We start from the raw sequence: 129,832 nt of genomic DNA, 5'->3' as shown, positions 1-129,832 counted from the left end.
GGAAGAGGCCATGTTACTGCCGAACAGAAAAACCGAAGGGATACTCTCAAGGTTTCCCTCTCTGTGGTTCTCATGCGCATTAGAAAAAGGGATAGAAAGCAAACCTCCTCTACCTCGTCCAATGCTGCCTCCTCTTCCCCGGAACCTGTCTGAAAAACCACCGCGACTACCGCCTCCCCTGGCGGATCCCCCACCCGTATGTACTCGAGACTGGGTCCGAGGTGGTGTATCGCCGCTACCACCTCCTGCCTGGTTGGCCAAGGCGTCGTCCTGCATGGGGAACGACAAATTTTGCGGGGGGGGGGGGGGGGGCGGGGGGGGGGGGGGGGGAAAGAAGGGTTCGTTTCATTACCTTTATTTGGAGCCAAGACTCCTTTATTCCTGTCTCGTGGATTCTTTGCTACTGCCGTGTTCCCCGTTCTTCGGAGGGATTCAAATTGATTATTGTTCCTGGCATTAGCCGACTTTTTCCCAGAACTGGCAGTAGTCCGGGATTGACCTTTATCCCCTTTGCTTGGTTTCGTGGTCTGCCTGTTCGTGGACATATTTTTGGGTTTGCGTTTGCTTTTGACAATCATCCACTCTCCATGCTTCTCCACTGGGGGTGGTTGATTTTGTTGCTCCACATTCATGGCCCCCTGAACTCCATCAGTCGTGTCATTCATCGGAGCGGCCGGGTCTTTGTTACATTGGTTTTTTGGGCAGTCCGTAGAGCGATGACCAATCTCACCACAATCGAAACAGATCACTTTTAGCCCCTCAAATTCTATTTTTTGGGGGTAATCTTCCACGTTAACCACCGCCACCAGAGGCTTAGAGAGATCGATCTCAACCACCGCTCTCGCGAATTGTCCTCTCTGGACACCGATCGTGGTGGTATCCAGCTTCAACGGGGTCCCCACGTTTCTCAAAATCTCCTTGATTGCTTCTTCTCTGAAGAACTCAACCGGCAATCCAGGCAGGCGGGTCCAGACCGCCATCCTTTCCACCTTTGCAGTCTCTGGCCTGAAGTTCGGACGCCATCTCTGCGCCACAACGTAGTGATCGAAAAGCTTCCAGGGGCCATCGACCAGTACATGCAGACAATCCTTCTGGAGTTGGAATCTAGCAATGAACCACCCCGAACCCAAGTCAATGATCTCCGATCTCCCTTCCGGTTTCCAGATGCGTAGCATCCTCTGCTGAAAGAGAGGTAGAGCCACCGCCTTGCCCAAGAATTTGACCAGCAAAGCGTTCTTCCAAGGTTTGATCCATTCCTCACGTTGTTTTTTAGAAAACTTAACCACCGGGATATCCCCGGCCGCGGAGGGATCATCATCCTCCTTGTCTGACTCCACCACGATCTCGGTGTCAAACCAGCAATTTTCCTCTTCGACGTCACCGTTGTCTTCTCCCAACATGGGGTGATCGGATGCCGTCTCCGCAAAAGTTCGTTTCGATGTCTTATAACGCTTAACAACTCTCTCTCCTCTACCAACATGCTCCGACTGCCCTTCCTCGACGGACGCCGGAGCCACCGGCTCGGCCTCCATGGCCAAAGCCAGCAACGCCGCGGGAAACTTACCAAAGATAACTACCAAACCCTAGAGCCGTTGAGAGAGAATCCTGAGAGCGTTTCGACTTTCAAAAAACTAAAAATGTTTGTCTATCCTTATTATCAATTAAGGTAGACTCTGATCCATGGTATAACAACTTTAGGTCCTAGGTGTGTGTATAAAGATTTCTAGAAACAAAAATAAAGCGGGTGGTAGGAGTGATAGTTTTAATTAAAGAATAGAGTTAATACCGAAAATTAAATTATCCTTGATTATGTTGATTTTTCTCAATTTCGTACTAAATGACTTATGTGATCTAATTTAGTCCTAAACTTACATATTTTTTTCTCGATGTAGTCCTCCGTTTACAAAACAATTCAAGAATATCTCCTCCTTTACTTTACTACCTAGGAATTTCCTTCCTACCATTTTTCCCTTGCACGCAGAACAATCAAGAACATAAGAGCAAGAAGAATACAATTCCTAGAGCAATATTGTTCATTCGTTTCTCAAATGGATTATTTTTTGCATTTGATTACTTGATCACGTTGTCTCATACATTGTAGATCAAGTTGTAACAAAATGTACCACAATTCAAAAGAAAAATTTAAGAAAAAAGATTGTCAAATCTCTATTTTGTAGATGAAATATAAGAAATGATAAGATTATTAGGAACAAAGATAATAAAATTTTAAAATATCTATGTATTAAGTAAAATTTTAATACTCCGTAGAATTTAATAATTTTATTGTTCCAGACGGTAAAATGAAACTTTTTTGAAGAGTTAGACCTTAAGGAATATATTGCAACGGTAAAAAGTTACTGACTAAATTTGTATTTTTCCTTTCCTTTAAAAAAAAAAAAAAATTATTTCTTACCATTGTATTAAAAAATCAAAACAAAACAAAAGAAACAAGAGTTTTGATTGGGTAAGTTTCCCAAATTTCTCATCTGCACTAAAAAGAGAACCCCCCCCCCCCCCCCCCAAAAAAAAAAAAAAAAAAAAAAAAAAAACAAATAGTTACAGGTGACCATCACATTGTTGATAGAATTCTATGGCATTCATTCATTCTACAACGATATTGCAGCCATGATTTAGCCAAACAAAATGAAAACAATTAAAACAAGTACTGCCCTATATGGCGTATGGGGCGAGTCCAATCAAATTAGTTGAACAATTGATTAGATAATTATAATATTTTAAGTTGGACTTCTAAGAGTTGACGTGCCTATTGACTTTCTCAATTTCATTTGGTAATTTTAAGGTTGCAAATTTGACTCCCCATATAGTTTATCTTCTTGTCCTCTTTTGACAGTGCGGACTGGTAGCGATTGTGGATTTTCTTGTAAATTAAAACTATGGTCAACCTAAATTCGTTTATTTCATTGTGATCTTTTACGGGCTAAGATCACAAAGTGCTCATCGCCACTTCAAATTACAAAGACAGACAAATTTAAATAATTTTAGGGGGGTGTATTCAATCATGACTTTCATAGAGTTTTAAAGACTTTTATGAACTTTAAAAGTTTGGAGGTATTCAATTCAAACTTTTAGAGAGTCTTTAAAAGTCATGCAGTATTCAATCAAGATTTTTAAAGAGTCTTTAAAAGTCGTGTGGTATTCGATTAAGACTTTTAAAGAGTCTTTAAAAGTCATGTGGTATTCAAAAAGTTATGATCTTTTATAGACTTTTTAATTTTAAGACTTTTGTAGACTTTTGTAGATTTTTCCTTCTCAAATATAAATAGTTGAAATCCAACCATCAACCCCAAGATTTCAAATTTTCTTTCTAACAACTTTGAATGTTTTCTCTCTCTATTTAAACTCTATTTTTCTTCTTATTTAAACGAGTTAAATCCATTTTTGGTCCTACATTTATTGTGCGTTGGACACATTTAGTCCGTATTTATTAATTTTACCACATTTTGTCCAGACTTAATAAAAGTTGGACAATTTTAGTCCTCCGTCACAATTAACGTTAAATCCCCATAAAATAGAAGGGCAGTTTTGTCCTTTCAAATGCTATTCTTCATCAGCTCCTATTTTCCCTTTTCCGTGCTCCCAGCCATGGCAGAGTAGCAGAGTCTACATAGCCCTAGATTTTCGCCTTGCCCTATTTCCGAACTCAACTCTGGAACGATGAATTTGCTAATAAAGCCATTCCCTACCCAAATCTCACAACATATCGGTCATCCTCATAGCCAATTTTATTGATACAAGCTTTAGCAGTCCTCCAACAAGCTTCTTTTGGTTCCTCCAGGACTGCGAGAACTGGAACCACAAAACCCAAAGAATCCTTACCCCCCCCCCCCCCCCACTGCATCATATGTGCTTAGCCTTGTAAAACTTACAAGAGAATCAGGTCCCGCTCCTTCTTGGCGCAGGCCTAGTGAGATTCCGTTCCAAGGTAAGGCCGCAAATTTTATAAAAGTGATTGGATTTGTGCAGCGCCCAATTTAGATCTAGAACTTACCTGATGGAAAGTGTATGGCCGCCGCTGTTATTGTTCAAAATAACAGTGAATTTACTGATTCCACGTCTTATGTGTCTGGACGATTGTGGTTTTGCGGCCCAGCGCATCGGTATCGGGCGAGGATATCAAGTTTTACATCACTGATTTGTTGTCAAGGCTGAAAATCGGGCGTGCCCAGATGAAGAAAGAAGCTCTGGTGGCCTTCAATGAAGCGATTCAAGAAGATGAAAGGTATGTGGAAGCCGCCATTGAAATCAATAACTTCATAGTTGTGCTAGTGCGCCTTCTTGATTTTTAAGAAGTCGGCATTCACCAAGAGGCTGCAAAGGCGGCATCTGTAATTGTAGGTTTTTAGCCCTTCAGACTTGTTAAGTTTCTTGTGAATCTGCTGGTATTTTACACCGCCTAAGAATGAACAACTATAATATCTTGCTTGCCAGCCCAGAAAATGCATTTGCTGCACTCTTTAGTGCTGCTAGTATCATGTGGGCCATGTGGCAATGGAATGCTTTACTCAGAGAGGATGACCTTACGGGAAAGAATTTTAATCATCCCCAGATGGCTATTACAAATTTACAAGGCACCTCTTGAAGACCCTTTTGCTTCTACTATGGACCACAGAGCCTTTGACTGTTCTCTGGCTGCGACGAGGGAGAGGAAGAGTGTAGGACAACAGAGAGGCGAATGAGCATGATGAATTGAAGCTGCAGTCTGCAACGACAGAGCTTGGCTGATGAAGAACAACACTTGAAAGGACAAAAATGTCCTTCTATTTCACAGAGCCTTAACGTCAATTGTGACGGTGGACTAATATTGTCCAACTTTAGTTAAGTTTGGACAAAATGTGGCAAAATTAATAAATGCGGACTAAATGTGTCCAACGCGCAATAAATGTAGGACCAAAAATGGATTTAACTCTATTTAAACTCTATAAACCTATCTAATAAATTCAATAAAATTATTTCTTTCTTATCCTATATTTTCCTCATGTTGATGTTGATGTTGTTTGCAGTCTCAAATTGCTATTGCAAATAATAGTTCTTTGCGTGATGCCTAGCAATATATCAAGGATAATTATATATATATATATATATATATATTATTAATATTAGATTTTTATTTTTTATTTTATGCAACTTGTAATTATATTTTTAAATATTTTATTTGATCAAGTCTTTTATTATAAATTTTATTGTTCAATATTGTTATGAATTTCTAATGAAATAATTTTTTTTTTAATGTTTATTAATAATATATAAGTAATTAGCATATAAGTCTCAGCATACTATGGATAAAAATAACAATGTTGATGTGGATGAAGAACTATATAATAAGAATAATTTTATGATATATTATAAATGTTTTGTAAGAAAATTGTAAATAATAAGAATCAAAATCATTGAAAGTTTGTAAGGATGTATTCAATTTAAAATTTCAATGACTTTTGTAGACTTTTTAAAATAAAAAGTTGATAAAAGTCTATGAATGTTTTTTATATAGACTTTTATAGAGTCTTAAAAAGTTTTAAAAAGTTTTGAACGACTCTATGAAAGTCAATCAAAGTTTATTAAAATCTATCATTTTAAAAGTCTTTAAAACTCTATAAAATTCATGATTGAATGCACCCGCTTAAAACTTTAATTTGAATTAAGTTTAGTTAAAATGAAGATATAAGTACAACATTGCTGGAAAACTGGTTAAGTGTGGCCTAGATCTGGTCCCCGTGTTCTTGGATTTATTCATTTTTTTCTTCAAATCCAAACAAAACCATTGATAACGAGCTTGGATGTGTGACTTCTATTAGTGTTGGAATACCTTGCAGTTTGACAGTGAAACTTTGGACTATTTATTATTATTTAATGGTAAATTTTGCGAGAAGGTTTGAAAGTAAATTTTAAATATGTGTCGAAAATTAAAAATAAAGTTAGAGGATATAGAGTGATACAATTGAATTTACTGAGTGATTGAATTTACATCCTTCTAAATGCTTTATTGAGTCAGAATGTGAAAGTCATTGGGATTGAGGATTTAACCTTTTGGAAAAGAAATTCATTTGAAAGAAAAACAAAAATAAAAAATAAAAAATTAATGGCAGTCACCACTATGGATGTATATATATCCATTGATCTAAAACCACAGCTGCAGAAAAATGCGTGGCAAATAATGGCTGGTGGAAATCTGGTACTCATTGTATTGACTATTGACTATTAAAAGTCACCTGATAGAGAAGTTAATTTTTTTTTTTTTTTTTTTTAAGTATGGCACTCCAATTTTGAAAAAGGGAGAATGAAAAGTTTTGAATATATCTCAAACTATTTATTACTCCGTAGTTCTCCAAAGTGTTTACACACTAATACTCACAATACAGTATTTGCACCTTATAACTGATTGAGAAATAGAGCTATTAACACACTTTAGATAAGTGAGATATGTCTCGACACATAACTAACTTGCTATCTAAGTATTTATCAATATTACAAATAATGTGATAGGCCCTCTGTGTGCACCAAATACATGTTCTTTTACCTAAAAGATCGCTAAGTCACCATAATTTACCCATTAATTATTCTATATGACAGGAATGTGAAGGCCATGATACGAGAGATTTCGCCTTTCGCGGATAATAGGTTGTTTTATGTTTTAGCTTGATTGGTTGGATGCTGCCATGACCATGCACATAGTTGCAGGCTGGGAATAGGAAAATAGTTTGTTTGATTGGTAGTGCTTTAGTTCACAAAATGATACATTGCATGTTGTTTGTGGCGGTATTAATTCATTTAACATAAACAAAATAAATAAATAAATAAAAATAAAGTAAATAAATAAGAGCAAAGATTGATTAAGATGTGAATGATTACTTCTATCAAATTGCTTATGACATAAAATTGTTTTGCATAGGATAGAAAGTACGGTGTATTTATTTATTACAATATTGTAATGTTTCGAGTTGGACTTATTCCATACCTTAATTATTTTGTCGCTAACTCCCTTACTACCGAGCTGCTAGCTAGTGTAAGTGGAATTAGCCAATAGGAGTGTTGAAGTTGGATGTACTTAAACCATACAATGAATCACACTAACAAAAGTGCACACTAAACTAGGATGCACTTGTGCCAAGACTGAGGCTTTGACCCAAGCATATGAGGTCGAAGCCCGGCCAGTCTTGGCACAAGGCTTAGTCGGCTCTCGACACACACCTACTTAAGTTCAATTGCACTATTTTAATTACTTCAAAGTCTTATTTAACACTTTTCATTATTTTATATATGGACAATACTACACATTCTCAATTTCTATTATAATTTTTACTCATAGTTTACATGACATATTCTGATTCGTTAAAAAAAAAAAAAAGAGAGATAATCACTATTTTGGCATGCATCTCAATTGTTTTCTAACTGTCAATGTAGTATATAGTTTTCAATTGTAACCAATTTGATCCTCGAATTATGTAAAATTTCGTCAATTAAATCCTTTTAGGAGTCAAAATGGTAATTTTCACATTTTAAAAATTTTAACAATTTGGTCACTGAAAGGATTTACTTAACGAAATTTTAAACAATTCGATGATTAAATTGATTGAAATTGAAAATTAGGAACTATATTAACAATTAGGAAACAATTGAGAGACTAAAATATTGATAACTTGTTTTGCGATATGTCAGATACCGAATGATACTTTGACAAATTCTGAAACATTAGGGTGTGTTTGGAAACCTGGAAAATGAGTTCTGGAAATCATTTTCCAAGTTTCCATTGTTTGGATGTGCCTGGAAAATCAAGTCAACGGAAATCATTTTCCGTTGATTTTGGAAAATAGGCTCATTTTGGAGGAAAATGACTTCCCATTTTTTTGAGGGGAAGTCATTTTCCAACTTTTACACCAACATCACACCACCACCAACATCATCAACAACATACCACCGCAACCACTACCACCACCAACACCATCAACACCATACCACCACCACCACCACCACCACCATACCACCGCAACCATTGTCGCCGTCACCACCACCACCGCCACCACCACCGCCGCCGCCACCACCACCACTATACCATCGCAACCACTGTCGCCGCCACCACCACCACCATCACACCACTACCACCACCACCCCCGCCATCGCCGCCACCACCACCACCATACCACCGCCACCGCCACCACCACCATATCACCGCAACCACCGCTACCACCACACCACCACCATCACACTGCCGCTGCCGCCGCCACCACGACCACGACCATACCACCGCAGCCGCCACCACCACCATACCACCGCAACCACCGTCGCTGCCACCACCACCACCATACCACCGCAACCACCGTCGCCGCCACCACACCACCACTGCCACTGCCGTCATACCACCACCAATTGTTGTTATTATTATTATTATTATTATTTATTTCTTTATTATTATTATTATTATTATTACTATTATTATTATATAACAAATAACACAACTACCACCACCACCACCATAATATTTTTGATATATTATTAGTTTTTTTTATTATATTTAAAATTATTATTATATTATTATATATTATTATACATGTTGTAATATTCTAAATAAAATAATTAAAATGTTTAATTATACAATTCTACTCATTTTCCAGAAAATGAACCAAACACACAAAAACAGTTTTCCAGAATGCAACCAAACACTGGAAAGGAAAATGTTTTCTGGAAAATGACCAGAAGTCATTTTCCTGCTTTTCAAACGGACCCTTAATTTAAAAACACACATTGAATTATTCGCACAATACGCGTGTGGTAACTAGTCCTATTAATAAACTCACCACATGTTGTGGAGGAAATTCTATTTTGTGATAATAGTCTATATATTATTTTCCATTACTATATATGTTTATTTAAACATACTACTCCATATATGTTTATTTAAAGTTTAAAACATATACGGCTCTATGGATCGCTCCAACGGCGTTACGAGAAGAGACACGTACCCGTCTGAGCTCGAAAATGGCGCAGCAATGGCGGACGTTGGCGCCAAGAGAAGTGATGTTGAGAGAGAAGGGGAGGAAGAGGAGGATGTGTCTGTGGAGAAGATTTTTGAGAGCAAAGAGGTGCCTTCATGGCAGAATCAGCTAACACTGAGGGCTTTCATCGTGAGCTTCGTCCTGAGCATTCTCTTCGCTTTCATCGTCATGAAGCTCAACCTAACCACTGGGATTATACCTTCCCTCAGTGTCTCCGCCGGCCTATTGGGCTTCTTCTTCCTCAAGACTTGGACGAAATTGCTCCAGAAATCTGGGCTTCTCAAACAGCCCTTTACCAGGCAAGAAAATACTGTGATTCAGACTTGTGTTGTTGCATCTTCCGGCATAGCCTTTAGCGGTAAATCCTCCTACTCATTTCTCACACTAATAATGTCAATACTTTGATTACTTGATACTCAATAGATTACATACCGACGTGTTTGGTAAATAGTTGTTAGCTGTTGATTGGGTTATTGGGTTTGATTAGTTGATATCATTAGCTGAGAAAAACTGTTTAAGAAGTTTTTAAAATTTTAGTATTTTGGAGTAATAAATTGTTACAAAAAGCTAATTAATCAAACATTCATATGAATAGTTTAACCAAGGTCAAATAATTAATAATGGTCAAATAAGTCAAAATTGACTGATACGCTAACTATGTTAAAAAACAGGGCCATAATTAGGGTGTTCAATGAACTTTAAGTTGTTTGGGCTCTTAGTCCCATGACTATTGGACCATTTCTACATTTGTATCTTGGACTATTAATTTTTCTATATTTCCTTGACATATTCAGTCACTAGTGATCAAATTTCAAGCAAGTGGTTAAGAGTGATCAAATTTCAGGCAAGTGACTAAGAGTAAAAATGTCATTTTATTACTTTTTTCTTAAATATCCGGCGAGGGTGATCACATTTGGTCCCTCCGATCTAATTTTTTTTATCATTGGTTGATCAAATTTCAAGCTAAGTGACTTATCTTAAAGGTAAAATTGTCATTTTCTATTACATTTTTCTTAAAAACTTCTAGGGGAGGGTAATTGGAAATGACAATTTTGCCCTTTAGGTAAGTCACTTGCTTGAAATTTGATCACCGGTGACTGGTCGAAGGGACTAAATGTGGCAAGAATTTGAAATTTGTGGAATTAAATGTGAAAAAATTAATAGACGAGGACCAAAAGTGGAAAAAACTCGAACTTTTGTGGAGAGATTATATTGTCATGAATTTGGATGAGCAGGAGGTTTTGGCACCTATCTGTTTGGAATGAGTAGTGTTGCTGCTAAACAATCAACAGAAGCAAACAATTCTCAGAACATTAAAGAACCAGGGCTGGCATGGATGATTGGGTTTCTCTTTGTTGTCAGCTTTCTTGGACTCTTTTCAGTGATTCCCCTTCGGAAGGTACTTTCCAATTGATCAGATTAGGAAGAATTCTTGGAGTTCTGATTGCTGATTGTTCATCATATTTTCAGATAATGATCATAGACTTCAAACTCATTTATCCAAGTGGCACTGCAACTGCTCACTTAATCAACAGTTTTCATACCCCAAAGGGAGCTAAGCTGGCAAAGTATACAAACTTTTTGAATTATGACTGCTCGGTGCTGCTGCGATTTTGTTGTTTGATTTTTACTGTTTCGTTGTTCTAATCGCTTCTGCAGGAAACAAGTTAGGGCTCTCGGGAAATTCTTCACCTTCAGTTTCCTCTGGGGTTTCTTCCAGTGGTTTTTTACTGCAGGGGGTGACTGTGGATTTGTAAATTTCCCCACATTTGGGCTCAAAGCCTATGAACACAGGTTTGTTTCAATCCTTGTGGTGAATATGGATTAGAAAAGCTTGGAGTTCGTTAAATGTTTGTAATGTTTGCACTCTTTTGCTATGCAATGCAGGTTTTACTTTGATTTCTCGGCGACTTATGTGGGTGTTGGGATGATTTGTCCATATCTGATCAACATATCTTTGTTACTTGGTGCAATCCTTTCATGGGGGATAATGTGGCCACTCATACAGGACAGGAAGGGACACTGGTATCCTGCAAATCTTGGGGAAAGCAGCCTTCATGGCTTGCAAGGTTACAAGGTAATATTCTTTCTCCTCGAAAAGGAGCCATCATGGTTAGTTCAGTTGGTTCCTGGGTGGCAGATTACGGGCAAGACGCAAGATCAAGCCCTGAGAGCCTCAATGTGAGAGTTACACCCAATCTAGTGGACTCCTTGTAGGCACTGTCCTAGTGTCTTCCCATCTAATGAACCGTTGAGTCACCTGATTTACGACCTCCATAAATCCGGTTGGGCTAGGGTGTGAGGCCTTGGGGCAAGGGATTTGGCCTTTTGTGAGCAAGAGATTAGAAAAGGAACCAGCATGGGTAGTTCAGTTGGTTCTTGGGTGATAGATTATGGGCAAGACGCAGGATCAAGCACTGATAGCCTCAGTGTGGGAGTTACACCCAATCTGGTGGGCTCCTTGTAGGCACTGTCCTCCCACCTAATGATCCGTTGAGTCACCCGATTTACGACCTCCACAAATCCGGTCGGGCTAGGGTGTGAGGCCCTGGGGCAAGGGATTTGGCCTTTTGTGGGCAAGGAAAATGAAAATGAAGGATCATTAACACCTTTGGTCTCATTAACTGCAGGTTTTCATAGCAATTGCCATGATTCTTGGTGATGGTCTCTACAACTTCTGCAAAGTCTTTGGGTACACATTATATGGATTGTATCACCAATTCAAAAACAAATCGGTCCTCCCGGTTGCTGGGCGATCGCCAAGTGAACCTTCATTGTCGATTGATGACAAGCGAAGAACCGAGCTTTTCTTCAAGGACCAAATCCCGACGTGGTTTGCAGTTGCTGGCTATGTAGTGATTGCCATAATCTCCACAATATCACTCCCCCACATCTTCCACCAACTTAAATGGTACTACATTGTGGTGATCTACATTTTTGCACCAATACTAGCCTTCTGCAACTCTTATGGTTGTGGCCTCACTGACTGGTCATTGCCATCTACTTATGGAAAGCTCGCAATCTTCACAATCGGGGCGTGGGCAGGGGCTTCTAATGGCGGGGTTCTTGCGGGTTTGGCAGCTTGTGGTGTCATGATGAACATTGTCTCCACTGCCTCAGACCTCACGCAGGACTTCAAGACGGGTTACTTGACCCTGGCTTCCCCTCGGTCCATGTTCGTTAGCCAGGTCATTGGAACAGCAATGGGTTGCGTGATCTCCCCTTGCGTGTTTTGGCTCTTCTACAAGGCCTTCCACGACTTAGGCCAACCCGGTTCACAGTACCCCGCCCCCTATGGTCTTGTCTACCGGAACATATCCATCTTGGGGGTGGATGGGTTCTCAGCCCTGCCAAAGAACTGCCTCACTCTCTGCTACATCTTCTTCGCTGGAGCCATTGTCATCTGTGGCGTTAGGGACGCTGTGGGGAAGAAGAGGGCGCGGTTTATTCCCATCCCGATGGCAATGGCGATACCGTTCTATCTGGGCAGCTACTTCGCCATCGATATGTGCTTAGGGAGTCTGATTCTGTTTGTGTGGAGGAAGATGAACAAGAGAAAAGCCGATGCTTTTGCACCAGCAGTGGCTTCTGGGCTAATCTGTGGTGATGGAATCTGGACATTACCTCAATCAATTCTGGCTCTGGCTGGGGTGAATCCACCAATTTGCATGAAGTTTCTGTCAAGAAAAGACAATGCAAGGGTTGATACATTCTTAGGTTCTTGAATCAATCTTGATCCATATCTCACTGTCAAACTCAAAACCAGGGTTTAATCTTTTTGAAAGGGATAATGTTCCTTTCAAATTGTTACATACTTACAGTCAGTGTTGCGAAAATCGCATAGGCGCTAGGCGGTCAGCCTCCTAGGAGTCCTAAGCGGTCCCCAGGCGCCTAGCGATTTTTCAACATTGCTTACAGTATATATATGTATTGTGATGTTTCTACAGTCCAAGTGCTAAGATGTAGCAGGAATGTCAAGATTCATATACAAGTGTACCAAGAGTTTGAATGTAATATTCAGTGTGTTTGCAATAGTAAAATACCCAATGTTTGATGTTCCTAGTACTTTGTGTTATCTGGCTTATGATCTTGCTTTGTTACCTTAAAGAGCTACAGATTTACTGCAATCCTTGTATCATGGACCAGATCCACAATAAACATGGTAGATCCTTGGTCCAAATTATATACATATAATTAACATATTATGTACTGTCAATTACTAGATTATATATTTTTATTTAATTAAATGAATGTATATAATGTGTACATAAGAGAAACTTTATTAGTTTGGGATTTTTCTTGGTTTTTCGCAGTTTCAAGTAGGGGAGAGAAGGATCAGGGGAGAAAAAAAATATAAACAAACAAGTCAGGAATCACGCACTTAGCAAGAACATCCCAAAAGGGGAACTTTGGACCAGATTTTAAGAAAGTTGGGGTGAAGTGGAGGAAAGAGAGGGAAAAGAGAGAGAGGGGAGTTGTCCTGCAAAAATGGGGATTTTGTAGGTGAGTGAGTCCCACCAATGGAGAAGGAGAGTTGCGCCTCACACATGTGAGGCGCAACTCCCGCGCCCGCCTGGGCGTGTAATTTATTATTATTATTATTATTATTATTATTATTATTATTATTATTATTATTTCAGATTTTAGTTTTTTTTCCCTCTCATTTTCTATTTCCTAATTACACCTATCAAATCTCCTCAAAATCTTCACACTATTGAGAATGCCCTAAGAGGACAAACTTCAAAAATAATAAATAAATAAATAAATAACTCTCCCCATTTGTGTAAAAACTCCAGTATAATTTTTTCAGTTGCAAAAACCTTACTGAAAATCACAAATTTGATTGCTCTAATAGATATACTTGGTTCATAAAAATAAACTAAAGTTGAATGCAATAGAGATGTCAAATATTTGGGGTGGCATGGAGACTATTTTGTACATAATAACTATATATATAGTTTGCATTTTAACAAATAAAAGCTTAATAGAGAAATTGAAATCCATTTGAATTTACCGAATCATTGAGTCATTATAATTTACGTACATTATCCCAAATGTTGTGTTAGGTCGGAGTGGAGGGACCGTTGGGATTGACGATTCAATTTTTTGGAGAAGAAATCCATTTGAAAGATGGCAGTCACCACGTACTATGGATGTAGTTCCATTGATCTAAAACGACAGCTGCAGAAAAATGCATGGAAATTAATGGATGTATGTTGGAAATCTGGTACTCATTGTATTGACTATTACCTATTAAAAGTCACCTGATAGAGAAGTTGATTTTTATTTATTTTTGGGTATGGCACTGCAATAATTCTGGAAAAGGGAGAAAGGAAATTTTTGAATATATCAATCTCAAACTATTTATTACTCCGTAGTTTTTTAAAGTGTTTATACACTGATGCTCATAATATAGTATTTACATCTTGCAACTGATCGAGAAGTAGAGCTATTAACACACTTTAGATCAGTGAGATCAGATATGTTCCGACACATAACTAACTTGTCATCCATGTATCTATCAATATTACACCTAATATGATAGTCTCTTTGTGCGCACTAAACTAATGCTCTCTTACCTAAAAGGTCGCTAAGTCACCATAATTTACTCATTCATTATCCTATATGACACGAATATGAAGGCCCGGCCCTAATGCGAGGGATTTCGCGCTTTCGTGAAGAATAGGTTCTTCTATGTTTTTAGCTTGCATTGGTTGGATGTTGTGTGGTAGGAAAATAGTCTGTTTGATTGGTAGTGCTTTAGTTCACAAAATGATACATGTTGCTTGTGGCGGTATTAATTCATTTAACATAAAAAAAGAAATACAAATAAAGTAAATAAATAAGAGCAAAGATTGATTAAGATTTGAATGATTACTTGTAACAAATTGTATATTGCATAAAATTGTCAAAGAACATTTTTTGAAAGCAACCAAAGTAGTTATATTATAGATATGCGAAAATAGAGTCCGGGGGACGATGTCCCAATATATAGCTGTAGCATAATTAAAAGCAGTAGAAGCTAAACTATGAGCTAAATAATTCTGAGATCTAGAGACAAAACTAATAATAGCAATATCAAAACTTGACATGTGAGACTTACAGGCTTGTAAAACGTATCTTACGTATGATCAGGGCATAGACATGGATGAAGTTAAGTGCCGTTGTAGTGCATGAAATTGTCAAAGAACATATTAGTACTTTTATTTAATTAAATGAATGTATATAATGTTTACATAAGAGCAACTTCATTAGTTTAGGATATATTTTTTTTAATTTTTACGGGTCCAAATAGAAGAGAGAATGAGAAGAGAAGATGGAAAAAAAAAAGAAGTCAAGAATCGCGTGCAGCTATGCGGGGTGCATAAGTGCACAGAACGTGTGGAATGCGCATATTTCTTTCACCATGTAGGACCCACGCAAAACTAAACTTTGTAGGAAAAAAAAAAAAAAAAAAAAAAACCCTTCCCATTTATGTAAAAACTCCACTATAATTTTTTAAGTTGCAAACATCTTACAAAAATTTCAAATTTAGTTGCTCTAATAAGTTTGCGATCCCCTTGGTTCATAAAAATAAAATAAAGTTGAATGCAATAGAGATGTCAAATATTTGGGGTGGCATGGAGATTATTTTGTACATATATATATAATAATAACTACATATAGTTTGCATTTTAACAAATAAAAGCTTATTAGCTATATATTATGTCTTGTTATTTTGGATCAAATTGAACATTTTGTTATTTTTCTATTTAACTCTTGATACAGCTAATTATACGTAAGCAATATGAAATAACTCGAGACCAATTAAAGCAAGTAAATGTCTTTATTGATCACGGTAGAGGCCCTAAGTACAATCTACTTGGTTGCTCTGAGTACCGACTGACTGCGGTCGGGATTCTCTAACAACAACCTATCGATCGTCCAAAAAGTCCCCTACACTGTAGCTACTGTGGGTATTTATAGCCGTTATGCCGGGGACAAGTCTCCAGCCGTTCGGCATGTCCTCTACGTAGCCACCACGTGTCACCCTTCCGGGTGCCCTGCCTGTCGTCGTGAAGAGCCGCCACGTGTCCTCTGTCAGCTCTCTCGCCAAAGGGCTACCGCTCGGTGGTTGACACCAGCGCTCGGGCAATTCCCGGTCGCTTCCCGACCGGGGTCTTCGTAAAAGCCCGACCTGCTATCTGCAAAGACAGAAAGACAAAGACAAAGGCAATCCGGTCGTGGTGGAGTTTATGTCGGTCGGGATATTCCCTACCAAAAGCCCCCCAGCCCGGGCCTTTTTGACCATCCGGGAAAAAACGGGACGGGATGAAAAAGCCCAACCGTCAGCCACCAAACCGACCGGCCAGCTGTCATTCCTTCCCTCACCACGTGTCGGCCACTGCCGGCCTCGGAATGAGTGCGGGTCGTGTCACGCAAGTGGATTGGTTTCCCGCCTAAATGTTCTCCTATAAATAGGTCCTTGAGGCCTCCATTTGAACTTTCCTCAATCCACTGAAGCAGTCGGTACCCTCAGAGAGTCCCGAGCATCAGTTCAGCGAACCAGTCGAGCAAAGCCAAGCTTCAAGTTCTCTCCAAAGTACCAGCAATCGGTAAGCTCCTGCTCCCTTAGCTCTTTACCTTGTTTTTAGCTTTGCGTAGGAGTAGGATAGAGCTAACATCGAACTAACTTCACGACCCCTGTACTAACCCCGACCGACCTTTAGGTAGAACTAAGCATGTCAGATTCAGATAGCCAGAACGCTTCAATCGCAGACTACGACAACACGGTCGAGCAAAGTAGCGAGGAGGTGGACATCGTGTCCTACTCTCCAGAGGTCGAGCAACGACCGCATCATACACCCGACCGAGCCCCCGAGCCCGCAAGGTCATCAAGCTCGTCAGGGACCTCGGGGTCGACCTCCAGCGGGTCGGGGAGTGACGAGACGTCCACAAGCGGACGAAACTCCCCGGATGTGGGCGTTAGGGAAACGCCTACGAGGGTGATAGGGGATTACCCTCAAGCGGAGCCCGAGGTGGAATACCGGGCCCATGAAGCGGGGGCAGGTGAGGAGGACTCGGCTGGGCCGGCGGCGCCAAACGGGGACGGATTCGAGTTCCTCAACAGTGAGACCGTCGAAAGCCAGCGGAGCCTGCTGACAAAGAGGGAAGCAGGCAAAATTGCAGCAACTCTCGCTGGTCGGGTCGAATTCGACACCAGCAGGCAGCTCGGAAATATCATCGATCGGCACCAGGGGAAGTGGATTGGGTTACACTACGATTTGCTGATGGCTCCGATCACGTTCCCCTTTTCCAGCCTCCTCACCGCATTCCTGGGCTACTACCAGGTTATGCCCGGGCAGATTTGCCCGAACGCGCACCGGATCATCGCGTGCTTTCCCCAAATCTGCAGTTGGCACGACGTATCCTGCACGATGGAGCTCTTCAACTTCGTCTACCAAGTGAAGGTGCTGGCGGCTGCGTACGGGGGTGGGTTTCTGATGATACAATCCCAAGCGGACAAATGCTCGATCGAAGGGCTGCCCGGGAACAACCGGGGATGGAAAAACCGGATCTTTTCAGTAAAGTATGATCCGTGGATCCTCCCGGTTGAAAGGGTCTGGAGTCAACGTTTCCGAAGGCAAGTCACCCCGGTCGAGACCCAGGCCCTTATAGACGCCGTCACCAAAATCTCGTGCGAGATCTATGAGTACCAAATCTTTAAGACGCCCGAGTCCCTCGAAGCGGCTGACTTACCCGAGCCGGTATATGATATACCCCACAAATATAAGCCCGAGCCTCGGGGTGTCACGATCGCGAGGATGCCCGCCCGGGGCAAACGAAAAGGCAAAGGTTTGAGGCTAACTACTTTTCCCGGCCCTTTATATTCCGACTGCTCTTTTTATCTTCCCGACCTAACTGCCTTTTTATTTTGCAGAGATGGCCGAATTCGGGGACGATGACACCTCTCTTCCTCCACCCGTCAAGATCTCCCTTGGCGGCAAAAAGAAGGCAAAGGGGAAGCCGGCCGGGCAGAAGGAGATCCCGGTGGCCCGACCCCTGGGGACCTCGACCATCACGACGGCTGAGGGCTTCGTGGTGGAACCCAGCGACGTGCTGGTCACCCGGGTAGAAGTCGCCCGGGGTAAAGAAAGGATGCCCGCCCAGGGTATGACCGAGGTGGGCGGCATGAAGCGCCGTCGGGAACAGCATAGCCCGAGCCCATCGACCGGGCATAACCAGGACGACTCGTCCATACTGGTCCGGATCGGGAATGCGGGGCGAGCCAAAGAAGATCTGGGGAAGATGACCCCCACACAAGTGGCTGAGCGGATCGGCCACGACCTGGCTGAGGTAAGCACTTTTCCTTTCTAAAACATTTTCCAAGTGCTTTTAATCGAACTGACTGACATCTTTCCTTTGCAGATTTCCCGTGCGGCCCAACTTCTCCAAGGCCGGGCAATGCTGGCCGAGGAAGCCGACCGGCACAAGAAGATGGCTGCCCGGCGTCTTCAGGAGGTGAAGGACGTTCAGGCCGAGCTGGAGAAAGTCCAGAAGGCCTTGAAGAAGAGTGAGGAAGACCGGGTCCTAGCGGAGAAGGTCGCCCAACGGGCGATCGGTGAAAACAAGGAGCTGAAAACCCGCTTGGAGAGTCCGGAGGAGCTGGCCCACTCGGCTTTCAAGGACGACAAGATAGGTTCGGCCTTCCTCACAGCTGCTCGGGGAACCAAGGTCGGGGAGGACCTACTTCTCTCTTTTGGTCGGTGGGCCTTCAAGGCCGGCCAAAGGAAGATGCTCGAGAAAGCCCAGAAACGGTTGGGGGAAGCCCTCGAAGGCGACGACCTCCAACTCGTACTGTCTGCCCTCCCCCCCGACCTAGCTGACCCCGGTCCCTCTCCCTTCGCTCTGAAAGAAGGGGCGGCCGAGCCCGGCGGATCGTCTGCGGCCCCTCCGAGCGGGAAGGAAGCGACTGCTGGAGCTCAGGAAGTGAAGAAGTAGAATAGGCTTCTTCTTTTTTGTAAAGGAACACTGATCGGGAGCCCGGTCCCGAATTTGTACCGGGCACTCTTTTTCAATCAATGAAACTCGTTTTTTGTTACTTATATTGTTCGTCTTTCTTTCTGCTTTTTTACTTTTAGTCATGCACATGCCGACCCTTAATGCTCGACCTCATGGCCTTTTGGCCCGGTCCTGCACTACTCGATCCGTTCGACGCCCGACCTTATGGCTTTATGGCCCGGTCGTGCATCCGAGATTTCGACATCAAACTGGCCAACCTGATCGGGTTTACCCGGTCTTCAGGCCTTGTCAAAATTTTTGAAAATAAGTAAGCCTCTACGGTCGGGATACTTCCGAACGACGGGCCTGTAAATACTTCCTTCATCCCAGCCCCCACACTATTGTGCTCTCATGGCACAAGTGAGTGCAATAGTGGACAAGAAGTGATCAGATCGGGGAATTATGCTATGTGCTCCTGGCTTCCCCGACCGGTGTAGCTTGAAGATAAATTGATCTGCGTGCACCGAAGGTAAAGAAAATGACCGACCGGGCCGCCGCATGCAAGCGGTCAAGCAATCACCGATCGTATATACATTAAAACCTTCCCGCTCGCAGGTGGTTAATATCTACAAACATAGGAATTTAACTACAAACGACGACCGGGGCCTACACACAGGTCAAGCCCCCTCTTCGTCCAAAGATTACAAAAAATAGGCTTAATGCCTAAACATAACGAGGTGCTCGGAATTCCAAGTCCCCTCGATTACCCGACCGGTTGTCGTCTCCAGTCGGTACGTGCCCGGCCGTATGACCGCGCTAATGATATACGGCCCTTCCCAGTTCTGAGCTAGTTTTCCGCCCTCTAAAGGTTGACTGGCCTCCCTTCGTCGTAGAACGTAATCTCCAACCTGAAAATAACGAGGGTTGACCCGAACGTTCTTCGAACTTTTGACACGCTTCTGGTATTCGGCCATCCGCCGGGCTGCTAGCTCTCGTTTTTCCTCGACCCCATCAAGATCCACGGCCATCGCATGTTCGTTTTCCTCCGCATTGTAGGTTCTCTCTCGATCGGTCGGGATCCAAGCCTCGATCGGGAGTCGGGCCTCAGCTCCATAAACCAGAGCGAAAGGGGTCTCCAAAGTAGCTTCCCTCGGGGTCGTCCGATAAGTCCATAAGACATATGGCAACTCATCGGCCCAACTACGACCGGCCGAGTGTAACTTCTTTTTCAGACCTTCCAAAATCGTCCGGTTCGCGTTCTCCACTTGACCGTTTCCCTGCGGGTAAGCCACCGACGACCGAACGTGAGTTGTCCCGATCGTGGCCAAAAAGTTCTGGAAATACTGGCTTACGAACTGGCGGCCGTTGTCGCTGATGAGATGCACGGGCACACCAAAGCGGGAAATCACATTTCGCCAAAGAAAACGAGCACATTGCTGAGAGGTGATCGTGGCTAAGGGCTCGGCTTCTATCCACTTGGAGAAATAATCAACGGCGACAATCACGAACCTTCTTCGACCAGAGAGCTGAGGGAAGGGGCCCAAGATATCCACCCCCCACCTAGCGAAAGGAATTGCGGTCGTGACTGGCTGGTAGAAGGTTGCCGGTCGTCCAGGCATCCGGGCGAACAGTTGGCACGTCTCACATTCCCGAGCTAACTTTTCACAGTCTAGCTGGAGGGACGGCCAATAGTACCCGATCAGCATGATACGACGGGCCAGGGATCGGCCTCCTTGATGCGAAGAGCAAATTCCCGAGTGAAGTTCCTTCATGACTAAGTCGGCCTCAAATGCGGTCAAGCAACGCATGAGAGGGCCTCCATACGATCGCCTGTAGAGACGGTCATTCAAGACTTGGAACCTCGGGGCTCTCAACTTGGCCTTTCGAGCACGCTGAGGGTCGTCTGGAAGTCGACCGTGCTCGAGGAACTCCTTCAAATCGGTGATCCAATTGTCTTCTGCCGGTTGGATTGGATTGACCGGTAGACGATGGATGCTATGTCTCGGGATCACCAAAATCCGAGCTATCTTCGACATGTGTTCCGGGGCGTCTTGAGCCAATTTAGATAAGATATCTGCGTCGGCGTTATCCAATCGAGGTATATGTCGGACGGTATACCCCCGGAACTGAGCAAGCTTCTCCATGGCAAGGTCTCGGTATAGCTGCAAACGCTCTCCATTGACTTCATAATCCCCGAGAACTTGCCCGACCACGAGCGCGGAATCCGTTTGAGCCCGGATGTATTCAGCCCCCAAATCCCGAGCACACTGTAAGCCATTAACAAAGGCTTCGTATTCGGCTTCATTATTGGTCGGGTGGAACTGACACATGAGAGCAAAATAAACCTTGAATCCTTCCGGGCTCGTGACCACCACCCCTCCTCCTGCTCCTTTCTTGCTACTCGACCCGTCAGTAGCCAACGACCACCACTCAGCCTCGGGATCCGCTACCTCGGGGGGTAGGGTATCCCGGGCGGTGCACTCGACCAAGAAATCAGCAAGGGCTTGACCTTTGATAGCTGGTCTTGGTCGGTATTCGATCGCGTATTGTGTCAGCATTAACGCCCACTTGACTAGGCGGCCGGATGATGAAGCGGTTCGAAGGACTGGCCCGATCGGCTGATCGGTCAACACGCGAATTGCTCGACCTTGGAAGTAGGGAGCCAACTTCTTCGCGGCAATGTATAAGGCGTAGACGACCTTCTCTAGCCGGGAGTACCGGAGCTCGGGACCATGTAGCGCGTGGCTTACATAGTACACCGGTCACTGGACCCCTTCCGGATCGGTTCGGCACAACACTGCGCTTACTACGCGATCGGACACGGCGAGGTACACGTCTAGCTCTTCTCCGAGCTCAGGCTTTGAGAGCACGATCGGTGACATGAGATATTCCTTCAGCTCATCAAAAGCCGCTCGGCACTCTTCGTCCCAGACGAATCCATTAACCTTCCGCAATACCTTGAAGAAAGGTAAAGCGCGCTCGGCTAGCTTGGAGAGGAACCGGCTGAGGGCTGCCAACCGTCCGGTCAATTGCTGGACTTCCCAAACGGTGGAAGGTGGTTGCATGTCCAGAATCGCTTTTACTTTGGCCGGGTTGGGCTCAATTCCTCTCTTGGTCATCATATAGCCGAGGAACTTGCCGGTCTGAACCGCGAATGTGCACTTGGTCGGGTTCAACCGTAACTGGTACTTCCTCATGATCTGGAAGCACTCCCGGAGGTCTCGAGTGTGGTCGGACCGATCCCGACTCTTGACCAGCATATCGTCGATGTAAGCTTCCATCGTTCGGCCCAATAGATCGGCAAAGAGCATGTTGACCATCCTCTGGTAGGTCGCCCCTGCGTTCCGGAGACCGAACGGCATCACTCGGTAACAATACAGCCCGTCCGGGGTCACGAAGGCTGTCTTGCTCTCATCTTCATGGTGCATCATGATCTGATGGTATCCCTTGAAGGCATCCATGAAGCTCATTAATTCGGCCCCGGCCGTTTCGTCGACCATCTGGTGTATGCTCGGTAGAGGATACGGGTCGAGCGGACAGGCCTTGTTGAGGTCCGTAAAATCAATGCACATCCTCCATGCTGGGGGCTTAGGAACAAGAACGATATTTGCCACCCACTCGGGATAAACCACCGGACGGATGTGCTCGATCGCCGCCATCTTTTTGACCTCTTCTCTAACAAATTCGCGGCGATCGGAGGAAAGGTGTCGCGTTTTCTGCACAACCGGCTTGGCTGCGGGGTCAACGGCCAGTTTGTGACAGATGACCGATCGATCAATCCCGGGCATGTCTTCAGGCCCCCACGCAAATATATCAGCATGCTCCCGGAGTATGGCCAAAACTTCCGCTCGAAGCTCGGGGGTGAGGGCTCGGCCAATCTTGATTCTCCTATCCGGACGGTCCTCGGATAGGGGAACCTCTTCTATTTCCTCGGAAGGCTCAGGTTGCTCCTTCCGATCCTTGGCCTCCTCCTTGGCTATGGTGTTCACCCGGGAAGATGGACCGGAGTCACGTCTATTAACCGCTCGGGTGTAACACTTCCGGGCGGATTGGACATCGCCACGGACCACACCGACCCCATTAGGGGTAGGGAATTTCATGCACAGATGGGGCATAGAAATTATCCCACCGATCTTCATAATGGCAGGTCGGCCCAAGATTATGTTGTGGACGCAATGAAGGTTGACCACAGCAAATTCTAGCTCCGTTTTGATCGACTTTGGAGGTGTGCCAATCTCGACCGGGAGCGTTATTTTTCCCTCGGGGTAAATAAGAGCCCCGGTAAATCCTGACAGTGGTACACCGACCGGAGTCAGCTCCTTTCTGTCAAGGCCAAGCTTCTCAAAGACGTCCAAGTATAGGACGTTCACACTGCTGCCCGTATCGACCATAACCCTCTGGACGTCCGTCCCCTTAACGTCGATCGTGACCACAAGCGCCTCCATGCCGTGGTCACTGCTGGTAGGTTGGTCTTCGAGGGTGAAGGTTATGGGTTCCATTTTCTGCCTCTTCCCGGTCTCCCGGGAGTCCACTATAGCGACCGGGCAATTTGTCCTCGGTCGGGAAGCATCTTCCAGCCCACCAAAAATGACATGTATGGTAGGCTTTCCGGACGGGCGACCGGTAGACGGAGGGTCAGGGTCCCGTCGGTCATCATGACGATCGTCTCTTCGACCATCTCTTCGGTCCTGACCTGACCGATCGGAGCGGTGATGAGAGCGCCGCTGTTCCCTCCGATCGGTATTCCTCTTGGGGTCCTCTCTCCTTCCCACACACTTGTCCAACTTTCCTTGATTGAGCAAATCTTCCAATAGTTGGAGCAAGTGGGTGCACTCTTCGGTGTCATGCCCAGCACATCGATGGTAAGCGCAATGCTTACTCTTGTCCGGGCCATCTCGATCGGGATGGGGCAGCTTGATGAGGTTGCATGACTGGGCATACTGCATGGCCTCCGCTGCGGACCGGTTTAAGGCCGTAAACTCACCAGTCCTGGTGCGGGATCGGGGGTGGTCGTCACCCGATCGGTGTTCCGCCTGGCCGGCTGGTTTACGAGATGAAGATCCGACTTCCTGCGAGCGCTTTACGGCGTTCGCCTCGCCAGCATTGGCGTAATCTGTGACCCTTCGAAGGGCCTCCTCATACGTGGTCGGGGGGTGTAGGATGAAGTCTTGATACAAATGTCCCGCCCGAAGAGATATGTGAAGCATATGGGTGGCGGTCGCATCGTCCATAGGCTCGACCTCCCCGACCGCTGCCTTCCACTTGACGAGGAAATCAGTCAAGCTTTCCCCTTCTAGCTGCTTGGCCTTCTCAAGATACATGTAGGGCTTTCTCACCACTTTGGAAGTAATAAACTTCCTCACAAACTTGATCGCCAAGGTGTCAAATCTGTCGATCGAGCCCGGTTGTAAGGTCCGAAACCATTCTGCTGCTCGACCGGTGAGCGTAGAGTAGAATGCCCTACACATTACGGCGTCTGAAACGCCCTTCATCATCATGTTGCTATAAAAATCATTCACATGGGCTTCAGGGTCTGCCCGTCCGTCATAACTCTTCTCTCCGGAGACCTTCAAGTCGAGCGGGTAAGGCTGGGCCACTACCGCTGCTGTGAAAGGCGTCTGGTGCAGAGTCGATTGGTTGACCGGGGGTGTTGCAGGGTACGCATTCTTGAGCTGCGCAACTTCCGCCTGGAGGTTATAGAGCAATCCTCGGGTTTCGTTGAGCTCAGCGGCTTGGGCTGTATCCCGAGCGCGTCGCCGTCGGTGAGATCTCGACCCGCTATACCCAAATGAAGCCTCCTAACTAGCCTCCTGCATCTGTACGTCTTCTTGCCCGCGGTTCGGGTCTTGGGGTCCCAAACGCTGGCGCATCTCCGGTCGAAGACGATCAAAAGCCGTCGCCCGGGCAGTTTCTTCAGGGTCCTCCGCTTGGACGGCCTGAGCTGGTGCCTCCATCGCATCAGCACCCCCCGACCCCAACCGCGAATGAGCCGAGCGTCGAGCCCGGGATGCGGACTAACGCTGCGGCTCTACATGTGCGGTCGGTTGTACTGGAGGGGCGGCGGCTGGAGCTGTATAAGCAGGCGTATATGGTGGATAACCAACCGGGGGAGTGTAGCACATCGGTTGGCCTGGCCAATACCCATACGGCGGAGGTGGGACCGGGTACGGATACTGGCCGGGATACATTATCGGCTGCTGCTGGTATGGCTGACCGGGTGTTGGGTATCCCGGTTGTATGTAATTCACCGGCTGTTGGGCGGCCGGGTATGCATTTGACGGATGCGGTGGTGAGAGGTTGAGGTTTAGATCGACCGTCTGACCTTGCTGTTGGGTAGCGTGATGGTCAGATGAGCTCGCGACATCTGCTTGGTCGTCGGCGAAGTTGTTATATGCCCACGGATACATCGTTGCAAAGAGGCCGAGTGCTCGTCAAGACGTAGCTTTGTTGCACTGGTCCCCACAGACGGCGCCAAAATGATACAGCTAATTATACGTAAGCAATATGAAATAACTCGAGACCAATTAAAGCAAGTAAATGTCTTTATTGATCACGGTAGAGGCCCTAAGTACAATCTACTTGGTTGCTCTGAGTACCGACTGACTGCGGTCGGGATTCTCTAACAACAACCTATCGATCGTCCAAAAAGTCCCCTACACTGTAGCTACTGTGGGTATTTATAGCCGTTATGCCGGGGACAAGTCTCCAGCCGTTCGGCATGTCCTCCACGTAGCCACCACGTGTCACCCTTCCGGGTGCCCTGCCTGTCGTCGTGAAGAGCCGCCACGTGTCCTCTGTCAGCTCTCTCGCCAAAGGGCTACCGCTCGGTGGTTGACACCAGCGCTCGGGCAATTCCCGGTCGCTTCTCGACCGGGGTCTTCGTAAAAGTCCGACCTGCTATCTGCAAAGACAGAAAGACAAAGACAAAGGCAATCCGGTCGTGGTGGAGTTTATGTCGGTCGGGATATTCCCTACCAACTCTTTATTGTCATGTTGTAATGAGGTAGAATTGGATATATAATGAACTAGTATAACATGATTTTCAAACTAAAAGATTATGAATATGGTCCAATTCTTATCATTTGTCAACATCCTTTTAGTCAATCATATAGTACATAGACTTTTTAGTGTAATTTATCTTTTACGTGTAGTTTATAAACTATTACGCAATAAAATAAATTACTTAATACATATTTCAAGTAATGATTATACGAGATTCTCTTTTAACTAATAAAAAATAAAAATAATTGGCAGTCATCACCGTTTCATCATGCATGCGTCGATCGATTTCATTGGTCTGAAACGACTTGCAGAAAAATGGAAATTATGGGTGCCGGAAATCTGGAGCCCATTGTATTGACCATTACTATTAAAAGTCGTCAGGTCGACAAGTCAACGTGGAAATATATAAACCACTAATCTGCATTAGCAACTCAATTGGTCATAAGTATGAAGTTTGAAAAGAATAATCAGTGATGAGTCTCACCAGTAGAACATTTTGGGAGGAATATATAAACCACTTGTCTGCATGGGTTGACAGCTTAGTTGGTCATAAGGATGAAGTTTGGAAAGAATATATGATTAGGGATCGAGACTCACTAGCGACAATGTGAAAAGAGATTCTTTGTGCGCAGTAAGCAAATGTCTAACCTATGTGGTTCAACTACCATTTGTCTCCACTAATTAGGGATTAAGTCTCACCAGCGGAATCCAATATTACCTATGTGGTTCAACTACCATTTGTCTCCACTAATTAGGGATTAAGTCTCACCAGCGAAATCCAATATTTTAGGAAGAATATATAAACTACTTGTCTGCCACTAATCAGGGGCAGAGAGCAAAAATGAGAGGGTTTCTTGTGCCCAGTAAGCAAAGGTCTAACCTCTGTGATTCAACTGAGTTACCATAATTTACATCATTCCAAATGCTTTGTCGGATTACTCATAATTTACATTATTCTAAATGCTTTGTCGGATTGAGGATTTAACATTTTCGGGAGAATATATAAACCACTTTCAAATTAACGTAGAATCATATATTCAAATCATATCGGAGTTTAATATGAACAACGTGGATATCGTCGAATCTTTGAACATACACCGCCGTAATTTATGTCACGGCTGCCCCATGTGCCGACATAGCCATTGGCGGTGGCCAGTGGAGTCAATTAGGCAGTATTGAAATTATAATGGATAAACTTGTTGGTATAGAAGTGAGCACTAGAGGATAATGTAGTTAGAGAATAAACATGCATGGCAGTTCAACTGGTCATAAAGGTAAAAGTTAGAAAGAATGATCAGGTCTTGAGTTTCACCAGTAGCAGTATTGTAACAATCTTTCAAAGTGAGGAAAGTTCTTTGTGCGCAGTAAACAAAAATCTAACCTCTGTGGTACATGTTCAATTGAGTCATCATAATTTACATCCTTCTAGATGCTATGTCGGGTCGGAGTGTCAGAGTCGTTAGGGCTGGGGTTAAACCTTTGAAAAGAATGAAGTTAGAGAATACTTCTTAACTTATTCGAATAATAAATTTGAATTAATAATATTGATACTTTTAGTAGTTATACTTGGTTGCACGTACGCCTACATATTATTCTTCCTCTCAAATATTAATCGTGTAATGTTTATATACTATTTTTTCATATTTTAGTTGACTAAACATGCAAAGAGTATATAGTTAATTAATTACAATATCAAAAGGATTGTATATGTAATTATATTTTTATTTTTTAAGGTCTTATTTGTTAGCTGATCAATTAATTAACTGTAACAGGTTTGATTAATTTTGACTAGTTTGATTAATTAATAAATTACTTAAAACTTAAAATTAAAGGTGCGGCTGAATCCAGCAATATGCCCTCCAAATAATTTTTTTTTCTAAAAGTTCATATTGCATGCATGAAAAAAGTCAGAGAACTGTTGAGTGTGATATGGTTCAATAATATATCTTATAAAGGTTTAATTTAATATTCTATATATCCTATTAAATTAAATTAACTAACCTAGCATGTATTAATTAATTCAAGAAAAAAGAAATTGCAATTTCTGTTCAACTCTTTCAAAAAATAAAAATAAAAATTACAGCACAAACATAGAAAACGGACATGATAAGAATATCTAATTAGCATGCAAGAAAAACAAACATCTTCTTCTTATAGTAGATAAAGACATCAAATTTGACGACCTCGTTACTTGCTAAAAGTATCAAATCTCAATAAGAATATGAACGTGCTCAAATATTAACGCGTGCATCAGCATATATACAACACTAGTCACACTTATATCACTTGATCACAAAATCGTTGACAATTTAATTCAATTTAATCTATAAAATACTCTTGTCGTAATATATAAATTATAATATATTTTATATTTTTAATGTATAAAAAATACTTGTGATGTGATTAATTATAGCTGAAAGTAGAATAATAAATAATAGAAAAATGCTATATGTATTTTCATTTTGTACTTCAAACTTATACTTTCATACACAAAACATTGATGCAAACATTTGTATTGAGATTCATATGAAAAAAATAACTTAATCAAATCCACCACATCAGAGAATAAAATTTAGAGAATAAGATTATAGCGTATACATGCTCAAACTCTAATAGTATGAAATGTTTGAGAAGATGATAACATTGATAATGCGGTGCCAGGCCCCACCGCCCCAGCCAACTTTTTCAGTTTGCACCCACAATGTTTCTCTTTTCAAGAAGCTCCAAAGAATGGCTAAAAGCTTTCAAATGACAGCGCATTACCCAATGTGATCGCATCTATGAAAGCCCAATCCATGATTCCATGGTACGACCAATTGTCATATCCACAACTAGGTCAACTTTATAGTGTGAATCTCAATTTAAAAATTATATAGGGACTATTATGTATTTTTAGTTAATAAATTATATGTTTATAAATAAATTTAAAATATCTAATATATTAATATGTTAATTACATGTATAATACATTAATTATATATTATATATGTGTAATTAACATTTATGTATCGGTAATAACATATTATACGCACATAGTTAATATATTATATGTCTTTAATTTATTTATGAATTTGTTAATTGCAGACACGTTATTTGAATATTATAGACTAGAGGATTCATAATGTCATGTTGACTTTGATTCATAATATAATTTGTTATGATTTGAGGAAGACAGACTACCTGAACTAAATGGGTCGAATTAATAATTTGGTAAAAATAAAATTTTAATTTAATTTTTGTTTGTCCGATTTAATTAACTAAGTTTGACTAAAGTTATTTTTAATTTATTTTTTTAATATTAAAATTAGTATTTTTATTATTATAAAAGAATGGGAACACCCACATATACACAATATTCACCTACATTGAGACTTGAACACTAAACCTCCAAACCGAATACTAATGAACCACAAGTCACTTGGTATTAGTATATCCAATTTATATATATATATAAATTATATTAAAATATAATTAAATATAAAAATTTAGAAATTATTTTAAAAAAAGGTAATAAAGAAAGAGTTAATTTCTCACCAAAAAAAAAATAAAGAAATAATTAATTTAATCAATAAATAATAAACAAGACAACAATTAAAATAGGATTGATATATATTCTTTAGATAGTGGGGATGAGAACTATTATTGACGGATTCATTGGCCATGGAAAAAAATCCCTAGCTAGCTCATACAGATAAGAACTGTTATTGAATGTATTAACAGTGATAAGTACAAATTCTATATACCAAAGCAAATAAGAACTATTATTGAATGTATTAACAGTGATAAGTACAAATTCTATATACTAGAGGAGACAGATCGAGACTAGGATTACGAATTAATGCATTAACAGTGATAAGTACAAATTCTATATACTAGAGGAGACAGATAGAGACTAGGATTACGAATTAATATATTAACCGTGATAAGTACAAATTCTATATACCAAAACAGATAAAGAACTGTTATTAAATTATTTTTACAATTCTATATACTAGAGGAGACAAATAAAGACTAAAATTACGAATCATAAACAAACTCAAATAGATATATAGAATCAAATCCTACTCCGTAATAGTATTTCCTTTCATCTTGTATAAGTTGCATTGCCACTAGCCACCAACTCCAATAAATAAACTCCCCAAAGTCCCATTATTCCATTAAACGCACCTCTCTATAGTCTATAGTGGAGAAGAAGAGAATCCTCCTCCCTCGCCGTTTCATTAACTGCCCAATGGATCGCTCCGGCAGCGTTGCTAGAAGGGAGGCGTACAACGGGTCCGAGCTCGAAAATGGCGCCGCAATAATGGACGGCAAGAGCCAGAGAGAAGAAGGAGGAGAGGAGGAGGATATGTCCGTGGAGAAGATGTTCGAGTCTGAAGCGGTGCCTTCATGGCAGAGCCAGCTGACTTTCAGGGCCTTCATTGTCAGCTTCGTCCTCAGCGTTCTCTTCACTTTCATCGTCATGAAGCTCAACCTCACCACTGGGATTATACCCTCCCTCAATGTCTCCGCCGGCCTCCTGGGTTTCTTCTTCCTCAAGACTTGGACCAAATTGCTCGAGAAATCTGGGCTTCTCAAACAGCCCTTTACCAGGCAAGAAAACACTGTGATTCAGACCTGTGTTGTTGCATCTTCCGGCATAGCCTTTAGCGGTAAATCTTCAATTCCTACCCTTTTCTCACACAAATGCCAAAACTTTTATTACTTCAATTCCTACTCTGCTGGATTGCATAGAAAAACATTACCTTTTAACATTTTGCATTGATTAACCATGAATATAATTAGTTAATTCTATTATAGTAAAGGATTTGATAAAGTAGCACTAGCCTTTTGGCACATGTGTGGTCACGAGAAAGCATGTTTTTTAGTGATGAGAAACCGCAGTTGTGTCTTGGATTTTACCCATAATTATTGTAGGAATAGAAAGTAGAAATCAATATATTTTATTAGGAAGAGAGATTTTTTAGGAATTGGACGAGTTCAGGATTTTGTTTTTATATATAGTATAGATTACAATAGGAATTGTATTATACTATTTTATAATATTAGAATAGAATTTTAACCCAGAATTATTGTACAAATGGAAAAGTAGAAATCAATATATTTTATATTTTATTAAGAAAAAAGATTTTTTAGGAATTGGGCGGGAAGTTAAAGTTCAGGATTTTGTTTGTTTTTATATATAGTACAGATTACAATAGAAATTGTATTGAATTTTACCTGTCTTATGACCATAGCTTTAAAATGACCGTAAAGAGGTAAATCATCCTCAAACTTAAAAGGTCAATAAACTACTTCTGAGAGTTAAATTTGTAAGATCATCAAGTAATTTGTTGGGTTACTTATGAATTTAGCATGGGAGAGGTATAGTATGTGGTCCCTCCTAGGTAGGCATGAATTTCTGTAAATTTCTAGAATTGCTATAGAAATCTCATGCACATCTTTATTGTTTTCAAGACTAACTTTAAGAGTAGTATTTTATTGTTACCTGTCACTTTTAGGCCATCCATTTCCAATGGATATTTCTTATGGGTTTGAAAGTGGGTAGGATTTTTCTTAATTGGTTAATTCTAAATGAAGAATCTTTTGTGTAGAAAAAGTTTATATTTTTAATTTTGGTGCCATACATATATTACAATAAGAACAAGAGTGGCCTATTGGCCTTTTCGGATTAAGCAGATCAAATATGAGCAATTTATGCTAATTTACCTAGTCATTTGTCGATTAAGATCACAAGGCAGGTTTACCCCGTGCACACCGTACCCTCAAGTAGTGGTTGCGGGTTTTTTTTTTTCACTTAAAAAAGGGTGGATTTGGGTTTTTAGCTGATTGGTTGTAAGTGGAGCAAAGATGTTGACTTTGATCATTCCTTGCCATTTCATATTGGATCTTGTTGATATGACTATGACTGCTACATGTGAATATGTGATGGTGAGTGTGTATGCTTGCTTTTTCAGTACAGTGGCTGAGCTGTGTTTTCTATAGATCACATGCATAAACTAGTATTTATCTAATACAAGATTCCCCCAATTAAAAGTAAACTGGTCAATGAGTTTGGTCAATGGATTAGAGTGCTGTTCACTTGACTTTTTGATGTAGTTCATTTCTATCACAAGGAAAAGATCATTTTCTTTTGCCTCACGACAATCTTTTACTTTAGGTGTAGAAGGGTAAATGTAAAAATTGCCATCATGGGTAGTTTAGTTGGTTCCCAGGTGTAAGAACACACCCAAGGACGCAAGATCAAGTTCTGACAGCCACAATATGAGAATTTCATCCTCTTGTGAGCACTCGACACTAAAGATTTTTACCCTATTGCACCCGAGGGTAAATTAAATTTTTTGTTATGGTAGGTAGGACACATACTTTGATAGGATATTGAAAAGGACAAAAGGTGGTCCTAAGTTTATAATAGGAGCATGTCAAGAATGACAAGGAACACATACTTAAATATAATATATTTGGGCCCCAATTCCCACCAATCATGGTGTTGAGAACATCTTCACACTATAAAGAACAATTCTTTAACACATTCAAGTGTTTAGTATACATTTTGTCTTGCAAGATTGTCATGCTTTTGTCTCAATTTTTTCCAGAATTCATTTCATCTTTTGCAGACAGATTTCTTGACTTATTAGTTGACATTTAGTTATTTGAGCTGATCTGATGACTTATATTGGTTATAAACCTGCTAGCAAATGCCCTTCTCTAGGCGTTCTTAGAAGAGAATTCATTAAACGTTGGGCGTTTTTTAAGGAATATAGAAAATTATTAGAGAGTAAATTCAACATTGTTATATACTTTGTCTTGAATTTGGATGAGCAGGAGGTTTTGGAAGCTACCTGTTTGGCATGAGCAGTGTTGTCGCTAGTCAATCAACAGAAGCGAACAATGCTCAGAATATTAAAGAACTGAATCTGGCATGGATGATCGGGTTCCTCTTTGTTGTCAGCTTTCTTGGGCTGTTTTCTGTGGTTCCCCTTCGGAAGGTACTAATTACCAATTCATCAGATGTTATAAACTCGTATTAAATTATCGAAATGATATGAAGATGTGTTATTGGTTATCGTGTTTCAGATAATGATCATAGACTTCAAACTCATTTATCCAAGTGGCACGGCTACTGCTCACTTAATCAACAGTTTTCATACCCCGAAGGGAGCGAAGCTGGCAAAGTATACAAACTTTTTGAATTATGACTGCTCGGTGCTGCAGCGATTTTGTTATTTGATTTTTACTGTTTTGTTGTTTTGATTTGCAGGAAACAAGTTAGAGCTCTCGGGAAGTTTTTCTCCTTCAGTTTCCTCTGGGGTTTCTTCCAGTGGTTTTTTACTGCTGGGGATTCCTGTGGGTTTGTAAATTTCCCCACTTTTGGGCTCAAAGCTTATGAAAACAGGTCTGTTTTTTTTTTTTTTTTCAATCCCTTCTTTCAATTAGAGAAGCTGAGGGTTCAAGATTCAAGTTTATTAAATGTATTCCTTTGGCTAATTATGCAAACAGGTTTTACTTTGATTTCTCGGCAACTTATGTGGGTGTTGGGATGATTTGTCCATATCTGATCAACGTCTCGGTGTTACTTGGGGGGATCCTTTCGTGGGGGGTAATGTGGCCTCTTATAGAGGATAGGAAGGGTCACTGGTATCCCGAAACTCTCAGTGAAAGCAGCCTTCATGGCTTGCAAGGTTACCGGGTAATATTCTTTCTCCTTTCTGGTTCTTGGGTGATAGATTGTGGGCAAGAACGCAGGGTCCTCGATAAAAGATCGTTAACATCTTTGGTCTCATTAACTGCAGGTTTTCATAGCAATTGCCCTGATTCTTGGTGATGGTCTCTACAACTTCTGCAAAGTCTTTGGGCACACACTATATGGATTGTATCACCAATTCAAAAACAAATCGGTCCTCCCGGTTGCTAGGAGATCGCCAAGTGAGCCTTCGTTGTCGATTGATGACAAGCGAAGAACCGAGCTTTTCCTCAAGGACCAAATCCCGACGTGGTTTGCAATTGCGGGCTATGTAGTGATTGCCATAATCTCGACCGTTTCACTTCCACACATCTTCCACCAGCTGAAGTGGTACCACATCGTGGTGATCTACATTGTTGCACCGGTACTTGCCTTTTGCAATGCTTATGGAGCTGGCCTCACTGATTGGTCCCTGGCGTCTACTTATGGGAAGCTCGCAATCTTCACGATTGGGGCGTGGGCGGGGGCGTCACACGGGGGCGTTCTCGCGGGGCTAGCTGCGTGTGGGGTCATGATGAACATCGTCTCGACGGCTTCAGACCTCTCGCAGGACTTCAAGACTGGGTACATGACCCTGGCTTCCCCCCGGTCCATGTTCGTTAGCCAGATCATTGGAACCGCAATGGGGTGCGTGATCTCCCCTTGCGTGTTTTGGCTCTTCTACAAGGCCTTCCACGACCTAGGCCAGCCCGGTTCACAGTACCCCGCCCCCTACGGCCTCGTCTACCGTAACATGTCCATCCTCGGGGTCGAAGGCTTCTCCGCCCTGCCCAAAAACTGCCTCACTCTCTGCTACATCTTCTTCGCGGGAGCCATCGTCATCAACGCCATCCGGGATGCCGTGGGGAAGAAGAGGGCCCGGTTCGTTCCCATCCCGATGGCAATGGCGATACCGTTCTATCTCGGCAGCTACTTCGCCATCGATATGTGCTTGGGAAGTCTGATTCTGTTTGTGTGGGGGAAGGTGAACAAGAGAAAGGCTGATGCTTTTGCACCTGCAGTGGCTTCTGGGCTAATCTGTGGGGATGGAATCTGGACATTACCTCAATCAATTCTGGCTTTGGCTGGGGTGAATCCACCAATTTGCATGAAGTTTCTGTCAAGAAAAGCCAATACAAGGGTTGATGCATTCTTAGGTTCTTGAATCAATCTTCATCCTTATTGATCTCACTGTCAAAATGTTACAGTACATTATCATATAGTAAGAATTGAATGTAATATATATTTAGTGTTTGCAACGGTAAAATATTTAGTCTTTGATGCTCCTAGTATGTTGTGTTTTGGATAGACAATTGGCTCTATAATTTACAAGATTTCATGTTTGACTCTCAATAGAGATGCTTTTTAGTTTGAGTTGATTAGTTATTAACAATTTAAATTAATTTATTTCGTATTTATCCGGGAGAACTTTACCCTACAACTTTGATTTTAGTTTAGATTACAGTTTAAATTTACCACTGAACGGAACATGAAAATGTAATTATACCACTGATCGAAAAAAGTGTAATTAAACCATTGAACACTCCAAATGTATGCAATTTCACTTGATAGCAAGTTATCATCAATTTCAACAGGTTACCTCTTTACGTGGCAGCTAAGTTGGCATTTTTAATAAATTTTAGCAGATTACTTACTTACGTGACAGCCAAGTTGGCATTTTTAATAATTTTTAATAAATTTTAATAATAATTTTTTTAAAAAAACGACGAGATGGCAAAAAAAAAAACGATGGGGTGGCTAATCGGTTTTTTTTAAAAAAATTTTTTAAAAAATTTATTATTAAAATTTATTAAAAATGTCAACTCAACTACCATGTAAGCAGATAACCTTTTAAAATTGATAGTAACCTGTTATCCGATGAAATTACATACATTTGGAATGTTCAATAGTCTACTTATACATTTTTAGAGTGTTCAGTGGTCTAATTGTACCTTTTTTTTCGTTCAATAGCCTAATTGTATTTTCATATTACGTTTAGGGGTCAATTTAACATTATTCTATTATTTTATTTTTTTTCCTAGTACCTTAATGAAGAAGCTGTCGGAAATATGATACGCCCACATGGCAAGGCCGACGAAAAATCCGAGTGGAAAATTCCATTATGCTGATGTTATCTTTTATCTCCATAAATAATATTCCTTCTAGATAATACCGGTTTTCTCTAGATTCCGAAACACTCCCCGTCTATATATACACACCGATCTCTCTCCACCCCCTCATGTACAGAAATCAAGCCTCAAAATCCCAACTTTTCTTATCCACCTTCTGATTTCTCTAAGTTTTATTCATCAAAACATCCCAGAAGAGTGAGCTAAGAAGAAGATCAGATCAAGAAGAAGAAGATGTGTTTGGTGTTTGTGTGCGATGAAGATGAGAGGGTGGTGGGCAAGCAGGTGGCGCCGGGGGCGTGCCCTTACTGCGGCGGAGTGGTTCAAGCCATGGATGTGGAGAGCCATTGGAGCTTCTGCTTTCTCCCCATCTGTTTCAAGAACAAACGCAGATATTACTGCACTCTATGTGCTCGACGTTTGGTCATCCAATAAAAACCCTGCGCCTTAATTTTCCTTTTTAGCTTTCTGGGTTCGTTGTTCTTCAACATCCATGACTCACAATGTATATACATATAACATATATATATATTAAACATGTTGTAGAAGAAGCCATGAATGGAAAGTTTTGTTTTTGAAGCTTCTCTTCATCTTCCATTAGCAGAGTACTATGAAACTATGAAGTGATCTAACAACTACATAGCAGCTATTTAATTTATTTAGGCTTCGATCAGTTCGCGAATTGGTTTGTTGTTTACTAAATTGATTGAAGGGATTTGAGTGAATTCTGAGAGGATTGCCCTGAACTCATCCCCAGTGATAGTCTCCTTCTCCAGGAGGACCTCCACTAGCTTGTCAATGGCTTCCCTGTTGTTCTTGATGTGATTCTTTGCTATCTCATATGCTTTTTCGATTATTTGCTTCACTGATGCATCAATATCTTCTGCTAGTTTCTCTGACATTTGGTTTCTTGCTAGCATTCTCAGCACCAAATCTCCACTTTGTGCTGATGGATCCAGCAATGCCCATGGCCCAATCTCAGACATCCCAAACATTGTCACCATCTGTTCACCCAAACAACAAAACATCAGACAACCTTATAAGAACTTAGGACCTATAAACCTGTCTATTCGATATCATGTACAATGGTCCATCTTACAATGTGGAACATCGTTTTTGGTCAAAAAAAATATTTTTATTTTTCACCTTTAGTGGTGTTAACAGTTTATATGTTCAAAAACTTAAAACTGTATGTTTAGAAACTCAAAATTTAGTTTAAAGTTGAAAAACTAGACATTGAAACTCAAAATTTAGCTTAATACTCGGAAACAAGCTAGACACTATATCTCTAGAAACTCAAAGATTCATAAATTTAAAACTTAAAGTTCATAAATTAGACACTACAACATTTACTCTATTACATGTTCATAAATTAATCATAATATGCCTTAAATATGTTAAAAACTCAAAACTTAATGTTCAGAAATTATATATCATATGTTCATAAACTCATAGTTTAATATTAATAAACTAGTATATATGTTCATAAATTTAAAGATTAATATTCCGGCATAATTTTTGAAAAATCAAATGGCACCCCACTAATTATAACAGTTAAAACATTATCGTTTTCCTTGTTTGTATATTGATAGGGAATATTTTCAGAGTATACCTCCCTCTGTATACCTACTCAGTATCCGGTCGAGTTGACCAGAGGGATTATTCTCGACCTTGAGCTCGATCTTGTCGAGCTAGCTAGAGGCTGCGGGGGCAAACCGTTGCTTTGGGACCGGTCCAATCAGTTCAGGTCGGGACGGTCATCCCGAGCAAGCTAAGAAATTAGGCATAGGTTTCGGGCCTTAACCTAGCCCATCTTAGTGGGTGATTAGGAATCTAAGCACACATGACCAACGAGGCACTATTCTCGAGTTTACCAACTGCATGCACAACATGTGACAGGCATGCCAAGAGTCCGGCATGTGTCGATTTTCGTTACTTATAAATACCATATTTATGACTGAGAGGGGAACTTTTGACATCTCTACCTAACACTATGTAGCTAGAAAAACTCTGACCTCACGTCATAACTCGAGCCTCAAACTTAAACTAATAAGCAAATTAGAAATCACTAAAGGATTCACTAATGATCCAACCTTACAAATTGTGACTTGATCGTATTTACCACATCATATATGCTATACAACTATTGTTAGTTTATTGATCTTGTGTGGATTTGTTAACATTATATTACCTGTCTTGCTATTTGAGTGACTTGTTGCAGGTCTCCTGCTGCACCAGTAGTGATTTCTGGTTCACCAAAAATGATTTCCTCTGCTGCTCGGCCTCCTAGTCCTCCCACGATTCTGGCAAAGAGTTGCTGCTTCGAAACTAAAGTTGGATCTTCTCCAGGGAGGAACCATGTTAGGCCCCGGGCTTGGCCTCGTGGGATCAATGACACTTTCTGCACTGCATCATGGCCTGGTGTCAAACTCCTGTATACAACAAACCACACATTTAAATTAGGAATATATGGGATGTTTGGTAAATAAAGTTGATAAGTGATAACTGTTCGTGGGTTTGACTAGTTAATTATAGAAAAATGTTTAGTAATTAGCTGTTAGCTGATAGCTGATTACATACAAAATAGTCGATCCAAAAAACCCAAGGAAGGGTGATGAGCTTACGCGCAGATGGCATGTCCAATTTCATGGTATGCAACTAAAATCTTGCTCTTTCCGTCTGTCATTTTTGTTCCCTCCATTCCTGCTACGATTCTGTCGATCGAATCATCGATCTCTGTGGAAGTAATCTTGTGTTTTCCTCTTCTGCCAGCAAGAATGGCAGCCTCGTTCATGAGATTAGCAAGATCAGCTCCACTGAACCCAGGGGTTCTCATGGCTATCACACTCAGAGATACATCTTTGTCCAGCTTCTTGTTGCTGCTGTGCACCTTTAGGATTTCTTCCCTGCCTCTTATATCTGGTAATCCAACACTAACCTGCAAGTAAATAAAATTAAAATTTAGCGGATATATGATTAGATAGGGATGTCAATTTTAGCCTGAAACTGATAAAATGGCCCGTTAATATCAACATTTTAGTAGTGTCGTAAAAATTCCATCTGCGATTAATCAGCGCTGGGCGCTGGCCGACCACCTAGCATATCACCTTAATCAGTGATTTAGGCAGCAGACTAGGCCGCTTAAGCGCAACCTAGGCTTTCTAGGTCCCTACTATGCCTCCTAAGCACCGACTAGACCGCCTCGACCCCAATTAGGTCGCCTAGTCGGCCGATTAACTATTGTTCCCTTCTTTTTAAAATGAGTTATTTTACTATCTTTTTGAGATAAATAACTCTAAATTGTTCAAGGTGTTTTTTAAATTAATATTTAATATTTTAGTATTAAAAAAATAAAAAATACACGGGCGCCTGATTAATTGCAGCTTAGGCACCCTAAGCACTAGACACCCCGAGCGCTCGAGGTGCACCTAACAATTTTTCCAACCATGTATTTTAGAGTTTGGGTTGAAAAAAGTTAGCCCGAAATCAAACTGGTTGGTTTAATTGACATCCCTATGATGACATTATATTTATGGCTAACCTGTCTGTCAAATCTTCCTGGTCTAAGCAAAGCTTGATCAAGAACATCAGGTCTGTTTGTAGCAGCAATGACTATGACTCCCGTGTTGCCTGTAAAACCATCCATTTCTGTGAGCAGCTGGTTAAGTGTTTGCTCTCTTTCATCATTCCCTCCACCAATGCCGGTGCCTCTTTGGCGCCCAACGGCGTCGATTTCATCAATGAACACTATGCAAGGTGAGTTCTGCTTTGCCTTGTTGAACAAATCCCTCACTCTTGAAGCCCCCACCCCTACAAACATCTCAATGAACTCCGAACCCGAGAGCGAGAAGAAAGGAACCCCCGCCTCTCCTGCATTTAGAGATGTCAATCTTAGTCCAAAACCGATAAGCTGAACCCATAAACTCGAAAAGTTTAGTGGATTAACCCGATAATTCAAGCCACTTAAGGCTATTATTTTTTGAATGTTACTGACTCTATTACATTGTAGTATCTGTTCAAACATAATGAAGCACACAGAGTCAACAACGCCTCCACTGAGGCTCGATCTCATGACCTCCCACATGAGAGGTCACTACATGTCATCTGAGCACAAATTGCTTGGCACTTAAGACTATTATTTGTTTCACAAGATATATGAGAAATTTATATGTAAGCTTGGTAGAGAACTGGTCTGAAATTGAACGGGTTAGTTCGATTGACATCCCTAACTACCTGCAATGGCCTTTGCAAGCAATGTCTTTCCTGTGCCAGGTGGGCCAACTAGGAGCACACCCTTTGGGATCTTTGCCCCAACTGCTGTGAATTTCTCAGGGGTCTTTAAGAACTCCACGATTTCTTGAAAATCTCGTTTCGCCTCATCAACTCCTGCTACATCCTCAAATGTTATTCCTGTATTAGGCTCCATCTGGAACTTTGCTTTGCTCCTGCATGCATGGTTAATATTTCAACCAGTTTTTAATTTCGGGTTAGCTTATTTTTTATAAGACTAAAATATTTTGATCTTGATTCTAAATTTTTGTATCTTATTGGTTACTTCGTGGATTTCGTGCTAAGATAGACATCCATTATTCCATATGTAACATACCTTCCTAGTCCAAAAGGCAAATTTGGGCCACCAGGGCTATTGGAAGAGGAGCTTCTTAACAGTAAACTGATGCCAATCAAAACCAAAGGGAAAGCTAAATTCCCCAGCAGATCAAGGAGAGAAGCTATGACGTTTATCTCCATAGGATAAGCACCAAAGTCTACTTCTTTCTCCTTCAGTTTCCTCAGAAGCTCTTGTGGCAGCCCAGGCAACTGAACCTTCACTCTCTGGATCTTGTTCGGATTATTGGGATTCTGTATCTCCACCACTGCAAAACTTCCATTGTTCTGAAACAAATCCACCTTCTTCACAGCACCCTGATCCAAGTACTCCAAGAATCTCGAGTACGACATTCTACTCGAGCTTGCATCTGATGGGGCTTCAGTTTCTGCATCTGCTCTTCTTGCAGATAATAATGCTCCACCTATCAGGCTCAGCCCAGTGTTCTGCAACAACTTTCTCCTGTTCAGTTTTGCATCTAAAGGTGTTCTTGGGCAGGAGTTTTCCTTGTTGGGGAGTTTGGGAAGAGATTCATGGTGGGATTTGCAGATTGGGAGGTGGGAAACAGATAGAGATATGGCTGCTGACATTTTCATGTGGATTCTTGATCCTAGGAACCAGATCAGATGTATGGTTTTTTTGGGGGGATTGAGTTAATGTTTGGTTAGAGAATTGGGAGGGAAAGAGTGTTCAAATATGGTGGGAATGGGATGTTTCTGGTAGGTTTGAGGTTGTGGTGACAGTTTTGTCTTTCGTTTTAGTGTTGGAATCAAGAAGTGTGTAGTTGGATGTTGACAGACTAATAGTATAGCTCTTTTTTGGTTAAGCCATACACTTGGGAAAATTTTGGTCTCTAGTTTAGGATAGATGATTAATGAAATGTTATCAATAACCGGAACTGTGTTCCTAGTACACCTAAGATGACAAGTCATCTTGCTTCCTAACATCTTACATACCTTGATAAGATCTTAGCTAAGCTAACAAATCTAGAGTTGTGTAGAAGGGGTGAAGGGTGAGCTTAGGGCAACCATGGTAAGTTGGTCACTTGGTCTAGTTAGGACAATCACAATAGTAATTTTTGGTTCATCTTTTAAGGTTCTAATACTATATGGGAGAGAGGGAGAAGAGAAAAAATAATTAGGGTTCTTATAAGCGAGGATGAGTTCTTGTCTCCACAGTGGACTCCACCATTAAAAAAAATTGAGTTTGCCTCGTGTGAGGCGTAAATCTTTACTTTTTATTTTTATTTTGGTTTTTTTTCTTCAGATTTTGTTTTTGTTTTTTTTTTCCTCCTTTCTCATCTTCTCTTTTCTAGTTACACCTGCAAAAACTCTTCAAAATTTACAATTATTGGAGATGCTCTTAGTTTGATAATCATTAAATGTTATGTATGAATTTCCTTGAAAGTTATTTATTGACATTCTTAGTTTAAGTCGATTAGTTATAGACAATTTAAATTGATTTATCTCCTTGTGTTTTTTTGCTGACTTGGGTGCATACTTTCTGATAACAATTACATTGATTTATAGAAAAACATGTAAAGGGTGAACAAGTGGTATAGATAAAAAAAAAGGCTCAAGTGCCAAATAGCACCATGAATCAACAACGAAATGTCATACCGCACCCTAATTTTACATAAGTGATTATTTGATTCACAAACCAAAAAAATTTGTTCACCTAGCATTTTTTACAGGTTACCTTCAAGTTAAAGGTTATAAGTTTGTGATGTGGCGGTGACTTGGCTGCGGTGTGTGGTGTTTTGTAGATGTGGCAGAGACGTGAGTAGATGTGGCATCAATTCATCTGTTTAATGTAATAATTTAGGCAAAATCAACCTCATTTTCATGCGTATTTCGAATCCCTTTCAATGTCTGAAGAATCTCATTTTTCCAAATCTCTAATTGCCTAGCTTAAGCCCTAAGCCCTAATTTGTATTTGTAATTCGAAACCCTAAATCCCTAAATCGAGAAGACTGGAACCGAGAAGGTTAGAAAGAATATTGGAAATAAATTTGATCTGAATAATCTACCGTCATATATAACAAACAAATTCTGATCCAAAGAAGTAAAAGACGGACTGCTGAATTACAATTTTGCAAAAAGAGATCTCAGAAATGAAAAAAATTATAATTAAAATAAAAACTAGAGTTTTAGATAGAATGTGATAGCTCTAGATCAGTGTTCGTTCAGATGAAGCAATGGCGGGGCAATTTTAGCATTGAAACGAAAGTAAAGCAATGGCGATTAGATCCCGGATGCAAGTTTTTGGTCGTACCTTGTTGACGGTTATACCGAGCAGTCAGAGGGTCATTGCAGTGGTCACCGACGGTGGAATTTTAACATTTGATCTCCGATGTTCTCGTCAAATCGAAGGAAATGTTTTAATCAGCTTCCACGTCAATTTTAACCGGAGCCATGTCATCTAGGCAACAGGGTAACCTGTAAAAAATGCTAGGTGAACAATTTTTTTTGGTTTGTGAGTCGAATAATCACTTATGTAAGATTAGTGTGTGGGATGACATTTCGTTGTTGGTTCATGGTACTATTTGGCACTTGACCTATCAACCAAGGGTAATTAATTGATACGTAAAGTGATTGATCAATCGATTTAAAGGTGCATGATCAATGTGGAGATGATGAGGTGCGATCCGTGCAATATTTTTGTATAAAATAATTGTTACATTGATAAAATTTACATAAGTATAGAGTTTATATATTAAACTTGTGACCATTAAATATAAAAATTATAATCTATCCATTTAGTTACTCCTTTTGGGATCATAGTGAACATTCTTGATAGGGGCCAAAATTTGTAACAGGGCCAAAAGGATAGGATAATTTCAAAACTTTGGTAAAATTTGTAATATCTAAAAGCTTAGAGGTTATAGATAAAATATGTGATTTTGGTTTTTTTGCCGGTTCCAATTTCAGTTCATTGGGCTCCCGTCCGATCCACCGCCGACTTTCCACCACCATTTGGTAAACTAGTAGCGCAGAACCGCCGGAAAGCAGCGGCGGAGAGGCGACATAGACGATGGCAATTCGCATTCTGAGGAAACTAAGTTCTAAACCTCCTACCTCCTGCTCCTCCTCCGCCGCCGCCGCAACTGTCCATCTCCGCTGCAAAACCACCTCAGCCGAGTATGTAGCATCGAGAGCTAGAGACATAACCTTCGAGAAGCTCATGGAGAAGTTCAAAAACCTCTTCAGAGTCATCGCCATCCAAGACCTCATCCTTGCTAGCCGCTCCAATCCGCCTTCCGTCTCCGTGGATTTCCTCAGCCGCCTCTCTCAGAGGCTCCACCTCAACCGCGGCGCCACCGCCTTCCTCCGCAGGTATCCTCACATCTTCCGCATTTTCTACCACACCGCCAAGTCTCAGCCGTACTGTGCGCTCACTGAAACCGCACTGGAAATCGCCCGATTAGAGGCACAAGCCATCAATGCCTCACTTCCCCTTGCGGTGGAGCGATTGGTCCGGGTTCTATCAATGTCGCTCACTAAAACGGTGCCGCTCCGAGCTATTTTCAAGGTCTGGAAAGAGCTAGGGCTACCGGATGATTTCGAGAGCTCTGTAATCGCAGAGAATTCTCATCTTTTTGCACTTGATGATGGGAATGAACCTAACACTCATGTATTGAAACTTGTGACTGAAGTGCCAAAGGATAGCCTTGTTGCTGCTGTTGAAAATTGGAGGATCAAGGAGTGTTGTGGAGAGGATTGCAGTGTTGATAGGACTGAAATTCTCTATAGTTTTAAGCATTCATATCCTCCTGGAATGAGGTTGAAGAGGGATTTTAAGGCTAAAGTTAAAGAATGGCAAGGCATACCATACATCGGGCCATACGAGGAATTGGTGACCTGTGTGAAGAAGAAGATGACTAAGAGGCAAACGATGGCGAAGGAGAAGAGGGCAGTAGGGATAGTTCATGAGTTCTTGAGTTTGACAGTGGAGAAGATGGTGGAGGTTGAAAAGATTAGCCATTTTAGGAAGTGGTTTGGGATTGATCTGAATATCAGGGACTTGTTTTTGGATCATCCTGGGATGTTCTACTTATCCACTAAAGGGTATAGGCATAGTGTTTTTCTTAGAGAGGCTTACGAACGGGGTTGCCTAATCGAACCAAACCCTGTGTACGACGCTAGGAGGAAGCTTCTTCATCTTGTTGCTATGGGACATCGTGGGATGTCTGGAGGTGTTTCTGGAGCAAAACGCGGTGAAGAAGAGTCTGAATTGGATGAGGTCGAAAATAATTAGGGAGTGACTTGTCTAACAACACATGAGGGATTGAAGATGACTAAGAGGCAAACAATGGCAAAGGAGAAGATGGCAATTTGGATAGTTCACGAGTTCTCGAATTTGACAGTGGAGAAGATAGTAGAGGTTGAAAAGATTAGCCATTTTAGGAAGTATTTTGGGATTGATCTGAATATAAGGGGCTTGTTTTTGGATCATCCTGGGATGTTCTACTTGTCCACTAAAGGGTATATGCATACTGTTTTTCTTAGAGAGGCTTATGAAAAGGGTAGCCTAATCGAACCAAACCCTGTGCTATGGGACATCGTGGGAGGCGTATTGTTTTTCTTAGAGGCTTACCAAATACCAAGGGGTTGCCTAATTGAACCATTCCTTGTTTACGACGCCAGGATTAAGCTTCCTCATCTTGTTGCTATGGGACGGTGTGGGATGTCTGGAGGTGTTCCTGGAGCAAAGAGTGTCAGCCAGGGTGAAGAGTCTGAATTGGAAGAGACAAAATAATTAGGTAGTAACTTAGCTAACAACAGATGAGATTGAATTCTTTAAATGTTTTTCATATGAATCTGGTGTTCTTTGTTTCAATTTCATAACACTGCTGTCATCAAATACAAGAAGAAAAGATAATGGAGTCTCTGTGTGTTCATGTGTTTATGCAATTGAATGATGTGTCCCTATGTTGAAAGCATATTCTCATCAGTTCAGAAGAATATTTGCTTTCTAAGTTCTGAATGCTTCAAAAAAGCTGCTTTAAGCTTTCAGCATCTGTGATTATGCCCTTAAGGAAAGGTTGAGTTCTGAACCGTATTACCCAACAAATGTCTGATCAATAAAAGATTAAGATCAATTTCTGAAAAGAAATAAGAGGAAAAAAAAAAAAAAAAAAAAAAGAGAAGATTTTATAGACCATCTTCAAAAGCAAGATTCAGCATCCCAAAATGGCTGATCAATAAAAGATTAAGATCAATTTCTGAAAAGAAATAAGAGAAAAAAAAAAAAGAAAAAAAAAAAGAGAAGATTTTATAGACCATCTTCAAAAGCAAGATTCAGCATCCCAAAATGGCTAAGGGAGTTTAGTTTACAATAGTATTTCAGTAGCACAACATTCAAGTGAATTTAGACCATACTACATTGATATCCAACTCATTTCTATTGCAACTCAAGTTTTGATCCCAAGCTCCGAGAACATCAGTGGACAACTGGTTTTAAAGGATGAGCTCTCAGTTTTGACAAATCCAAGTTTGCATCCAGCTCTTCATCTAATTCCCCGACAACGCTACTGCAGAATTGAAAAAAAAAAAAAAAAAAAAAAAAAAAAAAAAAAAAAAAAAAAAAAAACGAGCACAATATTAGAAAATTGAGATATTATTTGTCAAATGCTAAAGGTGGGGGGAATGGTGGTTTGGTTTTTATGTGTGGGATGAGTAAATGCAATTGAGAAAGCAACTGATTGACATACATATTGTCCCCTCTTATGATGTAAAGGCCTAAGACAAGTTGTTGTACACCTTCCTGCATATCAAAACCAAGGGTTTGGTTAATACATTGAAACACAAGCAAGGAATAAAATAAATTAAAATTTAGAAAGAGAACACCCTCTAGGCCAAGCGCGTCGCACATAATCTTCCTAGTGTGGTTTACCTTTCTTACGTGGTTTGCGGGCTATTCCACAAGAACAGGGTTTACCCAGTTCACACCATCGGGTAGTAGCTAATTTTCCTCATCATCCAAAAAATTTAGATAGAGAACACCATAAAAAAAAAATTATACTCCGTAATTACCAATTAGATTCTATCATCCACTCATGACTAAGTTAAAGATCCCTCATTCCCTCAAGTGTTTGTATTTGCTCCATTATTCCTTTACCACGGTTTTAGGATGGCAATGAATTCATTTTAAGCTATTTTCAACACTCCAGTAGAATATTGAAATTGCAGGCGTCCCACAAAGTCTCAAACATCATGGTAGTATGCTTCTTAAAGTTCCTAGTATTTAATAGATTCTTCAGAGCATTTTTCAACAAATCAATCTAATTTATGGGAAAAAATAGTTCATTAACCATATGTCCATCATGGGAGTTACTAGAATTCATCCCAACAAAAATGTGATGGCAATTACAGAGTCACAATTTAGCAAATTCTGGCAAAAGACCAGAAGGTTTCAATTATAAATACGAGCATGGAGGAGGAGAATGCAATAGACAATTAACAAAATCAAAACAGAAGAAATCCCCAGTATAGATTAATTATGCCCAAAAGAAATTTAAATTGCACAATAACAGAAGATACCCATTGAAATGCACTTTGTTGATGTACATAAGAGAGATTAGGCCAAACCTTGGTTGAATACACCCTTTCATGAGATTCATCAAGAATTAAGTTTGTGGCCTGGTCAAATCCTTTCAAAATTCCCTGAACAAAGAAGAATTCAAGCCAGTAAGAATATCTGTGAACTAATAAATAGAAACATGAAAAGAAGAAACAACACACATCTCCCATAGAAGTTTCATAGATTACGAGTAGTGGTCAAAGTTCATGAAACTCACCACTATATTACGTCCGTCATTGGTAATTACTGATATAGTTTCTGGACCACAGAGAAGTAGAAAATAAATATTTAATCGAACCAAATAGCATAATTATCATAGAAAACTTTTTTGAGCATAGGATGATACATACGATCAACAAGAGACTCAAGCCCCGGTCCACCTGACATGATAAGACCTCTGCTGCAATGTAGTACTTTAGCTCTTGCTCCTGATTGGAAGGGGGAGAGAGAGCAACTCAAATCCTTGGATCAAATTCTCAAGAAATTTCACAAATGATCTATAAGAACTCCACGTGAATGAAATAATGCATAAATTGCCAATTGTACTGCAGTGATTGGCTCAACTGATTGATATCATACTATAGATGGATATTAACTCATTAAGTTAATTATGCCATAAAATGATGAAAATTTCATGAAGAGTACTAACACTACTAAAAACAAAATATTCAAATTTTTTAGTTTTAGCTGGTTAATCTGGGATATCAATATCCCTTTATTACCAAATTACTATTATTTATTAAAAAAAAAAAAAAAAAAAAAAAAAAAAAAAAAAAAGGAAATGAAATAATCGAGAATCGCGAGTAACTGGCCGGGCGGCTCGCATCTGGCGGCATTTGCCCCACTGGCGGATTCGAAAACTCAAAAATCCATGGTTTCCCGGTAGAACCCTAGAACCCCAAGCAAGCACGAAAGAGTCCCCGAAAAAAAAAAAAAAAAAACACAATATAATAGAAATTGGCTAGAACATTTGGTACAAGGAAGGTAAGGTGTAGCGCCCGGACAGCATTCGTACGAGATTCTGAGGTCTGCTACGCCACTCTAGAATTTTCTAGCACTTGTACATATCATCCCTTAGCTTGTAGAATAGTTTGGAAGCATGTACATAACACTAGAAGATGTAGGGATGCTTTAGAATATTCTAGAACATTAAGGAATCCTCTTCGTTGTATAGAGAATTATGGAGGATTCTAGAGAACTAATCTTAGCCGTAGGATCAAATATATCTCCACCATCCATTAAGGGGTGATTGAGTATAAATACCCTAAGGGGCCTCATTTTAACCAATCACACAACTGCAAGTGCTCAAGTAATCTAAGTTCCCTTTCAAAGGCTTTTGTGATATTCTTGCCCTACTTGCTTTCTTAGCCATCCATTGTTTACTTATACACAAGAGGCTGACTTAGCTATTTAGAGGGGAAAAATAGCTAGGGTTGACACGTAGGGAAAGGAGTATGTAAAAATTTTATTTTTATTTTTAAAAAACCATCACTGCAATGCCATTTACCCGCAGTTCCCTAAAGCAAATTATCAGTTATACAGTTACACAGTTACAGGGTTATGGTGATGGTTAATCCTAATAATAGTTCAAAAAATTCACCAAACACATTGAAGCTAGAAGTTTATTCTAACACACACAAATGTTAGCTAATAGTTATGCTCCCCTCTAAATTAGGGTTAAGCTCTAATAAACCATACAAAACACACGCACAAACACAAACAATATCCATCCATATATAGCGACAAGAACAAGCAGAGAGAAGAGAGGAGGAGGAAATAGTACCTTCAAACTCTTTATTTTAAAACACCTTTGAACCCTGTATTTGAAAGCTTAGCACCTGCAACGCAGAGAGAGAAAGCAGAGGTCGGAGAAGAAAAAGAATTGAGAATGAAGATGGGAAGCTGATAGCCATATTTGGGCCCAAGTTTAGTGGGCTAAGCCAAATGGTTTGGCCCAATTGTAATTTGGTGATTGCTATATGTATTTTTATAAAGGTTTATTGGGGAAATTTTTTAAATTTTGTTTGTTGTCATTATTATATCTAAATAAATCTAAATTTGATAATTAAAAATCGTATTTTTTGAAACGTGGTTAAACAATTTTAACAAAGTTTTTATTTAGTCAATAAAAAATCTAAAACACTCTTCTGTCGAATTTTTATTTACTTCTAGTATGTGAAGATTAATCGGTGTACACCCTCAAATAGTGAATTGCGAATTTCTCTCATTATCAAAAAAAAAATATTATTATTATTTTTTTGTGGAGAATAATGTTAAATATCAATTTTTAAAAAATAATAAAATCTATATATATTTTTATTTACAAAAAAAAGTTCACATTTACTATTCAAATTGATTTTCTGAGTAAGTCCCGAATCAAATTTAAAATATTGTAATTACTAACCAACTACCTAACCAAATCAGATGGAGTTGACCATAAGTGATTTTTTTTCGTTCAAAACTATATATAATACCATCCTTTATACATTATTTTATATGATCCTCAAAATAAACTCTTTAACTTTTTAATTTTGTTTTTCTTTATTAATTTACAAAAATAACAAAATTTACCCATTACTAATCAAAATCCTAATATCTTAGTTTATCCTTTTATGTCTTTTTACATTTATCAGCTAATTCAACAATTAATTTTAACAAACACATTAATTTCAATTAGTTAACTTATTGACTACTACCTTTTCAGTTAGATGTATGAGTCCCACAATTAAATAGTTGATTTCCTAAATAGTTCAAAATATCCAAAAATATGATACAGTTGTGAAATATTCATTATTTCATGAAATGATAAGACATAAAAATAAAAATAAAAAATTGCCTGTACTCTCATGTATAGCCAAAACAGAAAAAATGTGCATACACCTCTAACCTCTTGCTTGACATATACCAAATGAACAGTTCTAAAACACAGATTGATATGCAGAGGGATTCCTGAAAGTGTGTTTCCATTTGTACCACTTTTCCTGGGCTCCAAGCAACATATACAGGATGGAACCACAACCCAACAGCACGAGAAATTGAAGAGAAAAGTCGAGACACTATACATGGTTCGATATCCTGTCTTGTCGCTGTTGTTGTCAATGGCTCATCAGGTCGTCTATTTACCCCCGGTTACAAAATGTTAGTTTTGTTGCTTGTCGCCCCCTCGCCCGCCTGCTTGAAATATGCCCGTGTGTTTCCCGGTTTGTATTTGTCACACAAGTCTTTGGGCAAATGATAAACGGATTGCTCCCTTTGCTTTAGCACGATAGCACTCTCTCCTTGCAAGATTGTGTTAAATTACTGTCAAAGTCGTTTGCCAAAGCTTTCTCTCGAGTATAGATACCCTGTAGTTAAAATGGCTCGTCCACAAAACTCGATATTGCTATAGAGAACCTATTTGCGGCGGGGAAATGCAGAACATGAGATTGAAGCAGAAAAACACAAAACCAGACTCGTCATCATCAATTCAAATGGTCGCTATCATTTTCGACCAGTCTTCGACTTCTTGATGGGGAAGAGTGTCACCTTCTTGTGAGGGTGACTCCCAGTCCCAGCCTCGGCAGGCCATAATATTGGAATGGGAGGTCGGTTTTGATTGTTGTACTCGTCGATTGTCAAGGGTTTCAAATCAAACGCCCCCCTCGTAAAATTTCTAGCAACCTGAACAACACATTAGATCGACCTCAAAACTTAAAAAAAGGTCAATTTGAAGAAATGCTAATTGGCGTAAACGTTTAAGTTGTAGACCGTAGAGCAAAATGTCAACAAATAGGCGGAGAACTATTCAATTCATGAGGATTTCTCACTTCATAGAATGCGGTTGAAATATAGTGAAGCACTGAAAATCAATTATATTGTGAGTAGCAATAGGAATTCGATTAATTCCAACAATAAATTCATGAGTCAACAGAACCAAGTTTGTGGTTTAAGGTTAAACCTCCTAGACCTAATTCAAGAGTAGTGTTTATCTAGCCCTCACGGATAGCTCAGTTGGTTCCGGTGTGGCAGATTGTATTCAATGACACAGGATCAAATCCCGGCAGCCGCAGTGTGGGGGTGGCTCCATGTGGGCACCAAGTACTGGTACCCCCACCTAAGGGGCCGCTTCCCGTAGGGCCAGGGTGTGAGGGCCCCTGGGGCGAGGGTTTTCACCTTTTGCACCCAAGAGTAGTTTTTGTCTTAAAGTCTCGTATGTAATTGTGTTTAGATTGGGTTAATAATATGTTTTTGGTTTTTTTGTAGAACAATATGAAGGCCAATTTTCCGTTTGAATTTACAAAGAAACCGCTTGTCCACTCATCCTACCGAAGATTAAAACCCGAAAGTAAAATTCAGCTCCCAAATGTTAAGGCAAATTTATGGCTAAAAGGCGCAAAAAGGAAGTCAAGAATGTAAAGTTGATTAGGCATACCTTTAGTACAATCCAAACTTTGAGAGAGCTACTCAATACTGCTAACTTCGACTTCTTTCCTTTAGTCAAATAGTCGGACATGTACTGATCAACCATGAGAATAAATCTGGGCCATGAATTGGGATCTCGAGGGTCTGATTTCTGATCCATTCTTGACTGATCAAGTATAATGAAAATATAGAAAGTTTAGTGAATGGAAGATTTTGCAATATCCAAAAAAAAAACATGTTAAACCCTACGGAGAAAGTGGATCAAACGGGATAAACTCGACTATCAAAGCTCTAGCGTAACATTAGTGCTTTAGAAACGAATAAAAACAAGAACGATATTCTAATCAATTATAAATGCATACTTATGTCGTATTATTAAAGAAACATTTACCAGAAAACGAGAAACTTCACGCTCAATCTTGGAAAATGCAGTCTCTAAAGCTTCCACTCTCCCAGTACCGTGACAACAGGTGCATGGCTCACTGATCATAAATGTCACACTCGGTCGAACCTGCCACAAACATAAGAGTTAAAACAATGGGCCAATAGCCTATCTAGGTTTCGGAATTTTGCTATGATAAGTTTGACACTCTTTTAATCGGTTGAACAATCCATAATTACAAGAATAACCTATGAAAGCAATTGACATACTCGTTTCCGTGTGATTTCCATAAGCCCATTCCTGGATACCTCAGAGACATGGACGGTCGATCGATCTCTCTCAACAGCCTTTTTTACTTCTTCATAGACCAATCTCTTATTTGCTGTGACAAAAGAATAGTTAAAAGTACACAATATTACGTAAAAGCAAATGGAGGTAAAATATCTTACGATGAATAGCTCTATATACATTATATACTTACAATCATCCATCATATCTATGAAATCCACCACAATAATGCCACCGATATCTCTCAGCCTCAATTCCCTAGCAATCTGGAGATTCGTCGAATATTTAAGTATACTTTTTCAACAACCACAGTTGTAAGAGTGAAACAAATGACGGTCCATGACACATTTTAGCAACTCCAAAAGGATATACTACAAACCATAAACGCAAATACCCGGAGATGCCAAAGGGAATAGTACATTAAAATGTTCACATCACTTATTAGTTGTAGCAGAAGTATATATATTAGGATTTGTGATTTACGTACTTGTCTAGCAGCCGCAAGGTTGACATCAAGAATAGCTTTCTCTTGTGACGTCCCCTGCCCGAGCATACACTGACCACCATTAACGTCAATGGAGAATAATGCCTCCGTTTGTTCTATCACCAGATAACCTCCATTAGAAAGGGGAACCCTGCAAAATTTACTACCACAATTAGGCTCACGTATTTACTAATGCTTAATCTAGTCACTGATGTTTTAGTTTACAGACTGAAATACACAATACTTTTTAGTACTATAAATAGCATTAACTAAAGAATATGAATGTGAGGCCAATATAAAGGCAAAATTGTCATTTCTTACTTTTTAAAAAAAAAACTTCTCGGGGAGGGTACCGGAAATGACAATTTTGCTCTTCAAGATAAATCACTTGCCTGAAATTTGGTCACCACTGACCGGAAATTAGGTCGGAGGGCCCAAATGTGGAAAGGATTTAAAATTCGTGGGATCAAATGTTAAAAAATTAACAGTCGGGGACCAAATCTGGAAATGATCCCATAGTCGTGGGACCAAAAGTGGAAAAAACTCTCTCCACAAGCTTTCATAATTAAGAACTTGAATCAGATTAAGGCCCTGTTTGGTAACATAGTTAGCTTATCAGCCAATTTTGGCTTGTTTGACCACTATTAACTGTTTGACTTGGTTAAATAGCAAATATGAGTGTTTGATTAATTAACTTTTTGTAACAGCTTATTGAATCCAAAATGCTAAAATTCAAAAAAGTTGCTCAAAGCATGTTTTTTTATCAGCTTTTTGAGAAAGTCATTTTGCATGTAATCAGTTATCAGCTAACAGCTAATTTACCAAACATCTTTCTACAATCAGCTAATGCTATCAACTAGTCAAACCCACTAACCCAATCAGCTACATCTATTCACCAAACACCCCCTAAGTATTGAAATTACTATATGCATTGCCTTTACAATAAAATAACATATTTATCTCTCACCTTTTGCTAAGAATGCTATCTATTTCGCCCTCGATATTATATTCATCAAAGAGGGGAGTTTTGTTGTTGTATAACTCGACCCTGCCACATAGATCGGGAGCTATTTCCTGAAGATAGTTTTTAACCTGAACAAAACAACAATACAAAGTCAATAAAGATTCTACCATTCTACAAGAAGTAGATTAAGTTCAAACACTTAATGAAATCACAGAGGCATGCTAGAAGTCTATATTTCCCGGCCCAAAACCATACATTCTACACCCATCATCTTCGATGTGAAACAAACCTAATCATGCAAGCATAAACAAGCACTGTGTGTTTCTTGGATAACCGCCTTTTTTTTTTGTCAGACCACGAGGTGTCCTGAGCAGGCCCTAACTGTAGGAGGCACCTTTAAGCCTGTACCATACTCAAACTAATCCCCGTTCGCACCGGACCGGGCCAATTAAGGGGCAAAGTGCTGGCCATATTGGTTTTTCTATACGCGAGGGGGTTCGAACTGCCGACCTCTCTTAATGGACGAGAGTGCACGGCCACTCACGCCAACCAAGCTGGTTATAACTGCTTTTTAGAGAACTGACGACCCGTTATCTATACCTCATGATATGTCCTTGGAGAATCAACCACCATGCTTTTAACCTGAATATAAGGCAATCATAAAAAAAGTCAAAAATTATGTTAATCATGAAACTATACGAAATAAAAATTTCCGGGCGAAATCTTCAACAATAAAGTAAAAAAACTATGAAAAATTGCATGAGAATAGTACACCTTATCGTTAAAATAATCCTGGACAATGCAGAGCGTTTGGCCCTTTGCTTGATGAAGCATAACGGGAACTGCTCCATCTACTCCTTCATCTGCGGCAAGAGCAGCAAACTGTGCATGCTCGGTTATACTTTTCCAAGTCAAAAGCAAACTGTCCAAATCCTTCTTCAATTCCTCTAATGAATGGCCAGCAGCAACTGTTCTTACAGTAAGACCAAAACCCGGAGGTTGTAAAGTTCTCGCTATGACTCTTAAACGTGTGCGCTCAACACCGGATATTTTCTTTGAAATCCCTATTATGTCACTGCTAGCACTTAAAACCTGCAGCCACAAGGATTTAAAAAAAAAAAAAAAAAAAAAAAAAAAAAAAAAAAAAAAAATGGCGGTAAATAAATATTTTCAACTATTAGCTATAAAAAGATGAGCAAAGAATGTCAAATACCCAAAATCTGCTTCGTAGTTTTGGATAAGCAGTGAGTGCAGGGCCCTTTGTACCCAATCCTTCCTTAACAACTTGTACAATTATTTTAGTGCCTTTCCGAACCTGTGCCCACTTGCTTTCTCCTTTCTTGCATCTATTGGAATCTTGTTCGAGTCTTTTACTTTCTTCCTGGTGACCATTTTTCTCAAACTTATTCAGTGATTTCGAAAGATGAGTTTCAACCCCGTTACCAATTTCAAGGACTTCAGAAGCGTCAATCCTATCATGATTTTCATTCTCCTCGAAATCATGGTCTATATATTCTACAGAATCATCATCTATCTCATCATCCTCTATGGCTTCATTCAGATTAGCTTCAGTTTCGGGAAGATCTGACTTTTCTGCAAACTTGTCAGACTCGAAGCCATTGATTTCTCTACCTTTGCTATCATCACAATCTTGAGGAAATACAAAGGGCTTCTTTCTGGAAATAATATTCATGAATGCAGTTTGGCGGCAACCAATATTTACAAATGCACCATTCATCTGGGGGGCTAATTTAGTAACTACACCTAGATATACACTATCACACTGCACATTGTTTTTGACAGGTTCTAACAACAATTCCACTAATCTCCCGTTTTCTAAAACAGCGATCCTTTGCATTGTGCAAATAGACGAGTTTATTAATATAACTGTTGTAACCGATTCCTTCTCAGAAATTACAATATTTTCAACAGGCAACAGCTTCTCATGTTCTTCGCAAGTAGACACCTCAGGGATCATTTTGTCATTACACCTGGAATAATCGATTGTTGATTCGAAAAGCCAGGGCTCCTCAACGGGAAAACCTGATCCATAACAGGTTCCCGAAAAGTCACTGTTCTTATCTGTTGTAGCAACTTCAACTAGATACTCAATCCCAGATTCTCCATCAGCAGATTCATGGTTTAAGAACCTAGTATCAAGATCGTCATTATCGAGGCATTTAAAATACTCGTTATCATCATCAACAACAACACCCGAAGCATCTGATTCTTCAAAATGATGAGAAAGCAATGACGGCTGTAATAGCCAAGGCTCCTCAACAAAATGGTCTCTTCTTGGTAAACTTTTGCTGTGATCCGAGTTTATATCTGCTTCCTCGGACAAAAATTTATCTGTTTCCTCGGGAAAAAATTTGTCCTCAACTAGGAGGTCATTTAGGATGTGGTTCAAGACAGATGAATCATTCTTAAAGCATTTCACGGCCTTGTGTTCATCTGTCACATTACTAGAAGCATTTTAGTGTTGAAAAGTACAAATTTGGTAAGCCATAAATAGGGGACACCAACATAGAAGTAATACCTCTAACTGGACGGGGAATGAAAAGATGCAAAGGAGCACATCTCTCAACCATCCACGATCTGAACACACCATCGAAAGGCCTTCTAGCATGAGATCCACTCAACGCAAAGGATTTACCTTGTTTAAACGGAAAATGCCCCAAGATCGAGAATTCAGGCCCAGCTTTCCTTAAAGCATCACTTGATGTGAACATATCTCCCTTCATAACAGAGTCACACCTAAACGTTCCAGCATCCATTATCTGCTAAAAGACAACACATCAAGGGCTTCATAATAAAGAAAATAAGAACTTACTAATGTAATATGACAAAACACTCCTACCCAAAATTTGATTTCTACTTATATCTGAATTTTAACATGTGAGAAAGGCAAGAGATGTGCCAAATATCATATGATTACACTACTTTTTTTGGTCAGGCCATGAGGTGTCCTGGACAAACCCTATCTGTAGGAGGCACCTTTAAGCCCGTACCATACTCAGACAAATCTTCATTCGCACCAGGCCAGCCCAAAATTTGATTTCTACTTATATCTGAATTTTAACATGTGAGAAAGGCAAGAGATGTGCCAAATATCATATGATTACACTACTTTTTTTTGGTCAGGCCATGAGGTGTCCTGGACAGACCCTATCTGTAAGAGGCACCTTTAAGCCCGTACCATACTCAGACAAATCTTCATTCGCACCAGGCCAGCCCAATTAAGGAGCAAAGTGCTGGCCAGATTGGTTTTTCCATACGAGAGGGGATTCGAACTCCAGACCTCTTAAAGGGATGAGAGTGCACGGCTACTCATGCCAACCAAACTGGTTAGATGATTACACTACTTAACTAGCATTTGTATACTTGTCTACAGACTACAATTAATAGATTGGAATAATTACCATTGATGAATTATAAGGATCAGTGTAATCAAAACCATCTTCACAGCATGCTAATCCACTGAACCAACTCCCCTGATTCAAGCCACCTCAATTGAAACTTCAAACAAATAATGAAGAAACTTTAGAAAACATAATGCACAGCATCAACCAGCCATGATAAAACTATACAAATTCGACTCCAGCTGAAGCGGCCTATTGGCCTTTTGGTTTGAGTTAATCAGAAATTGAGCTAATTCACCATAAAAAAAAAAAAAAGTTAAATTCCTGTAAACTATTCAAAAAATTTATCTTTGAGAAGTTCACACTGTCCAAAACCGCAGTGGGAACAATGCATCGTATAACTTCGATTAATGAATACCCTTTGCAGAACAAAACCTTTAATTCCCCGCCCAGACAGAAAGAAAACAATAAAATAGCAGAAAAGCAAAACCAAATGAACAATGGGTTTTGAGCATTTCAGCCCGTATTGTAACGCCTTCAGCAGCCAGAAATTTGGCGTTAAGGAGAAGAGATAAGCTACTGAAAATTGCAGAGAGAGAGAGAGAGAGAGAGAGAGAGAGAAGCTTACATAGGAGCTGCAAACCTCGTCTTGTGTGTTTAAGGACGCCCCCCCGACTATCTCTCTCACGGGAAAGAGAACGGCTAGCTTTCTCTCTAATCTCTGTTCGGGGAAGATAAGGAGGGAGGGAAGGGAGAAATCTGTCTTTTGCACCTTTTTTTTTTTCTTTTTTTCTTTTTTTTCCATTATATAAATTATTGTATAATATTTTTGTTTTGTAATAATTATATCAAACTATGCATAACAATTATTATTTTAGAAAAAAAACATAATGTGCTGACCATATTTATTTTTTCATACAAGATGGAGTTTGAACTCCCAACATCTCTTAAGAGATGAGAATACAAGGTCACTCACGCCAACCAAACTGGTTACGAATTATTTTGAATTAATTGAACTTAATTAGTTTTAGAGTTATATACATGTATACAATTATCACACAATACAAAAATTTGTATTTGTTTTCATGGAGTTCTAAATTTTTTAGCATAATTTCAGGTGGTTTCAAAGGGAACATATCTAGGGGTGTTAATCGGGTCAACTTTTAAGATAATTTTGTCGTGCTATTGGACTTAACGGTTCGGGGTAATTAATTATTTTATTATTTTATTTTTTAGTTCGGGGTGACCCTAATCCTAAACTCTGGGTTGTAGAACTTATCGAGCAAGTTGAACTATATATATATATATATATATATATATATATATATATATATATATATATATATATAAAGGAAAGAGAGGCTATGCCTCAGAATTATGATAGCGGGTTTGAACTATATGAACTAAAATTAAAAATTGAGAATAAGTATCCACATCTGATGGAGCGAAATGAGCACTACTTTATATAGAGTAGTAGTGATCACAAATGCATTAAACATTTATTTATTTCGTCCAAAATAAATTAACTAGTCACGTTTAATAATTAATTCCAATTCAAATCATCATTTCCAAATTTCAATTCAAAACACATCATGTAATTGCAAGTCTCAAAAAACTTAACAAGCTAACATCTAATAAATCTCCATAATTCTCATAAAGTCATAAACCACAAATCAAAAGATCATAACTCTATAAATCCACAATCCACAATTCACAAGTCACAAATCTACACACACACACACACATATATATATATTAGTAAAATGTTACTAAGCTCGTGCTCAAGTAGTAAACGGGTCAGCTATGGAGGAATTTGATAGTGACTTGACGGCGATGGAGAGAAGTGAAATTATCGCATTATCCCAATATCATTTCCTTCATTTTGGCCCCATTACATTCCTTTTTGTTTCATATGGGTCCATGGCAGATATTTATGATTCCTTGCAGATTTCTTCATGTCCGGCCAGTTCTATATTACAACTCGGTGCAATATAATATCAATGAAGTAAACTGTACTACTCCCTGAAATGGCATGGAACACATCTTCTTCTTCTTCGTCCCCTGGCTTCTGGTCTCTCTTCACCAGAATTATCTGCAGAAAAGCTTATTATCTTCTTCCGCCGGCATGCACTAAGGCGGCGGTGTCACGGCCGTCCTCAGTCGCCGGCGTGGACGCGGAGAGTCTGATCGCACGTTCAGAAGAGTACTCGGAGATCCCAGAGCTGAAGAGCCAAGAAGTAGTGGGGAGAAATATTAATGAAGTGTGGGAATGGGCGGTGCTGGTTTCGCCGTTCTTCTTCTGGGGCACGGCCATGGTGGCGATGAAGCAAGTTTTGCCCAAGACTGGGCCTTTCTTCGTCTCGGCGTTCCGGTTGATTCCGGCGGGTTTGATCTTGGTTTGCTTTGCCGCATCCCGTGGCCGGAAGTTTCCTTCCGGAATCGCTGCTTGGCTTTCCATCGCAGTTTTTGCGCTCGTTGATGCTGCTTGCTTTCAGGTTTTTTCATCTTGACAAAAAGATTTAATTGCAGAAAAATCCTCCCACTAATATTCCATCCATCTCATCATAAGCTTTCAATTAAAGTGTTTTTAATTCAATTTTTTCATAAAATTATATATTATATATTTAAAAATTAATCAAGACTATGTAGTCTAATGGTACCTGGGTTGGACTTTTATTTGAAAGGTTGTGAGTTTGAGCCTCAGTGGAGCTCTTTATGCTTTAATAAGTTGAGAAAGTAAGTATATTCAATATAATACTAAGTTAATAATTTTTTAGTTGTAAGTTTGTAACTCCTCTAGTGGAGTATTGACTGACTCTTTATGCTTTAATAAGTTAAGAAAGTAAGTATATTCAATATAATACTAAGTTTATAATTTTTTAGTTGTAAGTTTGTAACTCCTCTAGTGGAGTATTGACTGACTCTTTATGCTTTAATAAGTTGAGAAAGTAAGTATATTCAATATAATACTAAGTTTATAATTTTTTCTTATTGATTATCAATTTAGATAATTTTATCCATTATAAATTTTTTTTTGCATCTGGTCTTCCCATTAGGGGCAATATAGTCTTTTCCACTCTAATGCACCTTCTTGGGTGACAAATATAGACAACATGTTGCATAACAAAATCAATTGAGAAATTATTGGGGGTGTAACCTTTGTGTAGTTTGAGAGTGATGGTGACTTATTTCTCCCAAATAGTACCTACCGAATCATTGAGCTAAGCCCGTGCGGGCGTGATGGTGACTTATCTTGTGTGATTGATGGACAGGGTTTTCTTGCTCAAGGGCTGGAGAGGACATCAGCTGGCTTAGGCAGTGTATGTTCAAATTGTAACTTTTTTTATGGCTATAAAACAAACCACCTTGATTATATTGATTCTTGACAATGTTACAAAACTTCACTGTTGCAGGTGATAATAGATTCACAGCCTCTAACTGTATCTGTCCTTGCTGCGCTGTTATTCGGCGAGTCGATCGGGTTCATAGGAGCTGCAGGGCTTGTGTTGGGGGTGATAGGCCTTCTTCTTCTTGAGGTATGTTGAATACATTTCTGTATATATATGCTGCACTCTTGCTGGGATACAAGGCAAAGCAGTGATTATATATCCATTTGATTGCATCAGTTTTTTCTGTGATGAAATCATTCATCAAACAGGTACCTGTCTTGGTGCTTGAAGATGGCAAGTTTTCATTTTGGGGGAGTGGAGAGTGGTGGATGCTTCTTGCTGCGCAATGCATGGCAGTTGGCACAGTTATGGTTCGTTGGGTATCTAAGTACTGTGATCCTATCATGGCTACTGGATGGGTGAGTCTTGTATATTTTCTTTATTCATAAAGGTTTATACCCTAAACTCGAGAGCCACCACCTATCATGGCTACTGGACAATTATGAAAATGGTTGTTCGAACCCCCTCTCATATGGAATAACCAATCTGGTCAGCACTTTGTCCCTTAATTGGACCGGTCTGGTGCGAATGGGGATTAGTCTGAGTATGGTACGGGCTTGAAGGCGTCTCCTACAGTTAGGGCACGCTCAAAACACCTCATGGTCTGAAAAAAAAAAAAAAAAAAAAAAAAACTTTTTCACTATCAATCTCTCCTGAGTTACAGTAATAACATTTAAATGCAGCACATGGTTATTGGTGGTCTACCCCTAGTGGCTATATCTTTACTGAATCATGACCCTGCTCTTAATGGGAGTTTTGTGGAGCTAACTTCAACTGATCTTTTGGCACTACTTTATACCTCAGTTTTTGGCAGTGCCATTAGCTATGGTGTGTATTTCTACAATGCAACAACAGGTAAATTTATCTGATATCTAACCTGTGCCATAGAGTATGGGGATTTTACCTCATCAGATTTGGTGCTTTTGCAGGCAGCCTGACAAAACTTAGCTCTCTGACCTTCTTGACTCCAATGTTTGCTTCCATATTTGGGTAAGACCATATCCCCATGCCAATGTCCTTTTGGTTCTCTGCCAAAAACATTTATATGTATACTTGTAATAACAGGTTCTTGTATCTTGGTGAGACCTTCACTCTTGTTCAAATGGTGGGCGCATTGGTAACTCTGGTTGGAATATACATGGTTAATTACAAAAGCAGTTATGAATGAAGTGTCTACGGGGGGATGATACTCGTGGCAGCAGGACCATGAGGAAGAAATATTGTTAGCGGAACAGATCCTTCGCCATATGCTTGTACTGTGTATGATAACAGTCATGGAGGTTGCAGAGTTGCAAAGAGAAAATGCAGACAAAACAAGAGCTGCTAGGAATTGATATGTAAACAGACACTGATAGATTTTATTGCAGTCATATCCATAAACAAAACTAATATGTCCATATGGTTGACAAAGTTTCTACATGACAACAAGTTAACATAACATAACCACAACACAGCAATTAGGCAGAGAACATTATTCCAAAAACAGAAGAAAAAAGACCTATATGGATTTGTCAAGGCAAATATATGAGACAGCTATCAAGTACCATCCTTTAGCTCATGATGTTAGAAGCTTGATTCCACAAGATATTGCACAAATCTTAAGACCAAAAATTGCAAGGAAACCATATTTCCTGCACAGTAAAAATAAAAAAGACTCAGAACCGTAAAAAACAGTGATATACTAGATGTTTTGGCATTCCCAGTTCATAAAGAAACCCTGAAAAGTTATCCACACTCAGGTAATAGCTATGTTATAGTTTAGCCCGAAAAGTTACATGACACTCACGTAATAGCTTTGTTATAGTTTAGCAATAGTCAATCGCAAGCTTACCAGACACCATGTGCAAGCAAACATAAATATACGAACTAGAATCTGAGTAATACTAGTGCATCAATACACATAACAGGTGAGACAGATGCGGTAATATTTGTGTTACCAGCTCCATCTTTCACTCTGGCATATCATCATTTCTAGATATTTGCATGAATTTTATTGTTTTCTTACTTGATTCGTTTGATTGTAAACTAATACTCCGTTTGAGAATCTTTACCAACCGACACTGAAAACTTATAGCACAAATCCAGCTATTAATCAATGCTAGAATTCATAAAAACAGACGTACCCAACAGTAAGGCGCTTTGCAGGATCACCAGTGGCATAACCGCTGAAATAGCCATAGCGAGAAACAATGTATATGGCTCCCAAGGATGCACAGATCAAAGGGTGTTTAATTCCTCCCAACATCATCAGCATGAAAAACACAGGCATCATTTCCAGTGAATTCTGATGTCCTCTCTGTAATCACATATTTTACACCAACAAATTTATTTACTATAAAGCATTATAACTCACATCCATGTGATCCATTTCACCATTTCTCAGTTTATACCTTACAAATTTGATAAAGGAAAAAAAATAATAATAAAATAAAAATAAAATAAAAAACATAAAAGATAATATCTACCTGAACGCAGTTGAAGAGATCAGCATCTTTGTTTTCAGCTTTGGAAGCGTACATGTTAGGATAGGGGACCTTATACCTGTGAGATTTCACCAGAAACAGGTAACAACAATCCTGAAACCCTAATTTAGGCCATTACAGAGTGCATATAAAAGCAGGGGAAAGAAGTTTACTTCTTGCGAGCTTTGCCGACTTGGAAAGACATCCAGAGGTTGAGGAAACAGTAGAGGACGAGGACAATGATCACGTATCCATACTCTTTGGGCAGAATCTCCACTCCGGCCATGGCGATTTTCCGAAAGGTAGAGAGATTGTACTTTGAGTGAGACAGTGAGATTTATCTGAATAATTCTTTAAGCTTATTCTTCTGGATTATAATGGGTCGCTCTGGAGTATAGAGTGTTTCCCAAGCTAGAATCAGACGGATTTGGACCCGGTCAAAGTTGCCTAATTTATCCATTATAGAGAAGTATATAGTGTGGAGTTACTCCAAAAAAAATGAATATTTTTGTAATTGAATTAGTCCTGTCACTACTGGGTAGTTATAAGTAATGTAATGATACATCTGTTACCATTCTAAATAAATAATTAAGATTATCAAATCAATACTATTTTATAAAAGATTATTAATTTCTAAAAAAAAAAAAATTAATCATATCAAGTGAAACCACATAATAAAATAACATGTCATAAACACATCTCAATTAATCAACTAACCTAACATAACTTCATAAACTTCACTTTACTATAAGCTCACACCAATCCAAGCTCATTTATTCCTATGTTATACTTCTATGGATCTCGACAATACACATTTGTCTCTTATAGGCTAATAGGCGTTAGTTCCCTCATTTAGGCAAATTATGTTGTGGAATCGTATCCACCTTGCAAGGTAAACACAATTTTAAAACTGTTTATAATTAGAAATATATAGTTCAAAATTTATGAACACAGAGTTGTGAACATAATTATAAACATATAGTTCTGTAATTATGAATATAAAGATTCAATAATTGTGAATATGAAGTTTAAAAATTATGAATATATAGCTTTATAATTATGAACATATAATTCAGTAATTATGAATATAGAGTTTAATAATTATAAATATGAAGTTCAAAAATTATAAATATGAACATAGATATGTGTCCACCTTGTAAGGTGGACACAATTCCACAGCGTAATGATTGCCTCATTTAGATTGATATTCATCTATGCTTATCGACTTATCGTAATGGCCACTAATTCCTACCTATTTAAATTTTACACATTTCAATAGCATGTTTTACCATATATTTGAAATAAAAATAATGATACGTCACACGCAGGTTAAATTTAATGGATTATTGGACTGGACTGCATTTGTTGATCATATAGAGTATAAATATAGTTCATTTATATTTCACTAAGCTACTGTTGAACCATTTGAATGGACTATAAATACTAAGCTAGCGTTTATTTGTTTAGTTTTACAATTAAAGCCGTTAGCATTAGCAACATAAAATAAAATAAAATTAGTCTATATGCAATGAGATTTCAATTATACTTAACCTACCGAAATCGACGAATTTGGATGGTCCAAAATCACTCAATTTCTCCTAATGTAGTACATACGGAGATTCCTACAAATCTGTATGGTATAAGGTCGGATCGTACGAATACCTTATATAAGTCCGCTTGTTGGTTTAAGTTCTTAAACTCGGGTTACGTAATAATAGGTCAAAGACTCATAGGTTCTCGAGCTCCTTGAGGTTAAGTAGAAATTGCCAAACACTCCGCCTACCCCACATTTAATGAGGTATTTATAGAGAACGTGTGAGAGCACATGCCTGACATGTGTCCTCCATGCACTTTGCAATCCCGGTGACAAGGGACGCGTATCCACGTGTGGAGAGATGCCTGACAAGCCAATGATTGTTAAGCTCAGGTGATGAGTTAATGTCAAAGTTGTCATCTAAAGGTCAAGTGCATGTGCTCAGGCTCTCAACAAGTAACTAGGTCTGGACCGAGCACAGAAAGATAGAGGTAGAAACTCACACACTATCGAGACATTTAACCTATATAAATCAAGTCGGTCAAGTATGGTATCCGAGTCGGATCCGATCGGGAAATAAGCCACATCTCGAGGTGATTCGTACTTGACCAAGTTCTCAGCACAACAAGGTACATAGCTCGGAGTATATTCCCCATCAAGTAGCCCCTAGACCATGTCCTGTGTCCCTAGAGGGGGAGACGTCTCGAGGGGTTCGGACTATTAACTCCGAGCGAAAATTGATACTCATGGCAGCAGGACCACTAGGAAGAAATATTGTAAGAGGAACAGATCTTTCCAGAGATGTTTGTACTGTGTATGATAACAGTCATGGAGGTTGCAGACAGAGAGAAAAATGCAGACAAAACAAGAGCTGCTAGGAATTGATATGTATGCAAACATTAATACATTTTATTGCAGTCATATCCAAAAACAAAACCATATGGTTGGCAAAGTTTCTACATGACAACAGTTAAGGCAGCGCCTCGTTTAAAGGTTAAAATAACATAACCACAGCACAACTATTACGCAGAGAACTATATTCCAAAAACAATGGATTTGTCTAGGCAAATATAAGAGACAACTACCAAGCAGCATCTTCTAGTTCATGATGTTAGAAGCTTAATTGCACAGGATATTGCACAAATCTGAAGACCAAAAATTGCAATGAAACCATATTTCCTGCATTGGAAAAGGTATACAAAAAAAGACTCAGAACTGTATAAAACAGTGATATAATATATGTTCTGGCATACCCAGTTCATAAAGAAACCCAGAAAAGTTACACACACTCAAGTAATAGCTTTGTTATAGTTTAGCAATAGTCAATCGCAATCTCACCAGACAGTCAAACACCATGTGCAACTAGAATCAGAGTAATACTTGTGCATTAATACACATAAAAGGTGAGACAGATGTTATAACATTTGTGTCACCAACTCCATCTTTCACTCTGGCATATCATAATTTCTTAATTCTTTTGATTGTAAACTAATATGAGAATCTTTATCAACAGACACAAAAACTTAGCACAAATCCAGTGATCAATCAATAGTAGAATTAATGAAAACAGACGTACCCAAGAGTATAGCGCTTTGTAGGATCACCAGTGGCATAACCAGTGAAATAGCCATACCGAGAAACAATGTATATGGCTCCTAAGGATGCAGAAATCAAAGGGTGCCTAATTCCTCCCAATATCATCAGCATGAAAAATACAGGCATATTTTCCAGTGAATTCTGATGTCCTCTCTGTTATCACACCCAACAAATGTATTTACAGCAAAACATTATAATTCACATTCCTGTAATCCATTTCACCATTTCTCAATTTGTACTTTACAAATTCGAAAAATGAAAAAACAAAAAAAAAAAAAGGTAATAGTAGACCTGAACGCAGTTGAAGAGCTTAGCATCCTTGTTTTCAGCTTCTATTGCATACATGGTAGGATAGGGAACCTTATACCTGGCACAAGTTTTCACCAAATCGATTGAAACCAGGAAATTGGTAAGAGCAATTCTGAAACCCTAATTTATGAAATTACAGAGGGCATATACAGCATAGAAAGAAATTGTACTTCTTGCGAGCTGTGCCAACTTGGAAACCCATCCAGAGGTTGAGGAAACAGTAGAGGACGAGAACGATGACCACGTATCCATACTCTTTGGGCAGTATCTCCACTCCGGCCATGGCGGTTTTCTTTCTGGGTTTGATTTTGATGATTCTGTATGCTTATTCTTCTAGATTAGGAGGGTAGCTGTGGATTGTTTGGGTTTGGATAACTAGATGCCATTAGGAAAGTATAGCTTGGAATTATTTGGCTTATAGCTACTTAATAAATTATAAGTTTTATTTAGCAATATTTAAAAATTAAATTAATAGATTAAAATAATAGCTTATTTTGAAACATATATTATTTTGAGATGTTACTTTATATAGCATTTTAAAAATAATTTTTTTTTCTCAATTTCGCTTTTCTTATTTAATTTTGAAAAAAAAAACATTTTATTTTTTGATTTTAAGCTTTACTATCACTTAAATTGTTACAAAAATGAGCTACAAAGTTATTTATATTTACTTCACATCCTCAACCGGCGGTAGAAATCAACTTGATTGTATGACTATTATTATATCTTTAAAATCACCCCTAAAATTCTATACAATCATACGAATTCTATAATGTTTTATAAGATTCATCTTTTTACTCCAAAAATGTTAGACTTTTATATGTAAACAAACATATTTAAATTTGAAACTACTTAAATTTTTTTGAATATGTCAATTTTACTCTTTTTACAATTATCAGCTTATTAAAAATCTAATTATAAAGGTTCTGTGAAAAATTTATTTATTTATTTATTTGGTACAATGGAGGAGCTACGCCCCCGCTAAGTGATTCTACGGGTCAGCACACCCTCAACATCCGATTGTAAGAGACCCAACAAGTCATCTGGAGGATCATCAAGGACGGACGTCCACCGAACACTAGATTGATCGATGTTGACCGACTTATCAACATATTTATTTTTCTCCCTCTAGACGTGAGAAAACCACACCATGTCAAATTCCTCAACGAGGTTCTTGCAGTCATTTATTTATTTATGTTATAACTGAAAAATCGACCAATGCTCACCTCTACTCAAATTGGCATTTGATGGAATTGGAGAGCATAGTGAGCCCAATTATAGTCCACATGCAAATTATGCTATGGAAACGTATTCACCATGCGCATGGTGAACATAAGGGTAGATCCATAATTTATATGCTCTGGATTCATAATTTTGTTTTTCATTTATTGTCGACGTTTTTTTCTTCTCAATCGCATTATTTCGTCTTTGCAGTAAAGATATTATGAATCTACAGTACATAAATTGTGAATATACAGTATATAAATTATGAATTTACACTACGATATAAAAATTATGAATCTACAGTATAGATGTTATAAATCTACAACTTAAAAATTATAGATCTATCTCGTGTTCACCATGCGCATGGTGAACACGATTCCACTGCATAACTATTGTCAGGTAATGAAGTCCAAGGTGGTTGGATTCACCCTTGAAGCCCATTTGTATGTATAGAGGCCCAAATAAATGTATTCCGGCCCATTTACTTTATCTTGGAGTTTTTGCTGTCTTTCTTTCTTGTCCTGAATTGAGCTAGGGTTCAGAGCTCAGTGAATCCATCTGGAAATCCATGGAAATGAGCAATCACAATTCGAAACGCAAACGAGACGCCGACGACTACGATGAAGATGACAACGAAGCCGGCCGACCGGCGCCTCCGGGCGTCTCGAACGGTGAAATTGACCTCTCCCTCCTCGAAGCTCTTGAAAAATCACAGCAAAACCCCGTCGAAGCTCTCGACCTGAAGACGGTAAAAAAGCTTGTGCTCTCCTTCGAGCGCCGCCTCAAAGAGAATATTGCCGCCAGGCTGAAGTACCCGGACCAGCCGGAGAAGTTCGCAGACTCCGAAGTGGAGCTCCACGACGAGATCCAGAAACTGAAGGTTCTCGCGGGCGGACCCGAATTCTACCCGGAGTTAGTGAACCTTGGCACCGTTGCCTCCATTACCAGCTTGCTCAATCATGAAAACACCGATATAGCTATCGATGTTGTTGCGCTTCTTCAGGACCTCACAGACGAGGATGTTCTCGAGGACAATGACGAGCCTGCTCAAGTCCTCGTCGACGCTCTCATTGAGAATAATGCTCTTGAGCTACTAGTTCAGAACCTCAGCAGATTATCCGACGCCGATCCTGATGAGTCAGCCGCGATATACAACACTTTAGCCACCATTGAGAATTTCATTGAAGTGAAACCCTCAGTCGCCGAGCTCGTGTGTGAGAGGACCAAGATTATGAAGTGGTTACTGGGAAGACTCAAGGTGAAAGAGTTCGATAGCAACAAGCAATACGCCTCTGAGATTTTGGCCATTTTGTTGCAGAATAGCAGTGCCAATCAGAAGAGGTTGGGGCAAATGAATGGAGTGGATGCGATATTACAGGCGGTGGCAGCTTACAAATCAAAGGACCCCAAGACTTCCGACGAGGAGGAGTTGGTTGAGAACTTGTTTGACTCTCTATGCTGTTTGTTGATGCCATTGGAGAACAAAGAAAGATTTGTGAAGTCTGAAGGAGTAGAGCTGATGATTATTATCATGAATCAGAAGAAACTGTGTTATGGGTCTGCTATAAGGGCTTTGGACTTTGCAATGACTAATTACCCCCCAGCTTGTGAGAGGTTTGTGGACGTAATGGGGCTAAAGACTGCATTTCCTGCTTTCATGGGTAAGGCAAGTTCAGCCACCCCTTTTATTGTAAACTACATTAGATGCTTGCTAATTGCAGTGATCATGATATGCTTTGTTATGGCCCAATTATTTACTGTTAACTTAGTAATTTTTTGATGGATGCTTGGAAAAAAGAGCAACCTTTCTTTCTCTGAGGCGAGGTTAGTGTTGGTTGGAATGCGCCCTTAGCTTTCTCATTCATAGGGTTGCCTAAACTTGACACTGGCTTGTGTGTCATGCAACATTCAGTTCTTTTTATTGAGAACATTCCACCCTATACCATTTTTAAAAACTTCTTTTTATAATTTTAATTTTGAATAAGGTGTTTTGGATGTTTTCACATTTCATATTGTGAATCTTTTATCCTAATGAAGCATATATCCTCAAGGTCTCAAACTCTTTTCTACTTCTGCATCTGTATCTTACTAGATATCATGACTTTACCATGCTGAATTTCTTTTTTCTCTTAGATTCCATTGAGCAAAAAGAACAAGAAGCGCTACAAGGAAGAATTGGAAGAGCGCCTTGTATCACTAGTTGCGTCGTTATTTGGTAAGAAGGCAAAATTGGTTTCATTATACTCACACACACTCAATAAACTAGTTTGAAGGGTCGATGGTTCCTGAGTTAATTTATTTTGTATATTTTTATACTTGTTGTCACAAGAAAGATTAGATAAAAAGTAAAAATGTAGGTCTGTGTCTATATTAGTATCCTCTTATTGCTAGAGTTGACACCTTGATATGGAAATTGCCAAGGCAATTTCCTTTCCTCTATACTGTAATGATAGCTTGTCTATGCTCATGTTACAGCCTGATGATCTCATGTTTGTTAATAGATCCCCATACTATCATTCGCACTATAACGTGATTATATTCCTTCCATACTGATTGATTCTGCTTTGAAATGGCAGGTGGAATTTTGAGAGGATCTAGAAGGGATAGATTGTTGAGTAAATTTGTGGAGAATGAGTGTGAGAAGATAGACAGGCTTATGGAGCTATACATTAGGTGACCTGTCATTCATTCATTATTGTTGTTATGATTTCTATTTTTGTAAATAACAACCATCAAGGAAAAGAATAATTCCTCCTCCACTATGGATATTGGATAGTATCTCACTACCTCCTCTAAGAGAGTGTTTTCATCTACTTTAATTCTGTATTTTTGTTTTGATATTGGCAGATATTCAGATAGAGTGAAAAAAGAAGCTGCAGAATTTGACCAGCTTGAACTTGATGATTTGGAGGTTATTTCTGTTTAGAATTCTAAGAGTAACATCATGATGCCATCATCTCTCTATTCTGAATAGTCTTTTCGGTTGTTTTAGCCTTAATGTGGTTAATCTTTTCAGATGGATGAAGATGAGAAGTACAACAGAAAGCTAGAAGTTGGTCTCTATACCCTTCAGGTTGCAGACTTTTTTTTTTTCACTCTTATTCATGTCCTGGTTTTACTGCTGTACGAGATCCCCGGTCTCTGTTCTAATGTTATCTCTCTCTCTCATTATGCAGTTGATTGCTGTCATCCTTGGTCATCTTTGGACTTCTGAGTATGTCTCGTCACCTGATATATCCATTTCTTTTCAATCAATATAACGCTTTGCTAGTGAGATCAATGATTTCCCAGCTCTGTAGACATCTAATCTTATTTTCTTTCCCTGGTATGGTATAGGCATCCTCGGATCAGAGCAAGGATCGAACTACTGTTAAAGCAGCTAAAGCTCACTAAGCAGGATGTGAAGGATATACTCCAGGTATTTACACTAGACTAGAAGTGCTATTTTTTGCCATCATCTTTATACATACCTATTTTTCTATTATGACTTTCTAAGCATCAACTGTCATTGCGCAAAAGCATATGTTTTGAACACATTTGGATGTGGACTGTATACACATTATGGACAGATATTATATCACAAAGACCTACGATCGAAACACTTGGTCTTCTTACCTTATGTTTGAACTTTTTTAAAGCTACATATACAAATATTATAGGATGTATGTATGAAATGTGGTACAGGAATATCATGACAACATTGGTGATTTTAACGGTCCTGAAGAGAAGGAGAGGACGCAATCAAAAATCCAAAGGTTCATCTCAGCCTTATGAACACGCCCTGAAAATTGGTTCTACAACAGATGATCATGATCTGGGTATTCTGCTTTGGAAGATATGCTATACAGCCTACAAAGAAGGCAGTCATAGAAGTGTTGTTATTCTTGAGCCACCTCATTGTATTTGTACTGAATGATAGTATAATCTGGTTGTTCCTTGGTTAGTGACTAGTGAGAGTCAGGTGGAGCATGTCTATATACGATAGAGATGCTAATTTGATCCTTTTTTGTACGATGATACCCTTTTATTGAAAATTAGTTCAGTGAAAAATTTTCGTGCAAAGCCCATTCATTGGTTACATTACATGATGGCAAATTATACCATGAATTGTCTACATTACCTGTTTATTTAGCAACATGTATATCAATAATTCAGTGACCATATAATGAATTTTATGTTGTTAGAAATAAGATATTTTTACATCAAATCTATTTTGTGATGGAAAAAATCTCCAAATTTTCACTGACTGCAAAGCCACAAAATTTAACCTAATCAATCGTTTTCAACACAGGGCGTGGATGGCAGGATTTGAACCTGCGCGGACAAAGTCCACATGATTTCTAGTCATGCCCGATAACCACTCCGGCACATCCACATTACATGAAGCCATTTCTTCTCATTTACAGTCAGAGAAAAAGGCTCAAATGCTCAATATTGAAGATGAATGATTATCGTACCGGGCTGAAAGTGGAAACAGAGAATTATAAGCGTTAGAATGGGTATTGAAATCATGTGGGCTTTGCCCGCGCAGGTTTGAATCCTGTCGTCCACGCCATTTTTATTTCTTCTCCGGCATGTATATAAAGTACAAAACAGAGGTCCACAACTGAACAAGAATGCTAAAGTTTTACATGGTCGATAAAGGTTCACATAACTCACCAGTCACCAGCTTGTGGACGTGCTGGAGTGGTTATCGGGCATGACTAGAAATCATGTGGGCTTTGCCCGCGCAGGTTCGAATCCTGCCGTCCACGCCATTTTTATTTCTTCTCCGGCCTGTATATAAAGTACAAAACAGAGGTCCACAACTGAACAAGAATGCTAAAGTTTTACATTGTCGATAAAGGTTCACATAACTCACCAATCACCAGCTTGTGGACGTGCCGAAGTGGTTATCGAGCATGACTAGAAATCATGTGGGCTTTGCCCACGCAGGTTTGAATCTTGTCGTCCATGCCATTTTTATTTCTTCTCCGGCCTGTATATAAAGTACAAAACAGAGGTCCATAACTGAACAAGAATGCCAAAGTTTTACATTGTCGATAAAGGTTCACATAACTCACTAATCACCAGCTTGTGGACGTGCTGGAGTGGTTATTGGGCATGAGTAGAAATTATGTGGGCTTTGCCTGTGTAGGTTTGAATCTTGTTGTTCACGCCATTTTTATTTCTTCCACAATTGAACAAGAATGCTAAAGTTTTACATTGTCGATAAAGGTTCACATAACTCACCAGCCACCAGCTTGTGGACGTGCCGGAGTGGTTATCGAGCATCACTAGAAATCATGTGGGCTTTGCCCGCGCAGGTTCGAATCCTGTCGTCCACGCCATTTTTATTTCTTCTCCGGCCTGTATATAAAGTACAAAACAGAGGTCCACAACTGAACAAGAATGCTAAAGTTTTACATGGTCGATAAAGGTTAACATAACTCACCAGTCACTAGCTTGTGGACGTGTCGGAGTGGTTATTGGGCATAACTAGAAATCATGTGGGCTTTGCCCGCGCAGGTTCGAATCCTGCTGTCCACGCCATTTTTATTTCTTCTCTGGCCTGTATATAAAGTACAAAACAGAGGTCCACAGCTGAACAAGAATGCTAAAGTTTTACATTGTCGATAAAGGTTCACATAACTCACTAGTCACCAGCTTGTGGACGTGCCGGAGTGGTTATCAGGCATGACTAGAAATCATGTGGGCTTTGCCCGTGCAGGTTTGAATCCTATCGTCCACGCCGTTTTTATTTCTTCCACAACTGAACAAGAATGCTAAAGTTTTACATTGTCGATAAAGGTTCACATAACTCACTAATCACTAGTTTGTGGACGTGCCAGAGTGGTTATCGGGCATGACTAGAAATCATGTGGGCTTTGCCCGCGCTGGTTCGAGTCCTGCCGTCCACGCCATTTTTATTTCTTCTCCGGCCTGTATATAAAGTACAAAACAGAGGTCCACAACTGAACAAGAATGCTAAAGTTTTACATTGTCGATAAAGGTTCACATAACTCACCAATCACCAGCTTGTGGACGTGCCGAAGTGGTTATCGGGCATGACTAGAAATCATGTGGGCTTTGCCCACGCAGGTTTGAATCTTGCCGTCCATGCCATTTTTATTTCTTCTCCGGCCTGTATATAAAGTACAAAACAAAAGTTTTACATTGTCAATAAAGGTTCACATAACTCACTAATCACTAGCTTGTGGATGTGCTGGAGTGGTTATTGGGCATGAGTAGAAATTATGTGGGCTTTGCCTGTGCAGGTTCGAATCTTGCTGTCCATGCCATTTTTATTTCTTCCACAACTGAACAAGAATGCTAAAGTTTTACATTGTCGATAAAGGTTCACATAACTCACCAACCACCAGCTTGTGGACGTGTCGGAGTGGTTATCGAGCATCACTAGAAATCATGTGGGCTTTGCCCGCGCAGGTTTGAATCCTGTCGTCCACGCCATTTTTATTTCTTCTCCGGCCTGTATATAAAGTACAAAACAGAGGTCCACAACTGAACAAGAATGCTAAAGTTTTACATGGTCGATAAAGGTTAACATAACTCACCAATCACCAGCTTGTGGACGTGCCGGAGTGGTTATCGGGCATGACTAGAAATCATGTGGGCTTTGCCCGCGCAGGTTCGAATCCTGTCGTCCACGCCATTTTTATTTCTTCTCCGGCCTGTATATAAAGTACAAAACAGAGGTCCACAACTGAACAAGAATGCTAAAGTTTTACATGGTCGATAAAGGTTAACATAACTCACCAATCACCAGCTTGTGGACGTGCCGGAGTGGTTATCGGGCATGACTAGAAATCATGTGGGCTTTGCCCGCGCAGGTTCGAATCCTGTCGTCCATGCCATTTTTATTTCTTCTCCGGCCTGTATATAAAGTACAAAACAGAGGTCCACAACTGAACAAGAATGCTAAAGTTTTACATTGTCGATAAAGGTTCACATAACTCACTAGTCACCAGCTTGTGAACGTGCCGGAGTGGTTATTGGGCATGACTAGAAATCATGTAAGCTCTGCCCGCGCAGGTTCAAATCCTGCCGTCCACGCCCTTTTTATTTCATCGTTAAAGTTTTCCGGACAGTCGAGAACAGAGAGCTTAGCTGTTGGATGTTTATTCATTTCTGGTATATACGCCGGAGCAAAAAGGCGTTAACGCTAGACCCCACACGATTCCTAATCAATACTACAGCCCGAGGCCAAAATCTTGTAATTTGGTGGCTTACAGGCAGATTTAATTTGGTTGCGGCGCCGCAGCCGCAATTAGCGTACGAAGAAGCAAAATTGGTTTCTTGTCTGAGCTTTTGATTGAAGTGCTTCTTCAATTCCATGTTGCGGTCGGCCGTATTATGGACCAAATTTGATTTTGGTTGATTCCATGTTCCTTCCGCCTTTATTCATTCTTCAACCCTGCATTCTCAAACACACTAATCATGTTTCCGGCCACAGTAATTAAACTTTTCTCCAAAAACTACAACTTTTGACCATTTCTTTTCATATGCAAGAAAGGCGCAACATACCCTTAGCTTGTGCCCATACATATCTCATGCTCTTATTCCTTTTTGGTTGTCATGTTATCTTGAATTTTTATTAAATGCCAGATTTTTTTTTTTTTTTTGAATACATTTTTTTAAAAAAATCAAACGGAAAACCTACACCTTCAATTGTCAAGTCTAAGTATTTGAAACTTCTAACCGGAGTTGATCTGTCATGTTATTCGGATGACAATCTAACATTTTATCCTCCAACTTGCTAACATGTCCAATGTCAGTCAGGAAGTCAATAAATATAATAGATAATTGGAGGGTGGGGTAGGGATGGGGATGACTCTTAACTGTTCATGATTACTAGTTATACTAAAGACATGATCATCAATAATTTTTTGTGAGGTCGAGATTGAGGTGGAATGGAGAGAAATATGAGAGAAAATGGATGAGGTCTTTGCAAGAGTGAATGATTTTTTTTTTATTAAATAAAAACAGTAAATCCCACCAAAATAAAAATAAAAATCAATGTTAGTGTACGTTGGTGACCGCCCTCCTTTGTTTATTTTATATTTAATTTAATTGTTTTCTTCTGACAAAAACACCCTAGCAGTGCTACATTGTTGAAGTTGTTCTATGAGCATCCAAGTTATGGGACTTTTGACGAGTCTTTTTGTATATACTCTGTAACTTTTTGGTTGCCTTGGATGAAAGAAAAGATATAGGAAATTGAATTAGTGTTGTTTTGGGGGTATTTGGACAACTTTTGGCAAGATGAAACGAAAAGAAGAAAAAAAAATAGTCACAACCCGTATAGACATGTAAAATGTTTTTGGGTATCTCTTTTTTCTTTCTTTTCATTTTCCCTTCACTCTTTCTCCGTTTTTCCTAATTGGTACCCCAAAAAATCCAACCGATTTAGATGTGCTAAGACTAGGGGTGTCAGCAAATAGAGCTTTTGGCATACTACTCGTGTTCATGTTCGGTAAGCGTTCGTTTATGTTCGTTTGTTAAGGTAAACGAACCATTAACAAACAAAATTTAGAGCTCGGTTGATAAACGAACAAAGCTTGAACAATTGTATGCTCGTTTGCTAAGAGATCGTGAACAAACTCGTTTGTGTTCGTTTAATAATGTTCGTGAACAAGCTCGTTTTGTTTTCGTTTACGGACATGTTCACAAACATATAGATACATAGATTATATTGTGATCATGAATGTTGATTATTTCTTGAACGTAGATTATTTGTTGTTCACGAACGAATTGTGATCATGAATATGTGCATGTGTTTGGTTATTAAAGGTTCACGAACGTGTTCATGAACGTAAACCAACATGTTCGTGAACATGCTTGTTAACGAACATGTTTGTGAACATGTTTGTTAACGTTAACGAACACGTTCGTGAACATGTTCGCGAACGTTAACAAACACTAATGAACGCTTAACAAACGAACACGAACATGATTTTCAAAAACCTTAACAAACGAACACGAGCACTCCAAAATTCTTAACAAACGAACACGAACAACCTCCGTTCGTTTATGTTCGATTCGTTAACAAGTTAAGACAAATATTGATTTGTATGAGTGACTAATAAATAGTTAACTTCTTCCATGATTTTGTACTATAAAATTTAATTTTTTTAAACCAAGACCTAAATGTTGAAGAATAATTAAATTATTCAGAATTAAATCGAGTACCATTGCGACTGGAACCACGCAACATCCAGCACAACTGAATATGTGTTATGTCGACGCAGGTTACCTGCCCGCAATGAACAAGGCATCCGTTGGAGCTGTCCTCTTGGACCACAATGGGGCCTTTCGAGCAGCCTTCAATGCCGAGCTACCAGATTGCTTTTCCCCTTTGATGGCAGAATCGTTTGCATGTAAGGAAGCTTTATCGTGGATGAGGAATCGGGGAGAGCAAACGTTTGTGCTGCACACAGATTGCCAGCAGCTACATCGTTATTTATCAACTACTACGGACCCTATTCGGTCCTATGTTAGCTATGCCATTGATAGTTGTAGGACTTTAATTTCTTATTTTGATTACTGTTTAGTTACATTCATCCCTATGGCGAATAATTGCTAACTCATTCTTTAGCGACTATAGCTTTTAATCAGTCTACTGCTATGTACTGGGATGATTTCCCACCGGATGCTATTTCAGCTTTTCTCTAATATATGTCAATTAACTTGGTTTTCAAAAAAAAAAAAAAAAATCGAGTACCATTGTTCTATTATTGGTTATTGTATGTAAAAAGAAATCCAACATTCATAGACTGCGAACATCTCCATAGCACAAAAGTATATTACATTTGTCTGAGCCCGGTTTGGTTATTGTATGTAAAAAGAAATCCAACATTCATAGACTGCGAACATCTCCATAGCACAAAAGTATATTACATTTGTCTGAGCCCGGGTTCGAACCGGGGACCTCTAGTGTGTGAGACTAGCGTGATAACCAACTACACCACCCAGACAAGCTTGGCAATTTGTGCAAATATATATTACTAATAATAAATTCGATTAAATAAAATTTTTATTGAAATATTAAAATTTTGGTAAATGTTTCCTATCCTACGTAAACAATTTTTGCCTCTCTTTGAAGTGACAAGTTTTATATGATTAGTGTTTTTTTTTTTTTTTTTTTTTTTCCAAATCTCAACTTATTAAAATTGCAACAAGAGTTAAAAACAAATATTATGATTGAAGGGATTCAATTGCCGCCCCTCTCGTGTGTAAATATGTATAATTTGATATTAAATTGACTCGATTTGCTTCCATATGGATTTAGAGTGCAAGTTTGAAAACTTAGGTTATAAAAAATGAGTACTTTGTGTTATGGCGTCTGGCTTTATCTTAAAATTTATTGGTAGACTTCAATACATTGATTTATGATATGAAAAATTTGGGCCCGTATGAGCAGTTCAACTTGTCATAGAGGTAAAGTTTGGAAAGAATAACCAGGGATCGAGTCTCACCAGCGATAGTGTGGGAGCAATCTCTCGAAGTGAGGGGTCGTAAACAAAGGTCTAACTTCTGTGGTCCCAAATGCTCTGTCGGGTTGGAGTTCAACCTTTTGGGAAGAAGAGCCGTTGCACCGGCATAGCGTTTCGCTCCCGGTTCTTCGCGATATGAAATAACTTTAAAATGGAAATGGTAGGTATGAAATAAGTCTATGTAGTGTTTTTTTTTTTTTTTTTTCTTTTTTCTTTGAGTACTATTGATTCTATTAAAGTTTAGTATCTGTTCAATATATTTTTTCAATCTAGTCTAAAGAATCAATACTCCACCATCAAAATATGATCTTGTGACATTTCCTCAATGCAGCGTTACTTCTTAAAAGAATACTTCCATCAAAAGGTAAGAATTCTTTTTATGTGCAGAAGTGTATAATCTTAAAGCAAGTTCATGAAATTTAAAATACGGTATGATAAATTTAAGAAATTTGAGGTTATAAAATATTTATTGGTGGGTGTTAGTATATTGACGTGGATGGATAAGAATGGTGGGGAAACTGTGGAGGAGATTTACTACTGTTCTTGGAGGCTGACTCACCCCTATATTGATCTTGACCTTCAACCACCTTTATCCTAACCACTGTACGGTCCTTTTACCTTTCCTCTCTCATTTTCTATTCCAAAATTAACCCTAAACCACACTTCTCCTTGGAGTGGCCCCTGCCGCCTCTTACCTTATCAATCTTATTTCCTTGTGGCTCAACTAATACTCCACCAAACTTATCATCTTCTCACTTACTCTATAATGGAATTGGTAAAATATGATCCTTGTAGTTCAATTTTATTGATTGTAAAATTCTTTTTAAGCTTAAGGTTATTAGTCAAATTATGTAATAACATGTGTGATTATTGTTGTTAATTTTTATTAATAATAATTGAGATTGTTATTACAAATGAAGTTAAACACCCCACCAAGGTCGGAACCAGTATGCTCCTTCGACGCAGGTTTTGATCCATCCTCGAGACATGCCACCTTTGGTGTTGTCCTATTCTCGCAGACATGTGTGTTCCTGGCTGCTGTAAATGGTTCACTGCCGAGTTCCACATGTCCATTAATGGTAGAAACGGTGGCGTGCAAGGAGACCCTCACATGGTTGAAAGGACGGGGTGACTGCGATTCGACTACAATAGGATTTTTCTAATCTTTGCCATAATCTAGCACCGACTTTGCCAGAACTTAGGTCCTATATAGACATTACTAATATATAGTGAGTGTAGGAACCTAATGCTCTCGTTTAATGTATGTTCTATTCAATTAGTTACACGTTCTCCTAATAGTCTAGCTCATTCTCTAGCTACAATGACCTATTCTCATGCTAACAGTTTGTACTGGGGCTCTGTCCCTCCCGACTTTGTCTCAATTCCTTTACAATAAATCTACCTTTGGTTTGCTGTCCAAAAAAAAAAAAAAAAAAAAAAAAAAAAAACACCCCCACCAAATCATATGCTGATCACTTACTCTACTCAAAAGAAGTTGGTGAATAGATTGGACATAATTATCATATTCAAAGATTATGTGTTTAATTCTAGTGGCGGTAAGTTTTCATCTTCAAGTTTCAGTTAAATTATGTAATATCGTTTTTTTAATTTTATTTTCAATAGTAATTGAGATAATGAAGCTAGGTAAGCACCCTTCTTAATTCTCATATGTGGTACCATTTGATTAGATTTAAGTTCAAACCCAAAATTAAAGGGCCACTCACAACTCATGTATTGAAGACGGAGGGAGGAAATAAATGTCACAACTTGTTTAGTGGTCTTTAAATGCTTGAACACTTGCCTACAGTAATACCAAATTTATTATTATTATTATTATTATTATTATTATTATTATTAGGATTCAGACTTTACACCTTGCAACAATTTGATTAAATTTGATTATGAAATAATTTTTCCTTATAATGAGGCTAATCAATTCATGAATATGTAATAAAAATAAATAAAAGATAATTTATATAAAAAAAATACTATTCCGTATGTATTTAACACCATTTCAAAGTTTACATTTTTAACTTTCTTCAAATTAATAGTTTAAATATTGTTAAATTGTCAAAGACCAGTCAAACGACATAACTGTGACACTCTCAAATAGCAAGTCACAATTTTCATTATAACAGAGTCAATAATAAAAAAAAATATTATTATGTTATATCACTTCTTTTTAAAGAATCATATCAATAATGTAGTGAGAATAATATCACATTTGTTACCGACAACATAAAACGAGAAAGTATTTGCTTTATCACAAACAAAAGAAAAAAGAAAAAAAAACATATGACTTTGTTTCATATAAATATGTAATTTTTAAAAGGTGTAAAATGAATAGAAAAATTAAAATAATAAAACTCACAACAACAACAACAAAAATAAAAGAAAAGAAAAAGAACTTCAACGCGGCGAGTGGGTTAAAGAATCGGCGAGCGCCCCCAGGTCGGACTTGCCCTCTTGATGAGTAACAACTGGGAAGTCTTATCCATTCTTGTTCAACTTTGGGTAACCCAACTTCACGCGACTCCCTGTCGAATGAACAAACACGCGCTCCACTTTTCTTTAAAAATATACTCCGTACAATTTAGTGTTAGACTCCTCTTAGAGCATCATTATCGAGGATATTATGAGGTTATTGTAAAAGTGATTAGGAAAGAGAATATGAAAGATGAGATAAAAAAAAAAAAACAAATAAACAAAATTAAATTTAAAAAATAGTAAACAGTGAAGTCAGACGTGTCGACTGGCGCCCCTAACGCGCCTGGCTTTAGGCAAGCTGTACGCGAAACGCGCACAACATTTCTTTGTTTTTTTTTAAAAAAATTTCTGACATTATCTTATATCTTGTAGAAGAAATAATTCTTGAAATAACCTCACTCCATATCTATAAACAATCCTACCCAAGTTATTTCATCTGACAATAACCCTATATTCTTCTCCACTATGGATGCTCTTACAATAGTTTCATAATTTGCTCATTGATGCTTGCATGAACAGTTCAGTTGGTCACAAAGATAAAATTTAAAATAATGATTTAAGATCGAGTCTCACCAGCAACAGTGTGGGAGCAACTTTTCAAAGTGAAAAGGACTTATTGTGCGCAATAAACGAAAATTTAACCTATGTATTCAGCTGAGTTAAGTTATCATAACTTACATCATCTTATATGTTCTGTCGGGTCGCGACGTGTAGAGACTTTGGGCTGGATATTCAACCTTTGTCATTTTGAGAACAATAATTCGCTCTCCCTCCTTGATTATGGTTTGCACGCGCCTGGGATGCGAAGCTGGGTGGGATATCACCCGGCCTTTATTTGCCGCTTATGGTACGGTGGGGACAGGTGAGAAAAGTGGGTCGGGTGACAAAGATAGCAAGTGGATAACACCGAATCTCTGACCTATCAAATAATTCTGGCCTGGGAATATGTATTTATATCGCCCTTTGCTCTTATCCATTTTCGCCTCTGTTCCCCACTCCCATTTTTAATAATCCCATCTTTTCTCCAACCTTTCCAGCTTCCACAGGCCAAAGATTTGGTCTTTATTTCTCAGATATATTCTTAGTGCACAAGATTGCAGATTTGGGTGTTTTTGGATTTCAGTTCTGATATGATGAAGCTGATAATCATGGATGAGGATCAAACCCATCTTCAAGATCCATCATCACTGTCTCCTTCTTCCTCTGATGTGTGCAGTGATGATCTTTCCTCTGACTCAGATTTATTTGGTGATGAAGAAGAAGAGGAAGAACAAGAAGAAGAAGAAGATAGCCTGTCTCCATCTTCTGGTTCTAGCCATGGTGATGAACCCTTGCAAGACATGTCAACCCTCCTCCAAGAACTGCCCTTCAAGTAAGCATTCTTTTTTTCCATTTCAGTACCTCTCAACTGCCTGAGCTGATAGTTGGATTGCACATTAATAACTATATGCTTAACACCGTCCTCACATGTGCGGTGGGTTTCAAGCAAGCTCTGGTACCAAATTGAAGAATGTGTTCCATCTTAACTAAAAGTCTAAGCTGATAGTTGGATTGCACATTAATGACTATATGCTCAACACTTTTTGTCTGAGAGGATTAAGGATGAGTAAATTTCGGTTTGTGACTTAAATTAACATAAGATGTTATTAGCTGATTGGATCTTGGTCTAAAGTGTGGTTAATTTGTGGATTTGCAGGAGGGGGTTGTCAAGGCATTACAATGGGAAGTCACAATCATTCACATCACTATCAAATGTGAGGAGTTTAGAAGATCTTGCCAAGCCAGAAAACCCATACAACAAGAAGCTCAAATCATGCAGGAGCTATGGAGGATTGTTTCTAGAAGGGTGCAAAAACAGCAGCCATAATAATCAGCCTCCTCAAAGAAGCAGCAGTTCTTCAAGGCTGGGACACTTGAAGAAGTCTTCTAGCAGAGGGTCATGTTCATCTCTAAGCTCAAGGAGAAATAATGGCAGCTTTCTTGGAAACAGACCCCCCACTGTTCCCCCTCACAGATCTGCTAGCACATCCAACTTTGCCAATCAAACCCCTTTGCTAGCTTGAAAACTAAATTCCCAGTTTTCCATTGCTGTTTGTATGAGAGTTCTGTACTGTTCTCAGAATTCTGGAAACCTAGCTGACATGTTCACTTTTGATGAAATATGATCAGAAAAATTTGTAACCCTTGCCACTAGTATTCTTGATTTTGGGACTGCCAATGGGTTGATCTTTTGATCAATCAATTCTGACTTTGTCTATATGTATCTTTATTTTTGAGTGACAAGAAAAGTTGGTAATTTTTTTCTTTTTGTTACACAAACACAAGCAGTTATTATATGATGAACTATGGGTAAGCTATTATCCTATATGATGTCATTATGTTTGTTACTATTATTGTGAACCAATAGTTATCACTTTTTAAATATTTATATTGTTAAATAAAATAGTAGTCGAATTAAAATGATATTTTAGTTTTGCTATGATGAAACTAAAAAATAAAATTAAAAAATAGAGCCTTTTACACTAATGTATATAGTCAAATGAATTTAAAGTGTGATAGGGAATATTCTTTGAGCTTGTCTTCATCTATGTACGGTATACCTGGTCGGGTCAATGTGAAGAATCTTTCCTGACTTTGACCGACCAGTCGGTTGGATATTCCCAACCTAAACGTGTCGCTCAAACTAAACAATAATCGCAGTAGTACTTCATGTTCGGTATCGCCATTGACGAAAGACGATTTAAGTTCGGGTTGAAGAAGATGAAGACAAGAGCTGGGTAAAGGAGATGGTGCTGTCCATGGATGAAAAGACGAAAATCAGAAAAAATAATTGGTGCAGAAAATTGAAAATTAAAAAAAGAATAGAAGATGATGAAAATGTTTTTGTCTAAAATAAGATTTCACACGTAAAAGTCATAAGGACAGAAAATGTCTAAAATATGATAATATGAGTTATTAATGACAAAAATAATTGGTTGTACTTAAATTTATAATTGTCTCCAAAGATAAAGGACCTCCGCGTTAATTAACTCATTGAAAAATAAATAAATTAAATAGACGAAAATACTTTTGCTTAAAATAAGATTTTATTGAAAGTATCAAAAAGTTCAAAGTATGATAGTTTAGGGTGTTAAATGACAAAAATAATTGTCTGTGACTAAATTTGAAATTGTCACCAAAGATAAGAGACCTCTACTGTAATTAACTCTTTGTTTAAATGACATTTTCTTATTGATTTAAAAAATTGAACAATTGTTTATTTTCTTTCTTCATTTTATTATTTATAAAATCAAAATACGTAACACAACTTTACTTTATAAGAATACATTTATTATTTCCTATCTAAAACTATCTTTGTTTTACAAGAAAATCTATTACAACTTAAAGTGCACATTGATGTCCCATCCTCGAAGTCCTAACAAGTAAAAGGTTCCAATAAGATAAAGCAGTCTAGATAAGACTTAACCGACCAACTTAATTCAGAGATTAATAAATCGTTCATAACTAAGAGTTAAATCAATAATCTTAAAATTACAAGCTCGGTATCCAACCAGTTTAGCTGGGCTCTAAAAATATCTAATGTTGGGGGTTGGCAATGCACATGGACAGGATATTTTCCAGCATATACCAAACAACAATGGTTTTCCAAAGAAAACTATGGATTGGTTTTTAGAAGTGTCATAGCTCTCAAAGGAAGAGCTTCCATATCTTAGGAGTCCACAATTGTCTACTCTATCCCTAGACAACAATGTCCCCTCCATGTGAAATAACAAAATTTTTCCTTGCAAAATGTTTCTTCCTATTATTTTTGACTTAGTAATATCAACTCATGTGGATCGTTGTTATTGGGACAAATAATAATATATTTGTTTGAAAAAATTGCTCATCAAAAGTCTCATATAAAATTATATCAAAAAAGAAGTTAAATATTGAATGCTATTTTTGATTCTTTGAATTTTAATAATTTATATAATAAGTACTTCACTAATATGTTTAGGGTCCGAGTCTTATTATACATGAATAATTAAAAATTTTTAAAATAATATAATAATATAATTAATAAATAAATAAATAATGACCTGACAGGCAGGCCGTTTAGTCGGGTTGAGCCAAAATTTTCAACTTGGATTCAAAAACTGGTCGGGTCAAGCCCGACTCACTTCTTCCCCAATCCGTGACGGACCAGCCTGTATGGGTTGGGGTGGCCCATTTTAACAATTCTATCTATTTGATACTTTTTCAAAAATGATATTACAATATTTGTATGACAATGTACAATTCAATAAGCATATATACTAGCGAGAACTTCACTAAGTGTTCTAGATTCTAGATATTAAATTTCATATAATTCATTGATAACTCTTACATCATTTACCCACTAAAACAACATTAAAATACAACTTGCTAGCCTGTAGACCGATTGAAATATAAACCGTCGAAACTGAGACACATACTTACCCCTGGAAAAAACCAAAAAAAAAAAAAAAAACAAAAAAAAAACATATTCACAGTACATGAAGTTGGTATACTGAATAATGAATATACATACAATATACCTTTGATTTTACACTGAAATTTCAGTAATCTGTATAGTATACAAACATCTGCTTCCTGTACTGTACTATGCATCAGTTTCTGGATCCCGAGCCCCCATTGATGTTCAGTTCAAGCTTGCTGGAACCATAGATTTTGCATATGCAACAGGCAACATAAGCAACTTCTTTGGCTTGCTCACATATGCTCTCCTCGTAAAGTTGTTGTAGTCATTGGATTCGATCTCATCGAGGATCTTGCGATACAGCAGCAGTGATGCCCACACCTGAAACATTCCAGAGATTAAGGATGTTTTATGTTCGTGTTCTGTTCGAGTGCTGAAATTGAAGCATGTGCTCCATCTCAACTAAAAGTCTAAAGATGATAGTTGGATTGCACATTTATGTTTATATATTATATGCTCAACACGCCCCCTAACAAGGATTAGTTCTTATACCAAATTAAAGTATGTGTTCCATCTCAACTAAAAGGCTAAGCTGATAGTTGAATTGCACATTTATGGTTATATGTTATATGGCAGCTTACGGGCCATCTGCTGGCGGAGCTGAGCTCGGTTACTCCTCGTTCTGCTTCATCGAAGAATTTCCTTGCCCTCAGGATCTGTTTCTTCATGAAGTTCCTCCACTTGTCTGTTACTCTTCCTGCAAATATGTCCTCGTCAGATAGCCCCGCCTGAGCTAGCTCGTCTTGGGGTAAATACACCCTTCCTCGTCTCGCACTGTAGAAAAGAAAAGGTGCAAAAGAGTCAAGAAAACTTTCATGACAGATGACTATGTTAGTTGTTGCTTCATTTGATGCAAAAGAGTCGTGTTTCTGTTCTCTGTTTTCTGTTTTCTGTCGGGTTATTTGTAGTAAATACCAAAAATTTGAAGAGTTAAAGAATTGGTGCTTTTGCACTTACTCCTCTCCCACATCTCTGAGAATGTTGGTAAGTTGATTCGCGATGCCTAACGCCAAAGCAGCGTTGTAGACACTCTCGGTGGTGGCCTTCGAGTCGGGTGCAATGCCCATAACCGGGACGCTCATCAGACCGACAGTTCCAGCAACATAGTAGCAGTAGAGATACAGCTCGTCGAAATTCTTGTATCTCGACTTCCAAAGGTCCATCCGCATCCCTTCAATCATATCTCTGAATGGCTGCAACATACACGAGCCAGCAGATCAGATCGAGCATTAAGTAAACTCGTCAATGACAAGTAATTCCCGTGTTTGCCTTAAATAAATCTCGAAAATTCTCGGATACTAATAAGAGCAAAGTTTCTTACCTGAATATCAACTGGAAACTTGGAAACCGTATAGGATACTGCAGCATCAAGCATATCAAACGGACGCCCTCCAAAAATGTCGTCCAGCCTAGCCTCCCACCTATCCAAAGCTTTCGGGGTTATATGCGATGCATTAGGACCGTCAACAAGCTCATCCGTTCTCCTACACCATACTGTTCGAAAATGAAAAACAACAATTTTATGCATATATAGCACAAACCGAAATTTCAGCAAACATTTCCAATCTGTAGGGTTATGTTATTCCAATTATTTGCGAAATTGCTAATCAAAGATAACACAAAAACCCGAGTCATCGGTTTTCCACCTTGGTCTTAAAAGCAAACAAGTAATGTATATTAACATAAAACAGAAGATTATAACACTGAAAGACATAAAACCTTAAACCATGTGATGCCAAATTTAAAAACCTATGCCAAAGATTCCTATCAAAGTCAACTAAGCAGACAGTGAAAGCAAGCTATATAATAATTTAAATGTAGCCCGAATACAATAATTAGCATCTTTACACCTTAGTTAAAAAATATTCGCCTTTTTTTGCAGTTATCTTCTTGCTGTTTACTTAAAAGTATCCTGCAAACCATCTAAATGTTCACTCTAATTGAAATCAGACACCTCAGTTATGTATTCAAGATTGCGGTGCCCAGAATTCTTACCATATATTGCCCAGATAGCTCTTCTCCTCTCGGGTGTCATTAGCATGGTCCCTGGAGGATAAAACAAGATCAAATGTCGTGCCAGTGAGTTTTTTCGAATAAAACAAGATTAAATTTTAACGAATTCTTGTTAACGAAAGAGTTTTACCCAAATAAAACGTCTTTGCATACTCTGCACAGACTTCACCACACCGATCATATGCTTCACTCAACACGCCCAAGTCTCGGGGAAGAATCATGTCGGTCTTCACCTCCGGTTTTTCACTAGATCTGAACTTTCTATCCACCATCGCCGCCTGCTTCAAGACCACATCATAGACCTTTTGCTCGGAGGTCGTCATCTTCATTTCCCCAGCGGGAGTAGTAGCCACTGCACTAGCAAGAATCGAGAATCTTCCCCCATTCTCTAATCCCGATCCTCGTGAACAAGAATACTTCAAATCTGCATTGAGAGAGCTCGAATTCCACCTCCGTTTCCCACCCAACTTAACCCTGTCATTGCACACCAAACTCCTATCCCAAGCCAGAACACGATTATTCCCATCCCTTACTGAATCCAAAAACCCGGACCCAACCTCAGACGCGGGAGAAACAACCCACACAACAGCAACAGACATGCTGATGAAACAAGCCTCAGTGCTCTGAGCAACCTCAAGATTTTGTCTTTATTTATGTTTTTCTCGTTTTACCTTGGCCTAGTTTATACTAGTAAACGATGTAATATGTCCACTAAAGCGTATCCACATTGAAGCAATACCCACTTTGCCTTTTGCTAAAACTATTATAAAATCCCAACAAAAAACCACAATGAATTTGTCTTTATCAACCACAATGCCTTGTGTTCATCGATAGGATGCTAACCTCTTTCTATGCCCTTCTGCACAATGAAATAAATTTAAAAAAATTACTTAAATATTCAGTGACACACTGAGTCACTGACACATACTGATTTAACCTCAAAACTCTTTAAAAATCCCAACTTTTTTTATACATATATCAAAGAACAAAAACAAAAACAAAACTACAGCACCCATCATCTGCACAAAGTAATTAAGTTGGTAAATTCTGGTACATTTGACTACTATGACCCAAGAAAAGAAACTATATGCATCACACTTTCAATGGTAATGAATGCATTCTATATGTAGTCAACTGGATTATAAATATCCCCACTTTTTTGGTGACAAAGAAAACCCGCAATCACTACCCAGAGTATACATTATTCCTGTCTTGTAATCCTAGCCGGCAAGAGATCACTACTTAAGGAGCCAAGGGTGTACATTGACCCTGTCTTGTGATCCTAGTCGGCAAAGAATCACAAGAATGTAAGCCTTCGATTCTCTAGATTGTTCATAGCTAATCGGTTCAAACAAAAAAGGTCAATAAGCCACTCTCGTTGCCTCATAACTCTCATTGGGCATTAGGAGTCGAACTCCATTAGACATTGAGAGTCGAACTTATAAAGTCATCAACCTGACCAATTTGGCTGTGTTATCTGCAAGACTGCAATATAATAGCCAATAGGCAAAGGCTCTATATAACTTCTTAAAGTAATTTATACTATGAACAATAATTTTTTTTTTTTTTTAAATTACCCAGTAAAGATTGAAAAGCAAACCTGTTCAAGGGTTCTATTCTAAGGTATCAACATCAGTTGAAAGAAGCAAGAATGGAGAATTCTGGGTGTTTGCTTTTCTGCTTCTTGAATGTCTTGCTGGCACCTTATCACATTTTTGTTGTTCGCTTTTGGGAATAAAATTGAGTGATCCTGCAGGGTCTCATCTCTTTCTGCAAAAACATTGTTTTTTCACCCCAGAGATTATAATCTTATATCACTCAATAAGAGTAAAAGCATTTTGCCTTTACGCTCTAAAAAAGATTCATTTTAATTTTTTTACTACTCAGTAGTTTAGGATTTTGGTCAGTGAGTCAGCTTTGACCAAGATATATAATTTGGGCCAAACTAGATATTGATTGAATCTCAATTTCTTAAACTTTGACCATTTTTTTTTGTTAACTACCCTTATCTAACACACGTGAAAGATTAATTGTATTAAAATAATTTTATATGATGAACTCAATTAAAGAGATATTGACAATAACCGAACACATGATATTGAAATATGAGAATCATATCCACCAACTCGATTGTCCTTTTCGAGACACTTTAACCTAATATTTCACTTAATTGAGTGTATCAGAATTAGCATTACCTGTTGAAAAATATTAATTAATTAAAGGGCAAAATAGAGAAAACTTGAAATATACATCCGGGTATATTCGTAGCAACCAACAACAAATTATTTATTTTGAAATTTAAATATACTTATCTGTCAATGACTTTATGGTCGAACGGCATAACTATGACTCTTTCAAATTGTAAAAGTCACAAGTTGGGGAGATCACAAGTTCAAATTTTAATGGAATATTGACTCTTGTGTTTCATTTAGTTGAAAAAGTATATATGTACAAATACTACAATATAACAGAGTTAATAGTACTAAAAAGAATATACTTATAGTCTAGTTTATAATGTGAATCATAATTTACATTATATTTGGTTATTTGAATATGTAAAAGAATTACCAAACTTTGTGGAATGTGATGATGTACCCAATCTCATCGGTGGAGATAACCTTATCAAAGTTAAGGGCTTGGGATTGGTCTGCTTTTACACGTGTCAACTACTTTAGTGCTCCATACCAAATTAGTAGTGGTGCTAGTGGACCCCGCCAGAGCTAAACCTTTTACAATGCTAAATATTATGTCAAATACTAGAAGAGTATTGTTGTGATGACAATCGACATTGATATTAAATTGTCTTTGGTTATATTTATTTATATAATAATACAATTTAGTTTCAATGTTAATCGACCTTTTAAAGAAAACTCAACTATTATTGTTAGTTTTATTAGGATCGACCCAACGTAAACGTAAAATACAAGCTTTGGGATTTTTTTTTTTGCAAAACTAATTGTAAGAAGAATGTAACATGTAATGAGAATAATGAGATAGCACACTGAGAATTCTGTTAATTTTTGAGTGGTAAATTATAGACAGAAATATAATAAGATGAGCTAAATTAAGAAATTCAATGTCTTTTAAATGAGATTGTGTTATCCTTCTTGACTTTTCAAAAATTTATATATTATAATCACTAATCGTCAATACTTAATGACTAAAATAATGATACATTTAAAAAAATAAATAAAAATAAGGCAAACAATTAAGTGGTATATTAAATGTAAACAATAAGAGCATGATCATCAATGATTTTTGGTGAGGTTTTTGCAGCTTTTAGATCCATGTGGAAGAGAGAGAGGCTTGGAGAGAGAGCGGTGAGTTCATCCTGCAAGACCAAAATTTTTTGTAAGTCTCGTAGGAGAGAGAAGGTAGAAGGCTATTGCCTTTCTGCGCATTTCGCGCACATATAGCACCTAGTCGGGCGCGTGCAGTGCACGGGTCGGCTGACACGTTAACTGTTTTTTTTTTTTTTTTTTTTTTTTTTTTGCGTCAGATTTGCTTTTTCCTCTTTTTTTTTTTTTTTTTAAAAAAAATTTATTTATTCTTCTTTCTCCTAATTGGCATCTCAGGAAAAAAAATTACTCCTATTGAGGTTGCTCTAAAGTCGGCAAATTATACCGTGCACCAAGGCGCATAATGCATTGTGCGTCCTGACCTAAAACAACGTCGTTTTGGATATTTTCGCGTGTCTGCTGTTAACTCCTTAAGAAAAAAATTCATATTAGAATGTACAGAATTGTATAATAGAATACACAGAATTTTATAACTGAAAATTCCCATGTTACGAATGTACATAATTATATAATAAAATGCACAAAATTTTATACCTGAAAATAAAGAACTTACCAAAACGACGACGTTTTGGGAGGCGCGGAGCGTACATTGCTATGTGCGCCCTGGTGCACGATATAACGATTGCTAAAGTCCACCAACATAATTTTGGCCCAATTATAAAATCCAACAAGACAAAGTCTGCACAAGGCCCATTTACTAAGAAACCAAACGGCCCAGCCCAAAAGATTATTTACCGGCAATTCAGCATTTGAGTTTCAGCCGGGTCGGCCGCCATAGCCAGCACAAGTCGTGAGAAAGATGGAAGAAGAAGAAGAAGTTAATTTAAGAAGCTTTCTTCAATGGGCGGCGGAGCAGGGGATCACAGACTCTCCTTCATCTTCCAGCCAATCGGGCTCTTGCTTGGGTCACTCTCTGCTCGTTTCCCATTTCCCCGAAGCCGGAGGGTGTGTAAATCAGTACATATGTATTTGTATCTCCAATTGCGCTTTCACATACTGAGATGCGTAGTTCTTGTGACGCAGGAGAGGTTTGGCGGCGGCTCGCGATCTTCGCAAAGGAGATTTGATTCTCAGAGTGCCGGCGGCGGCCTTGATGACAACCGAGAGTCTGGCGGAGGAAGACGAATCGCTCTCTCGTGCTCTGCGCAACCACACTTCACTCTCATCTACTCAGGTGCGTTTTTGAAGGACTGAAAATGGTGAATTGGATTGAATTACACTTAAAATAGGGTTTAATGAAGGAAATCAAATGAATGATGTTTACGCAGTGAAATCTTCTTTTGGAGCAGAAATTGGGGGTTGCATTGCTGAATGAAGTGAACAAAGGGAAGAGTTCTTGGTGGTACACTTACTTGAAGCAATTGCCAAGCAGCTATGACACCCTTGCTGATTTTGGTCATTTTGAGATACAAGCCTTGCAGGTTTGCCATTGCTGGAATCTTAAACAGTTTGTATATTGTAAACTCTATAGTTTATAATGACACTTTTAGTCCCCCAGTTATGATCAAAGTATATACAATATCAATTTAGTCAGTGGCGGATTTAGTAATGATCTATTGGTGCCAGAAATAGTCCCCGGGGGCTAAATTTGCCAAGTTGACAATAATTGAATGACTAAATCTACACTTTGGTCATAATTGAGGGACTAAAAATGACATTTTCGCTTTATTGAATTGAGCATATGTTTTGTAGGTGGATGATGCTATCTGGGCTGCAGAAAAGGCTGTGCAAAAGGCTAAGATGGAGCTTAAAGAAGCAAGTGTTCTAATGGATGAAATCAAGCTTAGGCCCCAACTCATGACCCTAAAGGCATGGCTCTGGGCTTCTGCAACTGTAAGTAATGTGTACCCTGGGTTTGCCACTAGGATTTGGGAGTTAGAACTCTAATGCATTGAAGTGTTCCTAAGTTATGAGTGAAGTATTTGGTACCAACCTTTGATGCTAATAATTTTACATTTAACATAATTAACATGCATTGTTTGAAGATATCTTCGCGGACAATGCATATAGATTGGGATATCGCTGGATGCTTATGCCCTGTGGGAGATTTCTTCAACTATGCTGCACCTGGAGAAGAAAACTCTGAAGATCAGTTGTCTAGTGGGAATGGCTCGCGGCTAATTGATGCTGGATTTGAGGAGGACCTCACTGCTTATTGCTTCTATGCTAGAAGAAACTACAGAAAAGGGGAACAGGTATTCCTGGCAATTCTCCTTTTAAATGCTTAATGAAACTGCATTTGGAACCATTGAAAGTGAATGATAATGCCACTGCAGGTTCTTCTAAGCTACGGAACCTACACGAATTTGGAGCTTCTTGAACATTATGGGTTTCTGCTGCCCGACAATCCAAATGACAAAGTGTTTATTCCTATGGAACCAGAAATGTATCAGCTATGTTCTTGGTCTAATGATTTGATCTACATTCATCAAAACGGTAAGCCATCGTTTGCCTTACTCTCCACCTTGCGACTATGGGCAACCCCCCAGAACATGCGGAGGTCCATCGGGCAATTTGTTTATACAGGAAAACAACTTTCTGCTGCCAATGAAGTTACAGTAATGGAGTGGGTTTCGAGGAAATGTCAAGCTTTGTTGGACAACCTTCCAACATCACTTGAACAGGACAAGCAGTTGCTCAGCATCCTAGATGAAATTCCAGATTGTCATACATCCATGGGGATTAAAGAAGTGCCCCCAGAGTTCTATGCTTTCTGTAAGAGCAAGAACATGTGTGGACATGAAACTAGTGTTATTGCCAGGAAGAGGTCTTTTGCTAGATGGAAATTAGCTATTGAGTGGAGACTATACTTCAAAGGAATACTTTGTGATTGTATTGCCTATTGTACTAAGACAGCAGATGAGATTCTTGCTGACAATAATACATGAGCAACAGGCTATGCTCTTTTGGACTGATGGATGGCTCAACAGTGGACCATGTACATTTTATGAAGATGTTTTGCGCAATTATTCAACTAAAAATCAAAATAGCAAAATTAGATTAAGTTGCATTTTTATAGTATTAAGTTGAACAGTAATTAAAAATTTTGTGAATATTGATTCAGAAATTATGTTATAATATTGATATAATTGTGAATATAGAGTTCAAAAATTGTGAATATTGAGTTCTGTAATTTTGTATATTGAGATATCAAATTGTGAATATTCAGTTTTAAAATTGTGAATATAGAGTTCTGCAATTGTGAATATTGAATTCTGTAATTTTGTATATAGAGTTTAAAAATTGTGAATATAGAAGAACGAATTCTGAATACCAACGACAAGTTAACGACAAAAAAAAAAAGTAATTTAAATTCAGACGGGACGGTGTCATTTTAAAGCAAAACGAGGCTGTTTTGAACCTAGGTCCATGACATAATTTGCCCAACGCTAGTTATACTCGATATGATATAGAGAAACGCTAGTTATACTCAATATGATATAGAGAAAACATTTACAGGGCGAGGACGTTTGGTTGGAAGGAAGGAATTAGGAGGGAAATAGAATAAAGTGAGAATTTAAATTACATTGTTTGGTAGGAAGGAATAAGGTGATGGGGAATTGAGAGGGAAGAAGTAAATAAATACTAAAATGTCCTTATATAATATTAATATAATAATGACAATGAGGGTAAATTAGTAATTTATGATGAGATTGCAATTCCACATAGCATGAAATTGCAATTCCTAGGGTGGAGGCATGAATTGTAATTCAGCAAAAGGAGGGAATTGCAATTCAGTGAAATTACAATTTCCTCCCACCAAACAATGTAATTTCAGCTTCCATTGAATTTCAATTCTTTTCCAACCAAACTACGTTGTACCAAAGAGGCCATTTATACTCCGTACTAAGCATGCATTCACGTGACCGATCACTGAGTCCATTCGGGCAGTACTCAAATACCCGCCCCGTAATTGGAACTAGGGTTTAGGCAGTACTCGAATACCCGCCCCGTAATTGGAACTAGGGTTTAGGCCAAAACCCTAGAAAAGTCCCTCCTCATTTCCTATATAACCAAACTCTCCTCCATCGTTTCTTATTATCATTTCCAGTCTTCCTTACCTCTCTTTGATATCCTCTGCAAAGTTTATATCTATATCTATATGTATCTATATGCGTCGATTAACTGATTACCGGCGGCCTCAAATCGCCAGTGGCCGTTGTGTATGAGCCGACGCTATAGCTTCCATTCTCCAATTCTGTTTGATTACTCTTGGCTCTTGTTCTTCCGAGAGCTATAGATTTCAGATCTGGAGATATTTGCTTAGGTTTTCATTCGTGATATGAATTTTGAAAAGAGGTGGATGTGATGAGTATTTCCCCAGATGATCGAAGCTGAAATTACTGAGCGCTCTTTGTGTTTTCTCCTACGGAGAAATTCCAAGCCAGATATTCTGATCCATCTCTTTTGTGAGAATGTTTTGATGTTTTGATTTTTTTTTTAATTTTAAAAATTGATTGTTTTAATGGGCGTGATGAGTATTTCCCCAGATGATCGAAGCTGAAATTACTGAGCGCTATTTGTGTTTTCTCCTACGGAGAAATTCCAAGCCAGATATTCTGATCCATATCTTTTGTGAGAATGTTTTGATTTTTTTTTTTAAAATTGATTATTTTAGTGGGCGTGATGATTATTTCCCCAGATGATCGAAGCTGAAATTACTGTGCTACATACGTTTCTCTGTTTCAGAGATCCAAGCCAGATAATCTGATCCATTGTATTTTCTGTTTGATGTTTTGTTTTCCTATGTTTTGCTAAATGCTTAATGTTTGATCTCACTAGTCGTAATTATCTTGTCAATGTTGAGTTGGTTACTTTAATACGTAGTATTAGATTTCCGATTCTATGGAATTTATTTACCATTTGACAATGCTCCATTTGATTATTAATATTAAAAATGCGTTGTTATTTATCTGTTGTTGATTCGTTTAAAATTTGTGAGTTTGATCTACCAAAATTTGCCTTTTTTCAGAAATCTTGCAGGAGCAGTTTATTTTGGTGCATTTCACTTTCACAAGTCTTAATTGGGTTTGCTTATGGGAATTCCGATCTGAAAGAACTCAGAAGACTGGATTGTAATTTGTCTCTGCTCAATGAACTACTTGTTCGGTTGTTCTGATTCTTATTTTATTGTCTTAAGATAGAATGCTGATATCTTGGGGAAAGTCAGCATTGCAATATTTGTAATTTGCCCTTGACATTCAGATTTTTAGAAGGTTGGTCTCTATTGTAGGGTAGAGAAAATATCGAAAGTATTGTAAGGATGCCTATAACCTTAATAGGAATCTTAAAATGTGGAATTATAATTTTAAGTTTTCAATTGAGATGTTTTATTTTGTTTCTTTAGTGAAGTGTTTGAGCAATATTGTTATGATTTTACTATGTATTTGTTTAGCGTGGTATTATTTTGATAATATTTTTACTGTTGATAAACATGACTCTAGTGGATGACTCATTGACATAGCATTCTAATAGGAACTTTTTAAATATTTGGTTGTTACACAAATTTGTATAACGTGTTATAAAATTTGTCAATTGTATTCTGTCTATGAATATGAAGTGTTTTTTAAATTTTAAATTTTTAAACTTTATATATATGAACAAATATTATATTGTAAAAAAAAAAAGAGTGAATACATGTGAGAACTTATTAGGCTAGTGCCACTCACGCACCCACCATTCCATCCTGTGTGTCGTTGCCAAAAGTAAATTCTTTGTTTGGTAGTTGACTTGACGATAATTATTATCAAAATTATATGTGAGCACACTTACATGAAAATCTATTTTCAATATAAAATTAAGAATCAATCTTAGATGTCTATATGGAAAAAATTAACAAATTTGAATAAATTTGATAAAAACAAATGTCATGCAACTTTACAAGTGTATTTTGCAACTAACACAAATTTTAACAATGTTGAATACACTTGCAATTATGAGTCATGATTGGACTAAACTTTGGTGACGAGAAACCCAATCAGTGTTCATTATAGTGTAATTTTGAGTGAATTAAATTTTATTATATAATTGTTGTAATGATTTTGTTTAGATCGTAGCCATTTTCGTATAAACGGATTATATTCGTAACAAAATTAGTACAAAGAAAAGGAATGAGAGAATATTAAAAATTGCATAGACAAATATAACCATAACAATCTTATTATTCCAACGACTTAAGAGTATATTACAAGGCATATATATAGTAGTTACAATAGTAACGGACAGTAATAATAACAGACCCGTTACAACCGTTATATACTCCATGTCCACTTTAATACTATTTGTAACAATAATTACTTTTTTATTTTATTTTATATTTAAAAAAAATTATTATTTTTGTTAGGCTATCAAAGACAGTTAATCATTCAGCTTCCAAAATGCGTTGCCTTGTTTTTTATGAATAATAATAACTTCCTCTCGAAATCTCCACATTTTCAGAGGACCCTTTTCTCTTCCCAGCCTGCATTCATGTTTCTCTGCCAACAAGAATTCTCAGAAAACAAAAACAAGGCTCACATTGTTCATTAATACATACATAGATAGATCATACACACACACATATACATATATACACATTCACAATAATGAGCTCTGGGGATGGGGCCTCTCAATCATCTTCGAAGAAATCCAAGAAACCACAATGTACATTTCTGACATGTTTTATTACCTTTTTTGTGTTTTTAACCTTTTAATTTTATGCAATTCTTAATCTTTTCATGGTGGGTAATTCTTGATTGCATTATTATGCCATGGCAATGTCTTTTTTATTGATGATTTTGTTGTGTTTGTGCTATTCTGTGATTCAGATTCTAGGTTTACACAGCAAGAACTTCCTGCTTGCAAGCCAATTTTAACACCAGCATGGGTATGATTCTGACAAAGTTTATGACTGAAAGATGTTATTTTGCTATTTTTCATTTCCCCAGGTTTATATTTTATTCAGAATTTTTTGCACTTTTGGTCCCTCGGATTGCTTCACGACTTTCGAACCTTGTAAACTTGGTCCATGACTATCACTTTTTTTTTTTTTAGCACAAATGGTATTTCCGGCTCAATTTCCGTCCATTTGTGACCGGGAAAAAAAAATTCCCCTTTATAGCATGATTGAGACGTGGACGGAGATTTGGCGGGAAGGTCCATTTGTGCTAAAAAAAAAATGATAGTCGTGGATCAAGTTTGCAAGATTCGAAAGTGGTGGAGCAATCCTGTTAATCCCACAATACTCGTGGGACCAAAAGTGCGAAAACCACTTTTTTTTTTTTTTAAAGGAAAATGACTCATTTCTCCAGTTACTAAATGCAGCTTTTGTTCATGTTTTGTACCAAACTTGTTGAAATTTTCTTCATTTCCATTGTCAGGTCATTGCAACCTTTATATCTATTGGCTTTGTTTTTGTGCCTATTGGCCTTGCGGCGTTGTCTGCATCACAGAGAGTAATCTGCTTATAAAAATCGGTTTTCAAGATAGTGTTTTTGTGAAGTATGTTTCTTGATTCTTGACTAACATTGCCAACCTGCTGCTTTGGAATGGTATGGTTGCAGGTGGTGGAAATCGTGGACCGTTACGATGACCAGTGCATTCCTTCAAGCAAGACGGATGAGAGCGATTCGAATCTTGAAAGGGCTTCGTTTGTGCAGAGTGATAAAACGAATAAGACCTGTATCAGGACCTTGACAGTTAGTCCAATTCCCTAGTAATGAATTGTTCTAAGCATTTTAGATTGGCCTTTGCTTTATCGTTTTGCCTGATAATTAAAGCATGTGCTCCATCTCAACTAAAAGCCTAAGCTAATAGTTGAATTGGCTCAACACACCCCCTCACGTGTGTGGTGGGTTCCAAGCAACACGTGGATCGTAGGACCTTTAGTCTGGCTCTGATACCAAATTGAAGCATGTGTTCCATCTAAACTAAAAGCCTAAGCTGATAGTTGGATTGGCTCCACTGATTAGCATGTTTGATTGCTTGGCTCTTACTAGGTTCCGAAGAAAATGCAGAGCCCGGTTTTTATCTATTATGAGCTCGATAACTTTTACCAGAATCATCGCAGGTGGGTTGCAGTGCATTGTCATCTTAGTTGAACATTCCCACGAGTATTTATACTTATCTCTGATTAACGTTTTTTATACATTCGTGTAATTGCAGATATGTAAAAAGCAGAAGTGATAAGCAATTGCGAAGCCCAGATGCCGAGTCTGATACAAAGACTTGTGCTCCTGAAGATATGAATAATAATAAGCCGATTGTTCCTTGTGGCCTTGTGGCATGGAGTTTGTTCAATGATTCGTATGGGTTCAAGATTAGCAACAAAGAAGTACCCATCAATAGAAAGGATATTGCGTGGGAAAGTGACAAAACACACAAATTTGGCTCTGATGTCTTTCCAAAGAATTTTCAGATAGGCGGGCTAATTGGAGGTGGAAAACTGAACGAAAGCTTACCTGTTAGTGAACACGCTTCCTTTATATGACTCTCGATAGATTGTGTTTTGTGAAGTTTTATTGAATTATCGTTCCCGTTTGCTTTCATAGTTGAGTGAGCAAGAGGATCTTCTTGTTTGGATGCGAACAGCAGCGTTACCGAATTTTAGGAAGCTCTATGGGAGGATAGAAAGTGATCTTGAAGCGAACCAGGAGATTACGGTTGTAATACAAAATAACTATAACACGTATACTTTCGGGGGCAAAAAGAAGTTAGTTATTTCAACTGCAACGTGGATTGGCGGAAAGAATGATTTCCTTGGCGTTGCATACCTCAGCATTGGCGGGATTTGCTTTTTCTTGGCGATAAGTTTCATACTTTTGTATGTCATCAAACCAAGGTAAGATTCTGCGGGCAACCATCACTACTGGAAATTATGGAATTTCCGATCACCTGAAAGTGATCTTAAATCAAGTCGAAAGCCTTGTCCGACCACTTTTGGTATCCGGAAAAACCTTTGTTGCTATTTTCGACCACTTTTTGATTTTAACTTGATTTAAGATCACTTTAAGGTGGTCGAAAATTCCATAATTTACAGTAGTGCATCTTCCGTTCTCTATGCATGAAGAATACTTGCTTACTGTGTATCTATCTATGTATGTAACTGTATGTATATATCATGATCTCGTGTCTAACCGTTGGTGCATTGCGTGCAGATCGTTTGGTGATCCCGCGTTTTTATCATGGAACCGCAATCCTGAAATGATTTGAGATTTCTCCATATTTGGTAAAGACGGGTATATTTTGATGTTCTAATGCCACTCTCTTATAGTTTTCACGAAGAGTTTAATCTGTTGTTCCAGTCTTTACACTAGTGTGTATATACTTTACACTCTGCAATAAAACTTCATATGGCGTTTTAATTGTCAATAATTCGATAAAAGTTTCATAACATGTTATATCAATCTTGGCTGATATCTGAAGTTATATCAATGTTGTATCTCTGGCACACAAACATCTGGTTCTCGCCCCACCATTTTTCTGCTTCTTTCTCGGTGAATCTCTTTCTACTGCAAAATGCAGCCGGGACGAGCATTAATGCTAGAAGCAAGGTTGAAAAAATCGTTAGGCGCCCTCTAGGCGGGCGCCTAGAACGATTAATCGGCGCCTAGAGCGCCTAGGCGGGCGCCTAGGTGGCCGACCGTCTAGCGCCTAGGCCCGATTTTTGCAACACTGGCTAGAAGTAGGAAATCTGCTTAGTAGTGATTGAAAATTTACCTGAAACGAACTCGCTTGAGATTCTTTCGCCCACCGGGCAAAGTTTTGAGTGTAATGTAGACACCGGGTTGAAACTGTTCCACCCATTCAAGCCCTGAAGCAATCGATCCTGCTTGTCCCGAGTCTCCTTCCACTGGGCATGATTCCTCGGTTGATCGTGACTGGCCATGGCTGTCCTTTTTACGCAAGAATCTTGAAGTACTGGAGAATACAATCGGAGAACTACACAGACTGTCAGTTTTCCGTTCTTCTGGTTGCAAATCTTGAAGATTCGACTGCTCGGGATTCATATCTGCGTTTCTCGTGTATGGAGAAGTAATCTGAGGTGAACTTTCGCTAGATTGATCTTTAGTTCCTATCCCAGCAGAAGCATCTTCTGACATAGCTTGAAGCTGCAACATACAAAAGGTACATCAAAGACTGCTACCTAATTTAGCATCAAGACAGATTCTTTTTTTCCTTAATCCCCCCAAAATATTACCCTTGATGTCAAAACTCTTATATCTTCCTTTGCTGCTTCACAGTTGGCCTCTTGCTCCATTGCCAGCGACCAAATCTCCTTGATTTTCTGTTTCCGTTCTTGAATTTTCTCTTTTCTTGAATGGCATAGCTTTTTAAGGCCCTCAACCTATATAAAAGCAATGAATAATGAAGAAAGCGAAACAACTTATCCCTTTCTACACAGATATGATTATGATTATGATTATGATTTTCAGTAATGTCGAGAATAGGAGATGAGATTACCTGAGCTCTTAGCTTCTGAACCTCTTCGAGAAGCAACTTATCAGATTCTGAGAAGTCTTGCTGCACTGGAGCCGAGCGTGGAATAACTTTTGGTTCTTTCGGGTACTGCAGCAAACGAACCGGGGAAACGGAAGTGAATTGGTCCCTCGCTGAGGAAGTTTGAAATTCGGTGTGTTCTCTTAAACGTCTCTTAAAACTTTCGGGACAAGAAACCTGCCCCCATCTGGGCAAATTGTCCACAGAAGAGGTCAGATCTAAGCACTGTTTTGTTTCTATTTGGTTGTTTAAGGTTGTCTTCCCATCATACGAGAAATCACTCATGTTAGAACATTTTCTTCGGGATGTCACTCGAGCTGTAGTAGACTGTGCTTGTTCCCGTTCTTCCTTCTCCACCTTTGTTGTGATGAAAAATGGTCGTGGGGTACACGTTTCAAGCTCGGGCGGTCTCTGAAGCTGGCTGAAACAGGCATCACACACTCGAAAAGGTTTGTTTTTATTGGGCGCAAGAGATGCATTCGTGCTTTTTTTGCTGCAACAGATTCGACAGAACAAGAGACCACAGTTATAACAGTTGTGCTTCTTCCTCGTAATCCCAAATCCCATACTGCATCCTCTGCAAGAAGCTTGATCGGTACTAGATATCGACTTGTGCAGACAAATTGCTGCTGTAGAACTCGGCCCACACGTGATATGCTCGACCTGTCTGTCTCTTAGACCATCGATTAAGGTTGGAGAATTTCGATCTTTCGTGTCACCTAATCCTAGTTGTCCATTTGCACCTCGTCCCCATGTGTAAACGTTTCCATTTGTTGTTAGGACAGCAACGTGGTAAGATCCCGTGCAGATCTCTCGAGCAAACTCGTCTTTGAGTTTCCCTTGCACGACGGTTATTGGTTTATCCTCGGCTTGTGGGTTACCTAGTTGCCCATAGACTCCGCTTCCCATTGTATAAACTTTTCCCATGCTAGATAGTCCTACCGTTAGAGTTCTCCCACAGGACACTTGAACGAAATCTTGTCCCACGAGTTTTGTGACACATGTTGGTAAAAGCTTCTTTTCTTGATCAGAATGGCCGAGTTTACCTTTATCACCGTCTCCCCAGGTAAACAACTTCCCACCGGGATTGTTGAATTTATAACGATCCACCATGATATCGACGATTGCAGCAGTGTGCCACGGTCCACAGGCGACAGACTTCACCCGTAAGTCCCTGAGAGATTCGACGTGTTTAGGGTGAGGAAGGCTTTTGGTGTTGCCATGACCGAGGGCGCCAAAATTTCCTTCGCCATAGGTAAATAGTTCCCCGGATGTCGAGATGATTGCCGTGTGCCATTCCCCACAGGCAACAGATGAAACGGTCACACCATCTAACGAACCGGACACTCTCTGTGGCAGCCAATGGCTTCTCTTCCGATCTTCGCCTGTTAAGTCTGCACTGAAAGAACTGTCGCCCCAAGTGTAGAGTTCGCCAGAAGGCGTCACGGCGTACGTTTGGTATTCACCACAAGCGACAGACTTCACGCTAACCCCACTAAGGGACTCCACGAGCTTCGGGTGGGAGACATCCATATCGACTTTATGCCCGAGCCTCCCTTTCTTCCCTTCACCCCAACAAAACACCTCACCCTGTTTGGTGACTAAGGACGCGTGGTTCCTACCAAGGGACAACGTTTGGACATCGAGCATGACAGTTGAGTCGAGGACTTTGGGTAACGAGGAATCTAGTTTTTCTCCCCCTCCACCCCCCAAGAACCCTCCGATTCCTTCTCCCCAAACATAAACATCTCTCAAGACATGTCCGGTTTGCACGGACTCATTAACAGATGCAGCATACACAGCAAGTATATCAGACTGGATTTCGTCCTGAACAAAATCCGCTGCTCTCTGGTTTATATCATCCGCTTCAGAATATGGAGAACTCGGGTTTATCCCATCCGGGGGGGCACTTTGCATATCTGATGCACTTATTTTCGAAAAGATGCTGTCAGAAGAACAAGACAATCCATCAGAATAGCCCCTCCCTGAAAACGACTGATCAGGACTTCTCGCTAAGCTGCGAACCTTCAACAAATTTTTGCATATCCTCAGGACATTAAACATGATCAAGAAGCATATATAAGTTCCCAGAAACTAGACTATATAAGTACCTGATTTGAACCGGGGATCTCCTCGGGAAGGCCTAGAATCTGTCTCCTCCGTATATAGCTAGCCGGACTATTAATGCAACTTTGAGCTCCTCTTCTGTGTTTCCCCGTGCCCAACAACCTATTCTGGCGACTCCTCGATATTACAACTCTCAAGCCTAGAAACCAAGACTCGGCCTGCATTTTGTCCTTGCATATCTGTGTACATAAACACCCATAAATATATATATATGCAGAAGAGAAATTGAGAGGATCATGGTTGATAAACATTTTACCAGATCAAAGTATTGCTCGCCATTTGCGTAGACTAGTGAAATGCACTGACTTTCTCTTTCAGGTTGAAGTTGTTTCTGAAGATTAAACATTTATTAAATATATATATATGGAAGATTCAAATTTGTTTGAGTTGCAGACTTGTTTATAGTGGCTCTTGTAGATAAAGAAGCAGGGAAGATTCAATACTTAACAGTTTGTTGGCCATGAATTATATTGGTGACAGAACTCAACCTCAGATGTTTTTCCTTTTCACCTGAGTACCAAATCAAAAATTTCTCATCCTGAAACCCAGCAATGCATTTATGTCAAAGATTAATTTCTAAGATGACAATACATCAAACTTCATTCAATCAACAATAAACAATAGAGCAATCTATACAGACTGTGTGCATTAGATAAATCCTGCCTTGTAACCTTAGCTGTCAAAGGACTACAAGGAGGTAAACCAACTCAGTTTTCTCGAAACTGACTAACTCAAACTAATAATGCCAATAGACCGCTCCAGTTGAAAGTTGAGGCCAATAGACCCTCCAGTTGGGAGTCGATCTTGTAGCCTTATGGTTTCCAAGTCTCAATAGACCGCTCCAGTTGGGAGTCGAGGCCAATAGACCCTCCAATTGGGAGTCGATCCTGTAGCCTTTGGTTACTAAGTCAATAAACTGACTAACTTGGTTGTGGTTGTCCCGTCAATATAGAGTATTTCTTGAAATCCTTTACCTGGGATAACCTGAAAGGACAGAACTTGGGCTTCCCCATCCTGCTATACTTCAAAAGATGAGCACCCTTTTTTAATGCAACAATTGCCTGCACCCAAAATGAAAAAAACCATACATAGTTTAAGGTTGATGATGCTTACAGTTACAGACAACCTATACAGAAATCAAATGTTAATAACAGCCCATCCACAAGAAACAAAAGACCAGAATACTAAAAAAGAGACCTGTTCAACTGCCCTGTCAGAAGCTCCAGGAGCCAAGAACTGTTCACCCATTTTTCCCAGAGGATCAGGGCTTCGGTTTCCCAGCAAGGGGGAACCTTAAAATAATAAACAAAAGATCGAGATTGCGGTAATGGCAGAACCTCGAACGGAGAGGCGAAAAGAAAAGAGAGAAGAATTTCAATTTCAAGGCGTCGGAATGGGCAGTTGGGTGCGTTTGAATTGATTGATTGATGGTTTCTCAACTTTTCTTACACGACACTGTTCAGCTCGTACGTTGTGCAGCTATGGAGGGAGAGAAGTGACATGGCTACATGAGGATGACGATGAAATTAGCTATGGAGGGTGGAGTTTACTGAACAGTGTGAAGTTATTCACAGCACGTGTGTTGATAAAGCGTCATTTCACCACCGGAATGATATGCATTTCGCCTGCTTTCTCCATATCTAATCACAATTAAGCCATGATTATCACTCGCCATTGCACCTGTTAAACAACCAATAAAAATACTCCGTAATGAATAAAATGCACCACACTTTATAAAGCATTTTCCAACACTTTGATGCATTTATGCGTATCTAATGGTGGGAAGCTCTGTTCATACGAGAACCTGACCTTATGTATAGATATACAAAAATGGGAGAAAATATGGTATCAATTATGTAATTACAATGGTGCATGATAGTGTATCTATTGATAACTAACTATACATATACAAAATGTATTCTTATAAACCCTGAGTGTGCTGTTGGTTATCCATGAATACTTTAATTTGTTGTAATTACATAAATGTCGTCATATTTTTTTTTAAATTTCAACCCTTGACCAGTTTAAATGAACGAATGAGATTAATTCGCACATTCTAGCAAAGTATTAGTTCTCTTATGACTATTAGGTCATACCTACATTTGATTTTTGTCACATTTAGTGTAATACTTTTATTTTTACAACATTTAATCACATTGACCAAATTTTTTATAATGATTAGTTCTCACATGTTTAGTTCAAAATGATATTATAGAGCATTAATTTAATAAGTGTAAAAGACTTTAAATATAGATTAAAAATAGTGGATAAGTGAGTGAAGCATAATTCTGTATTATTATTTTTTTTAAGTACCATAATTCTGTATCTAAATGGTCACAAATTTAATTATTATTAATATTTTTTTAATACAGTTTATTATCTTTCCCGGTATGATTTGTGGATAACGTTTGCCATACTTGAAAAGCTTCCAAGTTTGGTTTACAAGGGAGGAAAATAAGAAAAAGAAGTCAGCTATGTTCCAGTATTTTGCCAACCGCTGTACAAACGTAGGACCCTAGAAAAGTCGCACAATATATTTTGTAGGGCCCTCCCCCCTTACCTTCATTCCTTTTTTCTTCTTTGAATCATTTACTTCCATCAATTTTAGTCAAATTTAAATTTATTTTTTATTTTTTATACTTAAAGTGAAATTTGATTTGATTAAAAATTATTATTATTTAACTTAAAGTGAAATTTATACTAAATCAAAAGTAGATATAAGGTATTGCATCTATATTTTGAATAATAATTTTTTAACATAAAAATCACAATTATTAAAACACGTTCTAATAACTATTAAGCCACAAGTTTAAATCTCCAATAACATTAGTTACTTCATATCAACAAATATTATTTATTAAGAAGATATAATATAATAGTCTTCAAGACTTTCACGAGTTGCTAACTCATTTCTTTTTATTTATTTTTTACATAACGAGAAAAACTCGTAGTCACTATTTAATAATGTATATTAATAACCATGCTCATGTGTAAGAGGCCAACAGTTCACAGATCACACAAAAGATGTAAATTGCATTAGAAGAATTCTGTGCAACGAGCTCGACTGAGAAAATGATGGTAAGAATCAAAATCATAATATTCTGATACAAATTGAAATCATGTTCCATTCACTCAATCATCCCTTTCGGAGGAATTTGATTAATAACTTTTAAGTATATTTTTACTGATAATTCTAATATGTTTAAGCAAATTCCTCCCTGCAATTCTTTGTACCAAACTTTTTCTTGCTCTGCATAAAATAAATAAAGTAAGCAAATGAAACTGCTGTCACATGACAACTTTACAGTGTATGCTATGTCAAAAATTTCGGCATTGTGATTTTGCAAAGTATTATTATCTCTTTAGGTGTGGCTCATCATTACTTTTGTTATATATATATATATATATATATATATATATATATATAACAAATCGGGTAATCAAAATCAAATCTGATCATACAAAATTCGTGAATCAAACAATCCATTAGTTTTTCTTTAATTTCATGAAATATGTACCTATAAAAAGCAAAATGCATAATTACAGCAAAAAAATTATTGAGATAAAAGTTCATAATTAAAATTAGTTTTATTCATCTTTTTAATAAAGAAAAATGACATTTTCCGTCACGTTGTTACAATATTTTATCACGCAATTGTTTTCAAAGTGACTTTTTCATCTATCAATTATCGATACAGTGATTTTTTAAACTCATTAATCCTAACAAAACCTAATGATCAAAAAAGGCACTTCTCAACAATTGATAGATGAAAATTTTTACAAGTTAAATAATTTAGGTATAACTCAATTGGTAAACAACTCAAAATAAATTCATAAGTTTTGCTTTGTTAACAATTACAGATCAGAGTGCATAGTTCACATTTTAACTTTGTTATGAATATTAATCAACGCTAGCGGGAGGCCTTTGAAATTAAGAATTCAACCTTTTGAGAACGACAATGAAAACGAAAATTACCATTATCTATTTAATAAAATATTAGTATAATTTATTGGCACAAACCTTTGTGCACACAATTCTTGGAGAGTTGAATTAATTGTTGGCCACTATACCCAAGGTTAGGTCAATGCATATATAACGATTGATTGCATTGCTTAGTATTAAATTAGGGTTAGGATTTCCTAATTTATACTTTTTAATTTGGAGTTTAATTTCAACGTTGCATGTGCAACCCACAATTACTATTTTAAGGAATAAATACTCGATCAAGATTTCTATTCTTGGAGTCTTACATGATGATAGATTGATAGATGAATATATTATATAAGTAGGGACCAAGTTCCCGTGAGACATCGCGTTCTGTGTGGTTGTGCAGTCACATATTATTAGATACACATAAATGCACTACAAAGTGTTTAAAAATGTACAATTAGGTGTGGTGAAGCGTGGTGTATTTTTTTGGTGTGTGGTGCATTGATGCATTTCATTGTGGCGCATTTTCAAATAATATGTGGTGTATTTATGCATACCTAATGGTGAATCTGCACCGTTCGCATTTGAACCAGTATTACATATTCATGGTTAAATTACATATTCTAATACATAAAACATGACAATACTTTGATAGGTCAAGATTAACGGTTGGGTTTAAATTTAATCATGATAACGTAATTATGTAAATGTGCGTGTATTTCAATAATTTTCTAGTTTTCTTTTCTTTATCATTTTTCCATTCGGCATTATATTTATTGTTCTTTGTTTTTCAAATGTACAACTAAACATATTTTATATTCTGTATTGTAATAGAGTTAATAGTATTAAAAAAAAAAACATATTTTATGTTTTATTTTCTTAAGTTTTGCATTTTCCTTGAAAAATGACATATTTCTCTGGTTTGTAATCACACCTTGCTTGGAGTACTGAAAAACATTATAAAAGAAAATAGAGAATATGTTTACTTGTAGATACATCTGGAAAATGAAATGAGGAATTAAATTTAGACAATTGGCAAGCAGGTGTGCTCCATGAAGCATATATATCTTCCCGAGAGTAAATATGTGTGCGAACTAGATAACCAGGGGCGGAGCTAAAGTAGGGGGTAGCTGCCCCCCTTCCTCCACCCACCCCTATATAGCTCTAGTATGTAATATATGTGTATATATAATACATGTTTAGGTATAAGTATAAAATACATATAAAAGTAAATGAAATATGAGTTGGTTAAGTTGGTAAGACATGTGTGCAACTTATGAAAGGTCCTTGGATGGGTTGGAATAATTGAAATAAATACAATGACTTAAAAGTGTTCTCAACGAGGGAAAATTACAAAAGGATACAAACATTTCATATAGTTATTTAATATAAAGTTTCCCTAATCTAGAAAAAAAAAAAAAAAAAAAAAAACAGACACACACATATATATAGTGTGGGTTATTGTACTTAAACATTAATATAATCATCCAATATATGTCCACATGCATTTCTTTACACATCACATAATTAAACAGAAAGGCAGGTTTTGACAGTAACAATTTCAAGACTTGTGTACTAGTCATTGCATGTGAAACTAAATCATGATTTGATGCCATTGAGGTTATACTATACATAAAAAGATAGTAATATGCAATGTTTCTGGTGGGGCCCAAATCCCCATTTGCTAGCTAATCATACTTGATGAAGTAATTATTGAAGTGTTCAAGAAGATAACAATGAGGTGATGAGGTAGCTAGCTAGCTAATTGGTAGCTTAGGTCCACACTTATACATGGTTCATGGAATTTATGATGATCATGATTATACTCTTCAAGTTCAAAGGCTAGCTATAAGAAAATAATATATGTATTATACCAGAAAGTTTCTCGTCATGTTTCATGATTCGATTGATAGAAAAAAAAAAAAAAAAAAAACAAATATCTATAGGTTAGTATAGGCCTTCAATTCTTAGTTTGAGTGAGTTAGTTATGAACAATTTAAACTGGCCTGGTTTACTTCATTGTAGTCCTCGGTTATGATCATAAGACGGGATTTACTTGGTGCACATAATATATGATAATGTCGGCAAGTTTTCCTAGTCATCAAAAAAAAAAAAATTATGACCTACCTTTTTTTTATAGATGAATCAGAATATGTTACGTAAACAGATAATAAAAATAGAGTATGTGTAGTATTCTTCCCTAAAGGTTGAATCCCCAACCCCAAGGGCCCCTACACCCCGGCTCTGCATGGTAGCTCAACTGAACCATAGAGCTAGACCCTTCTTTGCTTACTGCGCACAAGGAGCCTCCCTCACTTTGAGAGTTTGCTCCCACACTGTGGTTGGTAAGATTCGATCCCTGGTCATTATTCTTAAACTTCACCCCTATGATTAGTTGAGCTACCCTGCGAGCGAGTATGTGTAGTATTGCTATGATGTTTTGATGGGTTATTAGTTTCCCTTTCTAGGAATGTTGTAATGTGACTAATAAGGATAATGCTGGTTATGCTGCCTACCTTTATTCTTGTGATCAAGACTACTAGGAAAGTAATTGAGGGCTAGCTAGCTCTTCTTTTCCATACAATATATGCATTGAGGGATTGAAACAAAGGAGTATAATAATCTATCACGAATTTCACTCAAAATAATGTGTCTATTGGCTATATTGTTTTGAACTGGTTAATTATGAGTAATCTAAACTCGTTTACTTCCTTATGATTATTTACCAATCAAGATCACAATGTATTTTTCACCTAAAACAACACACCTTCAAGTAGGTGATTTTTAATTTTAAAGTAATTAATAAGAACTTGAAAAAAAAAAAAAAAAGTTTAATGTGCGACAATACATGAGTCTGTCGGGCTTGGCTTGGCCCAAGAAGATTTGTGGGCAATCCTATCTCTCTCATAGTAGAATGGGTAATGGAGGTCCATACATTCATGTCCACCATGTTTCCCCACACAACATATATCTCAATGAGTATATAATGTAAGCATCACTTCTGATGTTGACACCACATGCATTCCTCTAGCCTCTAGGCTTGTTGTGATTGTGGTTGTAGTGCCTGGCCGTGATAGTTAAGGATTAAACTTTGTCGGGAACAAATCTTTGCGTGTGCAGAGGATCTTAATTGTAGGAGACACTTTTAAACCCGTACTATACTCAGATTAATCTCCATTCATATCGGGCTGGCTCAAGATAAAGGTAAAATACTGGCCAGATTGAATTTTTCATACGAGAGGGGATTCGAATCTCTGACCAAAGTGATTAGTAATCGTTTATTAGATTGAATGATGTGTATTAATCAGAAGCGTAACTGAATGATCAATTTATAAGAAAGTAATTATGAACAGATACTATATTATAACAAAGTCAGTACTCAAAAAATGGTCAATTTATTTAATTTTCTCAAAAAATTTATATACAGTAATTGTAGGGTTTGTCTGGCCCAAAATTCTTGCCTTGCATTCACATTAATTAGGATAATAACATGCACAAAGCTACAAGGTTGCCCCTTATGCCACCATTGTCTGCAGTTATGTCCGAATCACCAGCTGGAAAAACGCAATTTTTTGTCCACCTGGAGGTGAATTATCTATCGTTAGAGTAAGGCCATCAATGAATTTTTGATGATTTTTACACATGTGGATGGGAGAGAAAAGAGAAGTGGTGGGGTTTAAGTATCTCTTAATAGTGGGTTTACTGCAGCCTTAGCTTTGGTAATTTTTTTAGCTTTGGTAAATTGTTTTAATTAATTAATTAATTAATTAATAATAATAATAATAATAATAATAATAATAATAATAATAAAGTCACACATACATTTTGAAAACAAAAAACATTTAACAATGTTTTAAAAAATTGTAAAACCTTTAAAAATTGTTTTCTATATGAAAAACAGAATCATCTATTATCTATATGGCTATATATCACTACTATAATTACATTTTCACCATTATCTACTTACATATTTATCATTACTATGATTACATTCATTATCATATTCTTTTACATATATACATACCATCATCTTCTATCTTTTCTACTTGCATTTACTAATTATATAAACATAATTTATTTGCTTGTGTTTAAAGTTAGACATTATTTACATTATCATAATTAAAACTTGAACTCTACATACATCAAGTTTTAGATTTTGATTGAACTCAATAGATTATTGGTTTAGATATTTTTATTTATGTAATATCGTAATACAAGTTATGTCTGAATATTAGATATTGAAATTTCACATATATTAAATTTCAAAGTAAAAAATCACACACACACACACATATCACACACGCGCACACACGTCATTCAAATGAATCTATCCAAAAGTATTTTTTAAATATTGTGAACTTAATAGAGTATTAGTTCGGATATGTTTTTAGTTATATTATATACGGATACGAATTTAATTCGGATATCAAATGTAAAAATCTTACATATATTAGACTTAAAAGTAACAATTATATTTATTCCATTTAGACCAAACATATCCAAAAATATTTTAAATATAAGTTCAAAAAATCACTTGAAATTAAACTTGTGTTAATTTTATAACGTTAGTCTTGTTGAGCATATAATATAACATAAACATAAATGTGCAATTCAACTATTAGCTTAGACTTTTAGTTGAGATGGAGTACATGCTTTAATTCTAAACAAATTAAATTTAAAAAATGAGTGTTAGTAAACAAATTTCTAAACAGAAAATATAGAATGAAAACTGAAAAACTAAAAGAAAAAAACATAGAACAATTTCTTGAATTAAACATGCCCTTACTATTGCGGGTATGTACAGTGAATGTCTGGCACTCTGGCAAGTATTGGTGTGGGCTCGTGTATGGATTAATATGAGTGTGGCTCCTACGGGTGATAGAGATGTTCTATTTTTTTTTTTTTTTAATATAAATACTAATGTAATATCATAAATTATGATTGACATATCATACATAACGAGTGATAGTCGAAAAAGATATGACATGAGGAGTAAACATACACAACACTATCCAATTGGACATATACACCCAAACCAAATTCCAAATCCAAATAGGCAATGACAAAAAGATCAGCTAAGCTAAACTTTATTTGATTCATGAAAGCAACTGTTTTCATATATAGATGAAATCAATTGTTTTCTTAGCAACTATATATATATATATATATATATATATATATATATATATGGAACTGAACCAAGTGTGTGTGGATCAAATGAGATCGAACAGGGTGTTTTTGTAAGGAGTGAGAACTGATCCCAGCTGTCCATTAGGTTTAATCAATGGATGATTCTAGTTTAAAAAAAAATTAAAAAAAAAAGGGTTCAATTTTATAATTATTGAAAACTTTTGACTCTATTACAAGGTACGTAACATTTGTTCTATACTTTCTTTAAGTAGGTTCGATCCGATGACCTTCCCTCAAGGGGAACCGCAAAGGTGTCATCTAAGCACAAGGTGCTTGAAAGTTGAGGGGAGTTCATTTTATAATTATTGCAAACTTGAAAGTTTAGTAATGGTAAGATCTTAACGTTTGATTTCTCAAGATGAAGGGTGTGAATGTGTCCACACTTTTTACAAGGGGAAGCGTTCAAATGAGAACATGGTCTTCTTGTAGAGGATTGATTTCAGTCACCCATTATGATTCATATCATCAATGGTTAAGACTTTTAGCAAAAAAAAAAAACTATTGTGTCAATTTTATAATTATTAAAAATGTTTAAATTTTTAATATTTATTAAAAGAAACCCAATCTTTTCCCGTTTATTTCCCACAACTCTTAACCGTTGATCCACCCAAATGCATGAGTCATATAAGTTCTAAGGGTTTTGTCAAGATCCTGCAACCCGTGCAAGCGTGCACAACCCATGAAGAGATCAGATCAATTGCGACGCTTATGTGCACAATGAGTCAAACTACTCAAACTCAAACCTCCAATGTTCGTTGTAGAAATCGAACTCTTGCGACGCTTATGTGCACAATGAGTCAAACTACTCAAACTCAAACCTCCAATGTTCGTTGTAGAATCGAACTCTTGTCCTTAATTCAAACTCAAATCCCCAATGTATGTAGTAGGAATCAAACTTCTAACCTACTGGTGAAAGTAAATTTTAAATGAGACTACTTTTTATCAGGCTAGTGTGGTAAACTTAATTCAGTTTTCTTTTGTTAGGCGGATAGTGTAGCCCATGTCATAACTAGTTAGGGAAGCACATTTTATGTTAGACTGTACAGAGTGGTATAGTATGCCAATCCGCCTTTATTTCTTCAATCTGTATTGGCTCATGATTAGGGTGAATGAACTTTTCGTTGGTAAAAAAAGTGAGACTTTTTATCGACTAATACCACGAGCAATTTAACCTCTTTTGATCGAGGTCTATTTTGAGGAAGGTATCACGTCATGTCCACGTGGTCTTGGAGACATGCCATACAACGTTGCGTTTCCTGGCATTGTGGAATGTGGACAGTGGGAAGCAGACATGGCAGAAATGTTTCCTCGGCCCAACCATTCATATGCTGCATTATTCATTATTGTAATGTGTATTGTCAAGATAACGTATTACATATATTCATCCATACATAAGCGACCATTTTGTACAGCTTGGATAAACTAACTACTCATCCACAAACAACCATTTATACAGCTTGGCCGTGAGGCATCCCGTGACCGCTCAAATAGCTACTCCATCCACAATAATTTATTATTAGTTGAAACGCAATGTTTGTGTGTATTAAATATGAAGATGATGACTCAAATCTACATACATACATATAGTGGCTGTCAATGAACCATATTTATATTGTTTGGTTATAAAAGGCAGTTTTTTTTTTTTTTTTTTTTTTTTATCTTAATGGTCACCGTACCATACCTTAGTCTGATAAACTGTGGATGGATAAATTACGATAATTCAATGATTTATTAAGTGGGAGGACTCGTGCCTAGCTTGTGTCCAAAAGAAGTCATCATTACAAGAAGGTAAAATTCTCACATTGCTAGGACTTTACATCCGCTTCCAGATTAGTTACTTGGTTTTGACGACTCTGATACCAACTGTTATGGTTGCTAAGACTCGATCTTGCCTCATTGCAGTAGATCATATTGTTCCATATATACTCATCTTGCCCACTGCATGAGCTCACCTAGGCGACCTCGAGGTTGACAATGGGGCAAATTGAGGGTCAACCTCGAGGTCGCCTAGGTGAGCTCATACAGTGGGCACGATGAGTATATCTGGAATCAAACACAGCTGTTGAAAGTGCCCGGTGCCTGATTCACATAGGAACATGTAGTTTGTTGTTAAGACATAGTTGAAAGTCTCTCATATAAATAGTTGATTTGCAACCATTATTACAAATACTTATTCTTGTATTAAGCAAGCAATTAATATTATTTTACAAGCTAAGATTAATTTTCTCGTGTAGATCTTTTCGAGTATTCCCCTCTATCTTCTCATCACGTACATACATGAAAAGAGAACAAAGGGAAAGGAGATGATATCCTCGTACATCAAACAATAAAAGACAACCACACCAAGTCCAAACAACAAAACATGCAACTCACTAAACACCAAACAACAACCCATGCAGCCAGCCAGCCACACCACCCCATTATTAATTATTATTTGAGAAACCAAAGTCATATTGAAAGCTAGCAAAACCCCTTTGCTAGCTTTAATAGCATTCGGTATCTCCACCACCAGACCGACCATACAGACTTATTCGAACTTTATCAATCCCCCTCGTATTATTTATCTTTTTCCTATTCAATCCCACGCATTTTCCTGAGCCTGATAACGAACTCGTAGACCTTTTCCGGGTCAGGAAGGGCCTTGGCAACACTCTCCCTGTCCTGGCATCTCTTCATCCAACCAGCAAACCTTGGGCACTCTTCCTCCACCTTAAACCCTCCGAATCTCTCGTAGGTTGGGAACCAGGATGTCAGGGGGATGGCGATGACGTCCACGAACCCAAACGTGTCGCCGCCATAGTAATCCTTCTCCCCTAGAGCTCCCTCCAGCTTCTTTATGACCTCTATGAATTCATTCTTGGCAGCCTCTATCTCTCCCCCTTTGCCTCCCCATATTGCAGCACCAGCATCAAATACCTGCATTATATTATTCATGTAATTTATAATTAATTAATTAATTAATTAAAATATTGGGCTATACTAAAATACATGCATGCATAAAAATATAAAATATGTTTACTTGTAATTGAAAAACTAGAGAGGAAAAAATTGAAGAACTGAAAGTTTTTGAGAAATGAAAATTGGAGATCCATTTAAAGTAAAAGTTTCTTTTGCACATAAATTACGTTAGAGTTTTTTTGTTAGTACTACTGAACTCTGTTACAATGTATTATTTCTTCATAACTAATTTCTCAACCTACTAACGAACAAAGAGCCAATACCGCCCCCAACCTACCGAAGCACGACCTCCCATTTGAAAAAGTCACTTCGTGCCGCTAGATCACGTACAAGTCATTGGCCTATTATTTGATTTACGGGAAAGTCCACAACAGCTACTCGAAGGTGTGCTTTGGGTGAAGTCGGCATTGTGACACTTGCCAACATGTTATTAGTGATCGGCTCAAACCAAGAAAGACAATAGACAACTCCCACATGGAATCCAACTATATATTAATATAAGACGCCTTTCTTTAATTTACAAGAAAGTCTGAAGTGGCTACCCAGAGATGCTTTTTGGGTGAAACTTACCTCATAACTTTAACGGACAAAAGATCACAAAAAAGTAAACTAGTCTAAATTATCATAACTGACCAGCCCAAATCAAAAAATCAATAAACAGCTCACACATGGAGTCGAATTAGTAATAAACCTATTCTATTCAATATTTGCACAGAAATTTATGTCTCAACTCAAAATAAAAACAAAAAATGTCACCTTTTTCTCAACGAAGTCGGCCCAAAACCGAGCCCGGGCCCGGCCATAGGCGCAAGAAGGGAGCAAAGAAGGGGAGGAGGGCCAAGCCTCATCAATGTAGTAAACAATATTGGTGGACTCAACAATGGGGTTCCCATTGTGCAATAACACAGGGACTTTTTGGTAAATAGGGTTGGATTTCAAGAGAAGATCACTCTTCCCACTAAGCAAGTTTTCCTCCTTCAACTCATAACCCACAACGCCTTTCTCTTCCAACGCAATCTTCACCCTCATGCAAAATGGGCTCACCCAGAAGTCCAACACGACAACCTCGTCCTGCTTCGAAGACATTCTTAGTGTTTTGTTTTTTTTTAAGGATGTTTTTTATTGGTCTGTTTTCGTTAGGATTGTTGGCGTTTATATAGAGAGGGATTTTGGGATACAATGTGAAGTCAATAAATTAAATGCAATGTTGTTAATTCCGTCATGAGTTACGTCAAATGTATTGAAATTGGTTACATTGTTGGCAGAAGGATTAAACATATAAAACATTAAAACCTAGCCGGCCGGCGGTGTACACGATAAAGTTTATCCTATATTACCCCCGTAAATCATACATAGAAGTACACAAGTTCGAAAAAGAAAATATTAACAATAATCGAAATTGTAATTTTAAGTTGTACAAGATTACCCATTTGGCGTTATATTGTTTTATACGTTTGTATTAAGTGTTTATCACTATGTCAAAAGCTATATATAGCAAGTAGCGAAAGTGTAACTTTATTTGATTCTACTTGCGTAGCAGTCAGCGTCATATTTCGATGATATTATGTTGGACTCAACTCTCCAAGCCGCTGCCCAACAACTTTATTGTACATCTTTTGAATTTGGTCTCTGACTATTAATTTATCCATACTTGTGCATCACTATCAAATTCTTGTCATATTTTGTCATTTCGATCAATATTGTATGATTTTCATCAACACAACATATCCTAGTATCACCTATGGATTGGCCGAACTAGCCCCAAGGCCGCAACCATTACTTGAGAGTGTGCACTAAATAAATCAAGATCGTGTGTAATAACTTATAAACCATATAAGAGAGGTAAATCTGAAAGTTTGATTAAAAACATTTCAATTCACAAAAAGAGTAAGGCTACATTTCTTAATATTTTGCAACGAATTTTGTCTTAAATAGTGTAATTACTTCATATTAGTTTGTGATGATGATATCAACTATTTTAATAATAATTAAGAATAATTTTGAGAGAGAATATTAAAGAAATTTTGAGAGAGAATATTAAAGAATTACTTTTTGTAGGTAATGTGCATAAGCCATAAGGTTTGGTCTTAGTCATTGGAATACTTTGTGGGCTATTCAACGTTATTGTCGCACTACGTCGTTGCATACGTAATTAACATGGTGACTTTACTAGGTTGGTAAGATAACAATAAACTGTAATAAGAAGAAAATAAAAAATAAATCAGGGCAATCTCATGCTAAGTTGGTCAAATTATTAATTTAGTAATCACAAGATTCTAAATCAACTACCAGTAAAAGTGATCCATTGCTATCAGCTATGGATAATCTAAGTTGATTTACATCCTTGTGGTCTTTTGGTAGTTAGGGTCACAAGGCGGTGTTTACCCAGTACACATCCTTACATAATGGCTATAAGATTCACTCGTCATCCAAAAAAAATTAAAAATAAAAATATAAAACTTTGAAAGAGATATTCAAATTGGTGGAGCACAATTTTCGTACTAATAGGTCACGAGTTTTGATTTTTTCTAATACTTTCTTAGTCAAGCTCATCGCACAAGATATCCTACACGCTATAACACAAAAAACAACATTTACCCCATGCACACCCTAGGGTGCTGGTTGCGCTACGAGTTAGCACTAGAAGAAATGGGCAGCTCAACTGGTCATAGAGGTGAAAGTTGGAAAGAATGACCAGGGATCGAGTCTCACCGACGGCAGTGTGGGAGCAACCTCTCAAAGTGAGGGGGACTCCTTGTGCACAGTAAGCAAAAATTTAGCCTCTGTGATTCATGTTCACGGCAGTGAGGGGGGGGGGACGAGCGAGAGGGGGACTCCTTGTGCACAGTAAGCAAAGATTTAGCCTCTGTGATTCATGTTCATGTTCACGGCAGTGAGGGGGGGGACTCCTTGTGCATAGTAAGCAAAGATTTAGCCTCTGTGATTCATGTTCAGTAAGCAAAGATTTAGCCTCGGGGGGGACTCCTTGTGCACAGTAAGCAAAGATTTAGCCTCTGTGATTCATGTTCATGTTCACGGCAGTGAGGGGGGGGACTCCTTGTGCACAGTAAGCAAAGATTTAGCCTCTATGATTCATGTTCACGGCAGTGAGGGGGGGACTCTTTGTGCACAGTAAGCAAAGATTTAGCCTCTGTGATTCATGTTCACGGCAGTGAGGGGGAGACTCCTTAAGCAAAGATTTAGCCTCTGTGATTCATGTTCACGGCAGTGAGGGGGGGACTCCTTGTGCACAGTACGCAATTGTGATTCATGTTCAGTTGAGGCCGCAGTGTAAGGGCCCTTAAGGTGGGTTCAACCTTTGAAAAGAAGAAATAAACATAATTCTTATACTTAAAAGATGAATAAATTCTTACCAACACTTTCTTGATCAGGTAAAGTCTTAAAACATTTTCTTTTCTTTTCTTTTTTATGCGGAATAAACAATTAAACACCCTTAGTTGGGCCAATGGTTCATCATTTGTCCAAAACATAAAACTGCATCACGAGCGGCCCAATAAACCCCACCACACAGGCCTGTTATGTCAACCCACTTAATATAGGCAAATTCTTCTGTGAAAACCATGAATACAAAGTACATTTTTAATATATTAAAAGTACATTATTTGTGTACTAAATGTACATTATTTGATAGTATACAAAACAATGTACTTTCAGTATTCAAATAACATAATTTCAGTACTCAGTATTTTTCATGAATACAACGTAATTTGTGAGCTATGCAATTTGTTTTTCTGGCTCACGATTCAATTGACAGAAGTTAAATCTGGTATTCCTTTAAACTGACCACCAGGGTTATAGATTACAATTTAATGACTGGAATCAGACTACACATTTGGCAAGATGTGTGGTCTGATTTTGATATGGAAACCAGAAATTTTGAGATGCCTTATCCAAAAGAACTGCAGCTATCATCACTAAGTGCAGTTTGGGATTTCTAATTACATTTGCCACACAAAAACAACCACAAGAACAATGGCTTATATCTAGCTTATAGCCTTATACCATGGCAAAGCTCAAAGGTTCTATAATGGTGGCAACCCTTTCCAGTATGAATGTCCAGGCAATGAAATTCATGGAGATTTTACTTAAAGCTTCAAAGTTCAAACTGCTTACCTTCAAAAGTCTGTCCAAAATCCCAGTTCTTGGGAGCAACACTGTAAGAAGTGAGGGTGACTTTATCGCTGGTAGCTATCTCGAACGAAAGAGGTTGGTTCTTCAAGTCAGCATTTATGTGCCAGATTTGGCCCCAATTCCTGCCCATTGGAAGCCATCCTGTTCTCGTGCCCTTAATTTTCACCGCAACGATGTCACCAGCACCCGCAACGTTGCTGATCAGCACCGACAGGGAGATTCCTGCACCGGTTAAGGTGAATCGCACTCCTCCTTCCTTTCTGCACTTTATTCTGTTGGAAACCAGCCAAGAAGAAACGATTTACGCCCCAAATCAAGAAGGCTAGATATGAACAAGAGAATATTAATTAAAACCCCCATATTGGAAGGTTTTGTTGCTGCTGCCATTTACTAATGGGAAAGGAGATGAAGATTTTAGGATTTTAGTTGCCATAGAAAAGAAAAGATTGGTGTTTCATATCACAAGCTTCAAGCAATGATGTGGGGTGACATTTTCCAGCTATGAGAACATGGGCGCACAGGCTTAGGTCAGTAGCTCAGTAGGCAGTATTTGGAAGGAGAGACTAAGGTTCGAACTTCGACAGCGACAATGTGAGAATTTTGCTCAAAATGAACATATCCCTTGTGCGCACCGGCATTTGGCTCTGTCTAACTAAAGGTGCGGGTGAAACCCCACTTTGTAAATTGCAATTCTAGTCAGTAAAGTACTACAATAAGGTAAACCAACCTAGTTTATGACCGTCTTAAACCCAAAAAAATCCAATAAATAGTTTTGGGGGAAGCCTCTACATTGTGATCCCAGTACTACAATAAGGTAAACCAACCTAGTTTATGACCGTCTTAAACCCAAAAAAATCCAATAAATAACTTTGGGGGAAGCCTCTACATTGTGATCTAGTCAATAAAGTATCACAAAAAGACAAATCAACTTAATTTGTCCATAATTTATTGACCCAAATCAAAAAAATCAATAAAAAACTTTATCGCGAGTTAATTTAAAATCTTATAATTATCAAAAACTGATTGATGAATTTGAAATCCTAGGATTACCGACCAACTAACCATGCTAACTGTTCAACCAACTTTCCTAGTCCTAAACATCATTAAATTGATAGGATCCAAAATAGGTCAAATTTGAAGAATTGATAGAAATCACTTAAAATTCTGGAATTTCATGAACTTGAAGGATTAAACAATGCGAGATTGACGTTTGGGCGGATGGGAATACGAACCTGCGGTACTGAATGGGCATATTCGAAGCTTTCCAAAGGGCAATCTTTTCAAAAGCCTCGATAGGCAGCACGAAATGAGCGTTGGGGGGATTGCAATGGCCGCCGCCGTCGGGGTCGAAGCCGTAGTTGGGAGCGCAAAAATTGGTAGCGGTGACAATAATGGAAGTTCCGGGGATACACCACCGGAGATCCTCCACGCACCTGACCTCAAAGCACGCGCCGCAGATCTGACCCCTCTCGAACAGCACCGTGCTCAGCCCAGCCGTCGCCTTGCCGTAGCCGCTCCTCTCCAAATCCCCGAACCCGCACGCGCCGCCCACCGCATCCCGGGGATCCGCCGGCGCGTAGTAGGTCGCCCGCGCTGGCCGCCACTCGGATTGCACGGGCGCGGAGGAGGATGGCCAGTGGTAGTGTGAATGAACCGACGGCGTTATCGAACAGAGTATCACGGCGGCTAGAACACGTAGTACAGTTGCCGGCATGGTATTGTAGCTCTTATGGCTTCTGCCGGAGTCGGCGCCGACGCTGTGACAGCGGAAAATGCAAGCAAGGTGGTGTGCTTGTATAGATTTTTTTAATTTTCCGGTTTCGAAATCGGCGGTGTGGGGTATTTACTTCCACTGTTGGTGCTGCGTGCTTACGGCTATATTTTATTTATAATTTTGAGATATTCATAGTTTAGTTCTTAATTTTAAATAGAAAAATGACACTTTTAGTTCATCACGATTCGCTACGAGTTTTGATCTCTAAATTATTAGTGTAATGGCGTTTTTTATATTAAAAGAAACATGTTTAATTTAATAATCTACTGTATATGTTACGGTGGCGAGATAACCTGTTGAAAATTGATTAACTTGTTAATTGGCATAATGGAACATATTTAACTACTTGAGAAATCTAATTACACATTTATTGAGTTCAACGACATGATTGTATTTTTGTGTTCATTTTGATGGTCAATTTAAACTTTTTTCAAATTTTATAGTTTATATAGACTATAAGCCTAAACTTACCTAAGTTTTCTCCTAAATGACTAGCAACTATCTTCAATGCATTTTTTTTTTTTTTGACCCTAGTGTCTCACAAAACAAGACTAATCATGTTTATATTGGATATGACTTTAAAAAAGGTGGTAAAAGCATTCTATCGTGAATTTTAGGGGTCGTTTGGTTCACGGAATGTCATATTACCTTAGGGAATGTTAGATTGCTGGGAATATTAGATTACTGAGAATGTTAGATTCCTGTGTTTGGTTAAAATTAGGGTATGTAATATAATCATGTTTGGTTTAGGGTTATCTTTTATACACACTATAATATACTTAAGATAACCAAGGTTATCTTACATTACCTAAGATTTTGAAGGGAATCACATTCCGTTCAAAATCCTATGTGGAGGGAATATGACATTCCTTGAGAATGTCAGATTCCCTAAGATAATATGAACCAAACACCGGAATGTGAGCTTTGGAATGTCACATTCCCTTGGTTATGTTATATAACCTGAATCAAACGCCCCCTTGAGGTAAAGTTCGAACACAATACACTTAATTAAATTGAAAGAGATATGTCGAATCGTATGATCGTATCCACATTTCATGACCATGGATGTTCTACAAATTGATAACGAGTAACGGAATCTACAAATTTTTTTTTGATAGTTGATAATTAAATGTGGTTGATTTTAAAATCGATTTGTATATATATATATATATATATATATATATATATATATATATAGTTAATGGAATTAACTTCATTAAAGTATTAAACATTTACAATGGAAATTCGGCAAATTATTGTATGGACCATGGTCCACACAGTGTTATGTGGACCATAACAAAAAGTATATTTTTAATATACTAAATGTACATTATATTTGTACTGAATGTACATTATATAATATAATGTACACTCAGAACAAAAATAATGTATATCCCCTATATACAATATACATTATTTTTGTACTAAATATACATTATTTTTGTACTGAATGTACATTATTTTATAATAGACAAAATATGGTCCACACGACTTGTATGGACCATGGTCCACACAATAATGATTGTGGAAATTCTGTTTGGGTTTCGGTTCAATTGATAAAACACATTTGGGCCCGTTCTGGTTTTTTACCTAGATGGAGCAACCGTTAGCCCAATAGTAGAGGCCTACTAATTTGCTCAAATGTCCATTGTCATAAGAGTGGAACGTTATGCTATGAGCACTTGTCTACCTTGCAAAATGTGCACGGTTTCATATGTATAATTTTTATATTGTAGATTTATAATTTATATACTATAGATCCATAATTTCTATACTGTAGATTCATAAAATTTATACTTTAGATTCATAATTTCTAAATCGTAAATTCATAATTTAAATACAGTTGATTCGTAATATAACCACCTCAGACTTTCCAAACGCATCCTATAAGCAGCTTCTAAGTAAACGATCAAAATTTTTTTTGTTGTAAACCACGAGAAGTTCTATATCTTTATCCGTCTATTTTACAGTTTTTTTTTTGTGCAAATCACGAGGTGTTCTAAGTATTTCTTCGTTTGTCTTACACTCCAGGTCTACTCAACTAATCTTCATTCGATCCGGGAGACATGGGAGCTAGACAAAGGGAATTGTCATCTGTAAGAATCAAACTCGGGTTACCTCTAAATTCGTCTCCACAAATAAGAATCTACATGTTCATTAAGTTATTTTCGAATCCAAATGACTTTAGACATATCAAATCTATCCCCAACATGAATAATTGATATTTGTACTTATCTCAAACTCATAAGCATATTACAAATATCATGGAGAATAAGTTAGTCAACGAAGCACAACTCTTAAAGCATTTAATCATAATGTTAAATTTGCCGTTTCTTTGTTTGGGAAGAATAGTAGAAGGTGATGTTTATTATTTACACACACACACAAACGAAGAAAATACAAAATTTAGATCATTATATAAACCATGGCTAATCGCCATCAATTCATTTTCAAAATTTATTATTATCCAATTAGCACAAAAGTTCTATTATCTATAACTACGTCCACCAATTTATGAAAAGCGATTCTTTAATAGCTTGAATTGTATACATGTATGGATCATTATCATATTTTCGTGTATCACCTTTTCAATAGCCACTTAAAAATTAATGTATATCTCAATATGTCGAAAATCTTTATTTTGACTTAACAAAAGATCATGATAAATTACACATTACTCTTTCGTAATATTATTATATACTCCAATTTTATAACAAAAACCCCAAACTAAACACCTATATTATCTCATAAAAAACACTAATTTTTAAAAAGTAATATATTTAATCAACTATAATTATAAAATTGAGTTAATACCCAAAATGGTCCTCGACTATAGTGGTTTTTCTCAATTTCGTCCTAATCGACTTTGGTGACCTAATACCGTCTCATACTTTTGTGTTTCACTCAATTTAGTCTCAGACTTTTGTGTTTTTGCTCAATTTAGTCCCTCATTTGTTATTCTGTCCATTTGGTGTTAAATAAATAGATAATTCAGTAATTTTAATATTGGCATCTCTTTACTCATAGACATGTGAACTGCGAAATCCCTTTTTTTTTACGAATTACTCCCAGAATTACTCCTAAAACTGCGAATATAAAATTTGATTTGCAGGTCCGGGAGTAATTCTGGACGTAATTCGTACAAGAAAGAGGAATTTCGCACTTCACAAGTTGAAAGTAAAGAGAGATCAATATTGGCGTTATTGAATTGTCTCTTTATTTAACACCAATTTGACGGAATAACAAATGGAGGACTAAATTGAGCGAAACACAAAAGTCTGGGACGATATTAGGTCACCAAAGTCGTTTAGGACGAAATTGAGAAAAACCACTATAGTCGAGGACAATTTTGAGTATTAACTCTTATAAAATTTGTAAATATTGTTGGGTAGGGGTATATGAAGGGCTAAGGTTAGCATCTTGATTTCGAAATGTGACGCTAATTGCTACACAAGTATAAAGAATTAAAGTTGCGATTTCGTCACTAACTATAACTTTTGGTATAGTGATAAACGTTTGGTTTAACAATTGATAAAAGAGTATGTCATAGGTTTGGATTCCATTGTATATAATTAGACTACTGAACTGAAAATGTGTGCAATTTAACCATTAACAAATTAAATGTAAGAAAAATGTACAATTGAGTTTAGTGATATAATTACATATAAGATATTAATTTAATAGTGCATTTCACACTTTTTCCTATAATTTTTTAATTAAGTAAACAAATATTATTATTGAGGATAGACATATTAAGACATAAAAAGACACACAGAAAAAGATGAGATTTAGATTCCTTTTAAGCTTTCGATCCTTCAGGTGAAATGTGGGATATATCATAAGACAAACAAAATATACAAAATTTTGTGGTTGGTAGATCTAGCTGGTAGGTTCTATCACGAGAGAGTACATGTTTTTTTTTTTTTTTTTTTTTTTTAAGAATATAATTTATTTATTGTCCTTTTACATTCTTTAGTGGAATTTACTTTTTCAAAAAGTAATAGGCTTTTCACATGCATATTTAAATACAGTAAAAAACCAATACCAATTATTTCTATAATAACACTCCATTTGCTATAACTAACTTAAAGTTCAAAGTTTAAAAGATAATAGCTACCAGCTTATTCTAAAATGATGTTGAGTGTAATATTTCAAAACAAGTTATTATTATAAGTTACTAATATTTTACCAAACATAGTTTATAGCTTATTTCGAGTTATTTATTTATTTATTTAAAGTAAAGGGACGTTTTATTAAAGGCGAATAGCCCGATGAGAAGCAAAAGAATAGAATTCCTGAAAGCTTTAGGAGAACCAATGACGAGGGCTTCCTCTGCTAGCACATCTGCCACCTGGTTTGCCTCCCGAACAATAAGCTTATTTCGAATTTAAAATAAGTTATAAACTTTATAACTTAAATAAATTGAAAGTAAGTTCACTTAAATTAAACCAATCACATCGCTAAAAAGGTAATATAAACTCTTTTTTTTTAAAAAAAAATGGTGCATGGAAATCAACAAGCACAATTACATAAATTTAGACTTTAGTAAAATGCTCTCGATTATCAATTATAGTTTTTTCTAGACTAGATATATAGGGGTAGTTATCGTCTCCGACTAAAACATATTGATGTGATATCTCTTTTATTAAGTAAATTGTGAATCATATAGTCCATTTATTAGTACAAGAGTAATTTCTTTGCATGTGATTTTCTCACTCTTCTTCTTTTATTTGTAATGATCTCATTAATGATATCAATTAAGTTCTTTGCTTTAAGAAAAAAAAAACATTCAATCGCATTTACTCACTCAACTTGACACTTGAATAACTATGAGAAAGAGAGTTCGATTTCTTTCTTTCATCCCCCAAAAGGTTTTCAACCCAAAGGTCCCAACATTCCGACACAATGATACATTCAGGATGATATAAATCACGGTATTTTAGTGATATAATAGACGAAGTCAAATGTTGTATCTATCCACTCTAGATGATATAATCCCTACCATTGTTGCTGTCAAATTTCGAACATTGACCTCTTTCTTCAAATACTATATATTAAACCAGTGAGCCAATCTCGTACCAACAGATTTCTTTCTTTCTTGTCCCAAAAGGTTGAATCCTCAACCCTAAAGGTTCCGCACACTCCGACCCCACAGAGCATGTGAGAGGAAATTTCTTTCTTTCTTATCCTAAAAGGCTGAATCCCCAACCCTTGCCCCCCACACTCCGATCCGACAGAGCATGTAGGAGGATGTAAATCACGGTGACTCAATGGGTTAGTAAACAGGGCCAAATGCTGGTGTGCACAAAGAATCTGCCCACTTTAGACATAATTTCCACACTGCCGCCGCAGAAGTTCAAACCTTGGTCACTTATCCCAGATACTACCCACTAAACCATTGAGCTAAGCCCATGCGGGGAATTTCTTTCTTTCTTATCTCAAAAGGCTGAATCCCCAACCCTAAGGGCCCAGGCCCCACACTCCGATCCAACAGAATATGTGGGAGGATGTAAATCACGATGACCCTAAGATTTCTTTCTTTCTTCCTTTCACGGGTGATGGAGTATGACTCCCAATGTTTTTATGCGTGAAGGAAATCAGTACTCCGATCCTTTGCTCCCTCTTTCCACCAACAATAACTACTCCCCCTTGTACCTCCTCCACACCCAACAACGTTATTAAACTTGTGGCCATTGTTTTTTCCTACTTTTATTTCTTGTTTGTTTGTTTTCCTTCCCTCCTGGGCCCCACCCGCATATGGTGGTCCCAGAACCACTCTTGTCCACCCAAAACAAAATACCAAAATATTGCATTACACATTTACACCAACAAAATCCAACACTTTCAATCCACCCTAAGAAACTAATTTTTTAAAAGAATATATATATATATATATATATATATATATATATATATATATATATATATATATATATATATATATATAATTTAATTTATTTTTTTTAAACCAAAAAATTGAAAAATAATTCATTTGATTTTGATATTAAATTGTCTTTCAACTTCACTTTAATGTTATTCTGATTTCATATATAGATTATTACAGAATACTTATATAAATCAAATGAGAATATATGCTAAACTTTGATGCTTTTCATATATCAATAAAATAGTTGTAATAATACTATATAAAGAGCATAGTCAAGATGTTAAAACGTTATGAAATAATACTTTTACATTCCCAATTAAACTAAGAGGTAAAGTGCGGCCAGATTAATTTTTTTTATACGAGAGAAAATTCGAATTCTCAATCTATTTAAGAGACGAGAGTACACGACCACTCACGCTAACCAGGCTGGTTAGTTACTTGACTAATGAATTAATTAAATAATTAATCTGTTCGGAAGTGACAGGAGAAATTGTTTATACAATAAGTACTTACGTGGCAAGTGGATAAACGAAGGGCGGCAGGAATGAGTGACGTGGCCAAAAGTGCAAAAAAGAGAGCTGAGAATTAATGGCTAGCAAAAACAGATAACCTCAATAATCAAAACGATAAAATAAGAAAATAAATAAATAAATAAAAAGACAACTCATCAGTTTTCTCATCCCCACAAAAAAACGTACCACGCTTTTCTCTGCGCTATCCACTCCCCCTCCCTCGCTCTCTCTCTCTTTCTTTCCTCTTCATATTTTTAGAGGCTATAGATATTTTAGATTTTCTTGGAGTCACACAAAATAAGATAATTAGGAAAATGATTTTTGTAGTCCGTGATATCTTTTTAGGCATTTAGTTAAATATAATCGTCATCAATTTTAGCTTTTGTATGATTGTATGATCACCAAAGCAATATTTTTTTTATTCTTTTACTAACGATTTTGTTAAAATTTATTACCCCGTCTCATTTTATGTGTGTTTAACGAGACTTGACTAAAGTCATTTACAATTTAATTTTTCATAATATTAAGTTTAGTATTAATATGTAAAATTTATCTATTTAAAAATTACATTACAAGTACTATTAAACACACAATACTAAATTTAAAAATTATAAGAAAATACTAATGGTGACTCGATATGAATTTAGGTCGAGTAGACGAGCAATCCAGGTCGGTGATGGTTGAATTGGGCTATACTCAAATACGGGACTCAATACCGACCAAGTGTATATTACAGTTCGATATGTGATAATCCTATCAAATGGCAATGAAATTACAAAAGTGTCATTTTTTTCAAGATAAAATGGCGCATTACATTTTTTTATTTGTAATTTCGGGAAAAATAAGATAATTGTTGGTGATAATTGATTGAGTGGATATTTATGTTAGGTCTATTTGTGTGGAGTTGGATTGCATTTAGAAGGGCGAGGAGGGTGTGGTGGGAATTTTGTCCTGGCTGGATAAGGCCAAACAATCTATGCTCTGTTTAGCTATCATTAAAATCCCACCACCACCACTTTTGATTTTTTTTTTTTTTTTTGAATGCGATTTCTCATTATTGACTTCACTATTCCACTTTGAATGTTTACTCGTTTCTAGAAAATATCTTACCGCCGTTATTTTTTGGACAATTTTTTTTTTTCAAGTTGTATCATAGATTATTATGATATCATTATTTTATATTTTACTAATAATATAATTTTGAATTGTAAAAGGTAACCAAGTGAATAAAATATAATTTATATGTTTGAATGTTAGAAGTTCAATTATTGGTAATACTCTTTTTATTGAGTTTATGTAGTGGGTTGTAGACTATTACACAAAATTTGTAGGTTATTACACATGAATATAGACACATTATAATTGATATATTAAATAGAATGGTTCATACCCAAAAATAGGCCGGGTCGAAGCTAAAAAAAATTTCTCCAATGATAGGTAAAAATAAAATGCTCTAAAGTATTCAAACTGGATTTGACCTTTTGTTGACCTATACATCATTATAAACATACTTAACCACTTAAGCTAACTTATCTATTACTAATTTTTTCTATATTACTTATTTATATTTAAATATTTACTCTCTCTCTATATATACACACAAGCTAAGAGACACTTATATATAGGGGGTGGGGGAAGGGGTAACTGCCTGCATAGTATATCTGCCCTGTCAAAAATCATATCCAACATGCATGATTCATATACTTAAAAGTCACAAATTTAATTATTGTCAATGTTTTTTTATTGTTCATTTATGATTTACCCCTAGGGTTTGCCTAGAGTTGAGGTATTAAATAGAAAGGTCTATACCCGTCTCCCTCCCTCTTCTATCTCTTTCCAAAAAAAAAAAAAACAAAAAAACAAAACACTTAGCAAGCGTGTTTCAATTCAGAAAACACATAGTAAGGGGGTGTTTGGTTGGATGGAAAATATTTTCCATGAAAAATGTTTTTCTAAAAGTGAAGAAAAATGATGTTTTATGTTGTTTGGTTGGATGGAAAACATTTTCCATTGGAAAAAGTTTTCCTTAAGGATGAGGAAAACCAATTCCTAACCCATCATAGGCATTGTTTTCCATGAAAAACTAATATGACAATTTTATCCTCACCATTCTTTATTGATTACTCTTATTATTAATGTTGTGTAAGGTTATATTTGTCATTATACTCATTATTCCTTATCATTCCAAACTCAACCAAACAATTGAATTCATATTCCCAGTAATTTATTTTCCGCCAACAAAACAACGAAATCTATTTTCTTGGAATTTATTTTCCATAGAATTTTAATTCCATTTTCCTTCAAATATTTTCTAGTGAACCAAACGAGCTGTAAATGTATTACACTAGAATTGTAACGAGTGCACAAGTATAGAAAAATCGTATTGATTTTGCCAAATACATTTTTTTTTGAAAGCGAATAAGATGATTGTATTAATGAATCAAAGTAGTAATAGAGTCAGGAGGGATAGAATCCCAATACATAGACTGATCCTGAGTAAAAGCTAAAGAATGTAGAGTATGTGCATGTAAATTAATCTCCATGTGCAT

The 129,832-nt window shown here is 37.9% G+C and overlaps 17 protein-coding genes and 13 non-coding genes across 36 annotated transcripts; 19 read left to right on the top strand and 11 right to left on the bottom strand.

Moving 5' to 3' along the window:
• Positions 1 to 8,850: 8,850 nt before the first annotated feature.
• LOC109177714 (probable metal-nicotianamine transporter YSL7) lies at positions 8,851 to 13,068 on the top strand. 2 transcript variants are annotated; one of them, XR_002053618.1, is made up of 7 exons: positions 8,851 to 9,366; positions 10,244 to 10,407; positions 10,479 to 10,576; positions 10,668 to 10,802; positions 10,896 to 11,085; positions 11,639 to 12,832; positions 12,927 to 13,068. XR_002053618.1 is itself a non-coding variant. In XM_019327147.1 (6 exons), the coding sequence occupies exons 1-6, from the start codon at positions 8,937 to 8,939 to the stop codon at positions 12,731 to 12,733; spliced, it is 2,112 nt and encodes a 703-aa protein (XP_019182692.1). In that variant the 5' UTR covers positions 8,851 to 8,936; the 3' UTR covers positions 12,734 to 13,068. The 2 variants fall into 2 exon arrangements, 1 of the variants encoding a protein (XP_019182692.1); XM_019327147.1 differs by having other exon boundaries at positions 11,639 to 13,068.
• A 17,010-nt stretch (positions 13,069 to 30,078) lies between these two features.
• On the top strand, positions 30,079 to 35,069 carry LOC109177715 (probable metal-nicotianamine transporter YSL7). Its single transcript, XM_019327148.1, has 6 exons — positions 30,079 to 30,643; positions 32,817 to 32,980; positions 33,069 to 33,166; positions 33,253 to 33,387; positions 33,492 to 33,681; positions 33,785 to 35,069. Exons 1-6 carry the CDS (start codon positions 30,223 to 30,225, stop codon positions 34,877 to 34,879), a joined length of 2,103 nt encoding a protein of 700 aa, XP_019182693.1. The 5' UTR covers positions 30,079 to 30,222; the 3' UTR covers positions 34,880 to 35,069.
• A 1,240-nt stretch (positions 35,070 to 36,309) lies between these two features.
• LOC109177716 (ATP-dependent zinc metalloprotease FTSH 6, chloroplastic) lies at positions 36,310 to 41,146 on the bottom strand. Its single transcript, XM_019327149.1, has 6 exons — positions 40,450 to 41,146; positions 40,077 to 40,288; positions 39,385 to 39,713; positions 38,468 to 38,781; positions 38,035 to 38,275; positions 36,310 to 36,847 (listed from the first exon to the last, which is right to left on the bottom strand). Exons 1-6 carry the CDS (start codon positions 41,043 to 41,045, stop codon positions 36,503 to 36,505), a joined length of 2,037 nt encoding a protein of 678 aa, XP_019182694.1. The 5' UTR covers positions 41,046 to 41,146; the 3' UTR covers positions 36,310 to 36,502.
• Positions 41,147 to 43,350: 2,204 nt separating this feature from the next.
• LOC109177718 (protein ROOT PRIMORDIUM DEFECTIVE 1) lies at positions 43,351 to 45,293 on the top strand. Its single transcript, XM_019327151.1, has one exon. The coding sequence runs from the start codon at positions 43,483 to 43,485 to the stop codon at positions 44,704 to 44,706; it is 1,224 nt and encodes a 407-aa protein (XP_019182696.1). The 5' UTR covers positions 43,351 to 43,482; the 3' UTR covers positions 44,707 to 45,293.
• A 409-nt stretch (positions 45,294 to 45,702) lies between these two features.
• LOC109177722 (sm-like protein LSM8) lies at positions 45,703 to 48,907 on the bottom strand. Its single transcript, XM_019327155.1, has 6 exons — positions 48,815 to 48,907; positions 47,382 to 47,459; positions 47,249 to 47,289; positions 47,040 to 47,114; positions 46,163 to 46,215; positions 45,703 to 45,982 (listed from the first exon to the last, which is right to left on the bottom strand). The coding sequence occupies exons 2-6, from the start codon at positions 47,416 to 47,418 to the stop codon at positions 45,892 to 45,894; spliced, it is 297 nt and encodes a 98-aa protein (XP_019182700.1). The 5' UTR covers positions 47,419 to 47,459; positions 48,815 to 48,907; the 3' UTR covers positions 45,703 to 45,891.
• An 870-nt stretch (positions 48,908 to 49,777) lies between these two features.
• LOC109177713 (ribonuclease E/G-like protein, chloroplastic) lies at positions 49,778 to 57,658 on the bottom strand. 2 transcript variants are annotated; one of them, XM_019327145.1, is made up of 13 exons: positions 57,541 to 57,658; positions 56,973 to 57,069; positions 56,090 to 56,333; positions 54,764 to 56,004; positions 54,325 to 54,642; positions 54,151 to 54,192; positions 53,554 to 53,678; positions 52,590 to 52,737; positions 52,296 to 52,368; positions 52,084 to 52,196; positions 51,824 to 51,943; positions 51,443 to 51,598; positions 49,778 to 50,691 (listed from the first exon to the last, which is right to left on the bottom strand). In XM_019327145.1, the coding sequence occupies exons 2-13, from the start codon at positions 56,973 to 56,975 to the stop codon at positions 50,512 to 50,514; spliced, it is 2,763 nt and encodes a 920-aa protein (XP_019182690.1). In that variant the 5' UTR covers positions 56,976 to 57,069; positions 57,541 to 57,658; the 3' UTR covers positions 49,778 to 50,511. The 2 variants fall into 2 exon arrangements, with proteins under 2 accessions (XP_019182690.1, XP_019182691.1); XM_019327146.1 differs by having other exon boundaries at positions 56,090 to 56,330.
• Positions 57,659 to 58,858: 1,200 nt separating this feature from the next.
• LOC109177719 (WAT1-related protein At3g02690, chloroplastic-like) lies at positions 58,859 to 61,758 on the top strand. The gene is made up of 7 exons (XM_019327152.1): positions 58,859 to 59,407; positions 60,185 to 60,232; positions 60,326 to 60,448; positions 60,571 to 60,720; positions 61,045 to 61,216; positions 61,291 to 61,351; positions 61,427 to 61,758. The coding sequence occupies exons 1-7, from the start codon at positions 58,940 to 58,942 to the stop codon at positions 61,527 to 61,529; spliced, it is 1,125 nt and encodes a 374-aa protein (XP_019182697.1). The 5' UTR covers positions 58,859 to 58,939; the 3' UTR covers positions 61,530 to 61,758.
• Positions 61,692 to 63,196, bottom strand: LOC109177720 (microsomal glutathione S-transferase 3-like). The gene is made up of 4 exons (XM_019327153.1): positions 62,997 to 63,196; positions 62,827 to 62,902; positions 62,485 to 62,657; positions 61,692 to 61,992 (listed from the first exon to the last, which is right to left on the bottom strand). The coding sequence occupies exons 1-4, from the start codon at positions 63,107 to 63,109 to the stop codon at positions 61,917 to 61,919; spliced, it is 438 nt and encodes a 145-aa protein (XP_019182698.1). The 5' UTR covers positions 63,110 to 63,196; the 3' UTR covers positions 61,692 to 61,916.
• Positions 63,197 to 65,238: 2,042 nt separating this feature from the next.
• Positions 65,239 to 66,658, bottom strand: LOC109177721 (microsomal glutathione S-transferase 3-like). Its single transcript, XM_019327154.1, has 4 exons — positions 66,433 to 66,658; positions 66,245 to 66,320; positions 65,934 to 66,106; positions 65,239 to 65,536 (listed from the first exon to the last, which is right to left on the bottom strand). Exons 1-4 carry the CDS (start codon positions 66,543 to 66,545, stop codon positions 65,461 to 65,463), a joined length of 438 nt encoding a protein of 145 aa, XP_019182699.1. The 5' UTR covers positions 66,546 to 66,658; the 3' UTR covers positions 65,239 to 65,460.
• Positions 66,659 to 67,978: 1,320 nt separating this feature from the next.
• LOC109177717 (beta-catenin-like protein 1) lies at positions 67,979 to 71,569 on the top strand. Of its 2 annotated transcripts, XM_019327150.1 has the most exons (8): positions 67,986 to 69,152; positions 69,620 to 69,701; positions 70,063 to 70,159; positions 70,334 to 70,397; positions 70,503 to 70,559; positions 70,663 to 70,700; positions 70,823 to 70,904; positions 71,171 to 71,569. In XM_019327150.1, the coding sequence occupies exons 1-8, from the start codon at positions 68,055 to 68,057 to the stop codon at positions 71,258 to 71,260; spliced, it is 1,608 nt and encodes a 535-aa protein (XP_019182695.1). In that variant the 5' UTR covers positions 67,986 to 68,054; the 3' UTR covers positions 71,261 to 71,569. The 2 variants fall into 2 exon arrangements, 1 of the variants encoding a protein (XP_019182695.1); XR_002053619.1 differs by lacking the exons at positions 70,823 to 70,904; positions 71,171 to 71,569 and having other exon boundaries at positions 67,979 to 69,152; positions 70,334 to 70,422.
• A 210-nt stretch (positions 71,570 to 71,779) lies between these two features.
• Positions 71,780 to 71,861, bottom strand: TRNAS-AGA. Its single transcript has one exon. It is a non-coding gene; the product is annotated as a tRNA-Ser (tRNA).
• Positions 71,862 to 72,158: 297 nt separating this feature from the next.
• TRNAS-AGA lies at positions 72,159 to 72,240 on the top strand. The gene has a single exon. It is a non-coding gene; the product is annotated as a tRNA-Ser (tRNA).
• A 120-nt stretch (positions 72,241 to 72,360) lies between these two features.
• On the top strand, positions 72,361 to 72,442 carry TRNAS-AGA. The gene has a single exon. It is a non-coding gene; the product is annotated as a tRNA-Ser (tRNA).
• A 289-nt stretch (positions 72,443 to 72,731) lies between these two features.
• TRNAS-AGA lies at positions 72,732 to 72,813 on the top strand. Its single transcript has one exon. It is a non-coding gene; the product is annotated as a tRNA-Ser (tRNA).
• A 120-nt stretch (positions 72,814 to 72,933) lies between these two features.
• Positions 72,934 to 73,015, top strand: TRNAS-AGA. The gene has a single exon. It is a non-coding gene; the product is annotated as a tRNA-Ser (tRNA).
• Positions 73,016 to 73,135: 120 nt separating this feature from the next.
• On the top strand, positions 73,136 to 73,217 carry TRNAS-AGA. The gene has a single exon. It is a non-coding gene; the product is annotated as a tRNA-Ser (tRNA).
• Positions 73,218 to 73,304: 87 nt separating this feature from the next.
• Positions 73,305 to 73,386, top strand: TRNAS-AGA. The gene has a single exon. It is a non-coding gene; the product is annotated as a tRNA-Ser (tRNA).
• Positions 73,387 to 73,506: 120 nt separating this feature from the next.
• On the top strand, positions 73,507 to 73,588 carry TRNAS-AGA. The gene has a single exon. It is a non-coding gene; the product is annotated as a tRNA-Ser (tRNA).
• Positions 73,589 to 73,851: 263 nt separating this feature from the next.
• TRNAS-AGA lies at positions 73,852 to 73,933 on the top strand. Its single transcript has one exon. It is a non-coding gene; the product is annotated as a tRNA-Ser (tRNA).
• Positions 73,934 to 74,053: 120 nt separating this feature from the next.
• Positions 74,054 to 74,135, top strand: TRNAS-AGA. The gene has a single exon. It is a non-coding gene; the product is annotated as a tRNA-Ser (tRNA).
• Positions 74,136 to 74,255: 120 nt separating this feature from the next.
• On the top strand, positions 74,256 to 74,337 carry TRNAS-AGA. Its single transcript has one exon. It is a non-coding gene; the product is annotated as a tRNA-Ser (tRNA).
• A 120-nt stretch (positions 74,338 to 74,457) lies between these two features.
• On the top strand, positions 74,458 to 74,539 carry TRNAS-AGA. Its single transcript has one exon. It is a non-coding gene; the product is annotated as a tRNA-Ser (tRNA).
• Positions 74,540 to 77,386: 2,847 nt separating this feature from the next.
• TRNAV-CAC lies at positions 77,387 to 77,460 on the bottom strand. Its single transcript has one exon. It is a non-coding gene; the product is annotated as a tRNA-Val (tRNA).
• Positions 77,461 to 81,429: 3,969 nt separating this feature from the next.
• On the top strand, positions 81,430 to 82,649 carry LOC109177907. Its single transcript, XM_019327398.1, has 2 exons — positions 81,430 to 81,838; positions 82,163 to 82,649. Exons 1-2 carry the CDS (start codon positions 81,597 to 81,599, stop codon positions 82,527 to 82,529), a joined length of 609 nt encoding a protein of 202 aa, XP_019182943.1. The 5' UTR covers positions 81,430 to 81,596; the 3' UTR covers positions 82,530 to 82,649.
• A 2,319-nt stretch (positions 82,650 to 84,968) lies between these two features.
• On the bottom strand, positions 84,969 to 88,784 carry LOC109177906 (phytoene synthase 2, chloroplastic-like). The gene is made up of 7 exons (XM_019327397.1): positions 88,578 to 88,784; positions 87,108 to 87,836; positions 86,960 to 87,010; positions 86,286 to 86,458; positions 85,922 to 86,157; positions 85,546 to 85,738; positions 84,969 to 85,285 (listed from the first exon to the last, which is right to left on the bottom strand). Exons 2-7 carry the CDS (start codon positions 87,574 to 87,576, stop codon positions 85,127 to 85,129), a joined length of 1,281 nt encoding a protein of 426 aa, XP_019182942.1. The 5' UTR covers positions 87,577 to 87,836; positions 88,578 to 88,784; the 3' UTR covers positions 84,969 to 85,126.
• Positions 88,785 to 91,026: 2,242 nt separating this feature from the next.
• LOC109177495 (protein SET DOMAIN GROUP 40) lies at positions 91,027 to 93,191 on the top strand. Its single transcript, XM_019326861.1, has 6 exons — positions 91,027 to 91,221; positions 91,300 to 91,450; positions 91,566 to 91,697; positions 91,969 to 92,109; positions 92,262 to 92,471; positions 92,553 to 93,191. The coding sequence occupies exons 1-6, from the start codon at positions 91,076 to 91,078 to the stop codon at positions 93,162 to 93,164; spliced, it is 1,392 nt and encodes a 463-aa protein (XP_019182406.1). The 5' UTR covers positions 91,027 to 91,075; the 3' UTR covers positions 93,165 to 93,191.
• A 3,550-nt stretch (positions 93,192 to 96,741) lies between these two features.
• Positions 96,742 to 99,502, top strand: LOC109177518 (ALA-interacting subunit 5-like). The gene is made up of 8 exons (XM_019326889.1): positions 96,742 to 96,918; positions 97,083 to 97,141; positions 97,635 to 97,709; positions 97,818 to 97,952; positions 98,253 to 98,323; positions 98,419 to 98,716; positions 98,805 to 99,094; positions 99,411 to 99,502. Exons 1-8 carry the CDS (start codon positions 96,861 to 96,863, stop codon positions 99,463 to 99,465), a joined length of 1,041 nt encoding a protein of 346 aa, XP_019182434.1. The 5' UTR covers positions 96,742 to 96,860; the 3' UTR covers positions 99,466 to 99,502.
• Positions 99,503 to 99,527: 25 nt separating this feature from the next.
• On the bottom strand, positions 99,528 to 104,205 carry LOC109177517. 4 transcript variants are annotated; one of them, XM_019326885.1, is made up of 9 exons: positions 104,077 to 104,205; positions 103,854 to 103,940; positions 103,328 to 103,417; positions 103,136 to 103,210; positions 102,864 to 103,058; positions 100,717 to 102,777; positions 100,454 to 100,600; positions 99,973 to 100,364; positions 99,528 to 99,764 (listed from the first exon to the last, which is right to left on the bottom strand). In XM_019326885.1, the coding sequence occupies exons 1-9, from the start codon at positions 104,125 to 104,127 to the stop codon at positions 99,656 to 99,658; spliced, it is 3,207 nt and encodes a 1,068-aa protein (XP_019182430.1). In that variant the 5' UTR covers positions 104,128 to 104,205; the 3' UTR covers positions 99,528 to 99,655. The 4 variants fall into 4 exon arrangements, with proteins under 4 accessions (XP_019182430.1, XP_019182431.1, XP_019182432.1 ...); XM_019326886.1 differs by having other exon boundaries at positions 104,090 to 104,143; XM_019326887.1 differs by lacking the exon at positions 104,077 to 104,205 and having other exon boundaries at positions 103,323 to 103,389; positions 103,854 to 103,931.
• Positions 104,206 to 114,193: 9,988 nt separating this feature from the next.
• Positions 114,194 to 116,086, bottom strand: LOC109177539 (glutathione S-transferase U25-like). The gene is made up of 2 exons (XM_019326919.1): positions 115,715 to 116,086; positions 114,194 to 114,916 (listed from the first exon to the last, which is right to left on the bottom strand). Exons 1-2 carry the CDS (start codon positions 116,042 to 116,044, stop codon positions 114,572 to 114,574), a joined length of 675 nt encoding a protein of 224 aa, XP_019182464.1. The 5' UTR covers positions 116,045 to 116,086; the 3' UTR covers positions 114,194 to 114,571.
• A 2,638-nt stretch (positions 116,087 to 118,724) lies between these two features.
• Positions 118,725 to 120,975, bottom strand: LOC109177514 (expansin-A13-like). The gene is made up of 2 exons (XM_019326881.1): positions 120,343 to 120,975; positions 118,725 to 119,382 (listed from the first exon to the last, which is right to left on the bottom strand). Exons 1-2 carry the CDS (start codon positions 120,822 to 120,824, stop codon positions 119,073 to 119,075), a joined length of 792 nt encoding a protein of 263 aa, XP_019182426.1. The 5' UTR covers positions 120,825 to 120,975; the 3' UTR covers positions 118,725 to 119,072.
• Positions 120,976 to 129,832: the final 8,857 nt, after the last annotated feature.

The sequence above is a fragment of the Ipomoea nil genome, unplaced genomic scaffold, assembly GCF_001879475.1.
Source record: "Ipomoea nil cultivar Tokyo-kokei standard unplaced genomic scaffold, Asagao_1.1 scaffold0805, whole genome shotgun sequence".
Taxonomy (NCBI): domain Eukaryota; kingdom Viridiplantae; phylum Streptophyta; class Magnoliopsida; order Solanales; family Convolvulaceae; genus Ipomoea; species Ipomoea nil.
This window is presented reverse-complemented; position numbering and strand designations above follow the sequence as displayed.

Bases quoted from the DNA above. Each gene is read 5' to 3' on its own strand.
- LOC109177714 (XM_019327147.1), top strand. From the start codon at position 8,937: ATGGATCGCTCCAACGGCGTTACGAGAAGAGACACGTACCCGTCTGAG. The intron at 10,803-10,895 runs GTTTGTTTCAAT...TATGCAATGCAG, and splicing joins CTCAAAGCCTATGAACACAG to GTTTTACTTTGATTTCTCGG. The intron at 11,086-11,638 runs GTAATATTCTTT...CATTAACTGCAG, and splicing joins ATGGCTTGCAAGGTTACAAG to GTTTTCATAGCAATTGCCAT.
- LOC109177715 (XM_019327148.1), top strand. From the start codon at position 30,223: ATGGATCGCTCCGGCAGCGTTGCTAGAAGGGAGGCGTACAACGGGTCC. The intron at 33,388-33,491 runs GTCTGTTTTTTT...TTATGCAAACAG, and splicing joins CTCAAAGCTTATGAAAACAG to GTTTTACTTTGATTTCTCGG. The intron at 33,682-33,784 runs GTAATATTCTTT...CATTAACTGCAG, and splicing joins ATGGCTTGCAAGGTTACCGG to GTTTTCATAGCAATTGCCCT.
- LOC109177716 (XM_019327149.1), bottom strand. From the start codon at position 41,045: ATGAAAATGTCAGCAGCCATATCTCTATCTGTTTCCCACCTCCCAATC. The intron at 40,289-40,449 runs GTATGTTACATA...CCATGCATGCAG, and splicing joins TTGCCTTTTGGACTAGGAAG to GAGCAAAGCAAAGTTCCAGA. The intron at 38,276-38,467 runs GTAAGCTCATCA...TGTTGTATACAG, and splicing joins ATTGGACATGCCATCTGCGC to GAGTTTGACACCAGGCCATG.
- LOC109177718 (XM_019327151.1), top strand. From the start codon at position 43,483: ATGGCAATTCGCATTCTGAGGAAACTAAGTTCTAAACCTCCTACCTCC.
- LOC109177722 (XM_019327155.1), bottom strand. From the start codon at position 47,418: ATGTCAGGTGGACCGGGGCTTGAGTCTCTTGTTGATC. The intron at 46,216-47,039 runs GTTTGGCCTAAT...TTTGATATGCAG, and splicing joins AAAGGGTGTATTCAACCAAG to GAAGGTGTACAACAACTTGT. The intron at 45,983-46,162 runs GTATGTCAATCA...TCAATTCTGCAG, and splicing joins ATCATAAGAGGGGACAATAT to TAGCGTTGTCGGGGAATTAG.
- LOC109177713 (XM_019327145.1), bottom strand. The intron at 56,005-56,089 runs GTATTACTTCTA...GTAATGTGACAG, and splicing joins CATTCCCCGTCCAGTTAGAG to ATGAACACAAGGCCGTGAAA. The intron at 51,599-51,823 runs GTAAATGTTTCT...ATACTTGATCAG, and splicing joins GTGAAGTTTCTCGTTTTCTG to TCAAGAATGGATCAGAAATC.
- LOC109177719 (XM_019327152.1), top strand. From the start codon at position 58,940: ATGGCATGGAACACATCTTCTTCTTCTTCGTCCCCTGGCTTCTGGTCT. The intron at 60,233-60,325 runs GTATGTTCAAAT...TCACTGTTGCAG, and splicing joins CATCAGCTGGCTTAGGCAGT to GTGATAATAGATTCACAGCC. The intron at 60,721-61,044 runs GTGAGTCTTGTA...ATTTAAATGCAG, and splicing joins CTATCATGGCTACTGGATGG to CACATGGTTATTGGTGGTCT.
- LOC109177720 (XM_019327153.1), bottom strand. From the start codon at position 63,109: ATGGCCGGAGTGGAGATTCTGCCCAAAGAGTATGGATACGTGATCATT. The intron at 62,903-62,996 runs GTAAACTTCTTT...GAAATCTCACAG, and splicing joins GTCGGCAAAGCTCGCAAGAA to GTATAAGGTCCCCTATCCTA. The intron at 61,993-62,484 runs GTACGTCTGTTT...TTTACTGTGCAG, and splicing joins GCAAAGCGCCTTACTGTTGG to GAAATATGGTTTCCTTGCAA.
- LOC109177721 (XM_019327154.1), bottom strand. From the start codon at position 66,545: ATGGCCGGAGTGGAGATACTGCCCAAAGAGTATGGATACGTGGTCATC. The intron at 66,321-66,432 runs GTACAATTTCTT...AACTTGTGCCAG, and splicing joins GTTGGCACAGCTCGCAAGAA to GTATAAGGTTCCCTATCCTA. The intron at 66,107-66,244 runs GTCTACTATTAC...GTGTGATAACAG, and splicing joins AGCTCTTCAACTGCGTTCAG to AGAGGACATCAGAATTCACT.
- LOC109177717 (XM_019327150.1), top strand. From the start codon at position 68,055: ATGGAAATGAGCAATCACAATTCGAAACGCAAACGAGACGCCGACGAC. The intron at 70,160-70,333 runs GTGACCTGTCAT...TGATATTGGCAG, and splicing joins CTTATGGAGCTATACATTAG to ATATTCAGATAGAGTGAAAA. The intron at 70,398-70,502 runs GTTATTTCTGTT...TAATCTTTTCAG, and splicing joins TTGAACTTGATGATTTGGAG to ATGGATGAAGATGAGAAGTA.
- LOC109177907 (XM_019327398.1), top strand. From the start codon at position 81,597: ATGATGAAGCTGATAATCATGGATGAGGATCAAACCCATCTTCAAGAT. The intron at 81,839-82,162 runs GTAAGCATTCTT...GTGGATTTGCAG, and splicing joins CTCCAAGAACTGCCCTTCAA to GAGGGGGTTGTCAAGGCATT.
- LOC109177906 (XM_019327397.1), bottom strand. From the start codon at position 87,576: ATGTCTGTTGCTGTTGTGTGGGTTGTTTCTCCCGCGTCTGAGGTTGGG. The intron at 86,459-86,959 runs GTAAGAATTCTG...ATTTTCGAACAG, and splicing joins AGCTATCTGGGCAATATATG to TATGGTGTAGGAGAACGGAT. The intron at 85,739-85,921 runs GTAAGTGCAAAA...TCTTTTCTACAG, and splicing joins CTCAGAGATGTGGGAGAGGA to TGCGAGACGAGGAAGGGTGT.
- LOC109177495 (XM_019326861.1), top strand. From the start codon at position 91,076: ATGGAAGAAGAAGAAGAAGTTAATTTAAGAAGCTTTCTTCAATGGGCG. The intron at 91,222-91,299 runs GTGTGTAAATCA...CTTGTGACGCAG, and splicing joins CATTTCCCCGAAGCCGGAGG to GAGAGGTTTGGCGGCGGCTC. The intron at 92,472-92,552 runs GTATTCCTGGCA...ATGCCACTGCAG, and splicing joins ACTACAGAAAAGGGGAACAG to GTTCTTCTAAGCTACGGAAC.
- LOC109177518 (XM_019326889.1), top strand. From the start codon at position 96,861: ATGAGCTCTGGGGATGGGGCCTCTCAATCATCTTCGAAGAAATCCAAG. The intron at 96,919-97,082 runs GTACATTTCTGA...TCTGTGATTCAG, and splicing joins GAAATCCAAGAAACCACAAT to ATTCTAGGTTTACACAGCAA. The intron at 97,710-97,817 runs GTAATCTGCTTA...GTATGGTTGCAG, and splicing joins CGTTGTCTGCATCACAGAGA to GTGGTGGAAATCGTGGACCG.
- LOC109177517 (XM_019326885.1), bottom strand. From the start codon at position 104,127: ATGGGTGAACAGTTCTTGGCTCCTGGAGCTTCTGACAGGGCAGTTGAA. The intron at 103,941-104,076 runs GTCTCTTTTTTA...TTTTGGGTGCAG, and splicing joins CTGACAGGGCAGTTGAACAG to GCAATTGTTGCATTAAAAAA. The intron at 99,765-99,972 runs GTAAATTTTCAA...TGCATTTTGCAG, and splicing joins CTCAAGCGAGTTCGTTTCAG to TAGAAAGAGATTCACCGAGA.
- LOC109177539 (XM_019326919.1), bottom strand. From the start codon at position 116,044: ATGTCTTCGAAGCAGGACGAGGTTGTCGTGTTGGACTTCTGGGTGAGC. The intron at 114,917-115,714 runs GTGACATTTTTT...AATATAATGCAG, and splicing joins CCGACTTCGTTGAGAAAAAG to GTATTTGATGCTGGTGCTGC.
- LOC109177514 (XM_019326881.1), bottom strand. From the start codon at position 120,824: ATGCCGGCAACTGTACTACGTGTTCTAGCCGCCGTGATACTCTGTTCG. The intron at 119,383-120,342 runs GTTCGTATTCCC...GGTTTCCAACAG, and splicing joins ATGCCCATTCAGTACCGCAG to AATAAAGTGCAGAAAGGAAG.